Source organism: Mytilus californianus, unplaced genomic scaffold (assembly GCF_021869535.1).
Source record: "Mytilus californianus isolate M0D057914Y unplaced genomic scaffold, xbMytCali1.0.p SCAF_13, whole genome shotgun sequence".
NCBI classification, from domain to species: Eukaryota; Metazoa; Mollusca; class Bivalvia; order Mytilida; family Mytilidae; genus Mytilus; species Mytilus californianus.
The window spans coordinates 31,939,500-32,083,678 of NW_026262615.1; the positions used below are offsets into that span (position 1 = coordinate 31,939,500).

Below are 144,179 nucleotides of genomic sequence, written 5' to 3' on the forward strand. Positions count from 1 at the left end.
TTTATAGCCACCATGAAGTTAGAAGGAAAAGAACCTGAGTGGAAATTTACTGCCAGTTCTAGCCAGGTTACAGTCCAACTCACTTGGATCAAGGCCTATGACACTACATCTAGGAACCCTAAGCCGGCCCTGCAAAAGAAACACAAGCCTCCATCTACCAGGAGACGAAATGCCGAGCGTTTGATCCAGTGGATGGACTCGAAAAAAAAAACCGTTGCTTCCGCTGCTACCCCTGTAACTACCACCAGTACAAGTGTAGATAACATCTGTCAGACGCAAGCCAGGGATTTAGTTATTGGTACACCAATTACACCAACAAAATATCGTGGAGAACCAGAGGGAATCAACATCAAGACGGACATAGTCACTAGTCCGTACAAATCCCAGAAGGCATGCCATCGCCGTTACTTCTATACTCCATCCAAACCTAGAAGTAAGCGCAGTAGGATAGACTTCACAGAGGGTTTTGACATCGATGGCTCCGACCTACTTCGCACACCATCACATACCTCACCAATATCCATGCCAGATCCAGAGGCCATTAAAACTGCCTTTGCCTAACAAGAACGGCCAGACACTCCGTACCAACCTCAACCACTGACCAGGTCGGAGCAAGATGAAAGGAAAAAGAACAGCAGATCCAACACCGCAAGGATAGGTTATTGTAGTCCGCAATATCTATCAAGATAGCCGGACGATAAAACCCAACATCATCACTCACAGCTGGGAACTGTATGTCAATATATATGTTCCTGCTCACAGCAATCGTTTACATAATTTTGGATTTGTTTATGTTTTTAGGGGGGATTTTTGGTCCTAATGTTCTCCAACTTTGTACTTAAATTGGCCTTTTATCTTTTTTTTATTCGAACGTCACTGATGAGTCTTTTGTAGACGAGACATGCATCTGGCGTACAAAATTGTATGCCTGGTATATTTGATGAGTTTATTTTATAACCACTGGGTTAATGCCACAGCCGGTGGAGGTTTCCTACCCGAGGGTATCACCAGCACTTCTGTGTCGACATGACATATAATTGATATGGTCATATTTATAAATTAACAGTTGGATCAGTAGTTGTCGTTGGTGGTTGTCTATCATATTTGTTTTTTGTTTTGTACATACATTAAGCAGTTGGTTTTCTCGTTCTTCATTTTGTCATGTGAAAACCTTTCACAACTTACTTTTTGTTGGTGTCTTTGTTTTTTAGTTGATTATTTTGTATGTTTGTTTGAATTTTTTAGTCAGTTGTGTTATATGTCTGTGATGTTATGTTAAGCACAGTTTTGGCTGCTGGATCCCAATTAATGTCACGTATTATGTCTGTTTGGGTTGCTTACCAAATTTTTTGTAAATAAAGGAACTATAAACAATTGTCATACAAGTGGGAGATTTAGCTAGCTATAAATCCAGGTGAAACCCATTTTTTTTCTTCGGAAAATGTCTGTACCAAGTCAGGAATATGGCAGTTGTTTTTCACTTGTTCTGTTGGTTGCTAGCGTTTGATTTTGTCAGTTTTTATGGACTTTCCCTTTCTGAATTATTTGCCTTGGAGTTCGTTTTTTTTTTATACTTTTTTACTATATGATATGGGTTTTGCTATTGTTGAAGGTCGTTTAATGACCTATAGCTGCTAACATCTTTGTCATTTGGTCACTGGTGGATAATATCTCATTGGCAATCACACCACACCTTCTATTTATTCAAAATGCCTATGTTTTGAGATTTTGTCTGCAAGTCTGATTAAGAAAAGCCAAGAGTGGTTATCCCAGACTAGGTGACTTTTACAGGTTAATACTAGTGTAGTCCTATTACATACCCATGCACCTGTCTGAAGTCAGAAACCTTGTCTCAAATCTTAATACCTTTTGTTTTTTGTAGAATTTAAGTGTTGATGTCAGACCTTTATAACTTTTCCTTTCGACTCACTACTATTCAAAGCTTAATAATGTTTACTTTAAATTCAGAAATGAATGTGTACATTTATTATTGATAATCCTTGATCACTGGCAAAAATATGAAATCTAATTAAGGTGGTACCCAACACCTTGACAAATATTAATTTGGCTCGTTTAATTTTCATAAAATTTTGACAAAATGTTAACTTTGACCCTTTGACAAAAATATAAAAATTTCAAAAAATTTGAACCAACCACTTTATCAGAAAAATTTCATTGGTTATATAGCAGTCAAACACTAATTTTGATCATTGAGAAGCTTAATATTTCCTTAACAATACAACATGATTAAAACGTTTAGCAGATTTTTACAGAGTTATCTCCCTGTAGTGTTAGGTACCACCTTAATGTGATTGCAAAAATTTTATGAAGGAAAATCACAACTGAAATTATGAACATGATGAATGTGAGCTTTTATTACCGTGAACTTTTTTTTCACACTTATAAACACATCACACTAATTTCTGAATTAACAATACACAAATGCCTGTAGTTTCCTGACTAGATATCTTATGATCAATTATGTTCTTGGGCTGCTGTTTCATTAAAATTAATATGAAGAACCATGATATTTTTAGTACTACAGAAAACTAAATCGAAGACACCAAGTAAAGATATTTTATTTGTTACATCTTTGAAAACATAAATAGAACTAAAATAAAATTAGCACAAATAACATTAGCTCCAATCACAAAAACAATGGTGAGATATGTTTCTAAAAATAAATATCACAATACATGGTTCTAAACATATACATAGTAAAAATGTGTCTGTCTTAATGAATGCAAAATAAGATATTAAATTAAAATTACAAATCCATGCACTAATAAATACCATAAGCATGTGAAATTGAATTTTTGTAGCATAAAAAAAATTATACCTTTTAACATCCAATCATTCAATACAGGTGATGCATGTACATATTATATTCAGAAAAATAAAATAAATATAATTGTCATTAACCTCTATTAATCATGTTTATGATAGGAAAATAGAGATCTTTCAAATTCCTTTTGGTCGTTTGATGCTTTAAGGGGTGTAAATTATTATCTCCCTTTGTAAATTTGTTTAAGGGGTGATAAACGACTTACATTTCTATTAATTCTTATTGATAGGTTTACTAAAATATGCATTTTTCTGTGATTAAGATTAAAAGATCTTGGTTTGAAAGCCTTAACCAGTCTAACCATACTTATTGAAAGTAAGGTTTGAAATTAACAAGAAACAATAAGAATTTTGTTATGCACACATTTCTGAAATGAAAAATATAGGGAGATAACTAAACTCCAGATACATCAAAATTATTAAGAGTTTATTTTTCAACACATTAAATCTCAATTAACTTTCATTCATAGAAAATAAGCAGAAATGTGCAGATCTAAAGCACAAAACTGATAATTTTGGCACTCATCACCACCATATTAAACCCCATGAACAGATCGGTTGAGTTAATACTTTATCTTTTGAAAATACTGATGTTAATAATAACAAAACTGTACAGAAATTTATAATGTACAAATAAATGTATATCATTGAAATTCCAAAACAGTATGACAGCATAAATTATGAACATAACAGTCAAAAGGTTTTATTGGATTTGAAGCATAAATTAGTTTCCAAAAAATACTACAACCTGAAGTTTTTTCTATTACTAATTAAAACCTAATTTAAATAATCACAACCTAATTCTACAAATGAGGTATATCAAAATCAGAATGTTTTATATGTATGTATTATGGAACATTGGTACTGGCAGAAATTGTAGCACTATAATCAAATCATTGTTAAACCATCATTGTAATGGCTTACCATGGATAAGGATGAAATATTTACTACTGGAGATAAGGCAAAAAACAACAACACATCTGTTACAATTTGTTTCTTTTTATATTCCATTTTCAATCCGTAGAGATCAACTAACCTTTAAGTTTACATAACAACTATTGTTTAGGTGACCTTCCACCTTTTCAGAGATAAATCAAGACATTAACAAATGGCTATTTTTCCCTGCCAACTTTATTCCTATTAGCTTAGTAACTGCAGAGGAGATTATGAAAGTATGACTAAAAATAACTTTATGTGATGCCATCCCATAATATCATTCAATCAGCACATCAGAAATCTGTGAAGAGGATCTCCTAATTGTCATTCCTCAATGGATGGAAAGATATGGCCTTGAAGCTTCTAAGAAGAAAGTTGAACAGTAACCAATCAAAATCAAGCATTACCTCTGACAGCCATGTTTTCTATCAGATCGAAAACGAAATAGGAATTTTCAAAAAGGACCTCCTGTACATTTCCCCCAGTTTAAAATGATCAAGTGAATTGACAACAATAAGCAATGATTTAAATGTTGGAAATTGGGTAATGGATAGGAGACAGATAAAAAAAAAAGAAAATACTAAACAGTAGCTTCCACGGACATTTGAAATAAGAAAATAATTGCCATAACTATCCTATGTTTGCTTCATAATATTTCAACATTTAACTTCAGTATGTGCGGCTCTTTTCACAAAAAATGGTTATTTTTTAAATCTCAAGAGATTTTATATGAATTAATAGGGTTAAATATACTTACCATGAATTTACATTTGTATTATATAGAATATGTTTGCCTTCATAACATCGCAATAAACTAGGTGATTAAAAATACATCCATGAGATATACTCACCTGCGTCATAATTTACCTGTGTACATACAGTAACTTCAGTTTTAATTTTTGCATTCAAGTGAACCCATGTTCTCGTCAACAAGGATTTTTAATAGTCGTACTGTTGAAAATTCTTCTGTTTTATACAAATATTATTTGAATTGGAATATCGTTTTACGATTAATTCAATGGGATTATCGTTTACACAGCGCTTTTGATATGAGCGTTTCGTCAATATTACGATTCTGTAGCAAAGACGACCTACAAATTAACCTTTGTTTAACCGCCATTTTCAAACACTTCGACAGGTGTGAGGCAAGGCAGAATCTTTATAATTTATGTCAAAATCAGACATGTTAAATGAGTACTCTGTTTAAATAAAATGCTCCGCTGGGGCGCAGCTTGATACGACCGCAGAGGTCGAACCCTGAACAGTTGGGGCAAGTATGGACACAACATTCAAGCTTGATACAGCACTGAATTTGGATTGTAATTAAATATTTGATACAGCATAGGTTTCTGACACAGAATGAAAGTGGTCTAAGAACTTAAAAATTTTCAATTTACCTATTCATACATGTGATGGACTGTGAAACTCAGATCAGGAGATTGGGAAATTTTGGTCAGGAGATTAGGACTCAGATCAGGAGGTTTTTAATCGACATTAATTTTGTTGTAAATGTAACCGTGTGCTGTAAAAATGGTCTTTTAAAGTGTGTTTTCTTCAACTTTCCATCCAATTTATTATGTTTATAGTACCCTTGTACTTATAAAGTTTCTCCATCTTTATATTCTACATGTTCAATCTAACATTGTTTTTTTCCAGTATGTTCTTTAAATTTTTTACTTCATATTCTATAAAACAATCATTGCAACCAGAACATTTGTTTAGCTATCTGCAAATATGTTTTTTTTTTTTTTTTTTCTCTTGCAAATAGTTTTTATTTGCAAACTCAGAAAATCATTCTATCTGTAAAATTAGGGTCATAGTTATTATATAAATTTCAATTTAAGCCTTGAAAGGAAGTATAGAATCCTCAAATAATTTTCAAATTATTATTTTTTTATTTGTCCTAAGACATTTTAAATCATTTAATAACCATCCTTTTATGATTATTTGTTCAATTTATATTTTATTTATATTCTTTTAAAAATTTTCATTATTAAAAGGAAAGTAACTTAAAACAGGATAAATCAAGGGAAGTAACCCAATAAATACACAGTTTTTGTTACACAACGGCAGTTAGCCTGAGGTAAAAATCGTTGATTACCAGTATGTTTGACACCCAAGCTGACAAGTGAAGCCATATAATTATGCATGTTAATTGATTTACAGGTAAAATATAACTTCAGGTAATGTCAGTTACACCAGATGCCTGAGATGATATGTTGGGCAGAAATTTTTCATTCATGAAAAATTTCATACACGGGATTTTTTCCTCTTCAACGGGAGGTCGGGAGGAGACCCCTGAAAACGGGATTATTGTACTCCCGTCGGGAGGTTCACATGTATGCCTATTCAAACCATATCATTATTATTTGCTTTTATATATAAATCAGAAATAACCAATTTAAAATGGAAAATGTTAAAGAAAAAAAAGGGAAAAAAAAATCCCCCCCCAATTTTTTGAACCCCCTTATGATTCATCACCCCCAAACTCAATCCCAGCTTTCCCTTTGTGGTATGGTACCTTGCAGTACAATTTCAGAGAGATTCATACACTTGAACACAAGTTATTGTCTGGAAACTAGAAAAATGCTTGTTTTTTGGCCCCTTTTTGGCCCCAAATTCCTAAACGTTTAGGGCAATTACCCCCAAACTCAATTCCAGCTTTCCCTTTGTGATATGGAACCTTGCAGTACAATTTCATAAAGATCCATACACTTACACACAAGTTATTGTCCTGAAACTAGAAAAATGCATGTTTTTTTTGCCCTTTTATGGCCCCTAATTACTAAAATTTTGAGGGAAAACCCCCAAAATCAATCCCAGCCTTCCCTTTGTGATATGGAACCTTGTAGTACAATTTCATAAAGATCCATACACTTACAAACAAGTTATTGTCATGAAACTAGAAAAATGCTTGTTTTTTGCCCCATTTTGGCCCCTAATTCCTAAAATTTGGAGGAAATTACCCCAAAAATCAATCCCAGTATTCCCTTTGTGATATGGAACCTTGTAGTACAATTTCATAAAGATCCATACAATTACAAACAAGTTATTGTCATGAAACTAGAAAAATGCTTGTTTTTTGCCCCTTTTTGGCCCCTAATTCCTAAAATTTGGAGGCAATTACCCCCAAAATCAATCCCAGCATTCCCTTTGTGATATGGAACCTTGTGGTACAATGTCAGAGAGATCCATACACTTACACACAAGTTATGTCTGGAAGTTACAAAAATGCTTATTTTTGGCCCCTTTTGGCCCCTAATTCCTTAACTGTTAGTACTATAACCCCCAAAATCAATCCCCACCTTCCTTTTGTGGTATTGAACCTTATGGTAAAATTTCATTGAGATCCATTCACTTAAACTAAAGTTAGAGTGCGAAAACTAATGTGTATTCGGACGACGACGACGACGACGACGACGACGACGACGCCAACGTCATACCAATATACGACCACAAAAATTTTTTTGCGGTCGTATAAAAAGAAAAGGATATTAAAACTGACCGAATTTTAGAGCAATCTACGAAAACGGTCAAGTGGAAAGTTTGGAAAGAGGTTATTGTTTACACAATTAAACACAACACTATATAACTATCAGAATAGGTATTTTGACCAGATCTGATTATATTAATGTGGAAAATGTTCCGTATAGGGGGCATAGCCCATTATTGTTACTAGAACCTTAAGTGGGGGAAAAAATTACGATCAGAATAGGGAATTTGCCCAGATCTGACTATATTTATTTGGATAAAGTTACATACAGGGAGTGTAGACCAAAATTGTTACTAGAAGTTAGAACCTAAGGTGGTACATGAATTACAATCAGAATGGGGAATTTGCCCTAATCTGACTATGTATATAGGGAGCTTATAATATAAATATAAATTCATGGTAAGTATATTTAACCAAATTCATATAAAATCTTAAGAGTAAAATTACTCTTAGTCATACACATTTCAGTCTTAATTTTAATCATAGAATTTTTTAATGAAAAGTCACTGTTACCTTGATTCATAGAAAAATAGGTTGATTTGACCTACTTGGTGCTTAATGCAAACACATTTACTTAGTATCATTTCAAAATAATGGAGATTACCATGCATCTCACAGTACCACAAATGTAAATAATGTAGACAAAACAGGACAAAATGTGGCAACCATAGAAAACCTTCATGTGTAACAATTTAATTCATACCTTAAGCAACCTTAATGTTATAACTAACAACCAAAAAAAAAAGAGGTATGCTGTTACAATTTGTAAATAATGCCATCAACTGATGATTGTTTTATTCTAAAGAATTGGACTTTTTATATATGTTTGAAAAATAAATGGCAGTGAAAAGCTGAAAAAGCTAATGTTATGTTTTATAAAAAAACCTTAACCATTATATGACATCTTCATTTATCAAAGCTTCTACCGGTCTACAGAATGAGGTTACATTGACATCATTGACAATTTTGACCTCTGCTATGCCACCAGGACTAACAACATGGGGAAAAGAAGGCTTGACATTTCACTGCAATGGATATTTTTGAGTATATACACAACACTGAATTTTAACAGCTGCCCAAAACACATTACCCATGCAAAAGCTTAAAATATAAATAAACTATTTAAAAATATGATCTTTTTCAATGAATTTTGTAAGAATATTTTCTAGGATACAATTTAATGAACTACTTAAGTATTAAAAACGTAATATGTGGGAAATACATGCAAATGAACAAACTCACTTTGCTTTCCCTCTTAATAGAAAAATACGAAAAATGACAACCAACTGCTTATACTAGTCTAGATTTAACATATCTCTGCCATACCTCATCTAAAATATTAGGACAATATGATTTGTCTTTTCTAAAAGCCTTTAAAATGACCTGGAGATGTCTAATTTTAAGCTATTTGAGATGTTGGGATGCTTTTTCATCGACATTAAAGCAACAGTGATTTTTTATTCAATTTTTGTAATTTTATGTCAGCCATGTAAAACAATGCAGCTTATTTGAGAAAATTAAATTATGATGTTTGAAATTAAGAACCTTAGGCTATCTACTTGAATCAATGTAAACATATATTGGCCCTTATCTAATATATGAGCTGCATCGGATAGAAACGGACCATATGCAAATGAATATCGATACATCTGTTAACCTATTTTGAGTTGAAAAATTCTCTTTGAAAAGTCTGCAACTGTTTGAAAATTGAGTTAATATAAGAAAGAACCCTACAAAACAGACCAAAATTCATCTTTTATTTCGTATTTGAATGTTCCAAAATCAATCAAAGTCTTAAGCATGTACACATGCACTTGCATAAGGTAGATTTCTATCTGACACAGCTCATGATACAAAAACTTGACCAGACAAACATATTTTTCAGTAGAAGAGAAAGGTAACATCTTAATCATTCACAGAGTTGACAAACAAAAATATGTCCACTCATGGAGGGAATATACAACCTTAGCACTATAAATAATACCACAAGAAGTTACTATTAATAAATATATGTATATATTACAAATATCAACAGCATGGAATACACATAATTACACCTAATTGTTAAAAAAACTAAAAAAACCAATTGAGAGTTTTTATTACAAGAATCATAATACAATACTGAAAGACGTGTAGATGGTTTTAATACAACCCACAATTAAAGCAAATTACTTATGTGTCAAACACCTCTAATTTGCCCTAATACGACATAAATTTGAAATTGGCATATTTCTAACCTTACAAAAGCTGTTACTATGTTAGCAGTGATAAATATAATAATTTGAATGCCTTTTTTACAAAAGCTGGAGAATGGCTCCAAACACCGAAAACTTAATCTGCTGTACAACAGGTAAATAAGTCGTTCTATCTTTAAATATGGAAGAACTAAACTATTCTACGCACCATTTCAAAATTTCAAGTAGAGTCTGCTATGAAGGTCACTTCTATTAAGAGAAAATCTGTCTTGTCAATTAACCCTATCTTTGTCCCACTGCAGTAATACCTATGCACTTTGAACCTCAAATCAAAGGTCACTACTCTTATATAGTCAGTTTTCTCTGGTCCAGAGGATGACCATTATATATAGATTTGACTGAAATCAAACACTTCTCATTTTTGTTCACAAAGAGTTGAGGTCATTCTTTCTCCCTAAGCTCCAATATGGACAAGTATCATAAAACTAAAGTATTATTTAGGAAACAAACTAATAAATCTTTAAATGGCACATGATATAAAGCTATCAATTCAGAGCATTCAAATATATTTAGTAGTTCAAACACAACTAACTTCAAATAGGCCAACCCAGTCATTCATAAAATACAATTCTCTACAGTACTAGGTACAGAGATCTACTTCTTAAAAATACTTAAATTGCTAAATGACCTGTTTTTATCATAATATTCAAAAGCTACTAGTATATATATTAAACTGATAAACATCTTTATACATTTAAATCTGACTATTTTAGGTTAACTGCATGATTTGTCAATATACCCTAATGCTATGCTTGCTTACCAATCTAGGTACATGTCGGTCCAACATTTTTCCTCTAAATTAAATGTTCTATCTTTTATAAATAATAATGCTGCTAAAAAATTCTATTTGGTAATTGATATACTATAGTCATATAAGATATACTTCAAGCAGCTTTATGCTTTTTAGATTGATTCGAATTTAAACACTGAATGGAAGACAAAAATAACTTAAAACCCTTCATATCAATAAATGATGATCTCCATTGAAAGACCTAATCCCTTGAAGTATTTTATGTTCGAAAAACTGAATACCAGACTTTTTTTGTACTGTACCACAACCTATTACTGCTATCTGTACGGAATATACAAAAGAAACTGAGATCAGATTACAATCAAAAACAATTGTTTTTGCTATAGTGTACAGAGGATTTTTGTCTATGTTTCCAATTACCATTTCAATACACTGGAATTTGCAATCATGTAAATCAGATTTGATCGGTATTGTTTATACCATCTCCCGTACTAATAGCTCGTAATAGGGTGATGACATCATACTTAAAATAAAATGCTCCGCAGGGCGCAGCTTGATACGACCGCAGAGGTCGAACCCTGAACAGTTGGGGGAAGTATGGACACAACATTCAAGCTTGATACAGCTTTGGATTTGGATTGTGATTAAATATTTGACACAGCATAGGTTTCTAACACAGATTGAATGTGGTCTAAGAACTTAAAAATTTTAAATTGGACATTCACCTATTATGGTCCAATATCCAAAATCTAAATACATGGTTAGATTCAGCATATCAAAGAACCCCAAGAATTCAATTTTTGATGAAATCAAACAAAGTTTAATTTCGGACCCTTTTGACCTCAATGTGGACAAAGTTGATAACGGGGCCCAAAAATCAAAAATCTAAATACATGGTTAGATTCAGCATATCAAAGAACCCCATATATTCAATTTTTGTTGAAATCAAACAAAGTTTAATTTTGGACCCCGATTTGGACCAACTTGAAAACTGGGCCCATAATCAAAAATCTAAATACATGTTTAGATTCAGCATATCAAAGAACCCTAAGAATTCAATTTTTGTTAAAATCAAACTAAGTTTAATTTTGGACCCTTTGGACCTTAATGTAGACCAATTTGAAAACGGAACCAAAAATTAAGAATCTAAATATACGGTTAGATTCGGCATATCAAAGACCCCCAATAATTCAATTTTTGATGAAATCAAACAAAGTTTAATTTTGGACCCTTTTGACCTCAATGTGGACAAAGTTGATAACGGGGCCCAAAAATCAAAAATCTAAATACATGGTTAGATTCAGCATATCAAAGAACCCCATATATTCAATTTTTGTTGAAATCAAACAAAGTTTAATTTTGGACCCCGATTTGGACCAACTTGAAAACTGGGCCCATAATCAAAAATCTAAATACATGTTTAGATTCAGCATATCAAAGAACCCTAAGAATTCAATTTTTGTTAAAATCAAACTAAGTTTAATTTTGGACCCTTTGGACCTTAATGTAGACCAATTTGAAAACGGAACCAAAATTTAAGAATCTAAATACACAGTTAGATTCGGCATATCAGAGAACCCCAATAATTCAATTTTTGATGAAATCAAACAAAGTTTAATTTTGGACCCTTTGGACCTCAATGTGGACCAATTTAAAAACGGGGCCCAAAATCCAAAAACTAAAGGTACACGGTTATATTCAGCATATTAAAGAACCCCATGAAATCAAGAATAAAACCCCATTGAAATTGGTCAAGAAATAAGCAATTTATAGGAAGTATCTTCTTTTGCACAATCCTGTGCTATTAAATATTTCTTGCTATTGCGCAATACTGTACAATTGACAATTTCTTGCTATTGCGCAATATTGTGCTATTGGATATTTCTTGCTATTGCGCAATACTGTGCAATTGAAGATTTCTTGCTATTGCGCAATACTGTGCAATTGAAGATTTCTTGCTATTGTGCAATACTGTGCAATTGAAAATTTCTTGCTATTGCACAATACTTATTATATAATAATTTACACATCCTGTTTGGTGTGTATCTCCTACCATATCATTATTATTTGATTTTAAATATAAATCAGAAATAACCAACTTAAAATGGAAAATTTTAAAAGAAACAAAAAAGGAAAAAAAGAAAAAAAAGGAAAAAAAAATAAACCCCCCCCCAAAATTTTTTGAACCCCCATTATGATTCATCACCCCCAAACTCAATCCCAGCCTTCCCTTTGTGGTATGGTACCTTGCAGTACAATTTCAGAGAGATCCATACACTTGAACACAAGTTATTGTCTGGAAACTAGAAAAAAATGTGTTTTTTGGCCCCTTTTTGGCCCCCAATTCCTAAACGTTTAGGGCAATTACCCCCAAACTCAAACCCAGCTTTCCCTTTGTGATATGGAACCTTGTAAAACAATTTCAGAAAGATCCATACACTTACACACAAGTTATTGTCATGAAACTAGAAAAATGCTTGTTTTTTGCCCCTTTTTTGGCCCCTAATTCCTAAAATTTGGAGGCAATTACCCCCAAAATCAATCCCAGCATTCCTTTAGTGATATGGAACCTTGTGGTACAATGTCAGAGAGATCCATACACTAACACACAAGTTATGTCTGGAAGTTACAAAAATGCTTATTTTTGGCCCCTTTTTGGCCCCTAATTCCTTTACTGTTATTACCATAACCCCCAAAATCAATCCCAACCTTCCTTTTGTGGTATTGAACCTTGTGGTAAAATTTCATAAAGATCCATTCACTTAAACTAAAGTTAGAGTGCGAAAACCAATATGTCTTCGGACGACGACGACGACGCCGGACGACGACGACGCCAACGTCATACCAATATACGACCACAAAAATTTTTTTGCGGTCGTATAAAAAGTAGCGCATTTGACATCTACAATACAAAAGCATTCTGTTCTATAATATCATCCTTGACAATTTTACAATAAATTCTGCATAGAAATTGTTAAAAGCAATTGTCCTTATAAGACACTTTTTGTCCTTCTAGCATCAATGCCAGTGTCTTTTCTCTCAGCTGGACAAAATCATAGCTATTTTATAAAGCACTTGAACATGGATTTACACTTCAGATCTATTCTGTAATTACAGTTGCTACGAACTTTTTTACTTAAGCACTAGCAAGTCTTCTTACATACTGAACTGCAAGCTTTTTAAGGAAGCTATTTGTTTTTAGCAGCCATTTTATGAGTTTTCCACAACGAATTATGAATTACAACAGCATCAATTGAGACAGATAAATGTTTTGTGCTTACAACTTGTGAAAATTTCTTCCCGCCACTATTATATCTGAAAAAAAAACAAAGAATAAAGATGAATAAATATAAGTTGATGGGACAAAGGATATATAGAGGACACAAAACAAATTATTTGAACTTTACACGTCTCCAATGATAAAATGAAGCTTGCACCATACTGTTAGCTCGACAAGGTCATTCAAAGTCAAGAAAATTATTAATGCAAGTTTTTGTGATTGCGACAGGATAGGTGTCTCAAAAATAAAAACTTGCATTTTAAATATTGATAGCATTTTTTGTACGTAGGATTTTCTGAAATTGAAATAATTTATCTTACATTTTGTACATTGTTCAACAATCGCATTAATAAAGGCATACAAAACTTGCTGAATTTACAGTATAATAAAAGAAGAATGTGTCTGAGGACGCAAATGCCCCCACTCAAGCTTCAAACAAACGAAAATAGGACAGACTGACTAAAAGAGAAAAAGACGGAAGGACGGACGGTCAAAAGTAACACTAAATGCCCTTGTCGCCTATGGCAGGGGCATAAAAACTCAGAAAAAAAAACCATAAATAGCAAGACATTACAAGAATTTACAAGAGCCAGTAATCTAGTGATCGTTGTTGGTTGCATCTCTTTTTCACATTTTTATATCCTGAGAATTTATAGATTCCTATACGTTATCAGTTTTGCTCCTTGTTAAAGATTCTGCAGTGACCTGTAGTTGTTTATGTCTTTTGGTCTTTTGGTGAATAGTTTTCTCATTGACAATCATACCACATCTCCTTACTTTTATATGCAATGCAAATATAACACATACAAGAAATTTGTCGCCTTCGAGTAAATGAGACAAAATTCAAAATTATCAATGCAGATTTCTGAAAGATTAATATTTTACAAACATCTGAAGGATGTTATCTGACAGATTTATAAAACATTTTGCTTTTTTTATTCAAGGGGCAAACAAATTTGCCTTTTCATTCATTCTCCTTTATCAATAAGTATACAGACCCTCCTTCTACCATTCTTAAGAAATTAGTAATCTCTAAAGACAAACTTGAGTCAGTGTGTGACATGTATTCTAAAAAAATTCAAGTCCTATTAATCTGGAAATACAGAATTGTCAAAATTTATAACAAGTCTGTTTGTTATTTAATGGTCCATTCTCTTTTTGTGTTCTTTGTTTTCTGAAGCAATAATATATATATTGATTTATTAATACTTACTTATAAAACTTTTCAATCATGGAATTTGTTATCCTATTTGGCCCTACTCCATGTAACTTTATCATGAAATCTGTATCATTATAGTACATGTATAGACTTCTATACTGGCAACTATGATCTCGGAACAGAATCATAAAATGGTGAGCTTCAGAGCCTTCTAAAACCTGAAACATATAAACAATAACTTTTATAATGGCAACTTTTTACTTCAAGCGTCAGATTCATTTGTCACATATAACACCAGCATTTTTATACTGGCAACTATGATCCTCGAATAAAATGATAAAATTTAACACAAATGAAAGGTTAAAATTTAAGATTGTAATTGCATAACTTCTGGGTGCATTTCCTGTCAGAAAAACATTGAAAATATCCAATAGTGAATGGTTTTGACCAAGTTTTTGTAAATATTCCTATTCCATCTGCTGATATATTTTGTTCAATTCAATTACACAATAAAATTTACATTAAACATATAAAAAAGGGTTTGGTGTTTCGAAATAATATTACAACAGCCGATATATTCGTTTAGCCAATATCCCGTTAGGCGGAGTCTAATGTAATTTTAAAACCTCGAGTAAGACAGCACTGACTTATGTCTAACTCTAACACTTATTTTTTCATGGTAGCGTTAACACTTCCAGCCAGACAGCAGACTTAATTCTAACACTTAATTTTTCATGGTAGTGTTAACACTTTCATAAAGACAGCAGACTTACCTCTTACACTTTATTTGTCATGGTACTGTGAACACTTCCATACAGACAGCAAGCAGACTTATCTCTTAACACTTTATTTGTCAAGTTACTGTTAACAATTCCAGCCAGACATCAGTGACTTACCTCTAAGATTTTGTTTTTCATGGTTGTGTTAACACTTCCAGCAAGACAACAGTGACTTACCTCTAAGACTTTGTTTTACATGGTTGTGTTAAAACTTTCAGCCAGACATCTGTGACTTACCTCTAAGACTTTGTTTTTCATGGTTGTGTTAACACTTCCAGCTAGACAGCAGTGACTTATAGCATTATTGATAATACTTTTATTGGATTTGGTACTAGGTTTTACATACAACTTTGGACCTACAAAAGAATAAGTATGTTTCAAATATTTGTAGGATGTTACAATAGTATCATAAACTTGTAATAAGGCCACCATCAAAAATTTCTTTGTTTGATCATGGAAGTATTATATTGACAGGAACTACAACGAGTAATTAGCACTTATTTATAACCCAGGTAGCACTGTAGAAAAGATATGGAAACTGTCTAATTAGTACGCTGTCATTAATTTCTTTTGTGACTATCTGCGATGCCGCGGTCATTTATTGACCAGAGATACTTCTTATCAATCACATGGTTTTAATCGAGACACGTTAACGTCAATACCTGTCAGAAAACACCTTTGCTCATTTTAATGGCGTCGGTTGACCTTTATTCATAAACAACTTATCTAACCAAATCGACTGATGCAATAAAAATGAAAATCGGCCCAGAATTAGTTATACTACAACGTTTTAAAATTGTAGTTGAAATTATTTCCTTTCTTCAGGGGTTAAGTTAAAACTGTCATAAGGGTGTGTTCCGGTAACTGCCAGGTCACGAAAATTTTCCTGATATGAATATACACTGTGACGAATCGATTAATATATATAGTTAAGGACCGGGATTATCCTGGATAGTAGAAATTTTCAGTTTTAAATGTGAAAATTAATCGATGAAGGAATAAATAACACAGAAATCATATCTAACAAATATAGTAAAAAAAGGACGCTCCTCGTTATTTATATGTAAATATGTGCTTTTTAATTTTCTTGCATTTGTGAAATTCAAAACTGCTAAAATATACGTATTTGAACAAATTTTGTCCAATAATACACAGCCGGTGCTAGTATTTCTATTTGTACATTTATGAATATGTCAATCATGACTTATGATTTGACCCGTATTTATCAATTTGAGAAAGAAGAAAAAACGGAAACATATAATATGTTATGAAATGGCTAAACCATCTCTGTCGAAATGGTACTAGTAAATATTTGTTTACAGTTACAGTACTTCAATTTTTAAACATACTGGGGCTCAGCAGAAATATTCGTATAACAACAACTTATGATCTTAGTACCCTGGATTTAAAGCGAAGCCTTATATTTTTTACATCTATTTGAAATCTCTTTGATTTTATTATTTAAATCAGAACAATCATTTTACAATCGTCTTAAATATGCATGAATTGTATGCCACTGGAGTTAAACAAACAGTAATGAATCACAACTTCAGTGTGATATATATTTAGATAGTGCAGTTTCTACCAAAAAATAAATCAATAAATATGGGACAAATTTCATCGTCAATGTTTTTTTTTCTAAAATTAATGATGTCTCGCACAAATCCATCAATCTATCAATCATCAATCGGCACACATAGGCAGAAAGGGTAACGGAATCTGCCGAGGTTTGCTGATTGCTGTTTCCTTGGAATTTATCACAAATTTCGATTTCTTCGTTTATTTCCGTAATCGCTTAAGCAACCGAGAATGACAATATCGTAGGGCGCCACACACTGGTGTGTAAATAACGTGCTATGTTTCAAGTTAATTAACATGTAATTAAATTGCGCGCGGCATCGTTTGAAGTTTGGTTGTAGTAGTTCCTATCAATATAATACTTCCATGGTTTGATGTTGCCTACCCATGTTTTTTAGGGTTCGGTATGTAGGTAGGGTTTTTTTTTTTTTTTTTTTAAATGTTATCATATTTTATTGAAATCTGTACATTTGTTAGTTGAATACATCGAAAAATCGGTACCTTATCCCGGCCTTGTTAACATTAGTAAATAACATATATATGCAGATATTAGTATTTGTTAGTAATTTACACATTATAATGACATAATAAAATAAAAATATATACCATAACAGAAATAACAATTTGGATGTTCCTTAACAATTTAAATAGCTTAAAATTAACTATACTTTAAATAACAAAACATACAGATATATATATAAAAAAAAAATATGTTTGAAGTAGAAAAAAAAAAAAAAGAACAGATACAAAAACTCATAGTGAGTTCTGCATTACAGACCAGATATTGAAGAGAACTGATAATTAGAGAGAAAAAAAAATAAAAAAAGTTTTGCCTAGATGAAATTTAATTTAACATCCTATCCTATTTCTGTCAATTTTTTTTTTTTTGGGCCAACAATATAAGTTACATGTTCAAGACAAAACAAAGGGAGAGCAAGAAAAAATCTTTAAAAAAATTAATTTGAACCAATTTGTGTCATAAAATTTTTCGGGTAGGCTGCTTTTTAGGTGGGTAGTTGGCAACATCAAACAATTCTAATTCTTATTTTTTGCCTAATAAGAAAATGCTTGGGAATCAGAATTTAACGTATATAAAATATAAAGATTAAACATTCTGCACTCATTGTAACTCCCATGTTTACAGTATCTTACTACAAAAGCATTATTAGTCTTTCAAAAACTAAAAATTATTTAAAAATTGTTAATGTACACAATTTGAATATGTCAAGCCCCATTTATTCTTTCTGCCAGGAACCAACAACACCCTCAGTTATAATACTATCAGTACTAAGACACTAAGACAAACTTGATGCAGAACATAATTTTTCATTAGCTATCATACAAATAAACAAATAAAAAGTAATATGGTAAGGCCACATCAATTCAATTTCTTGTTCTACGGATTTTTCCACTCCAGAAATTGGGGCTAGCGAGCGATTTGAAAATTTTAATAACAAAAAATTTAATTTGCAATTTTTGAGGCGAAGCTTGAGAAGTAAAGCCGAGTGATTATATATTTTTTTTTGTAAACATAAAATCATAGGTTCTGACAATATTGATCAAAACAAGATGGTATGAAACTTGATTTACCACTTGTACTTTGACATTTCTTTAATTTATCAACTGCTGATGTGTTTTTTTCCCCTGTTCACCAAGACATGTAATGCCCACTTTTGATTGCAGCATATTTATGACTTCTTGTATTACTGTTAATTTCTGAGGTTCTGAGTTCTTGAACTGAATAATTGAATAATTATTTCAACTGCCTTAAATGATCTCCATTGAATTGTCATAGATGTCTTTTCTCCTTCACCGGACATGACTTATAACTAGCAACGCGGCGGGTGTCTTGCAAGAAGCAGGAACTGCTCACCCTTCCAGAACACCCGAGTTCACCACCCAGTTTTTAGGGGTTTGTGCTGTTCGTTGATGTGTGTACTTTTTAGTTTTTTTGTGTTATATATTGGTTGTCTGTGTCTCTGTTGTTTTGGTGTTCTCATTTTTGTTCTTTGTCTTTTTGGCACTTTGTATATATGAATAAGATGTGGTATGAGTGCCAATGAGCGACTCTTAATCCAAGTCACAATGTATTTAAAGTTAACAATTATAGGTCAAAGTACAGCCTTCAACACGAAGCCTAGGTTCACACTGAACAGCAAGCTATAAAGGGCCCCAAAATGGCTAGTGTAAAACAATTCAAACAGGAAAACAAACGGTCTAATCTATATACAAAACAAGAAATGCCTATGAACCACACCAACAAACAACAACTACTGAACAACAGGCTCCTAACTTAGGACAGGTGCATAAAAATGCAGCTGGTATGGATAATTTTGCTTAAAGGTGTCTGTATTAGCACATACACCTTTATTCTAACAACTAAAATCGGCATGATTTTGTGAAGAATCGTCCTTGACTTTGATAAGAAATCTTTATTATTGCTCGAAACAGTTTAAAGGGTTGCGATTTGACTAAAACGCTCTGGCGATCGCTTTTTATTTTTTTTAATGTTTACAAAAACACCGGCGCAGGAAATAGACACGATTACTTTTCCGGATGTGGGAAGCGGGAATATTTAAAAATATTTTTTTTCTGTTTAGAAAAAAATATGTGCGGGCAGGTTCGTCGAACAAGGAATTAAATTGGCATGGCCTAATTGTGGTAAAAAATGTGCCAGGCTGTGATGTTCTAAAGTTAGCCAATAGGCAATTGTGATTTACATTAGTTAATTGTACTATGATTTTCAGAATAAATAAAATACTCCGCTGGGGGCAGCTTGATACGACCGCAGAGGTCGAACCCTGAACAGTTGGGGCAAGTATGGACACAACATTCAAGCTTGATACAGCACTGAATTTGGATTGTGATTAAATATTTGACACAGCATAGGTTTCTGACACAGAATGAATGTGGTCTAAGAACTTAAAAAACTTTAATTTACCTATTCAAACCATATGATTATTATTTGCTTTTATATATAAATCAGAAATAACCAATTTAAAACGGAAAATTTTAAAGAAACAGAAGGAAAAAAAAGGAAAAAAAAATCCCTCCCCCAAATTCTTTGAACCCCCTTATGATTCATCACCCCCAAACTCAATCCCAGCCTTCCCTTTGTGGTATGGTACCTTGCAGTACAATTTCAGAGAGATCCATACACTTGAACACAAGTGTCTGGAAACTAGAAAAATGCTTGTTTTTAGGCCCCTTTTTGGCCCCAAATTCCTAAACGTTTAGGGCAATTACCCCCAAACTCAAACCCAGCTTTCCTTTGGTGATATGGAACCTTGTAGTACAATTTCATAAAGATCCATACACTTACACACAAGTTATTGTCCTGAAATTAGAAAAATGCTTGTTTTTTGCCCCTTTTTGGCCCCTAATTCATAAAATTTTGAGGCAACTACCCCCAAAATCAATCCCAGCCTTCCCTTTGTGGTATGGTACCTTGCAGTACAATTTCAGAGAGATCCATACACTTGAACTTAAGTTACTGTCTGGAAACTAGAAAAATGCTTATTTTTGGCCCCTTATTCCTTAACGTTTTGGGCAATTACCCCCAAACTCAATTCCAGCTTTTCCTTTGTGATATGGAACCTTGTAGTACAATTTCAGAAAAATCCATACACTTACACACAGGTTATTGTCATGAAACTAGAAAAATGCTTGTTTTTTTGCCCCTTTTTTGCCCCCTAATTCCTAAAATTTTGAGGCCATTACCCCCAAAATCAATCCCAGCATTCCCTTTGTGATATGGAACCTTGTGGTACAATGTCAGAGAGATCCATACACTAACACACAAGCTATGTCTGGAAGTTACAAAAATGCTTATTTTTGGCCCCTTTTGGGCCCCTAATTCCTTAACTGTTAGTACCATAACCCCCAAAATCAATCCAAACCTTCCTTTTGTGGTATTGAACCTTATGGTAAAATTTCATAGAGATCCATTCACTTTAACTAAAGTAAGAGTGCGAAAACCAATGCGTCTTCGGACGATGACGACAACAAGGACGCCGGACGATGACGACGCCGACGCCAACGTCATACCAATATACGACCACAAAACTTTTTTGCTGTCGTATAAAAATCCATGGCATTGGTATAAGCTTTTTGACATGTCATGTCAATTATAATGAAATCAACAGAAATGATTACCTGAATAATCTGACCCAGACATGGAACCAGCTTCGCTACTTCCTGAAGCAGACATTTTACCTCTACCATGCAAATCTGAAATGACAGTCATATTAAAAACTTCATTCGTAAAAAAATAAATTAAAAGTTTTGAACTAAATTGTATGAAAAACGCAACAAAATGTATTGACTTCCTGATATAATGTTTTCCTTATATATAAAAAGAAATACCAAAAACAATAAATATCTTTAAATTCTTCATAGCATATCCTGGAGTTGTATTAAAAAATTTTCATGAGATAAAATTTCATCTACTTTGGCTCACAGTACGCCATTGCTTTTAATCTTGATAGACCTAAAACATTACAGGAATAAAAGAGAGCTAGAGATAAATATATCTGTGCACATTTTTTTACAGTAAAAGTAATGTTAATTAGGATTTCTAAATTATGCCTGCAGAGTTTTAAATCGCACTTCCAAAGAAGTGAGAAACTGAAAAGGGAGATAATTTTTGTACAGGCCAATAGAGCTTATCAGCTTATACTGTGGATATACATACTGTAAATTGTAAATTCAGAAATTATTGCATGCATTTACTGAACTAGTATACATTATTGTTTAGGGGCTAGCTGAAGCCTGCCTCCAGCTGCAGGATTTTCTTGCTGTGTTGAAGACCCATTGGTGACCTTGGGCTGTTTTTTGCTCTTTGGTCGGGTTGTTGTCTCTTTGACACATTCCCGGTTTCCATTCTCAATTTTATTATTGCGATTTTAATGAATGGACAAAAATGTGAGATTAATTATTGCGATTTCAGGAAAATCTGCATACAGATGTATGTATCAGATATCAGAATGTGAGTTCTTATTATTGCAAAACTCACCCAGTAACATTATTTGCAATAATAAAAACCTCACAATAATTTCTGAATTTACAGTATACAGAACCAGCTTGATGTTCACTACAAATACTCTTTTGAATATTCAAGACAATACTGAACTTGAAGAAAACACAATTCAAATAATAGTATGTTCATACAAAGAGATTAAACAATACCTGGCGATGGTGGTCTTGTTCTATGTGTCATACCTCCAAAAGCTAATGACTTCCCTTCTGCTGAAGTTGTTAGCTGATTACAGGAAACTGAAGAAAAAAATGAAAATGAACAGAGGTTACAGCAGAAGTAGTTCACATTTCTGTTCCTAAAGCATAGGACTTTAAATTTGATGTTGGTGTACAATAATTATCTTCTGATACTCATGCTTCCTCCACCAATAAAAAACTGGCCATCATGATTTTGAAAGTGGCTTTAAATTCTAAGAATCATCAATAAACAAAAGTCATTACATTTTTATTAAGCGGAAAAGAAAAACCGATAAGGAGTACTAAAAGAAACTGGCTGGTCATCAGACAGATTACTAGTATATATATTAGTTTTATATCCTTGGACTTAAGATTTTCTCTTTAAATACCATGAGTTCTGGGCATTGGCCAGCTGTTTCCAGGAGGAACAGTAATGACCCTAATGGCTATCATAAAATATTATATATGTAAAAACTCTGCTAACAAAAAATACATTACTACAAATCACCAAAATTATTGTACATGCGTTTTGATTAATTGAGACATAGTTAGTTACAGAAGTTTTTCTCATGCAAAATAGCATCCAACATCAAACAAGACCACTTATATCAAATGTAAAATTCATCAAAAGGAAAAAGTGTTGTTACTAGAAATAGTTTGTTTTTTTGGTGATTAGTATCATTGTGTTGCTCTCTTGTCTTATACTCGACATCTGCTTTTGTTCATATTTTAAGATATTTTCTTAAGTAATCTAGCCTGTAGTTTCAGCTGCAGACAGAATTTGTTTGATCTCTCATGATCAGATTTTGAGAGTCCTAATGAAACCAAATATTGACTTTTAGATTAAAATCTGCTAATCTGTTTTGGAGAAAAAAAGGCTAGCTAGTAATAAAAAAGTTTGAACAAACCTGCTTTTCTCATTTTTCCATGATGGAATGTGTTGCTTCGAGGAGGGAACCGCCTTCCAGCTAAAAATAAATTGTGCGAACTAAACAAAATGCAAACAAAGCTAAAAAGCAAATAAATAAGAAAAAAGCAATAAACTAAAAATAAAAGCAGAACTGGAAAGCAAATGTGATGTAAATGAAACTGAAAAGATATTCATTCTAAGCATTCACCATTCTTCAACTTTTTTTTAACTAGGGAAGTATTAGGATTTATCTTAAGGGTATACAATACAGAAAAGACTTCACATTGATTTTTCAGTAAAATTATGACAAAAAGTTGATTTCACTATGAATGAACTATCCAAATTTGCAAAGAAAAAAATACCTTTACGTCATACTTTCGAGGTATTTTGGTTTGTTTTTGGCCCATTTGAGGCAAAAATATGAATTTTTATATTTCAATACTTTTACGAAAACTTGAATGAGCTATTATCTTCCCCTGAAATACTGTATCATATACCCTTAATACTTTTAAGATACAACTTTTCATGGATAAATTAAAGAGCTCATGCATTTTTCAGGCAGAATCTGTCTTTTCTTATATATCAATCTGTTAGTTCTTTCTTTTCTCTCCATGAAGTCAAATATAACTGGCACAGACCCAGGTGTCATTACATATCAGAACTTCATGGTGAATTGACTGCTCCCTGGCAGCCAAACAAGGAGGAGTGAAGAGTCAATGGGAGTGAGGGGTTGCAATCATGCTTTTCATGTGATAAATTTGCCAGCATGACACATTTTATTACTTTAAGAGCCCTTTTCATGACAAATGTTATGAATTCATCTATTTGCCTTGTGGTCTGAATGAATTGAGTTAATAAAGCATTGAATTTTGTTTAATCTCAAAGTTTATTTAAACGAAAGTCTGTTACAATTTGGTCACATTTGTGCTAAACAACAATAAATAAAACCAAACCAAGTCAAGGACCACCTCCTCGCCCACCCCACAAAATCTGGATGTGAAGTAGGTATCTAGTTATATAATATCTTAATCATAATTTTACTCTATTTACGAGATCAAATTTTATAGATGTATTTATTGTTTAAATAAATTTTAATGACACTCCTATCTTAAATCTGATGCAGTTACAGATAGAGATGAAGTTCAAAGTGAGGTTGGTGCTAACTTATACCTTTATTACAATAAGGTACAAATGATTGGCTAATAGGGCCTTAATTAACAGTAGCTTTCATCATACCAAATTGACATTGAAACATGAAAGAGGACATCAATATTGTATTTGCGATTTAAGCTATAGCAAAACCTGTCAAAATCAATATTAAGCAATGTCATTGATACTGAACTATTGTATCGTGTTATTCCATTAAAGTGGATGCTGAAGAGTACAAAGGGACTTCCTAAACCCCTCATAACCAACATACCTTGAGTAATTTTCTTTACATCAAATGGGATAGAAAATATTATATGACCCATGACTAAAATATAACTTCCCTTGCTACCCACCCTTATTCAAATTGATCAAATAGCCAGCAGATATTGACTTTTTGATCTTTTCAAAACCTTCTGTCTCAATAGAAAATGTTTGTTTTTTTCACCAATTTAACTGTACCTAACTTATTTCTATCTTCACAGTTAAGTTTCAGTCAGTATCTTGTCATGTTTAAATACTGCGGTTTCATTACGAAGGGATACTAATGTTCAGGGATTTTAAGAATAAAGGTGAACCAAGAATTTAATCATTCCACGAAATATAATTTCCTATTAGACTGTATACGAAACTTGTGAAAATCATGAAATCATGAATCCACAAAACTACTATTTTCCATGAAATCATGAAAATTGATGCCCACAAAAATCAAAGAATCCTTTACATTAGTATAAAACCTGTATTACCAGTTAAATCTTCTTGAGAAGTGTGTAAGGCTTCTTTATGGGCAGGTTTATTTGGTTTTACAAACATAGACTGAGGTCGTGATTTCTGCCGAAATGATCGCTCTCGTTTGACAACTGGACGAGTCTCCTCATCTTCTTTATGTTTTTTCTCCTGGTACTGTCTAAAAATCTCTTCCCTACGTAACTTTTCCTCTAATTTTCTTTGATCTGACTGTTCCTGTTTAACCCTGAATAGATAAGTATAATTACAGTTATTTGACAACACTAAAAAAAACGAAGTGCTTGTAAGCACTGATGGGAAAAGGTTGCTTTCATTTTGCAATTTTCTACCAATTAACTGTATTTAGCTAGGCAAATTATACATTTGAGTTGGAGTTATCTCCTCTTTTTTCATGATTGTACATTTGAAGTTGAACCTATTTTTATAACAGATTCATACGCCATGCACGACTCATGTAATTCTAATTTGACAAGTATGATTATTCAAATACAAATTGTAACTTAAATATCTAAGTATAACATATCATCAAGAAAATTGCATGACAATGACTGGATAGGAACTAAAGAATGGTCACTTCACTGCACTATTTTGTTTGGACTATTAAAGGTAGTGATAAACCTTGGAAGATATAGATATCAAGTCAGTACCATCAGGGTTTTGATTGCATTTCATTAAAATCTTTACCCCAAAAAATGCATAACTGTATTGGTGATATATAGTTCATTATCTATATACTAGGAAACATTTTGAAACCATCACCGTGCAGATCAGGGACTCTAAATTTATTGTACATAGTCATTAAGAGGCTGATATAATCAGTGAAACATGTCGACCAATAAAATTATGCATTTTCTTAAGTATTGTCAAATAAACAGGATTTGTTGTTTTTTTTCTTCAAATTAACAACCCTGCATGTCATTGGTATCCACTTTAACTAGAGGCTCTCAAGAGCCTGTGTCGCTCACCTGATTCAACTTTGGTTTTGGAAATCTTGTAAAAATAGATTAAAATCATAACAGATACCCTAATAATGAGTGAGGCCAAATTTTGTTTAATATTGGTCCTGTAATTTAATAAAAAATCCTGGTGGCCAACTTGAACAGTAAATCGGCAACAAAGTAGCAACACTTAATCAGCACCTCATAAGAAACATTTATGCCATGTTTTGGTTTCATTCCATTCACTGCACCTCTAGAAGAAGCATTTGTATGTATTTCCCATAGGGTCTTATGTTAAAGGAAGTCCCCCCATTGGCGGCCATCATGGATGAAGGATCAGCTTCAAAGTAACAAAACTTAGTCAGCACCTCATAAGGAACATTCATGCCATGTTTGGTTTCAATCCATTCAGTATGTGGTTCTCTAAAAGAAGACATTTGTATGTATTGTCCATAGGGTCCTTTGTTAAACATTGTCCCCATCTGGCAGCCATCATGGATGAAGGATCAGCTTCAAAGTAACAACACTTGGTCAGCACCTCAAAAGGAACATGCATGCCATGTTTGGTTTGATTCCATTCAATGGTTCTCTTAAAGAAAACATTTGTATGTATTTCTCATAGGGTCCTATGTTAAACTAAGTCCTCAGCTGGCGGCCATCTTAGATTATGGATCAGCTTCATAGTAACAACACTTGGTCAGCACCTCATAAGGAACATTCATGCCATGTTTGGTTTCATTGCATTCAGTGGTTCTCTAAAAGAAGACATTTGTATGTATTTCCCATAGGGTCCTATGTTAAACTAAGTCCCCCGCTGGAGGCCATCTTAGATTATGGATCAGCTTCATAGTAACAACACTCGGTCAGCACCTCATAAGGAACATTCATGCCATGTTTGGTTTCATTCCATTCAGTGGTTCTCTAAAAGAAGACATTTGTATGTATTTCTCATAGGGTCCCATGTTAAACTAAGTCCCCTGCAGGCGGCTATCTTGGATTATGGATCGGCTTCAAAGTAACAACACTCGGTCAGCACCTCATAAGAAACATTCATGCCATGTTTGGTTTCATTCCATTCAGTGGTTCTCTAAAAGAAGACATTTGTATGTATTTCCCATAGGGTCCAATGTTAAACTAAGTCCCCTGCTGGCGGCCATCTTGGATTATGGATCAGCTTCATAGTAACAACACTTGGTCAGCACCTCATAAGGAACATTCATGCCATGTTTGGTTTGATTCCATTCAGTGGTTCTCTAAAAGAAGACATTTGTATGTATTTCCCATAGGGTCCCATGTTAAACTAAGTCCCCCGCTGGCAGCCATCTTGGATTATGGATCGGCTTCAAAGTAACAACACTCGGTCAGCACCTCATAAGGAACATTCATACCATGTTTGGTTTCATTCCATTCAGTGGTTCTCTAAATGAAGACATTTGTATGTATTTCCCATAGGGTCCTATGTTAAACTTAGTCCCCTGCTGGCGGCCATCTTGGATTATGGATCGGCCTCAAAGTAACAACACTCGGTCAACACCTCATAAGAAACATTCATGCCATGTTTGGTTTCATTCCATTCAATGGTTCTCTAAAAGAAGACATTTGTATGTATTTCCCATAGAGTTCTATGTTAAACTAAGTCCCCTGCAGGCGGCCATCTTGGATGATGGATCCGCTACAAAGTAACAACACTTGGTCAGCACCTCATAAGGAACATTCATGCCATGTTTGGTTTCATTCCATTCAGTGGGCCAGGTGAGCTAATAAGGAAACTCTACCAACACAAGATGAAAATGGACACAAGTTTAGATTTCTTATCAAATTACAATGTTTCTTTTTATTTTGAAATATCAATATCTGGTTTTCAATGTTTTTGGTGTAAACTTACATGTTTACATATATAACAGTCAAGAGTGTAACTTAAATAAGTTATTATAGAATAAATGTGGATAGTGTCCACATGTGGACACATATGATGCCCCCGCTTGCATATCATATAGTTATAAAGGGACATAACTGAAGAGCGATAAAAGCGAAGCTACCCAAATTTGAACTTGATCTGAGTTTTGTGGTAATAAGCATTGTGTGTAAGTCTCATAACATTTGGTTGTGGCTAACTTAAGAAGAAAACAGAAACTAAAAATTCAGCAATTTTTCTATTTGTAAACACGCATAACTCTAGAACGGTTGTGTATAAGTTTTATAACATTTGGTTGAGACAAACTAAATAAAATGCTTCGCTGGGGCGCAGCTTGATACGACCGCAGAGGTCGAACCCTGAACAGTTGGGGCAAGTATGGACACAACATTCAAGCTTGATACAGCTCTGAATTTGGATTGTTATTAAATATTTGACACAGCATAGGTTTCTGACACAGAAAGAATGTGGTCTAAGAACTTGAATTTTTTTAATTTACCTATTATGGTCCAATGTCCAAAATCAAAATACATGGTTAGATTCAGCATATCAAAGAACCCCATATATTCAATTTTTGTTAAAATCAAACAAAGTTTAATTTTGGACCCCAACTTGGACAAACTTGAAAACTGGGCCCATAATAAAAAATCTAAACACATGTTTAGATTTAGCATATCAAAGAACCCTAAGAATTCAATTTTTGTTAAAATCAAACTAAGTTTTATTTTGGACCCTTTGGACCTCAATGAAGACCAATTTTAAAAAATGGGACCCAAATTAAAAATCTAAAAACACGGTTAGATTTGGCATATCAAAGAACCCCAATAATTCAATTTTTGATGAAATCAAACAAAGTTTAATTTTAGACCCTTTTGACCTCAATATGAACCAATTTGATAGCGGGGCCCACAAATAAAAAATCTAAATACATGGTTAGATTCAGCATATCAAAGAACCTCATATATTCAATTTTTGTTGAAATCAAACAAAGTTTAATTTTGGACCCCAATTTGGACCGACTTGAAAACTGGGCCCATAATCAAAAATCTAAATACATGTTTAGATTCAGCATATCAAAGAACCCCATATATTCAATTTTTGTTGAAATCAAACAAAGTTTAAATACTGGACCCTATCTTGGACCAACTTGAAAACTGGGCCCATAATCAAAAATCTAAACACATGTTTAGATTTAGCATATCAAAGAACCCCAAGTATTCAATTTTTGTTAAAATCAAACTAAGTTTAATTTTGGACCCTTTGGACCTCAATGAAGACCAATTTTAAAAAATGGGACCCAAATTAAAAATCTAAAAACACGGTTAGATTTGGCATATCAAAGAACCCCAATAATTCAATTTTTGATGAAATCAAACAAAGTTTAATTTTAGACCCTTTTGACCTCAATATGAACCAATTTGATAGCGGGGCCCACAAATAAAAAATCTAAATACATGGTTAGATTCAGCATATCAAAGAACCTCATATATTCAATTTTTGTTGAAATCAAACAAAGTTTAATTTTGGACCCCAATTTGGACCAACTTGAAAACTGGGCCCATAATCAAAAATCTAAATACATGTTTAGATTCAGCATATCAAAGAACCCCATATATTCAATTTTTGTTGAAATCAAACAAAGTTTAAATACTGGACCCTATCTTGGACCAACTTGAAAACTGGGCCCATAATCAAAAATCTAAACACATGTTTAGATTCAGCATATCAAAGAACCCCAAGAATTCATTTTTTGTTAAAATCAAACTAAGTTTAATTTTGGACCCTTTGGACCTTAATGTAGACCAATTTAAAAAAAACAGGACCCAAAATTAAAAATCTAAATACACGGTTAGATTTGGAATATCAAAGAACCCCAATAATTCAATTTTAGATGAAATCAAACAAAGTTTAATTTTGGACCCTTTTGACCTCAATATGAACCAATTTGATAAAGGGGTCCACAAATAAAAAATCTAAATACATGGTTAGATTCAGCATATCAAAGAACCCCATATATTCAATTTTTGTTGAAATCAAACAAAGTTTAATTTTGGACCCCAATTTGGACCAACTTGAAAACTGGGCCAAAAATCAAAAATCTAAATACATGTTTAGATTCAGCATATCAAAGAACCTCATATATTCAATTTTTGCTAAAATCAAACAAAGTTTAATTTTGGACCCTTTGGACCTTAATGTAGACCAATTTGAAAACTGGACCCAAAATTAAAAATCTAAATACACTGGAATAACAAATAAATAAATGTGATCAAAGATTTTACAAATCTAATGCGCCATACTGTGCAATTAAAGATTACTTCTTGAAATTTTTCAATATTTGAAATTTGAAAAAAAAATAATATTTGAAGAATAATTCTTTTTAATTTCTGAAATCTGAAATGAGAAAAAATTGACCCCCCACAATTTCTTTTTATCCCCCCCCCTTTTTTCTCCAAAAAAATTCTTTCCCTCAAGATATGGTCATAATCTCAATTCAAATTTCCAATGGAGTTGGCAACCATAATTACCCATTTAAATTTACCATAGTGCTAACTTAATCTATTTTATAATAGAATTAAAAATATAGTGTCAAATCTTTCATATGGATTTTTTTGTAAAAAAAAAAGATGCAACATTTGCAGATATTTATACTGGTCTTCCTTTATAAATATGTATTTCTTTAAACATAATTTAAAAGCAGTGTAAGGGAAGTAACCAAAATGTTGTATTTGGATTACCTCCCTTACACTGTTTTAAATTATCTTTATTGTTCATTAACCATTTCTTTATACATAATTTAAAAGCAGTGTAAGGGAGATAATTTCAATGATGTATTTGATTTATCTCCCTTACACTGCTTTAAATTATGTTTTGTACTAAAGTATTTGTCCATTAACCAGGACAACCTTGTTTTTCCCCCTTTTTTGCCCCTAATTCCTAAACGGTTTGAGCCATAACCCCCCAAAGGAAATCCTAACCATCCCTTTGTGGTATGGAAACTTGTAGTATAATTTCAGAGAGATCCATACACCGTTCCACAGTTATTGTCTGGAAACTAGAAAATGCTTATTTCTGGCCCCTTTTTGGCCCCTAATTCCTTGACTGTTGGTACCATAACCCCCAAAATCAATCCCAACCTTCCTTTTGTGGTATTTAACCTTATGGTCAAATTTCAAAAAGATCCATTCACTTAAACTAAAGTTAGAGTGCGAAAAACCAATGTGTCTTCGGACGACGACGCCGCCAACGTCATACCAATATACGACCACAAAATTTTTTTGCGGTCGTATAAAAATTCAGCAATTTTTATGTTTATAAAGGGACATAACTCAAGAACGGTAAAAGTGTCGCCACCTAATTTCGTACTTAATCTGTATTATGTAGTAATAAATATTGTGCATAAGTTTCATTACATTTGGTTGAGGCAAACTAAAGTTAGAAAACGGAAACAAAAAATTTGTATAGGTTTCATAATGTTTAGTTGGGGCAAATTTAAGTTACAGAATGGAAACTAAAAATTTTGCAATCTTTCGATTTATAAAGGGGCATAACTCAATAATGGTTAAAGTGACACTACCCAAATTCAACTTTATCTGTGTTCTATCAGTGGAAGTCAAAATTAAACATTGCAATGTATAAAGCATTGATTGTAGTTGATTCAACTATAATCATGGACAAAGGAAGATAACTCCAATTTTAGAAATTACTTGATATTTAGAAGAAAATAAAAATTTTGCAATTTTTCCTTTTATAAAGGGGCATAACTCTAGAACGGTTAAAGTGACACCACCAAAATTCAAACTTGATCTGTGTTTTGTGGTAATAAGCATTGTGTATAAGTTTCAGAACATTTGGTTGAGGCAAACTTAAGTTAGAGAACGGAAACTACAAATTTTGCAATTTTTCCATTTATAAAGGGGCACAACTCTAGAACGGTTAAGGTGACGCCATCAAAATTCAAACTTGATCTGTGTTTTGTGGTAATAAGCAATGTGTATAAGTTTCATAATATTTGGTTGAGGCAAACTCAAGTTAGAGAACGGAAACCAATTTTAGGACGTACGGACGAACGGACGTACGTACGTACAGACGGACAAGGGTAAAACTTAATGCCCCAACTGCTACGATGGGGGCATAAAAATAACATACATGTGTTATTACGGATACTTTCTCTTAATTTGTAGTAACATATGTTTGTTATCAGTTAAATGTACCATAAAATTTTTTTATTTTCAGTGGGCACTTGGGAATTCTTGACACTTGCGCAGTAACTTAATACATAACCTTGAAAACTAATTTTCCAATTCAATTAATACATTTTTGATCAACCATGGTAAACCAATGAGACAAGGCTTTTAAGTGATAACTTAGCTGTAATAACAAGGCTTAGCTATTACAGGCATTTAACTTATTATATGAGACACTTGGGAATGACTAGGAAGCTTGCGCAGAACCTCATTACATGCTCTTATCATTATTTATTACAATAAATTAAAATACATTGTGATATATGTAGGACCATAGGCTTTGAAGAGATGTAGAGAAGCTGTAATAACACCCTTTAGTTATTACAGGCATATTTTTTCTGTAATAACATGGGTGTGTTATGCATGATTGGCAAACAATGGGCTGTTGTATCTTTCTTAAGTTTAACATGTTTAATATACATGTAGGACTCTGAACCGCGATGGTACTCCGAACCGCGATGGTCACGCTGAGATGCGATGGTTTGACGCTGAAGTGAGTTTTAGATCACGCTGAAGTGCGATGGTGGCATTGTGACGCTATCTTGTTTATAGCTACGCCGAAGTGCAATGGTGATAATGCTGAAGGGCGATGGTCTACACAAACTACATTTTCAATTCTTTTCATGTCCATGTAGAAGTCAATGTGTATGTTAAGAGCAGTTTTCCATGTTTGTTAGTTGATAAGGGGCTTATAAACTTTGAATACTACGAGACACGGGGAGGATTGGTGGATAGGGGAAAGTTAACCTTCTGTAGCGATTTTTTTTCCCGAAATCTTCAAAAGGTTCCTCTTTACGGACGATGGAGCTTGACATTTTGTAAATACATACAGGTCCGCAGACAGACTCTCCGTGTTACTATATTACGGTAAACGAGGAACTCATGAGAAGAAGTAAAGATAAAATGTTAATGCAGGATTATGTCCACATGAAGAAAATCAAAGAGGACGATCTCTCATTTAGTATGCAACTGTAATTAAGGACAGACATATACAATAATGAATGCAAATTCATTTACTAACTATTGAAGAAATCTACATGTACTTCTCATAATAACTGCACATTTATATTTTAAACTAGCCGTCAAGCGTCAAATAGACCATCGCACATCAGCGAACGGATCATCGCACTTCGGCGTAGACCATCGCACTTCAGCGTGACTATTGCACTTCAGCGTCCCCATCGCACCTCGGAGTCCTACATACATAAAGACAATTATAATATCAATAGAACTAGTACACAATTTAACAAAATAATAAACTGTTATCACAGAGATATGTCTCGCCTTTTTGTAATTTGATAATGCAAATGTTGAAATTAAAATAGCAATACTTTAACATGTAAGTTATGCAAATATTCAAAGTCGATGAACCATGACTGAAGGTACATGGCTAAACAATCTCCATGGAATGAGATGTGCCAATGCTAATACAACTGCATACCAAATACCATTGACTTATTATAAGTCGTTCCCTTTAAACAAACCTAAACACAAACATTAACTTGTAAACTATGTAAAAGTTTCAAAGTCAATGAACCATGATCAGGGGTGGGGCTATATAATCTCCATGGAAACGATACTTGCAAATGCCAATAAATTTGCATACCAAATATCATTGACTTAACATTAGCAGTTCATCTTAAACTGATCTAATCACAAACTAATACATGTTAACTAAGCAAAAGTTTCAAAGTAAATAGACCATGACTAAGGGGGCGGAGCCAAATAATCTCCATGGAAATGAGATATGCCAATGCTTATACAACTGCATACCAAATATCATTGACCTACCACTAGTGGTTCCCCATAAATTGACCTAATCACTAACTAATACATGTAAACTATGAAAAGTTTCAAAGTCAATAGACCTTGACTGAGGGGGCAGGATCTCCATGGTAATGAGATGTGCCAATGCTAACACAACTGCATACCAAATATCATTGACCTACCACTAGTGGTTCACCATGAACTAGACCTAATCACAAACTAATACATTGTTGACGCCGCCGTCGCCACAGCCGCAGCCAAAGCCGGAAACAGCATACCTATGTCTCGCTTTTTGACTCTGTCAAGGCGAGACAATAAAGGATGTATAATGCCCCTTTGAAACATGTAACATACATACGTTATCACAGATTTTTGATTTTTTAGCCCTCAACAAGAAATGTATGTTATTTTTCTCTAATAACTTATTTAAGCCAGACCCTTGACTGTATAAGATCAAGATGGGAACTTAAAATACTAGCTAAATCGGGCTCTCCCTGTTAGCAACCTTGTCAGTTAGTTTTTGCTTTTCTTGTGATACTTTTGTCATTAGAAAATCTTTGTGCTACTGGCAATCTTAGAAAGTCTATATAAAATTTTATTCAAAACTTGTCGAGACTAAAAGCTATTCAGACAATCAGGGATACTTCTTGTACAAGTAATCTTTATTTGCTTGAAGAAGTAAATAAAATATACTTATATAAGTTAATTATAATGTTTGAATAATCTCCCCTTAATTTTCTCAAAAATTCACTTGCATAAGTAATTTTTTTTTACAATCCCACAAAAATCTGAGATGTAAAAACATGCCTTTAATGATTTTTCCCAGGTTAGCTCATAATTTTTGATTAGAGTTCAATGTTTCATTACATTAATTCAACAAAGAAACTGATTGCACAAAGATCTTAAGTATTTGTGCAAGGCCTTCAAAAATTGCTCCTTGGGGGCTTGTAAATGAGCAGTGTTCTGAAGATAACAGACAAATGAGACTTTCATTGTCCATGACATTACACTTAAATGATTAGTTAAGACATCTGCAAAGGACAGACAATTTAAAGGAGTAGGGGTAATAAGGGCCAAAATCGGCCCCAATTTTCACAAAAATACGAAGTTCCTTCACAGTTACATATTACCAACTAAAATAATCATTGTAAAGTGTGTTTTCAGAAAACATTTTATTTTCGGCAAAAATCACGTTCCGTGACGTCACAATAGAACCTCGAAAACGCCATGATTTGTAATTATTGCTTAGAATACAAAGATTTTCAGTACATTTTACGAGAATTCGTACCCTCCGCAGGCATGTGCCAAAATTTCCTTTAAAAGGAAAATTCACGATTTTTCACTTATCATCTTATTATGTTCATAATACCATAAAAAACATATTCACCAAGTTTTATTTGGATATGAAAACTAATAAAGAAGAAAATTGGGAATTATTAATTTTATCTATTCAAACTTCCTGACTTCTGTGACGTAGTTTAAGTCTTTTTGCATGCCGGGAGTTGAATTAATCTCATTAAGTCTTGTTCGTTAACCATCTTATAACGCGATTTAAAGCCCATTGACGACTTTTGGTGTAGCTATAAACCAACTAAAAATAAAGAAAGTAAAGTGATAGCCGTGCAACTTTTAACATTAAATTGTAGGATTTATGTTTTAAGGATTTTTGATACGAATTTTAGTAATAAAAGTAAATCATACAATAGAAAATTTTTATGATTTTTTTTCCGAGAAATACCTTAAACAAACATATGAAACTGACATGATTGATAGTGTATTAAAAATACATGTTTGTATTCTGACCTTTTTGCTTCAGTCTAGCAAACATTTCCTGCTTGTACTGTGTAAATACTATGTGTATTGTTCTGTGACACTTAGTGAATGTTGAATGCGTGGTTAAACTCAGGGTAATTAAAAGATTAGCATTCTGGAATTCTAATCTTTTGATCTTCACTCAGTGAATTTTAGCCATCACGGTTCACCGTTCCAGGTGTGAACAACATTTCGTATGAATGATAAACGGGAGTGATAGTTTTAGACACAGAAAATATAAAAAAGAATTAAAATTAATTTAGGGGAGTAATAAGGTGGCACAATAACTGGATAGCCGTTGTATATTTTTATATTTTGCGTAAGCTCAGTTTTAAATGAATTATGACCGCTGACTATTTTTGTAACCATGAAATACTGAATTAACTTAATTGAATAAATTTATAAATAATAATAGCCTTCTAAACATGAGTGTATGAACTAAAAATTGTACTATTTCAAATTAGATTCGGTAACCTTGAATATTTGAAATAGATCATAACCAATTGCAATTATATAATTTGGTCCATCCAAAGCGATCTTTATTTACATATTCAGGAATTAATGTTCTCATCAAAATATTTTAAATCTCACAACTCATAAATACTTCAGCTATTTGAAAAAAAGATGTTTAAAAATTTGACAGGAAATTTAAGGTCCTTATTGGAATGGAATCGAATAATTACGAACAAATATTCTTTTCAGGTGTGAAAAACATAAAAAAAATTATACATAATCGGGAATGTCCTTATTGAAGTATTCTAAGTCTCACAACGTATAATACTTTAGCTATTTGACCAACGATGTTTAAAAAAAAAAGACAGAACCAATTTAATGTCAAATTTCCCTATTTTTGAATGGAGACAGACCGGCGGAATAAATTTTCAATGTGCTTTGTATCTTGTACTTTTGCAAGACTTATAATTCATTCATAAACCATGTCTATACCAGAGACATATATACACATATAATTATATGTCTGTTTTAACTGGCAAGAATACCCCTAAAGGGGACAAGCAGTTTATTCTTTAAATTTCTGTTATTTAATAATAAGAAAGAAAAAAAATCCCGAAATTAATTTGATACTTTGATACTGAATATTTTTCCTGAAAAATATTCACATCCCCTTTCGGTCTAAAAATAAGATAAAAATGTGGTATACTGAACATGCAGAAGTGTGAATTAATGTCATAAAACCTTGTTATATCAGAAACCACTATAAATGTGAAACTGTATACGTAAGACCTCATAGGACGACACCTAACCACATGCAGGTAATATACAAGTAGCTCTGTTATATCCGGAAATGTCATGGTTAATCACTACCGATACAGAATGTACCAATGCAAAGAAAATTCTGATGATTGTGAAGCATGACAATTAACGATTTTAGAGGAGTCTTACATGGTGGATTGCCGGAACGATTTAAATTCTGGATATTTTCTCAATTTAAATCACTGAACTAAAAAAAAAAAAACCTACGTCAAAGAACATAATTCGTCTTGTAAATTCTTATAAATAAAACGCTCTTATTTTGTAACTTTCGATAGACTTGACCTTCAACACGCCACTTCCCCCCCCCCCCCCAAAAAAAAAATAACAACCTTGGAACCATAAGTATATCTAACAATGTTAATGTTCCTGCATGCCCAAATCAAAAAAAAAAGAGGAAAAAAAAAAGCAAGAGATGAACGGTAAGTCACATCAGATTCAGATATTTATATAGTTGATGTTAACGAGAGATGCATAGTGACATGTCTCTGCGTTAACTGATAAGAATAACAGGAAAGTATAAACTTGAAAAAAATAGATTGATGATGAATAATATGCGGCACCCCTTTTTTATTTCAAAGCGTACCGTCATTCATGAATTATAATGACTGTCCGTTATTTCTATTAAGAATGACAATTGTACGTGAAATCCTATAGATAGTGAGACTTTTTTTTTACCAGATATGGGACTTTTCGTATTTATATTTTTTCTCATGTTACTCTTATTTAATATTTTATGCATAAGTGCAATATTGGGAATGGCTTATTCACCAACAATCTAACGTAATAAATCAATCAACCCTCTAGCTGATCAGACGTTAAAACGATATTCGTTAATACATTTTTGTACAACTACTATCAGTCTATCCGAAGTGAAGTTTCTTTATTTCTTCAAATAGACTTTTTTGGATCATTAGTGCACGTCCAGTGGCATATATATTACATGCATGTCGGAACAGGAAATTTGGCATAAGGTACTTTCAGAACCATGTTCACATTATTATACATTATACCCAACAATTGTGATGATGACGAATTTATTCAACTGTTCGAGAACAATCTAATTGATTCTTCTTTTTCTTCTTTTGGTATACAATATTCCATCGACATCCGATGATTACATACTGTTCGCATACGTGGACTATTTACAAATTTTTCACCCCAATTTAAACAAAATGTATGTTTCTTTCTTATATTCAATATACATGTATATATTTTAAATTGCGACTATCTATAGTTCCGTAACTTTCTATCCAGGCGTATAAACCAATGATCGACAAGTGCGTACATTTTTGTTAAATCAATATTTCTTGTATGTTTCAAAATGTCCTTCATTATTGACAACGAGTATATACTTACATTTTCCCCAATTTACCCTTGGAAAAAATATGTAAATAGATTTTTATTTTATCAAATCTTTTTTTGGAATTATTTAGATTAAGATAAATAATATTCTTTACACCAGAAATGTTATTTATAAATAAGCGTATGAGTTTAGTAATGACTAGTATATCACTATCGGACACGCAAGACAGAGATGTATATTATACACCTGATAGTTCAAAATGGAAAGTTACAAGTTATCGGCCGTGTACACTGATCAATACCCTCAGAAGTGAAATGATGCATGAACTTGCAAGCCCGACAGGAAATCGCTTGAATACCTGGACGTGTCATCTCACAATACCTTTGGGAGTAATACCTTTAGCCATGCTGGTGATCAGATAAGGGAAGGTCCAAAATTTATTTAAATAAGTTTATTACATATAAAAATAAAATGCTCCGCAGGGCGCAGCTTGATACGACCGCAGAGGTCGAACCCTGAACAGTTGGGGGAAGTATGGACACAACATTCAAGCTTGATACAGCTTTGGATTTGGATTGTGATTAAATATTTGACACAGCATAGGTTTCTAACACAGATTGAATGTGGTCTAAGAACTTAAAAATTTTAAATTGGACATTCACCTATTATGGTCCAATATCCAAAATCTAAATACATGGTTAGATTCAGCATATCAAAGAACCCCAAGAATTCAATTTTTGATGAAATCAAACAAAGTTTAATTTTGGACCCTTTTGACCTCAATGTGGACAAAGTTGATAACGGGGCCCAAAAATCAAAAATCTAAATACATGGTTAGATTCAGCATATCAAAGAACCCCATATATTCAATTTTTGTTGAAATCAAACAAAGTTTAATTTTGGACCCCGATTTGGACCAACTTGAAAACTGGGCCCATAATCAAAAATCCAAATACATGTTTAGATTCAGCATATCAAAGAACCCTAAGAATTCAATTTTTGTTAAAATCAAACTAAGTTTAATTTTGGACCCTTTGGACCTTAATGTAGACCAATTTGAAAACGGAACCAAAAATTAAGAATCTTAATACACGGTTAGATTCGGCATATCAAAGAACCCCAATAATTCAATTTTTGATGAAATCAAACAAAGTTTAATTTTGGACCCTTTTGACCTCAATGTGGACAAAGTTGATAACGGGGCCCAAAAATCAAAAATCTAAATACATGGTTAGATTCAGCATATCAAAGAACCCCATATATTCAATTTTTGTTGAAATCAAACAAAGTTTAATTTTGGACCCCGATTTGGACCAACTTGAAAACTGGGCCCATAATCAAAAATCTAAATACATGTTTAGATTCAGCATATCAAAGAACCCTAAGAATTCAATTTTTGTTAAAATCAAACTAAGTTTAATTTTGGACCCTTTGGACCTTAATGTAGACCAATTTGAAAACGGAACCAAAATTTAAGAATCTAAATACACAGTTAGATTCGGCATATCAAAGAACCCCAATAATTCAATTTTTGATGAAATCAAACAAAGTTTAATTTTGGACCCTTTGGACCTCAATGTGGACCAATTTAAAAACGGGGCCCAAAATCCAAAAACTAAATACACGGTTAGATTCAGCATATTAAATAACTCCATGAAATCAAGAATAAAACCCCATTGAAATTGGTCAAGAAATAAGCAATTTATAGGAAGTATCTTCTTTTGCACAATCCTGTGCTATTAAATATTTCTTGCTATTGCGCAATACTGTACAATTGACAATTTCTTGCTATTGCGCAATATTGTGCTATTGGATATTTCTTGCTATTGCGCAATACTGTGCAATTGAAGATTTCTTGCTATTGCGCAATACTGTGCAATTGAAGATTTCTTGCTATTGTGCAATACTGTGCAATTGAAAATTTCTTGCTATTGCACAATACTTATTATATAATAATTTACACATCCTGTTTGGTGTGTATCTCCTACCATATCATTATTATTTGATTTTAAATATAAATCAGAAATAACCAACTTAAAATGGAAAATTTTAAAAGAAACAAAAAAGGAAAAAAAGAAAAAAAAGGAAAAAAAAATAAATCCCCCCCCCCCCCAAATTTTTTGAACCCCCATTATGATTCATCACCCCCAAACTCAATCCCAGCCTTCCCTTTGTGGTATGGTACCTTGCAGTACAATTTCAGAGAGATCCATACACTTGAACACAAGTTATTGTCTGGAAACTAGAAAAAAATGTGTTTTTTGGCCCCTTTTTGGCCCCAAATTCCTAAACGTTTAGGGCAATTACCCCCAAACTCAAACCCAGCTTTCCCTTTGTGATATGGAACCTTGTAGTACAATTTCAGAAAGATCCATACACTTACACACAAGTTATTGTCATGAAACTAGAAAAATGCTTGTTTTTTGCCCCTTTTTTGGCCCCTAATTCCTAAAATTTGGAGGCAATTACCCCCAAAATCAATCCCAGCATTCCTTTAGTGATATGGAACCTTGTGGTACAATATCAGAGAGATCCATACACTAACACACAAGTTATGTCTGGAAGTTACAAAAATGCTTATTTTTGGCCCCTTTTTGGCCCCTAATTCCTTTACTGTTATTACCATAACCCCCAAAATCAATCCCAACCTTCCTTTTGTGGTATTGAACCTTGTGGTAAAATTTCATAAAGATCCATTCACTTAAACTAAAGTTAGAGTGCGAAAACCAATGTGTCTTCGGACGACGCCGGACGACGACGACTACGACGACGACGACGCTGGACGACGACGACGCCAACGTCATACCAATATACGACCACAAAAATTTTTTTGCAGTCGTATAATTATGAACAAATTAGATTTTCGAAAACAATTTTACACGGAACACTTATTTATGACTTTGAACTTTGACTTTTTAACTAATTCCCATATAAACAGTTTAAAAACGACAGACCATGGTTATTTAAAAAATAATTACATTTTCCGTTTTGTTAGTCGGATAAAACAACCGTACGATTGACAAGATATCGACACGCAATTACGACTACAGTAGGTTACTGTTGGTTTTGGTCCTTTGTGGTTTATAGACATATCGTGGTTTCTAAACCGAGAAGATGTCAAAATGGCCGCACGCAGAGAATTGATACTCTAAATTTAAAATCGATGGTGATCTCTTATCTAGCAGAATAAAACTTTAATATTTATGAATTTGAGCTTTTTTATACAGAATGGACATAATATCAATTTTTCATTTTTTTGCGAAGTTTCCCTTTAAACGATAAACGGAACTATAAACAAACAAAATAGTAGCAAAATATTTTTTTGGCACATGCCTGCGGAGGGTATGAATTTTTTGTCAAAAGCGGAATCGTTTCTTCTCGGGAGGCATTGAACACCTGACGTTATACCCCTTTCAGATAACCAGTTTACTCGCAAATACAACTTATAACTTCAATGTGATGCAAATTAATATTATTCATCTCAAAGTGGATTGTTTTTAAACCTTTTTTAGTCTTCTTAGTCTTTTCCATGGTTTATTATTGATATGACTGTGGATCGAATAGAGACACAAACTTGGGGCCAGGGCATGTTGTCAAACGATGACCGATAAAAAATAGAAAGAAAAAAAACAGTAATAAAATTTTTTAAAAATTCGTAAGGGTTCCGCGGAACCCAGTGTCTCGCCTACTTTTGCTGTTAATCGCAGGCTCAACAAAAATGAGGAAAAAAATTAATAAAAATATTCCTCTCTATACTATCTTTTGATTGTAAGTAGCTTCTGTCCAAGTTTGGTAAAAATCCAGGATAGTTTATGAATCTAATAAATGTTTTAAAAACTTAAAGTGCAGACTGTATGTAATGTTAACTGGAAGAAAAACTAAGTCCATTTATAAGTAAAATACGGAAAAAATGATTTTTTTTTTACTTTTTTACAAAATTTACTTCTGGATACTATCTTTTGATCATAAACAAGCTTCTTTCCAAGTTTGGTAGAAATCCAGGATAGTTTAAGAAAGTTATTAAAATTTCAAAAACTTTAACCACAGAGTGAATGTAATGTTTCATGGCAGAAAAACTAAGTCCATTTATAAGTAAAATACGGAAAAAATGGAATTTTTTTTTTACAAAATTTACTTCTGGATACTTTCTTTTGATCATAAACAAGCTTCTTTCCAAGTTTGATAGAAATCCAGGATAGTTTAAGAAAGTTATTAAAATTTCAAAAACTTTAACCACAGAGTGAATGTAATGTTTCTTGGCAGAAAAACTAAGTCCATTTATAAGTAAAATACGGAAAAAATGGAATTTTTTTTTTACAAAATTTACTTTTGAATATTATCTTATGATCATAAACAAGCTTCTGTCCAAGTTTGGTAGAAATCCAGGATAGTTTAAGAAAGTTATTAAAATTTCAAAAACTTTAACCACAGAGTGAATGTAATGTTTCTTTGGCAGAAAAACTAAGTCCATTTATAAGTAAAATACGGAAAAAATGAAATTTTTTTTTTACAAAGTTTACTTTTGAATATTATCTTATGATCATAAACAAGCTTCTGTCCAAGTTTGGTAGAAATCCAGGATAGTGTAAGAAAGTTATTAAAATTTCAAAAACTTTAACCACAGAGTGAATATTTGTGGACGCCGCCGACAACGACGACGCCGACGGAATGTAGGATCGCTATGTCTCGCTTTTTCGACAAAAGTCGAAGGCTCGACAAAAATCAGTATAGAACTTAATTTTACATTAAATTAATTGATTTGCGACATGTAAAATATTTAGTTTGTCTGATCACTTTATATATATATAACAGATATAACATGATCATAAAAAAGTAGTTTCGGAAATTTGAAAAAAACCGGTTCAGATTATTGAAGACATCTTTTAGGACAACCACAAAAGGAAAGCGTCTAGTTACCAGCAGTACTTTAGACCCGATCTACTTAGCTCAACTTTAGAGAATAGCTGTCAAAGGATTATTAATTTCGGTTGTAATTCAAAAGGGTATGTTGATTATTTTACTTATCAATTTATCTCAACAGAAATATGCAGGGTTCCGTACAGTTTATCATATTTAAAATATTAATCTTCTCACGGCAGTATTTGCACGATCATTTCAACTTAAAAAGCTTACATCAATCCGTTTGAAAAGTAAATTATACCAAAAATGAATTGGTATCTTTACCAGAAATGTCCTTATTTTACAGTTGAGTATCAATAATGCAGGGCGATGAAAAAGAAAAGAAATTTACGGGGTATGAAAACTACTTGTACTAGGAAACTTTTGTGTGTTTCTTTTCTATAACTTTATATTATGAATATATACATAAAAATAAAATGCTTCGCTGGGGCGCAGCTTGATACGACCGCAGAGGTCGAACCCTGAACAGTTGGGGCAAGTATGGACACAACATTCAAGCTTGATACAGCTCTGAATTTGGATTGTTATTAAATATTTGACACAGCATAGGTTTCTGACACAGAAAGAATGTGGTCTACGAACTTGAATTTTTTTAATTTACCTATTATGGTCCAATGTCCAAAATCAAAATACATGGTTAGATTCAGCATATCAAAGAACCCCATATATTCAATTTTTGTTAAAATCAAACAAAGTTTAATTTTGGACCCCAACTTGGACAAACTTGAAAACTGGGCCCATAATCAAAAATCTAAACACATGTTTAGATTCAGCATATCAAAGAACCCCAAGAATTCAATTTTTGCTAAAATCTAACTAAGTTTAATTTTGGACCCTTTGGACCTTAATGTAGACCAATTTAAAAAACGGGACTTAAAATTAAAAATCTAAATACAGGGTTAGATTTGGAATATCAAAGAACCCCAATAATTCAATTTTTGATGAAATCAAACAAAGTTAAATTTTGGACCCTTTTGACCTCAATATGAACCAATTTGATAGCGTGGCCCACAAATAAAAAATCTAAATTCATGGTTAGATTCAGCATATCAAAGAACCCCATATATTCAATTTTTGTTGAAATCAAAAAAAGTTTTATTTTGGACCCCAACTTGGACCAACTTGAAAACTGGGCCAATAATCAAAAATCTAAACACATGTTTAGATTCAGCATATCAAAGAACCCCAAGAATTCAATTTTTGTTAAAATCAAACTAAGTTTAATTTTGGACCCTTTGGACCTCAATGAAGACCAATTAAAAAAACGGGACCCAAATTAAAAATCTAAAAACACGGTTAGATTTGGCATATCAAAGAACCCCAATAATTCAATTTTTGATGAAATCAAACAAAGTTTAATTTTGGACCCTTTTGACCTCAATATGAACCAATTTGATAGCTCGGCCCACAAATAAAAAATCTAAATACATGTTTAGATTCAGCATATCAAAGAACCTCATATATTCAATTTTTGTTGAAATCAAACAAAGTTTAATTTTGGACCCCAATTTGGACCAACTTGAAAACTGGGCCCATAATCAAAAATCTAAATACATGTTTAGATTCAGCATATCAAAGAACCCCATATATTCAATTTTTGTTGAAATCAAACAAAGTTTAAATACTGGACCCTATCTTGGACCAACTTGAAAACTGGGTCCATAATCAAAAATCTAAACACATGTTTAGATTCAGCATATCAAAGAACCCCAAGAATTCAATTTTTGTTAAAATCAAACTAAGTTTTATTTTGGACCCTTTGGACCTTAATGTAGACCAATTTGAAAACCGAACCAAAAATTAAGAATCTAAATACACGGTTAGATTCGGCATATCAAAGAACCCCAATAATTCAATTTTTGATGAAATCAAACAAAGTTTAATTTTGGACACTTTGGACCTCAATGTGGACCAATTTAAAAACGGGGCCCAAAATCCAAAAACTAAATACACAGTTAGATTCAGCATATTAAAGAACACCAAGAATTCAAGAATAAAACCCCATTGAAATTGGTCAAGAAATAAGCAATTTATACGAAGTATCTTCTTTTGCACAATACTGTGCAATTAAATATTTCTTGCTATTGCGCAATACTGTACAATTGACAATTTCTTGCTATTGCGCAATATTGTGCTATTGGATATTTCTTGCTATTGCACAATACTGTGCAATTGAAGATTTCTTGCTATTGCGCAATACTGTGCAATTGAAGATTTCTTGCTATTGTGCAATACTGTGCAATTGAAAATTTCTTGCTATTGCACAATACTTATTATATAATAATTTACACATCCTGTTTGGTGTGTATCTCCTACCATATCATTATTATTTGCTTTTAAATATAAATCAGAAATAACCAACTTAAAATGGAAAATTTTAAAAGAAAACAAAAAAGAAAAAAAGAAAAAAAAGGAAAAACACCCAAACTCAATCCCAGCCTTCCCTTTGTGGTATGGTACCTTGCAGTACAATTTCAGAGAGATCCATACACTTGAACACAAGTTATTGTCTGGAAACTAGAAAAATGTGTATTTTGGCCCCATATTCCTAAACGTTTAGGGCAATTACCCCCAAACTCAAACCCAGCTTTCCCTTTGTGATATGGAACCTTGTAGTACAATTTCAGAAAGATCCATACACTTACACACAAGTTATTGTCCTGCAACTAGAAAAATGCTTGTTTTTTGCCCCTTTTTTGCCCCTAATTCCTAAAATATTGAGGCAATTACCCCCATCATCAATCCCAGCCTTCCCTTTGTGGTATGGTACCTTGCAGTACAATTTCAGAGAGATCCATACACTTGAACACAAGTTATTTTCTGGAAACTAGAAAATGCTTATTTTTGGCCCCTTTTTGGCCCCCAATTCCTAAACCTTTCGGCAATTACCCCCAAACTCAATTCCAGCTTTCCCTTTGTGATATGGAACCTTGTAGTACAATTTCAGAAAGATCCATACACTTACACACAAGTTATTGTCATGAAACTAGAAAAATGCTTGTTTTTTGCCCCTTTTTTTGCCCCTAATTCCTAAAATTTTGAGGCAATTACCCCCAAAATCAATCCCAGCATTCCTTTTGTGATATGGAACCTTGTGGTACAATGTCAGACAGATCCATACACTAACACACAAGTTATGTCTGGAAGTTACAAAAATGCTTATTTTTGGCCCCTAATTCCTTTACTGTTGGAACCATAACCCCCAAAATCAATCCCAACCTTCCTTTTGTGGTATTGAACCTTGTGGTAAAATTTCATAGAGATCCATTCACTTAAACTAAAGTTAGAGTGCGAAAACCAATGTGTCTTCGGACGACGCCAGACGACGACGACGACAACGACCATTTGGATTGTGATTAAATATTTGACACAGCATAGGTTTCTGACACAGAATGAATGTGGTCTAAGAACTTAAAAATTTTAAATTGGACATTCACCTATTATGGTCCAATATCCAAAATCTAAATACATGGTTAGATTCATTTTCAAGTTTAATTTTGGACCCTTTTGACCTCAATGTGGACAAAGTTGATAACGAGGCCCAAAAATCAAAAATCTAAATACATGGTTAGATTCAGCATATCAAAGAACCCCATATATTCAATTTTTGTTGAAATCAAACAAAGTTTAATTTTGGACCCCAATTTGGACCAACTTGAAAACTGGGCCCATAATCAATAAAATGCTTCGCTGGGGCGCAGCTTGATACGACCGCAGAGGTCGAACCCTGAACAGTTGGGGCAAGTATGGACACAACATTCAAGCTTGATACAGCTCTGAATTTGGATTGTTATTAAATATTTGACACAGCATAGGTTTCTGACACAGAAAGAATGTGGTCTAAGAACTTGAATTTTTTTAATTTACCTATTATGGTCCAATGTCTAAAATCAAAATACATGGTTAGATTCAGCATATCAAAGAACCCCATATATTCAATTTTTGTTAAAATCAAACAAAGTTTAATTTTGGACCCCAACTTGGACCAACTTGAAAACTGGGCCCATAATTAAAAATCTAAACACATGTTTAGATTCAGCATATCAAAGAACCCCAAGAATTCAATTTTTGCTAAAATCAAACTAAGTTTAATTTTGGACCCTTTGGACCTTAATGTAGACCAATTTAAAAAACGGGACTTAATATTAAAAATCTAAATACACGATTAGATTTGGAATATCAAAGAACCCCAATAATTCAATTTTTGATGAAATCAAACAAAGTTTAATTTTGGACCCTTTTGACCTCAATATGAACCAATTTGATAGCGGGGCCCACAAATAAAAAATCTAAATTCATGGTTAGATTCAGCATATCAAAGAACCCAATATATTCAATTTTTGTTGAAATCAAAAAAAGTTTAATTTTGGACCCCAACTTGGACCAACTTGAAAACTGGGCCCATAATCAAAATTCTAAACACATGTTTAGATTCAGCATATCAAAGAACCCCAAGAATTCAATTTTTGTTAAAATCAAACTAAGTTTAATTTTGGACCCTTTGGACCTCAATGAAGACCAATTTAAAAAACGGGACCCAAATTAAAAATCTAAAAACACGGTTAGATTTGGCATATCAAAGAACCCCAATAATTCAATTTTTGATGAAATCAAACAAAGTTTAATTTTGGACCCTTTTGACCTCAATATGAACCAATTTGATAGCGGGGCCCACAAATAAAAAATCTAAATACATGGTTAGATTCAGCATATCAAAGAACCACATATATTCAATTTTTGTTGAAATCAAACAAAGTTTAATTTTGGACCCCAATTTGGACCAACTTGAAAACTGGGCCCATAATCAAAAATCTAAATACATGTTTAGATTCAGCATATCAAAGAACCCCATATATTCAATTTTTGTTGAAATCAAACAAAGTTTAAATACTGGACCCTATCTTTGACCAACTTGAAAACTGGGTCCATAATCAAAAATCTAAACACATGTTTAGATTCAGCATATCAAAGAACCCCAAGAATTCAATTTTTGTTAAAATCAAACTAAGTTTAATTTTGGACCCTTTGGACCTTAATGTAGACCAATTCAAAAAACAGGACCCAAAATTAAAAATCTAAATACACGGTTAGATTTGGAATATCAAAGAACCCCAATAATTCAATTTTAGATGAAATCAAACAAAGTTTAATTTTGGACCCTTTTGACCTCAATATGAACCAATTTGATAACGGGGTCCACAAATAAAAAATCTAAATACATGGTTAGATTCAGCATATCAAAGAACCCCATATATTCAATTTTTGTTGAAATCAAACAAAGTTTAATTTTGGACCCCAATTTGGACCAACTTGAAAACTGGGCCAAAAATCAAAAATCTAAATACATGTTTAGATTCAGCATATCAAAGAACCTCATATATTCAATTTTTGCTAATATCAAACAAAGTTTAATTTTGGACCCTTTGGACCTTAATGTAGACCAATTTGAAAACTGGACCCAAAATTAAAAATCTAAATACACTGTTAGATTCGGCATAACAAATAAATAAATGTGATCAAAGATTTTACAAATCTAATGTGCCATACTGTGCAATTAAAGATTACTTCTTGAAATTTTTCAATATTTGAAATTTAAAAAAAAATAATATTTGAAGAATAATTCTTTTTAATTTCTGAAATCTGAAATGAGAAAAAATTGACCCCCCACAATTTCTTTTTATCCCCCCCCTTTTTTCCCCCAAAAATTTCTTTCCCTCAATATATGGTCATAACCTCAATTCAAATTTCCAATGGAGTTGGCAACCATAATTACCCATTTAAATTTACCATAGTGCTATCTTAATCTATTTTATAATAGAATAAAAAATATAGTGTCAAATCTTTCATGTGGATTTTTTGAAAAAAAAAATGATGCAACATTTGCAGATATTTTTACTGGTCTTCCTTTATAAATATGCATTTCTTTAAACATAATTTAAAAGCAGTGTAAGGGAAGTAACCAAAACGTTGTATTTGGATTACCTCCCTTACACTGTTTTAAATTATCTTTATTGTTCATTAACCATTACTTTTATACATAATTTAAAAGCAGTGTAAGGGAGATAATTTCAATGATGTATTTGATTTATCTCCCTTACACTGCTTTAAATTATGTTTTGTACTAAAGTATTTGTCCATTAACCAGGACAACCTTGTTTTTCCCCCTTTTTTGCCCCTAATTCCTAAACGGTTTGAGCCGTAACCCCCCAAAGCAAATCCTAACCATCCCTTTGTGGTATGGAAACTTGTAGTATAATTTCAGAGAGATCCATACACAGTTCCACAGTTATTGTCTGGAAACTAGAAAATGCTTATTTTTGGCCCCTTTTTGGCCCCTAATTCCTTAACTGTTGGTACCATAACCCCCAAAATCAATCCCAACCTTCCTTTTGTGGTATTTAATCTTATGGTCAAATTTCAAAAAGATCCATTCACTTAAACTAAAGTTAGAGTGCGAAAACGAATGTGTATTCGGACGACGACGCCGGACGACGACGACGACAACGACGACGACGACGACGCCAACGTCATACCAATATACGACCACAAAATTTTTTTGCGGTTGTATAAAAATCTAAATACATGTTTAGATTCAGCATATCAAAGAACCTCATATATTCAATTTTTGCTAAAATCAAACAAAGTTAAATTTTGGACCCTTTGGACCTCAATGAAGACCAATTTAAAAAACGGGACCCAAATTAAAAATCTAAAAACACGGTTAGATTTGGCATATCAAAGAACCCCAATAATTCAATTTTTGATGAAATCAAACAAAGTTTAATTTTGGACCCTTTTGACCTCAATATGAACCAATTTGATAGCGGGGCCCACAAATAAAAAATCTAAATACATGGTTAGATTCAGCATATCAAAGAACCACATATATTCAATTTTTGTTGAAATCAAACAAAGTTTAATTTTGGACCCCAATTTGGACCAACTTGAAAACTGGGCCCATAATCAAAAATCTAAATACATGTTTAGATTCAGCATATCAAAGAACCCCATATATTCAATTTTTGTTGAAATCAAACAAAGTTTAAATACTGGACCCTATCTTTGACCAACTTGAAAACTGGGCCCATAATCAAAAATCTAAACACATGTTTAGATTCAGCATATCAAAGAACCCCAAGAATTCAATTTTTGTTAAAATCAAACTAAGTTTAATTTTGGACCCTTTGGACCTTAATGTAGACCAATTCAAAAAACAGGACCCAAAATTAAAAATCTAAATACACGGTTAGATTTGGAATATCAAAGAACCCCAATAATTCAATTTTAGATGAAATCAAACAAAGTTTAATTTTGGACCCTTTTGACCTCAATATGAACCAATTTGATAACGGGGTCCACAAATAAAAAATCTAAATACATGGTTAGATTCAGCATATCAAAGAACCCCATATATTCAATTTTTGTTGAAATCAAACAAAGTTTAATTTTGGACCCCAATTTGGACCAACTTGAAAACTGGGCCAAAAATCAAAAATCTAAATACATGTTTAGATTCAGCATATCAAAGAACCTCATATATTCAATTTTTGCTAATATCAAACAAAATTTAATTTTGGACCCTTTGGACCTTAATGTAGACCAATTTGAAAACTGGACCCAAAATTAAAAATCTAAATACACTGTTAGATTCGGCATAACAAATAAATAAATGTGATCAAAGATTTTACAAATCTAATGTGCCATACTGTGCAATTAAAGATTACTTCTTGAAATTTTTCAATATTTGAAATTTAAAAAAAAATAATATTTGAAGAATAATTCTTTTTAATTTCTGAAATTTGAAATGAGAAAAAATTGACCCCCCACAATTTCTTTTTATCCCCCCCCCCCCCTTTTTTCCCCCAAAAATTTCTTTCCCTCAATATATGGTCATAACCTCAATTCAAATTTCCAATGGAGTTGGCAACCATAATTACCCATTTAAATTTACCATAGTGCTATCTTAATCTATTTTATAATAGAATAAAAAATATAGTGTCAAATCTTTCATGTGGATTTTTTGAAAAAAAAAATGATGCAACATTTGCAGATATTTTTACTGGTCTTCCTTTATAAATATGCATTTCTTTAAACATAATTTAAAAGCAGTGTAAGGGAAGTAACCAAAACGTTGTATTTGGATTACCTCCCTTACACTGTTTTAAATTATCTTTATTGTTCATTAACCATTACTTTTATACATAATTTAAAAGCAGTGTAAGGGAGATAATTTCAATGATGTATTTGATTTATCTCCCTTACACTGCTTTAAATTATGTTTTGTACTAAAGTATTTGTCCATTAACCAGGACAACCTTGTTTTTCCCCCTTTTTTGCCCCTAATTCCTAAACGGTTAGAGCCATAACCCCCCAAAGCAAATCCTAACCATCCCTTTGTGGTATGGAAACTTGTAGTATAATTTCAGAGAGATCCATACACCGTTTCACAGTTATTGTCTAGAAACTAGAAAATGCTTATTTTTGGCCCCTTTTTGGCCCCTTATTCCTTAACTGTTGGTACCATAACCCCCAAAATCAATCCCAACCTTCCTTTTGTGGTATTTAACCTTATGGTCAAATTTCTAAAAGATCCATTCACTTAAACTAAAGTTAGAGTGCGAAAACCAATGTGTCTTCGGACGACGACGCCGGAAACGACGACGACGACGCCAACGTCATACCAATATACGACCACAAAATTTTTTTGCGGTCGTATAATAAACAGTGAAAAGATCACAATTTATCCTACAATTTGAAGTTTATGTTAAAACAGTATTATAGTTTCTTAGGTGTCGTATGCTGAAGAAACTTTTCTGACGTACTGTTGAATTTAAGTACCTGTAAATTAACGAATTATAAAAGGTTGACGGGATAGTCGTGAGGATAAGGTAGTCATGCTGGCAATCCGGAGATGCCAGGTTCGAATCTCAAAATTTTTTTGTAATTTTTTTTTGTGCATAAATGCATAAATACTTTTTTAATATTGTCATAACGTGTTAAAGAATGATTTTGAATGATGAAGTTTTTTTATAGATATTTACTGAAGAGCAGTATACATGGTATTTTTAATAGAGACATTGTACTTTACCAGTATGTACTAGCAGTTGTCACTTACATACTTAATGGTCCCTTAATAAGGTATTCCTTATTTTAACTGATTCATGTCTTAAAGCATTTGTGCTCGAATAAACAGTTTAAACCTATGTTTGAATGATGATTAATTGATAACATTGTATTATCAGGCACAGAAACAAAAAGACTACTTTTTGACAATTTATAGTGTGCGGCTATAGAAGTAATAATCCTTTATCTTTAAATTGAGAAATGGTTATTAATATTTTTATTTTAATAAACTTTCTCAACACAAAATGTTTACTTAATACCCTGTCATATTTAGTTCAAAATAAGTATACATTATTTTGATAATCTTCATTTTTTTCAACAGATTTTAAGCTGGCTTAAACAATGCAAGTGTATGCTGGGTGAAAGGAATATGTCGGTTCCTGATAGGAACTCATGACCTAAAGGTGAGTCTAGGGTTAAGATAAATTGACTGCGTGTTTTAACTTCTAATAATTATGATAAACGTATCTTGATGAGAGCATGCATTATCTACATTTCGAGAAGACTTAGAGGTTTACATATTGAGTAGACATTACTTTGTTGAATATTATATGTTTCCCTCTGTTTGTCTTTTGTGTGTGTGTGTTGTTATAGGGGTGGTGGTTTGCTGTCCCATTAATGTTTATCCGTTACATCTTTGTATTCATGTTTTAGGTTGTAATTTTCTAATATATGAAGACTTTAAGATTTATTTATTATTATTAACTATCCGTAATTTTGATACTGACTTAAACACTTTTGTCCGTTTAAACGCTAAACGATAATTAAGTATATAAACAATCAGGGTTGAATATAGCATATTTCAAAACTGATATTTCGTGATGGAATTTGCACGTAAATTAACAAAAACGTAAACACACACACACATACACGTGCGCAGACAAATACACACAACTAAACTAAGAAACATATGCACCATGATATTCTCAGGCTAAAACATTTTACGATATTGTATTTTATAATTTTAAATCACACTTCGGATATTCTGTATGTTATTCTGATTTACCTCATGCTATCTGTTAAAATATTTCCATTTCTAATTTTCAGAGAATGTCAACGCCCAGAAACTATACTTGCATTTTGTGTTCAAAGAGACCAAAAACCAGAGACAGGCGGAAACTCATAGGACCCAACAATAAATCACTGCGTAAATGTTTACAACAGAAGTTTTTCATTGAACAGGACAAAATTAATCACACTAACAGTGTTATATGTAATAAATGCAGAATACGATGCTCTCGAGAAATTGACACAAATGTAAGATGCACCATACAAACTACAATATCTGAATTAAATAATGATGACACGGAGTACGTCCCTCCAACAAAATATGCTAGATGTCATCCATGTAAATCTCCGCCAAGTATCGCACTGCCTATACCATCAGCTGGAGGTGGCCATTCGCAGTGTGTTGTGTGTAAACGCCGAGGCCCAAAGCTAGTAGTCGTCCCAACAAACGCTAGATTTAATTTATTTTTGGATAAACTCATTGTTCTCACTGTTGGTGCCAGATGTTGTCCAGGTCACTTGTGCAATGAAATATTTTTACCTGATGCACTTGACAGAATTTCACATTCGCAGTCTTCGTCCATTTTCAACCGTACTGACTTAATGGACCTTATTACGCAAATCCAAGATATGGCATTGAGAGGAAGCAAGGGGCGAATTGATTTTGATACAGAAAATGCACTTACAAGCTCAGACATTTTAAATCTGACAGGCCTTTCTAAGGAAAACTTTAATGACCTATGTTCAATTGTCCAAAAGGGTAATTTACGGGATTCTCGGACTCGAAGTGTTCGGACATGTATTGGGATATTTCTGACCAAATTGAAGTCTGGTTTATCCAATAAACTTTTATCAACACTTTTTAATCTTGGTAAAGATTCTGTTAGACGTGCTATTGCATCAGCTAGAAAATTCTTGTCTGACAATTTTGTTCCTTCTAATCTAGGATTTAATCATATAAGTAGGGAAGAGGTTATAACATCGCATACTCGACCTCTAGCGCAATCACTGTTTGGAAAAGGAATGTATCCAGCAATTATAGTCGCAGATGGCACTTATATTTATATCCAGAAAAGTTCACAATTCAAGTTCCAACGTAAATGCTATAGTATGCACAATCATCGACCATTGGTTAAACCAATGGTCTTTGTAACAACTTCTGGTTACATTATAAGTGTAATTGGACTGTACTTTAGCGACGGCAAAAACAACGATGCACAAATAATGAAGCACATCATTCAACATGACATTGAGGAATTTAAAGAATGGGTGACTGAGGATGACATTATGATTGTCGACCGGGGTTTCCGAGATGCACTTGACTTACTGCAAGAAATGGGTATCCAAACAAAAATGCCATCTTTTAATAAAAAAGGGGACTCTCAACTTCCAGTTGAAGACAGCAACATAACAAGACTAGTTACAAAAATCTGTTGGGTGGTAGAGTCCGTGAATGGCCGCATTAAGTCATGGAAATATCTAGATAGAGTTCTACCAAATAGCCAGATTCCATTTGTATCTGATTATGTCAATATTGCCTGTGCAATCATGAATAAATATTGGCAAGAACTAAATACAGGGGACTCAGAACAAGATGAACAATTGGCGTCTAAAATGCTTTATCTTTCAAAGCAAAAGAACTTACTCCATGAGAAAATAATAGAGGAAGGCCTTGACAAACGTTCTTGTAAATGGCAAAAGATTGATGCTTCATCCGCCCCTACTTTTCCCCGTTTATCAGAAGAAGATATAAGAAATATTACTGTTGGAGTCTACCAACTAAAACTTGCTCCAAGTTACACAAGAGAACACCTAGATGACGATGGTAATTATGAAGTTTTTACATGTGACCATGAAGAGAATCTTTTGTGTGCTAAAATTCAATCAAGACATATATCATCAAAATGCTATCGTGTATGTGTTAAATATGATGACATTAGTGTCGTGGGTTGGTATTGCCAGTGCAAAGCCGGAAGTCGTGTTGTAGGAACCTGCTCTCATGTTACGGCCTTAATTTGGTATCTTGGTATTGGAAAGTACACGGATATAATTTTTGAAAACTATCGTGATTGGAGCAAATATCTTCTTGATGCTCGTAACCTGCCAGATCCAGTTACTGTTGACGAAAGTGACAACGAGGAAGCAAATGATGAAGAGTGAATGACGTGAAAGTTCATTATTTGTTTTTTAATTTGAAAGAAATGACAAAACGTTTAATTCCTTTTTGAACCATACATTTTAAAGTGTATATCATTTGATATGTCTGGAAATGTTTTTACCAACTGCTTCCTCCGACATTGTACAGAATTGAAAGAATAGTTGTTAATTTGCTTGGTTCTTTTTTATCTAAAATCGTACTTCTACAAAATTATGTCTGTCATCAGGAAATGTGTCTTATGTAAAAGTGTACTCTCCGGTTCTATGTATTATTGTATATGAAAAAAACAATCCGTGTTCTTTAAAACTTACAGAAAGATAGTTCAATGCACGGGTTAAAATAACTGAATCCATTTCTTTTATATTTCAAACCGTAGGAAATCATTAGATAGTCGCTGTACGTAGTAGCTCATTTTTTTTTATGGGTTATTAGATATGTGACCCAATGTGTATTTTATGTATAATACATCACATTTCTACTATTTTAATCACCTTATCCATTCGTATGACCGTGCGTTTGCCAAACAAATATTTTCCAAATATTTCTTTTCTCAAAACTAATATACATGTCAGAATGCCATCATATGTTGTCAGCGACCAACCCTATCAAGTTGTAGTTTGTGTGTTTTTTCTCTCGAATCTCTCAGACAATAACTTCATGTTTTCTTGTATGTTGAGTTACTAGTTCAACATATTTCTTCATATACATGTTTTTCATATGACTATTTTCAAGTAATTGTAAGATTTAACAAATAGGACTGTACATAACTCATCAAAACATATGTTCACGATAAAGCATAATGACAGTTTTTTTTAACTTTATAGCTTGTGACTTGAGTAATCAGAGTATATCCATTCCTTCAGGCTTGCTCACGGAATATTGCGGATTGCAGAAAATTTAGAATAATTTGTCACATAATGCAGAATTAATAAATATTCTTTGATAAAAAATACTGTATGCATATGCCTATTGTTAATTCTTTTTTTTTCCTAAAAAAGGAAAAATGAGATTTCTCCTATTTAACCTTATGAAATAACTGGTGGTTTTGTTAATTTCAACGTTTTCGAGAAAAAAAACAAGGTTATGACACCAAGGTTTACTTATGTTTATATTGAAATTCCAAAATTTATTGATCCAGAGGTCTTTAAAGAAGTTTAAGAAAAATATATCGTCCAACATTTAAACACCCAAGCTATCTGAAAGCGCTTATCTATGATTTGATAATTTTTTTATGTAGGTTTCTGTTGGCATAGCAACAGTAACTGTGTTATTATAAGTAAAATGAATTGTAACCAAATATTATGAAATAGCATTTGTACACTGTATGAGTTGAAAAATAACATTTCCCTAATCAACTGATTGTTAAAACAGTATGTGCTACATTGATATTTCAAAACGGCTACAAATAAAAATATTCCATGAAAAAAGAGGATTTTTTTATTTATCTGTCATTAGATTTGAAAGTTTCTTACGCGAAAACGGCTTGAGATATGAACAAAATCTTTTCTGTTCTATGAAGTGGATAGTTTAGGCATGATTTTCAGAAAAAAATGAATTTGTTCTAAGATGGGGCCGATTTTGGCCCTTATTGCCCCTACTCCTTATATTAGAGCAAGGAAGTCCTAAGAATTCAAGAAAAGAAGATAGGATGACTTTTTCACTTATATAAGTAAAAAAATCTGAATGTCTAAGGGACATAACTAAGCCAATTTTTTTTTACCTATACAAGTAAATAAAATACACTTGTATAAGTATCCTACAAATTTACTTATATAAGTATATTAATATTACTTCTTCAAGTAAATAACAAGAGTGCACACACTGAAATGTCTCGCCTTCTTTACTAATCATTGATATTATGTTGATAGTCCTAAATATAAAGCTTTATTACAACTGCCACATAAACTTAACATTAACCAAGTAAACTAAACATTGACCAATGAACCATGAAAATGAGGTCAAGGTCAGATAAACCATGCAAGGCAGGCATGTACAGCTAACAAATCTTCCATACAACAAATATAGTTGACCTATTGCTTATAGTTTAAGAAAAACAGACCAAAACACAAAAACTTAACACTGAGCAATGAACCTTGAAAATGAGGTCAAGGTCAAATAAAACCTGCGTGACTGACATATAGATCATAAAATATTTCCATACACCAAATATAGTTGAACTATTGCATATATGGTATTAGAAAAAAAGACCAAAACTCAAAAACTTAACTTTGACCACTGAACCATGAAAATGAGGTCAAGGTTAGATGACACCTGCCAGCTAGACATGTACACCTTACAATCATTCCATACACCAAATATAGTAGACCTATTGCATACAGTATAAGAAAAACAGACCAAAACACAAAATCTTAACTATAACCACTGAACCATGAAAATGAGGTCAAGGTTAGATGACACCTGCCAGTTGGACATGTACACCTTACAATCATTCCATACACCAAATATAGTAGACCTATTGCATACAGTATAAGAAAAACATACCAAAACACAAAAACTTAACTATAACCACTGAACCATGAAAATGAGGTCAAGGTCAGATGACACCTGCCAGTTGGACATGTAGACCTTACAGTCCTTCCATACACCGAATATACTAGACCTATTGCTTATAGTATCTGAGATATGGACTTGACCACCTAAACTTAACCTTGTTCACTGATCCATGAAATGAGGTCGAGGTCAAGTGAAAACTGTCTGACGGGCATGAGGACCTTGCAAGGTACGCACATACCAAATATAGTTATCCTATTACTTATAATAAGAGAGAATTTAACATTACAAAAAATCTTAACTTTTTTTCCAAGTAGTCACTGAACCATGAAAATGAGGTCAAGGACATTGGACATGTGACTGACGGAAACTTTGTAACATGAGGCATCCATATACAAAGTATGAAGCATCCAGATCTTCTACCTTCTAAAATATAAAGCTTTTAAGAAGTTAGCTAACGCCGTTGCCCCCGACAAAAGTCGCAGGCTCGACAAAAATTACTTGAACAAGTAGTACCCCTTACTGTCAGAGCTAGATTTATGGTACAGACAATTGCCTATTTTTGAATGTTTATGCAGATCAGTAACTTATCTTTTTCAAGAATAAGCTTTAATGTTTTATTGTGTTGCTGTCTCACTAAAGAATACCTCAAACCTCACGTTATTCAAATTTACAGGTAAAGTCTCATGTAGATGAATTTATGTTAAAAAAACATCAGAGAAAACCGACCAATCAGACTTAATCATTAATCTCACCACCTTTAAGCAAAATTTGTCATATATTGAGTTTTCAGATCATTTTCAAAAAAGCTTGTTAATATGCAAAATCCTCACTTAGTAAAATTTTGCCGTACCTCTCTTGATCTTTCCGTCTTGACATCTCAATTTCTTTGTACTGGCGTTTTTTCTCTTGTTCTTCCTTCCTTTTCTGCTGAAGCTGTATAAGTTTTTCTTTCTTTTTCTGAATCTCTTCTGCTTCATCCTTAATCATAAAAGTTCATGAACATATTTTGACATCTTTTTTTTTAAGAAAAATATATGAGAAACAAATTTGTGATTTCATCCTCACTTTTTCAAATTCTTTGCATTAAATCAGCAAGTATTATAGGAATTAAAGCTGTACATACTAATGCACATTTAACATTTCATATACAGAAATAAGAAGTTAATAAAAAATCTTTTTCTTTACTTACATGTAAGATATAAAAACACATATTTACTTAAATGACTGAATTTTTCATAATTTCTGTTAAAATTTTATTAAATGTTTTACTGAAATTCTCCAATATGTGAACAGAATTTTTTTTTAAAGACCTAGATCCCCTTTACCAATTTAACATTTGTGTTAAAAAAATAGACTGGTTCAGCTTTTAAAATTGGAAAATCTTAACGCATATCTTCACTTGGCAAAAACGATATATACCACATGATCAAGAATAAAATACATCTTTGAAAAGGCACATGATTTTTCTACATGTTCTATGGGTCAAACGGGCACATATATTAACCCAAAAATTCAATTAAAATATAAAAAACAATCAATCATTTGCACACAAAAAAAAATGTATACTACATGAAAAAGAATAAAATGCATACAACATCTTTTAAAGAACACATGATTTTTTATGGGACAAACAGGCACATATATATTTCCCAAAAATTTATTTGATAATGTAGAAACAATCAATTATTTTCAGCAAGGTAACTAGAGACCTCATTCCTTATATGTGTCCAATGAACTGACAATAGTAATGCAACATAGTCTTTAGTCAGTCACACATTGTTGTCAAGTGACAGGTTTAGCTAGCTATAAAACTAGGTTTAATCAAGCATTTTCTACATAAGGAAATGCCTGTACTAAGTCAGGAATATGACAGTTGTTTTCCATTCGTTTAATGTGTTTGAGCTTTTGATTTTGCCACTTGATAAGGGACTTTCTGTTTTGAATTTTCCTTTGAGTTCGGTATTTTTGTTATTTTACTTTTTTCTAACCTCATTGACAATGAAATTAACATGATTAACAAATGTCCTCAACTTACCTGATTAATGGATGTTTCATCTTCTCCAATCACAAAGCCTATTCCGGAAACGTTCTGTCCTGAAGCATTTTGTGATGCATCACTTCCTTGAGAGACGTCCTGTATATGACTAGTACTATCCAGTTCAGACCGGTTTTGGTTGGAATTCACTTGTTCTTGTACTGCAGTAACTGAATCAGCTTTTAGTCTATTTTTACCCAATACTGGTTTAGGTTTTGTTGGAGTACTTTCATTGAATGACACAAAAAATTCATTTTTATTTGTTAAATCATTTTCTCCAGTATGACTTGCTGAGACACCACTTAAGTCATTATTTATCACAGATTCTAAATGACCTTGAGCATTAGTCCGAGACATGTCTGAAAATGAGGACACTTGAGTCAGTGATGTATCAGCCGTTATCTGACTTGGAGTCTGTGATAAATTCTGATACTGTCCAGACACAGGTGTTTGAGAATGGTATGAATTTGGTACTGAATATTCATTGGAATGTATATGTGTTACTGTTGAAGTCACTGGCTGGTAATTTGTTATTGGTTGTGTTGGTGGTGGTTGGTACATCTGTGCACCAACATGACTAGAAGGTACAGCACTGAGCTGAAGTCCAGGAGTAGGAATACCTGGTCCCATTGGACTGAATGCTGGAACCATGCCATGAGTATGAGGGGAAGACATCATAGGCCCAGCCCCATGTTGTGGGGTAACTGGGTATGGTGGTGACTGACCAAACGCCTGTTGCTGAGCTGGAGGGTATGGATAAGAAGGAGAAAATACTTGCTGGTATCCATTATAGGGTGGAACATACTGGCTGTGACCAGTACTTGTAGCTGGATGATACTGGTTTAGACCAGCTCCTGTGGCTGGCATATACTGGTTTTGACTAGGTACAACCGGACCAACTGGGACCTGTTGAGGTTGCATGCTTTGAGGATTGTAGGAAATTTCAGGACCTCTTGTCATGTGATGCTGTGTTGTCATGGCAACAGTAGTATTAGGCAACCTTTGCTGGACATTCCTCTGTGGTTGTGGAGGTAGTCCTCTTGACTGTTTAATTTGTTCCTGTTGCAAAGACAACCGATTTATTTCAATCTGCAGATCTGACAAGTTCCTATTAAATTTATCTAATGAAGTGTTATAATCAGCCGTAGGTTTTGGTAAATGTTTTTCAGCAAGCCCACCATCAAATGGCGGTGGACTGTCAGGTGTCTCTGGTTTCTCAGCGTAAGCCTGAGTCACAACTTCAGCATCATCTTTAAACCACTTCTTGCGTACATTTTCAATTGTTTGCTGTATTCCTTCTCGTGAGAATGGTCGTTGTGACATACCATTTGCACTATCATATTCATCTAGTCCTGGTCTTGCAGGTGATGGGGAATGTTCCTTTTGAGTATGTTGAGGTCTTCGTTCTGTGGACATATCTTGTCTTTGTGCAACTGACAAATCTTCAAATGATCCACTGGAAGAGCTTCTTGCCTCCTCTTCCAGAATACCATTTTCTGTATCACCAGGTTTCTTTAAGACATGAAGGAAAGCAGTTTTTCCTAGCTTTTGTCTAAGTCTCTGTTGCTGAACTTCATTTCTTTGTTTTTTCTTCTCGATTAGTTTCCTCTTTTCTTCCAATTTCATTTTAATTTGCAAGAGTTCTGATGGAACTGGGGGTACTGCCGAACCTTGTGCTTGTTCCCCAGACGAACTGGCATTCTGCAAAGTTTGTTGCCATGTGGTTTGATTACTTGATGGGGCAAATGATGTCTTCTTCTCAGATTTTGCCCCGTTACTGCTATCTTTAAAAGATGACTTTTTATTTTCTCCACTCTTTGGTTCATGTCCATGCTGCATGAAAACAAGTCCAGAGTTATCAACTTTGCCAAGACCTTGCTTAAGCCGACGGATTTCAGCAAAATTTGTTGTCATGGTTTTTTTCTCTGTATTAGGTTTAACATCATCACCAGTCTTAATAATCAACATTTCTGGCTTTTTGACAGAGATATTAGTCGGAGTTTTAACATCCTCAGATTCTTTAATTTTATGATCTTTGTGAATTTTGTGAGATTCATGGTCCGAAAAATCACCTGAGCTTCTACTACAAACACTTCCTTCTCTTGACACTGACGTTTTTCCATCGGAATGAACAAGTGAGGATTTATCAGAACTATCTGTCACAATAGGGATGCCTGCAGCTCGTGCTGTTTCGGGAGTATATACCTGACTCTGAATGGTGTAACTTAATTTAACAGAATCAGAACTTTTATCAACAGCACTTTCGGAAACATCATTCCCAGGAATGCTAAAAGCGGAAAATATTGGCTTATCTAATGTATTCCGCTGTGATGTCTCTGTATCAGATAACATATCATCAGGAAGAGGCGTCACTGAATCAGTAACACTGCTGTCTTCACTCAAACTAAATGAACAAGCGCTATCAGTAGATTTTCCTTTTGACCTTGTAGGTGACCTTAATTCTCTACTGATCAGTTCTGGTTCCTTCCTTGTAGGAGATTTTTTATTGATTATGTGACTACGTTCCTGTTCTTTACTATGATTATTTGTTTTCTCCTTTGCAGGTTTAAGTCGTGCCGTCAAAAGTGGTTCTACCCTCTGAGAACCAGAATTTATATTTGACTTATTCATGTTAGTATCAGAGTATAAACCATTATGTGTGTGAACATCTTCAATTCCACTGCGATCAGTCATGCGAGAAACAGCTGATGTAACACTTTGAACTTCCATGTAATCTGGATGTTCCTGATTATGTAAATTTGAAGCTGTTCTTTGAGTTGTCTCTCTTTGTAGATCAGATGGATGAGTTAATGTGGGAGGTGGCGTTGGGTTACTGTCATCCCCTATGTCAATACTTCCAATAACGTCATCAGAGAAACTGTCCATCATTTCTGTATCGATGCTCACATTGGCTAACAGATTTGAGGAGGTGGAATTCTTTGTTTCTTCATTATCAAAATTACTGGACCTGCAGTATACAGAAAATGCTTAAAAACATTTTAATTACTGTAAATTCAGAAATTATTGCTTGCATTTATTAAAGCGATTTTCGAAGAATGGACAATAATGCGTGATTAATTATTGCAAAATCGGAAAATTATGTGTGCATATATATCTATTTAATATGAGAATGCGAGTTCTTATTATTGCGATACTCACACAGTCGCATTATTCGCATTAATAAAAACCTCGCAATAATTTCTGACTTTACAGTAATCAATTTTGGCTCATATAATTACTGTTCTTTTATTTTGTTTCACAGGATTTTATTGAAGTATTTTGCCTCTGACAAATTTTTTCGAAGTAAGTCGTTAAACTTGCTGTTAGAGATCTTCTAGAAAAACTAAAACTGATCTAAACTATAGAGAATTGTTCTTGATTTTGATCAATTTTAGTTGTAAGATTTTGTGTGAAACAATGTCAGGTTTACTTTAAACACTTCACAATTAGTTTGTAATGATTTGTTTTCCTATATATTGGTTAGCCTATTTGACTAGCTATAAAGGGTATTAAGCAAGGTCCAAAAAGTTAAGACAAAATATTATTTTTTCCCACAGAAAAATTTTGTCCAACATAGTTGTTGCACACAGAAAAAAGTTACAAACTGAAGGATTTTGATGGAAGTGTTATTTTAATTAAAAACTCAATTTGATTTTTAAAGATCTTATGTTGTTTGTTACATTTTTCACATGTCTTCCAAGCCAGAATCAAAGGTGCATACCATTTTTGCAAATTTAAAATTAAGTACCACATATTGAGTTATTTTTTGTGACAGGTTTTGTTCGAGGTTAGGGAGATTGGACAGTAAAATATTTTATGTGTTTTATGGTTTTTTACAATGCATTTAAATAATCCTTAGATGTTCTGGATATTCTGTAGTGTAAATTTTGTTGTACAATATCTACTGCAGAAATAGCATTTAATTTCCTGATATACTATCATAGTAACAATTGCCTTTGCAGCTACTATTGGTATAATTATTTTGGTTTTGTATTTCTTGTAAGCAGATGGAGCTAGAAAACTGACATGTCCAAAAGGTCCTGGACTGAACACTTTTGAGCGAGGCACAGAAATAAAAAAAAGTAGTACCGTTGCAAACAATGCAATACATGTTCATGAGTTGTCAATTTCCCCAAAATTAATTTTCCAATTTTCCAAAAATTAATATAAATATGCATATCTTCTATTTTGCACTATTTCTGAACAAAATTTTATCCACATCATTCCTACCAGTAGTTTTAGAGATTTTGCCGTCACAAAAAAATCTCAACAGACAATGCGAGTATTATTACTTCATTTGAACTCTGGTGGCTAGATGTCTCATTGACAATCATGCCACGTTCTCCTTATTTTAATATTATAAATGTACACTCTCCAATATCTTTGATTTGGGGTTCCTAAAAATTTCAAAGTCCACTGGACAATAAAGGTGTTTGTCAAAAAGATCTGTCTGAGACCTCAGGCCTTTTACCCTAATCCAAGCTTCATCCCTGCCTTTATTGGTAGTTATATTACCTATCTTTATTGTCTTGCCAGGCTAGCATGGTTTCTTGTATAACATCTCTCTCTTTAGCTGAACTTAATGATAAAGATCTCCTTCCACCTCTAATTGACTGTGTCACTGAAAAAATATCATATAAAATTTAAACGATAGCAATGGCTGATGAATGCTTTTTTCTGTCATAAAAAAAATAAAGGGTAAAGATTTTTTGGCAAATTAGGATTAGGCCTGTCAAAATTGATACATAGTTCTTCTGTTTGCTCGCTCTAAATTTTTGAAAAACCTTAAAAAAAAACCTTACCACCATTCCCTGAACACTGTCTGAGTCATTTTTTTATGTTGAAAATTATTTCTCACCACTGAGAACCAAAGTTTTGAAAAATCAAATTAAAAAATACCTTCAAATCACCAAATTTAAGGTATCTGTTGCTAGAATATTCATTCTCAAAATTTCAAAGAAATATATAAATGACACTGGCTCGCTCCAATTTTTGTTCTTAAAAATCAAAAGAACAAATATTCAATTTGGGGTTCCCTGAAAGTGTGATAAAGTTATTGGTGTGTAAATTTTTTTGAACTTTAGACTGTATTTCAATGTTAACAGAAACAAAAACAAAAATAAGTCCATTTATCAGTAAAATATGGAAAATAAAAAAAAATTTGCAAAATTTTACTCTGGATAATTTTTTTGGACCATGATTTGTAAAATTCCATGAAGGTTGGATCAAGTTATTTATGAGTAAAACTTAAACATTAGACTGTTTTTAAATATTAACACCAAAAACTAGTAAACTATCTGGGGGCCTTGGTGGCCCAGTGGTCCAAGTAGTTCATCTATTGTACTACTAGCCCTGTCAACACTGAGGTTATGAGTTCAAACCCTGAACGTGGCAGGTGAGTTAGACTCCATTCTTAATTGACTAGGATTGCCAGCTTTCCTGACAAAGGTTGGTGGTTCTCTACAGGCACTCCAGCGTCCTCTACCAATAAAAACTGGCCTCCAGGAAATAGCCAATAACGCTGATTGGGACTTTAATCACCAATAATCAATCAATATAGAATTTTAAGAAGATAAATGCAAAATCAAAGCCTGCAATGTTTTACCTGGAGGATGTTCTCTTTCTTCTGATCGCATCTGACGCTTAGGTAGAAGGGGTTTATGTGGGTGTACAAGAACAGCTCCTCCTTGTGGTGAATGTAGACCGGAGTCGTCCATAGAACACTTTTTGAAGCTCTGTTTGGTTACATTACTTATTGGTACGTTAGGTACCCTGTTGCTTGTTATATGTTTTGCTGTTGATGGTCTTGATGCTAAAATAATAATAGTAAAAGAATACATTCCTCAAAGTCCATGTGTAATGATTTAAGACCATAAATTAAAAAACATGCAACCTTTAATCAATGATTTTTTAATGATATTTAATAATGATATATTCCCTCTCTTCTTAATTCAATGCAAAACATTCTTTTTTCTCATCCCTTCCAAAGTAAAATACTGTATGCAGATTGTTTGTTTGGGTGGATTCAATACAATTTCTATTTATTTGCCATTGTCTGCCCAAGTATTTAACATGTTTGAACCACTCAGGCCGTTGGTTTTTTTTCACATTTTGTCATGTCAGGGAATTTATACCGACTATACGTTCTAAGTTTTTCTCATTGTTGAAGGCAGCATGGTGACCTATAGCTGCTTAAATCCATGTCCTTTATTTAATATAACTTTGGATTATAATTATTAATTAATGTGTGCAAGAAATATCATTATTAACAGCAGCAAAAACAGCTCACAATGATAATAGCTTATGGTTATGGAGACTTGCATCTCATACCCTCCTATTTCCTCAAGCTCTTAGACATGGTTTGATAGATGGATGTTCTTGATCCAGAGAGCAGAAGAACCCTTCCTCTGTTACAGACCTACTTTTGGGTCATTAAATTTTCAATTATTCATTTCTTTTATCAATACAAGAAACTGACCTGAATCCTCTCTTGATGGGGACCTCACACAGGGAGCTGGATTAGTCTCAAACCAGTTAAAGAGATCAGCTACCAATGCATACAGATTCTGCTTCAAGTTATTGTGTGTATACAGAAAATCTTCATAAGACAGATGAAAACAATTGCTGGGTAAATGTTCACCACAGAACTTCTTCACTAGGCTGAGGTTATAAAGTGAGTCTGCTATACCAAGATTGGACTTCAAACAAATATCTGTCAATAAATTAACTCAGCCATTAAAATCTTAATATATTCAGTCTGTAATTTATTCAGTCTGTCTTTTATTCAATCTGGTTAGCAGTTGACTGCTTGGAACTAGTTTAACACGGACATATTTTCATGTACCTTTCCCTATTCAGGAACCTTGTCACTGTTTGTCTTTTGTTACCTGTATATCTTGATGTTTTTTTTGTCATTTGAATTTGGTATGATGGTAGATCTTTGACTTTCTTTGATAAATTTACTTACATCTTTTTTTAGACTAGGTGATCAAGAACTTAACGTATTGTACTGACACTGTAATTGTTGACCTCTATATGTCATTGGTTTGCAGTATACATATCCTTTTTTCATATTGGAAAAGACGAACATGTTTATTAAAAAAAAGTTAATGTTTTACAATGTAAAGGACTGATTTCATATCTAAGGAATGTAACAACAGTCAAATATAGTAAAATATGCATATATTTTTTTCTTAGAAACACTGATGTAATACATTTCAGGTAGTTGGAGGGACTCAACTATGGGGCTGTCTCTTGATCTCACATTGTAAGCGTTAATTCTTGTATCTAAATTAGAAAAAAGGTAATGTTTTTAGTATTTCAATCATTGTCAATGTTTATGTTATATTATTATTCATATTGAATTTTATATTTAATATTTTTTATCAATTTCATATGTTTCAGACTTCATGCCCTTGAACAATTTTGAGCATATGTATTATGGTCAATATTGCTTTCTATTTACGCACATGTATTTGATGGACAAAAATTTAAAGAAGGGTTGGGAGAGAATTTTGCTCTGCAAAAGGTCAATCACTGATACTTAAAGGAGGCATTGGGTTTAACTATCCTATTAATACCAGACACTCTTCATCTTGCAAATGTTAGGCTGGTAGGATGGAATGATTTGTAAGACTACCAAGAATACACTAGCAGGCAATAAATATTAGAAATTCTTGTTTTTCTCACCTGTGAGCTTGAGATGTTCAGGACAATAAAAATGTACTAACACAGCCAGACAACAACCATCACCAATATCCTGTAGAAATTCCTCTATAAATGGCATGTCTAATGAGGAATCACCTGATCTACTCACAATTCTCACCTGAAATACAAATGATTTGTATGAATTTCTCATGAAAAATCTCTCTGGATTCATTATTATGCATTGGATACCAATTTTCTTGGATTTTGTTGGTAGTGAAAAACCACAAATTTTAAATTTTCAACAAAGTATGAATTTCCTATAGCCTTGTAAGGAAACTTTGGCAAATCTGCAAAATCAAGTTTCCACAAAAGTACAATTGTTCTTCAATCCACGAAAATTGGTATTGCTAAACAGTAAATGAATCCACAGTATAAAAATTTAAATTCTACTGCAAAATCTCTTGATCTATCCATAATCAACCTGAAATACAAATACTACTGCAAAATCACTTGATCTATCCATAATCAACCTAAAATACAAATACTACTGCAAAATCTCTTGATCTATCCATAATCAACCTGAAATACAAATACTACTGCAAAATCTCTTGATCTATCCATAATCAACCTAAAATACAAATACTACTGCAAAATCTCTTGATCTATCCATAATCAACCTAAAATACAAATACTACTGCAAAATCTCTTGATCTATCCATAATCAACCTAAAATACAAATACTACTGCAAAATCTCTTGATCTATCCATAATCAACCTGAATTACAAATACTACTGCAAAATCTCTTGATCTATCCATAATCAACCAAAAAATACAAATTTAACCGCAAAATCTCTTGATCTATCTATAATCAACCTGAAATACAAATACTACTGCAAAATCTCTTGATCTATCCATAATCAACCTAAAATACAAATACTACTGCAAAATCTCTTGATCTATCCATAATCAACCTGAATTACAAATACTACTGCAAAATCTCTTGATCTATCCATAATCAACCAAAAAATACAAATTTAACCGCAAAATCTCTTGATCTATCTATAATCAACCTGAAATACAAATACTACTGCAAAATCTCTTGATCTATCCATAATCAACCTAAAATACAAATACTACTGCAAAATCTCTTGATCTATCCATAATCAACCAAAAAATACAAATTTAACCGCAAAATCTCTTGATCTATCTATAATCAACCTGAAATACAAATACTACTGCAAAATCTCTTGATCTATCCATAATCAACCTAAAATACAAATACTACTGCAAAATCTCTTGATCTATCCATAATCAACCTGAAATACAAATACTACTGCAAAATCTCTTGATCTATCCATAATCAACCTAAAATACAAATACTACTGCAAAATCTCGTGATCTATCCATAATCAACCTAAAATACAAATACTACTGCAAAATCTCTTGATCTATCCATAATCAACCTAAAATACAAATACTACTGCAAAATCTCTTGATCTATCCATAATCAACCTGAAATACAAATACTACTGCAAAATCTCTTGATCTATCCACGCCATAATCAACCTAAAATACAAATACTACTGCAAAATCTCTTGATCTATCCATAATCAACCTAAAATACTACTGCAAAATCTCTTGATCTATCCATAATCAACCTAAAATACTACTGCAAAATCTCTTGATCTATCCATAATCAACCTGAAATACAAATACTACTGCAAAATCTCTTGATCTATCCATAATCAACCTAAAATACAAATACTACTGCAAAATCTCTTGATCTATCCATAATCAACCTAAAATACAAATACTACTGCAAAATCTCTTGATCTATCCATAATCAACCTGAAATACAAATAAGCTATATGAATGATGTCTATTATCAGGACTCTTTCGATATATATATCATAGGGACCTTTGTTGTTGAGTGGTACAGGAAGTTCATCTAGTGATCACTTGCCTGTCAACTCTAGAGGTTGTGTGTTGGAACCCAGATAGTACACTCTGGATTCTCCATCATTGAAAAATGGCCCCCATGATATTGCTAAGCTTGCTGAAAGTAATGTTAAACACCAACAAACAAACAAACAAATGGTTACATTGTCCTTAAATTTTCATCACTTTGATACTAACATACCTTCATTTTGGACTGTCCTTCTAAAACCTGTGACCCCTTCTGCTCTTTACTTTGGACTGTACTACACACTTTATTGAACCAGAAATCAACAGCATTTTCTGTGTCTGACGGTAATTCACTCGATGCATTGAAAACAGCAAATCGTCTGTCAATGAAAAGTATTTATTACAATTTCTACTTATTGCTAACTTCACCACAATTTGTTATTTTTTTGTTAACACACTAGTGTAAATGATTTTTTATAAGTTTGTTGTTGTTTTTCATTTAGCTTTTGTTGCAATAATAGATGTACATATAAGACATTGGTTGCTGTTTAATACCTTTTACAAACTTCTACACTCAATTCTAGATACTTTGTGATATATATGTAAATAAACTGACCACCATGGACATAAGATGTGCTACTGCTAATTACAACTGCATACCAAATATCATTGACTTACCGTTAGTGGTTACCTATAAACTGACCTAGTTACAAACTTTAACATATAAATTATGCAAAAGTTTCAGTCAAAAGACAATGATTGAGCAGGTGGGGAAAATCTTCAAGGAAAGGGATGTGCTAATACAACTGCATACCAAATATCATTGACTAACCATTAGTGAGTACCAATAAACTGATGTAATTACAAACTTTAAGGATGTACTCAGGTCAGGTTTAGGAATTTTTGTGAAATGTTCGGACTCCTTGAGTTTTTTCCTACAATACAGGGTAAAACATTTTGACCCATATCACTCACTTTTCTTTTCATAAAAGATTCAATAGGTCATAACCAAAATTTAAGCACATTCTATATTTTTTTCTTACGATTTGAGACCCAAATAATTTTAATGCTAGATATAAGGTAAAAGTCCGAGTCAGTCTTTTCCCGCCATTTTAAAAAAAATCAAATATCTCAAAAAGGAGTTCCATAACCTATCAATATTTTTAGCTTGTTTTGTTCCTTAATTAATGCTCTTCTGACTTATAGTATCAATTTTAAATTCTATATTTTTTAATTTCGCCTAACTACATCCTTAACATATAAACTTTTCAAAAGTTTCAAAGTCAACAGACCATGACTGACCAGGTAGAGCCAAATAATCTCATTGAATGAGATGCGTTGAAGCTTATACTTCTGCATACCAAAAGTCATTGACTTACCATTTGTGGTTCCCCTTAAACTGGCCTCACCACAAACTTTAACAAATGGTTGACACCAACGCCACCCAAAACAGCACATCTGTGTCTCGCCTTTCAATTTACAACTTTGCTCAGACAAGGTAAAAAGAAAATTATTTAAAAAAATTATGCTTGGTGGTGTAAAAATTAGCACCTTCAAACCCTACCTCCCTTGACATTAAAACTATTTCTAAACATGCTAAAGTTTCACTTACCTAACTGCCTGTACAACTCTTTCTACACTAACTGTTTCACTGATGTAAGCCATCATGAGACAATCAATCAGGGCTAGATGAGCATTCTGAAAAAAATCATACATCAAATTTAACATGTACAAAGAAAAATTGAATAGAAATCCCTATTCACATTTTGTCATGTCATGGCCTTTGATAGCTGACTTTACAGTTTGCTCATTGTTGCAGGCCAAATAGAGACCTATTGTTGCTTAAATCCATGTCATTTGGACATCAATGTCCAGATAGTAGTCTCACCGACAATCATACCACATTTCCATATTTTAAATTGACACTATCTTTTATTAAAACATTTTCTAGTTTTTTCCCTTTTTTTAACAAGTTGTTGTTGCAGTGCAAAGAAGGTTCCTAATTTTCCTTCGAGTGTGTACCACTGAAATATACCTTACCATTTGAAGGTCATTTAAAAATATTTCTATGCATGACTTTCATAGAAATTTGTTTGCAGAAGGTTCACATTGAAATTTAGATAATTATTAAAGATATCCAAATCAAACTGCAGCTTATCTTTTTTCTGGTTTCAATACTATCTTTTAATTAGAGTTTATTCTTTCATCTTAAGAACTGTACAAAGAAATCTACTGAGCACAGATGATAAGTAACTGGACAAAAATTGCTCCGTAGAGGCTTGTAAATAGGTAAATTTTTTTAAATAACACACCATCATAATCTTTGATGATAAAAAAACAATCAAACACTCCATTAGAGCAATGTAGTTTAAGAATTTAAGAAGAGAAGGAAATATGACCTTTTTACTTTTATAAGCGAAAGAATCTTGATAAAGGGAGATAACTCTACCTCTAAAAATTAAATAAATATTACTTGTATTAGGGACAACATCAAAAGTTCAATGTAGGATAAAAAACTTAATTCACATAGTTTTTTCACTGACCCAGCCCCCCCCCCCCCCCCCATCTTAACTTAATTTGGAAAAAATTGATTGACCAATATGGGCATATGCTTTCAGAGTATACTTTTTGTACCATGGGTCTTGTTTCTCCTCAACAATGTATGTTTGTTCTGTATATTGACTTGGACATCACTTTTAAAAAATATTGGAAAAAAGTGGTGTATTTTTAGTATGCATCAAAAAAGGCACTGTTTAATTATAATTTTATAAACACTACAGTCAGAATGGATTCTACATTTTTCATCTGCCCACTATTGGCATGTATAAATAGTGGGTTTACAGTTTTGATTGTTTTTGTTTCTTTTCTCAAATGAATATAAAACAGTCCATTGTTTCATATAAAATATAGCTTTAAACTAAATAGTGGTCCATTGAAATGCATGGTGATGACAGGGCAGTGCATTTGTGCCAACTGTGGAGAGAGGGAAAAGCACAATCCCAAATGAATGTAGTGAATGTGATATGATCTATGTAATTTCTATTCAATGTCTGTTGACCACTGTCATATTTTTCTACTATCTCAAAATTGTATTTGAATTTATACTTCAGTTTTCATTTTAATAATTAAATAATTAACACAATTCAAAGAAAATTTTATAGTTTGTTTTTAAAATGCCACCATGCCTGGACCAAAACAATCTGTGTTGATCTGTATATGGTTTCATATCATTCAAAATTCACGTTCAATAAAGCGTTTGAACGACATAGATACTATAATTAATTTCGCCCCAATACTTTCGGCAAAAAAAAACAAAAAAACAATTTGATGGCATTCATTTGGTTTAAAAGTCCAAACATATGTTGGGGCCGAACTTGAATCCGTTTTTTTCAATCCGAAAATCGATGTCGGATAACAAAACTTGCAGCGATTTTTACCTCCCCCCCCCCCCCCTCAACCCCAAAACTATTTGAATTAAGTTTTTTATCTGACATCGATCTTTTGATGTCGTCTCTTAGTATATATTACCTCTGACTGATTGTAGAATGTCATGAATGTAGAAACCGTACGTACATGCATGAGAATTTGCTCATTTGGGAAATCAGCAAAAATTAACCCCTGGGAAGATTTCTATGTTAACCACGTTAACAATAACTTATATAATGGTAGACAGTTAACTTCTACATCATTTAGTCTCTGGTGGAGAGTTGTCTCATTGGCAATCATACCACATCTTCTTATTTTTACAGTGTATACAGTGATGGGATTTGCCTATACAGTGACAATAAAGATGTCAATAACAACCTGGTGAAATGGTGCATTTTTCATCAATATGGTCTCTGTAACTTCTGTTTCATCTGGTTCCACAACATAAATGCCCTTCCTTGACAGCACCTGAATGATACTCCAATGTCCTGTAATGGTAAAACATACATGTATTTACAGACACACATTATTTAAATATGTAGCTATAGTGTAAGGTATATAAGAAAATGAAATAAGTATTTTATATGAAGTGTTCTCCACAGAAATTCTAAATGACATCAGTTATTAAGTAAAATTTTGAAAACATATTGCATCAGTGAAAACCACATCTTTGCAACAGAAACTGTTTTAGAAGAAAGTCCATTTTGACAGGATCAGGGTAAAATATGTAAACAGCATCATGGTGCCATTACATAATTATGATATTACTAAAATCTGATGCTAAAATGCCCATGGGGTACATTTGTAACACTGCACAGAATATAATGCATTCTGGGTAATATTTTCAAAAGCGTACGCCAAAATGCTGTGATTGGCCAAATTCAACCAATGATGTAATGTTGTTTTCATTTTGGTGTACGAACAATGAAATTACCCATGGTCCTTTAGAATTTGAAACGGCTAATTATGATATTACTAAAATCATGTCAATAATGTCTATTACTATACTTTAAAATAACTCAGAGAAGAAGAAGACAACCAAGAACACTGATGATTAAAACATTTCTCAGTGGTGCTAAGATGTATTATTTTTTTTTTTTCGAAAGGTGCGAGTCAAGTTCTATCTCTGTGTGATACGGGTGCTCCAAGAACGGAGGAAATAACTCAGAGAAGAAGAAGACAATCTAGAACTCTCTGATGATTTAAAACATTTCTTCAGTGGTGCCAGTTCTGTCTCTGCGTGACACGGGTGCTCCGAGAAAGGAGGAATTTACTTAGAGAAGAAGAAAACAATCTAATGATTAAACACATTTCTTCAAGTTTGTTATATTTCTTCTTTTTTTTTTTAGTGGTGCGAGTTTGATAAAGTGGTGCAAGTCATAATAATTAGTGAGAGTGTTTGAGTGGTGCAAGTTGGCTGTGGGCCGTGTTGTTGGGCAGTACGTCGACTGAGCATGCGCGACAGTGTGTAAGACACGGATCGATAACGGTCTCCGAATTTGGATATTTTCTCAAAAATTGGCGTTTTCTGTGAAAAAAAGATTGTTTCAAAGGCAAATTTAGGAATTACAAAACACTACATTTATACGTCATATCATGAATATTTCTGACTTTGTATGGTTTCAGAGGAGTTGTGGATTAATGAAATTGGTCTCTTCCTTTAGTAGTATAGATGTTGGCATCATAACAATGATAGACATAATAAAATGCTCCGCAGGGCGCAGCTTGATACGACCGCAGAGGTCGAACCCTGAACAGTTGGGGCAAGTATGGACACAACATCCAAGCTTGATACAGCTTTGCATTTGGATTGTGATTAAATATTTGACACAGCATAGGTTTCTGACACAGAATGAATGTGGTCTAAGAACTTAAAAATTTTAAATTGGACATTCACCTATTATGGTCCAATATCCAAAATCTAAATACATGGTTAGATTCAGCATATCAAAGAACCCCAAGAATTCAATTTTTGATGAAATCAAACAAAGTTTCATTTTGGACCCTTTTGACCTCAATGTGGACAAAGTTGATAACGGGGCCCAAAAATCAAAAATCTAAATACATGGTTAGATTCAGCATATCAAAGAACCCCATATATTCAATTTTTGTTGAAATCAAACAAAGTTTAATTTTGGACCCCGATTTGGACCAACTTGAAAACTGGGCCCATAATCAAAAATCTAAATACATGTTTAGATTCAGCATATCAAAGAACCCTAAGAATTCAATTTTTGTTAAAAACAAACTAAGTTTAATTTTGGACCCTTTGGACCTTAATGTAGACCAATTTGAAAACAGAACCAAAAATTAAGAATCTAAATACACAGTTAGATTAGACATATCAAAGAACCCCAATAATTCAATTTTTGATGAAATCAAACAAAGTATAATTTTGGACCCTTTTGACCTCAATGTGGACAAAGTTGATAACGGGGCCCAAAAATCAAAAATCTAAATACATGGTTAGATTCAGCATATCAAAGAACCCCATATATTCAATTTTTGTTGAAATCAAACAAAGTTTAATTTTGGACCCAGATTTGGACCAACTTGAAAAAATGGGCCCATAATCAAAAATCTAAATACATGTTTAGATTCAGCATATCAAAGAACCCTAAGAATTCAATTTTTGTTAAAATCAAACTAAGTTTAATTTTTGACCCTTTGGACCTTAATGTAGACCAATTTGAAAACGGAACCAAAAATTAAGAATCTAAATACACGGTTAGATTCGGCATATCAAAGAACCCCAATAATTCAATTTTTGATGAAATCAAACAAAGTTTAATTTTGGACCCTTTGGACCTCAATGTGGACCAATTTAAAAACTGGGCCCAAAATCCAAAAACTAAATACAGGGTTAGATTCAGCATATTAAAGAACCCCAAGAATTCAAGAATAAAACCCCATTGAAATTGGTCAAGAAATAAGCAATTTATACGAAGTATCTTCTTTTGCAAAATACTGTGCAATTAAATATTTCTTGCTATTGCGCAATACTGTACAATTGACAATTTCTTGCTATTGCGCAATATTGTGCTATTGGATATTTCTTGCTATTGCGCAATACTGTGCAATTGAAGATTTCTTGCTATTGCGCAATACTGTGCAATTGAAGATTTCTTGCTATTGTGCAATACTGTGCAATTAAAAATTTCTTGCTATTGCACAATACTTATTATATAATAATTTACACATCCTGTTTGGTGTGTATCTCCTACCATATCATTATTATTTGCTTTTAAATATAAATCAGAAATAACCAACTTAAAATGGAAAATTTTAAAAGAAAAAAAAAAGGAAAAAAAGAAAAAAAAAGGAAAAAAAAAAAAATCCCCCCCAAATTTTTGGAACCCCCTTATGATTCATCACCCCCAAACTCAATCCCAACCTTTCCTTTGTGGTATGGTACCTTGCAGTACAATTTCAGAGAGATTCATACACTTGAACACAAGTTATTGTCTGGAAACTAGAAAAATGTGTTTTTTGGCCCCTTTTTGGCCCCAAATTCCTAAAATATTGAGGCAGTTAACCCCATCATCAATCCCAGCCTTCCCTTTGTGGTATGGTACCTTACAGTACAATTTCAGAGAGATCCATACACTTACACACAAGTTATTGTCCTGAAACTAGAAAAATGCTTGTTTTTTGCCCCTTTTTGGCCCCTAATTCCTAAAATATTGAGGCAATTACCCCCATCATCAATCCCAGCCTTCCCTTTGTGGTATGGTACCTTGCAGTACAATTTCAGAGAGATCCATACACTTGAACACAAGTTATTGTCTGGAAACTAGAAAAATGCTTATTTTTGGCCCCTTTTTGGCCCCCAATTCCTAAATGTTTCGGCAATTACCCCCAAACTCAATTCCAGCTTTCCCTTTATGATATGGAACCTTGTAGTACAATTTCAGAAAGATCCATACACTAACACACAAGTTATTGTCATAAAACTAGAAAAATGCTTGTATTTTGCCCCTTTTTTGGCCCCTAATTCCTAAAATTTTGAGGCTATTACCCCCAAAATCAATCCCAGCATTCCTTTTGTGATATGGAACCTTGTGGTACAATGTCAGAGAGATCCATACACTAACACACAAGTTATGTCTGGAAGTTACAAAAATGCTTATTTTTGGCCCCTTTTTGGCCCCTAATTCCTTTACTGTTGGTACCATAACCCCCAAAATCAATCCCAACCTTCCTTTTGTGGTATTGAACCTTGTGGTAAAATTTCATAGAGATCCATTCACTTAAACTAAAGTTAGAGTGCGAAAACCAATGTGTCTTCGGACGACGCAGGACGACGCCGGACGACGACGACGACGACGCCGGACGACGACGACGACGACGACGACGACGACGACGCCAACGTCATACCAATATACGACCACAAAAATTTTTTTGCGGTCGTATAAAAACGATATTAAGCTTCAGACTTTTGATATAAATTTGACTGTTAAATTGACAGTGCATCAAATGAAATGTTCAACATAAGTGTACTAAAATCTGCCTTAGACTCTTTATTAATGCAATATCACGCTGTCAGAACTGTACTTTCTAAAACCACATTTCCTAATACCGGATGTTGACTTGAAAATGATAAAACACGGACCAGAGATGATGTGTTAAATCCGTGTACGCTTTCAAAGCACAAATGAGTTTGTATAGATCTTTCCACGTTATTTTTTCTTGAAAATACTTGAAATGAATGTAAGATAAAGGTATCAATGATATTGTTAGCATTTTTGAAGAATTCAGAAGCAAAATTTAATCTCACACATGTGCACACGTGTACTGGTTTCAACAACATGGTTCTGTCGAATTTTCTCTTAAAACTTATTCTTGATTTTTTAAAAACTTTATCATTAGAATTCTATTTCAAAATGTATTTCTGATAGGCTAAATCATTTTTACTAAGTACATGTAAGAGTTCATATCAATCAATGCATCATACCCCCAGTACCGTAATTGGAAAGTCCTGAGAAATCGATATTGAAAGTACGTGAATTGTGATCAATACATGATACCAGTCTACCCAGGTTATTCGTTCTATTTTTAAAGCATGTAAACATCGGTTCAAATTCCTGGAATCCTTGATGAAGTAACTGAATCTGATTGGCTAAGATAAAATTAGTGAGGAAGGGATTTTCTATTTTGGTAACGCCAAGAACTTTTTTTAACTAGTCTGTCTGGCATATTGATGACAAGATTTGATTGCCCGAGGAGTATATAGTTTAGTCCCGGGCGTCGGGCTAGTGGATTTTTTAACCCCTGCACAGGCAACATGACGAGGCACATTTTTTTTCATATTTTAAACCAGACTTTAACTAGTTGATACCAGTCAGGGGAATTACTTAAATGAGTGATTTCTTTAATCACTATTTCAAGTAACATTTTTCCAGAAATGTTGGAAGTAAGAGTTGTCTTTCTTTAATAATCACCTATTTAAGGCCAATTAAAATTAATTGATAGATTTTCATCCCCGCCCGCCCCTCTGAAATCGTTCCGCCCCAATTTTTTTTATTTTGAAAAATTTACGATTTCCAGATTTTGTTCATTTTCGTTACCGGTAACTGTCGATAATTTCGTTTCATTAATAACATCCTGTTTCAAATTTTGGTTTTTGCATTACTTTGTATGTTTGATTCGTTATACATGTATATACATGATAGAACCTTATTATTACACTTGCATATATGAAGAACACGTCACAAGAGCGTTTCATATCTAATAAAAAATAAAAAATAAAATCCTCCCACCCACCCCATTTTTTTCAAAAATTTGGATGAAAATCTACTAATTAAATTTACTTGGCCTAAGTAGTACAAATAAATCACTAGACTAAGTGATTTAATTTTATTGTAGCTTTAAATATATAATACTAATGATCCAGGGACTAATTTTGTTGCTAAAATTATCAGAACCAACATCTGTGTTTATAGGATGACCGGTCATGTCAGGTGATGACCTTGTACTGAATCTGGGATAATGACATGAAAATCACTTGTTTAAGTATTATACCTCTATTTTCTTCCAAAAAATCACTTCTTTAAGTATTATTATTTTAATTACCCCCACTAATTTCAACACCCCCGAACAGTAAAATTTTGGTCGCGAACAGTAAAATTTTATTACATAATCTGTAAGATGAAACCTTGAATTTTACAGGAAAAATACTCCCACTGCTGGGAAAAATCTGTTCAGAAAATATTAGTTCATTATGTAAAGCCTTCATTATAGCATTTTTTCAACAAATATAGAATTTACAGATGAATGATTGCATCAAAGGCATAAACCTTGCTACTTAAAGAAGCAAAAGGTTCTTTTTTTTCAATTTTACTAATAATTAGATATAATCTAAACCTGTATGTTTAAAATTTTGGTAAAACTAAAAAATCACAGAATTTCTGATTTGCTACTTAAATGAGTGATTTATAAATCACTTATTTCAGTAATTCCCCTGACTGGATACCTTGCCATTGTGAGTGTACATTTCCAAACATGTTCCTACAGGCTTGACAGTACAGTTCACTGGTTACCATCAGATTAGCTAGTCTTGGTTTAACGTGCAAGTATCCCTGAAGAAAAAAAACAACATTTAACACTAATTTTTTTGTGTTTGTAATATAACTTACATGACAAATTTGCTGCTATCATGGGTATAATCTGATTTTAATATGTTCTATGAAGTACTCTGAGTAGAGCTTTTCCTAAACATTTTGTAACAGTCCTGAGTTCCTTTTTGCTGTCCTAAATTCGATTATTCTTCTTTTTTAGATGTTATTTTTAAATGTAGAATACTTAAAACAAAATCATTTTTTTCTTCATTCGAACAATATCATGTATATTAGCAGCCTTAATGAAAAAATTCGTAAGGGTTCCGCGGAACCCAGTGTCTCGCCTACTTTTGCTGTTAATCGCAGGCTCAACAAAATTGAGGAAAAAAATTAATAAAAATATTCCTCTCTATACTATCTTTTGATTGTAAGTAGCTTCTGTCCAAGTTTGGTAAAAATCCAGGATAATTTATGAATCTAATAAATGTTTTAAAAACTTAAACTGCAGAATGTATGTAATGTTGACTGGAAGAAAAACTAAGTCCATTTATAAGTAAAATATGGAAAAGATGGAACAAAATTTTATCAAAATTTCCTTCTAGATACTAGCTTTTGATCATAAACAAGCTTCTGTCCAAGTGTGGTACAAATCCAGGATAGTTTAAGAAAGTTGTTAAAATTTTAAAAACTTTATCCACAGAGTGAATGTAATGTTAACTGGCAGAAAAACTAAGTCCATTTATAAGTAAAATACGGAAAAAAATGGAATTTTTTTTTTACAAAATTTACTTCTGGATACTATCTTATGATCATAAACAACCTTCTTTCCAAGTTTGGTAGAAATCCAGGATAGTTTAAGAAAGTTATTAAAATTTCAAAAACTTTAACCACAGAGTGAATGTAATGTTTCCTGGCAGAAAAACTAAGTCCACTTATAAGTAAAATACGGAAAAAATGGAATTTTTTTTTACAAAATTTACTTTTGAATATAATCTTACGATCATAATCAAGCTTCTGTCCAAGTTTGGTAGAAATCCAGGATAGTTTAAGAAAGTTATTAAAATTTCAAAAACTTTAACCACAGAGTGAATGTAATGTTTCCTGGCAGAAAAACTAAGTCCACTTATAAGTAAAATATGGAAAAAATGGAATTTTTTTTTTACAAAATTTACTTTTGAATATAATCTTATGATCATAAACAAGCTTCTGTCCAAGTTTGGTAGAAATCCAGGATAGTTTAAGAAAGTTATTAAAATTTCAAAAACTTTAACCACAGAGTGAATATTTGTAGACGCCGCCGACGACGACGCCGCCGACGGAATGTAGGATCGCTATGTCTCGCTTTTTCGACAAAAGTCGAAGGCTCGACAAAAATCAAAGAAGTCAATAAATGAATTGTTTGACAACTTTTAATATACAAGTGTTCTTCTTATAGACAGTGTTTATTAGTTTGTAGCTTTATGTAACATATATATGTATATATATATATATTAGATTTTTCCATTATGTTTTGGCATAAATACCCACGATAAATGAAACTAAAATACTTGTTACACAAGCAGGAGTCTTGGCACTGTAAATTTTATTCAATCACTACTTGGAATGTGTTCTTAACAAGTCTGATTACTTTTTTATTATCTTGTTTAGGAACTTCCAATTTTTTTTAGTGATTTTGAACTGTTGCTATACTTGTAGGTTTTTACAGTTTAGTAAATATGTTATTTTATATTCTTGTTTGATGAGACAACCACGACAAACATGCTTTTAGGAAAGTCTATACTACATTATATGCTCCAGAAGCAAACATTTATGGTAGATGGGTCAATTTTTGTGTACATTGGGTACTACTTCCATGTTAAAAAGCTTCAACATGACAGAAAACTTCATACTGGTTTTCCTTTTTTTAGGGTTTTTTTTGTCAAACATTACTAAGAACAATGAAGAATCATACAATTTGCTACAGATCTGTATATTTCATTACTGATCATGCTAATAATATAGGTTCTCACTAAGACAAGTTAGGACTCCTGAAAATTTGTCTGGACTCATCATTTTCAGAACTGGTGAGTCCAAAGATAAATCAAGATTGAAAAATGTTAATTAAGAGAGACGAAAGATACCAAAGGGACATTCAAACTCATACATGCCATAAGCTGAAAATAAACTGACAACGCCATGGCTAAAAAAGAAAAAGACAAACAATAGTACACAAAACACAACATGGAAAACTTAAGACTGAGCAACAAGAATCCCACCAAAAATGTTGTATCAACTAAGCACACATACATGACATATCTGACATCATTTTATAGCAAAAGTTTAAAAGTAATCTAAACTTGGTGTCATTTCCTTGCTCTATTTTGACATATGACTGAATTAATAAATTATACTGCAATCAAATTTATTCTTCTCACTGTTAGACTCAAGGCCAACACTGAATGGTCCCTGATTGATTGATTGTTGGTTGCTTAACGTCCAGTGAAATGGTCCCTGAACTCAACAGCAAAAATCCAGTCCTTAGTGAGATACATTGAACCTGAAGAAGTATTGTAACTTGTTACATAAACATGCACCAATAACCTTTAGGGAGCTCATCAGGTAGCACCTGTCTGATATATGCATGTGACATGTATTAGACATCATAATAACAGTGCTATTTTATTTTCTTTTAAATATAAATAAGAAGATGTGGTATGAGTGCCAACGAGACACATATCCATCCAAGTCACAATGTTTTAAAAGTAAACAATTATAGGTTAAAGTACGGCCTTCAACACTGAGCATTGGCTCACACCGAACAGCAAGATATAAAGGGCCCCAAAAAGACTAGTGTAAAACAATTCAAACAGGAAAACCAAAAGAAACGAGAAACACTTATGAACCACACCAACAAACGACAACCAATGAAAAACAAGCTCCTGACTTAGGACAGGTGCATAAAAATGCAGCGGATTTAAATATTTTAACAGGCGCCAACCTTCACTCTAACATGAAACATTGGTATAATATTACAACATAAAAAGCCATATTTCATAGTAAAATTTGACAAAATGGCATCCATTGTAACTGTTGCATTACCTCTGATGTTTCATAAAATGGAGGCTTGAATTCTGCAGGAACTTCTCCTTTGTATGATTTTTCCAGGATCCAGGCTAGTGATGCTTGTAACTTTGCCTATAAAATTGAAAGTTTAAATTTATGTAAAAGTAAAACTTGTAATAAAATTGTATATTATTTTGCTACAGAGTATTTTTCTTTTAAAATATCACTGGGTGCCATTTTCGTCCAGTATTTTATACTACAAAGTTTATATAATAGACAGAATGTCAATGCGTCATAATCATATATGTAAACTTAATAAAAAGCATTGAAAGTTAGTACTGATGAAACATGCATGTTGGGTTTCTTTTACATTGAAAATGTGAACTAATGGAAATAACAGTTCTTAAATAACCATTATAATAGAAGTAAGAGAGATAGAGTTATCTACCTTTTGCAAAACTAGACTGTTCCACAAGGAACTTGCTTACATGATACATGCACGAAACAAAACTCACTCTTTTGAAGTTGAAATGCTATTGTGGTATTGAATTGAATAATAACCATGTACACAATACTTATCAAATCAATACACACATTTCTATTTTGTATGATTAGGTTACATGTAAATTTATATTAAATGTATACAATTATTATTCTAATATTTTCATAATTAAACACAAAGAAAAGAAATACAACAATCGATTAGATCAAAGACACAATAATTATAATTCCAAAATACGTCACTTCCGGAGAGTATAAAATATCAAAATTGGTAAAATTTGATGGACACGAATTTCTGGATCGTTCAATTTGTATTATCCGGAAATTTGGGTCTGCCAAAATTTACCGAGTTTGACATTTTATACTCTCGGGAAGTGACGTATTTTGGAAATTCTGGGAAATCATTTTGAAATAAAAGTAAATATTTGCTCACCTCAAATGGAATCATATCTTATTTTATCATTTCTTTTGGATATTGCTGGAAATATTTTGCATCAATAAGCACAAAAAAGGTAAGACTTTGTAACTATGCAAAAATTTCTAGCCGGCAATGAAGATTTCATGCCAAAATTGGGTCTCAAAGTTCCCCCAAAAATTCTCTCTCAAAGTCCAGACGTAAAAAAAATGGCTTCAGTGTTATGACGTCGTAGGACATGTAGGAAGGCGTCACAGAAAAAATTAAAATAGCCTTGCAAGACGTCATAATAATTTGGATTAGCAGAGGTTAAGAAATTTTGTTACAGCTCACTAGCCCAGGGCTAATTGGTAGCAGGATTTTACTAGCCCTGTTGGAAGAACTGCTAGCCCATCAAAACTGGCCTGCTAGCCTGAGTATGCCTTAAAAATTTAGAGTTTGACGCATTATAAATATGAATTCTATAAGCTTAACAATTTTTATCCCTTGTACAGTAGATTTTGGCAAATCGGATACCCAAAACTTATGTCAGTAAAAAAATATCCCATTAGCCGATATATTCAATTTATAGTCGATAATATTGTATATTCATCATTTTTTGTTCATTGAACATGTTGAATATTCTGCAATAATGAGTTGACCAAATCTGGAGATGGTGCAAGTCTTGACCACTGCTATACATGTATATATAAAATGATTGGAGTGATTTTTATCAGATACATCATCACGTTTGTGTAAAATAATTATCAGCTGGTTATATGAAATGCTCATATTTGTTTTCAGTTTTTAAACAGTCAGGGGACTTACTTAAATGAGTGATTTTCTAAATCACTGATTCAAGTAACATTATGTACATAAAGGTTGAAAGTAAGAGTTGTCTTTCTTAAATAATCACCTATTTAAGTAGTACAAATTAATCACTAGACTAAGTGATTTAATTTTATTGTAGCTTTAAATATAGAATACTACTGATCCAGGAACTAATTATGTTGCTAAAATTATCAGAACCAACATCTGTGTTGATAGGATGACCAGGTCATGTCAGGTGATGACCTTGTACTAAATCTAGGATAATGACATAAAAATCACTTGTTCAAGTATCATACCTTAATTTCCTTCCAAAAATTCACTTCTTTAAGTATTTTTATTTTAATAACCCCCACTAATTTCAACACCCCCAAACAGTGAAATTTTGATCGGGAACAGTAGAATTTTATTACATAATCTATAAGATGAAACCTTGAATTTTACAGGAAAAATACTCCCACTGCTGGGAAAAATCTGTTGAGAAAGTATCAGTTCATTATGTAAATCCATTTTTATAGCATTTTTTCAAGTAAAATAGAATTTGCAGCTAAATGATTGCATCAAAGGCATAAACCTTGATGCTAAAAAGAGGCAAAAAGTTCATTTTTTTCAATTTTACTAATGAAAAGATATTATCTAAAGCTATGTGTTTAAAATTTTGGTAAAACTACAAAATCACAATTTGTAACAAAACTTCAAATTTGCTACTTAAATAAGTGATTTAAAAATCACTTATTTCAATAAGTCCCCTGACTGTTAAATCCTATATTTATTAAAATAAGTCAAATGACCTCAAATATTTATGTGAATAAATATCAACCATCCACTGTTTGTGTCTTTTATATTTGTTTTATAAACGAGGTAATATCCATATTTACATCATTCACTTGTAAGCCAATTGTGGGCTATAAATAGATTACAAACTGAGTACAGTCTCCAAACTGAAATTATATTTGTGCTATAAATAGATTACAAACTGAGTACAGTCTCCAAACTGAAATTATATTTGTTATATATTTTATTTCTTTAAATTTCAAATTTATTTGAATATCAATGAAGATTATCATGATTGATGAAATATTATTGCATCAAGTTTAAGTTTTCTGAAGACTGTTTATGTTTAGGTCACGGTTCTGGAGGCTTCTTCACAGTATGTTTACAAAACAAAAAGGCGTCCATAACATGTGGTCAAATTTATATCTGACAAAAGTCAGGTTTCTACTGTCAAAAGGGATTCACATTTATATTGCAATAAATTATTCAGAAGGAGGTACAATCAGTTTACGTTATATTTCTCTGGTTGCATGAGCAATGTACATGTACAATACCCCATGTACTGAGAAATCGATATTGAATTCAACAGAAAGTACGGGATCCACCACGAGTTATTTGTTCTATTTTTAAATTAATACATGTACAAAATCAGGTCAAATTCCGGGAATCCCAGATGACATAGTTGAATCTGATTGGCTAAGATAGAAAATCTTTTTTGGAAACACCATGAATGTTTTGTCACTAGTCTGTCGAGCATATTGGGTTACAAGTTATGATTGCCTGAGGCCTAAATGCTGTAGTCCCGGGCGTTGGGCGTGTGGATTTTTTAACCCCTGATTAGGCGAACGGACCATGACTCATTCACAGGTAACACCAGACTCATATCAATAGAAACAAATAGTATTGACGAAAGCCTACATCTTGTTTGGATTTTTCAAAGGTCTCTGCTGACAAGCACTAAAGCAGAAGTAATGCCAGTATTCAAGACAGGGTCTGCTCGGTCTTTAATTTCATGTTATAATTAACCATAAGCTTTAAGTTATGTACCTTCTGAGAATCATACTCGTCCATTGGAACTATCTCTATGACTTCGTCTGAATTGTCCATTGTGTTTTTTTCAGTTAAAGCTGTTTACGATTTCAAAAACATCTTCTTCGCAAACAAATTACGAGGTAGACGAACTGAAGTCCAGTCACCATACTCTGATGAAAAGACCAATTTACAGTGAAAGTATATTTGTCAAAGGGACTAGACTCGTTTGGGGTGTTAATGAGCAGAACAAATTTTCGCTGTTATTGGAGAATTCACATCTTTTTCAGTGTCAAAATATATTTTCTCTGAAAATATTTTCTAAATGTATTTGCATTTATGCGCATGCGTTATTTTATGTTTTCGTTTCCTGTAGAATGGGATTTGTTTAAAATAAAGACTGCACTTCCGGCGTTAGACCCAGCGTCCGGCCTGAAAATACACGAGCGGTTATATTCATTTTCTTTTGTATTCAAATGAATCTTCTTCTGTATAACACATAAATGCATGAACGTCTTTGTGTTCTAACTCTAAACACATCAAGTTCTCAGTCGAGTAAGTTATCACACAAATAGATTAGCGATAAAGTAGATTTATAAAATTTAAAAAAACTTGTTTTTTAATGTTTCAATGGCGATTTTTTTAAATCATTTTGGCTTCTAATAAAGGAAAAGGTTGATATATTATGAAGATCAAGATTTTTAATAAAAAAAACTATTTTTGGTGCCAAAACCTAACAGGCGAAACGAAAAGACAATTGGTGGACCTTAAAACACAATATTCACTTGTAAATGTATCCAAACTAACAAAACTATACTTATTCATTTTTGTATTACCAATCTTGAGCTCAGACAACATATTTTTTTGGTAATAATACCGCTCTCTTCGCCAAGTCGGAGCAGATTATTTCAATATCATTTCTTGAATATTGCTAAGATGTGGTTTATGCTGTACCATTTTTTCTAAAACAATTCTACAAAGTATCATCATTGCACTTATTCATGCTGCGCCAGGTTCAGAAAAATTAAGATACAGAGAGTAAAAGAACCATTGTAGTAAAGTCAAATATGACAACTTTATAGTTTTGAAATGAAATATTAGAAATAAGCTTCAATCAGTTGATAAAATAAATGGCATAAAAATATTCGGTTTTTTCTCTCTCGATACAATGAAGGAGTGACTTTACTGAAGTTTCACCATAAATTTAATAACATGCATTACACCCCTAATAAACCAAATACTTTAATTCTTGAAAAAAAACCAGAGCCGGCCAATATTGTGTTTATAAAAAAGTAAAGATCATGATAATATATAGCAACAGAATAGAAAATAAATGATAATAATTGCATTAAGATAATTATGTTTCAATTCATTAAAAAATTACAAATTGATAATATTAGAAATTCATTATTAAACCACCTAATATACATGTGAAAATCTAGAAATAGCTAGAAATGGGTTACGCATGAACTACATTCTGTAGACCTGTGTGTTCAGCTATTAAAAGGAAAAGAATGTCAACATTGAAAGTGAAACAAGAATAAACCATTTGGTTGACTGAATCGATCCACAAAAACTCATTAACGATGATTAACATATTTTTATAACCTATAATATGAAATCAAACCGTGAGACCTAGAAAAATTCAATTGCACGAGTTCGCTATCTATTCATATCTATATTTATAATAGAAAAACAAAAGAAATGGAGTATCCATCCATGACACAAAATCAGTACATGCACAGCAAAAAAAAAACACATTATGTTTATATTGGGAAACATTGAAACGCTGCCTCCCTGTCACCAGAGATCATAGGGTCACACAGAAAAAGAGAGTTAAAAGGTCTATAAAGTGATAGGTTCGACGTCCAATTTTTACCGTCGGAATAGAACACGTTAAAGAAAGGGAAATCGTAATACTTGTGATTATATATATGATCCGTTCATCCTATTTTGACTCCTCAAAATTCAAGAGTCTATCCCAAATTGAGGTAAATTATGTGGCCTTCCAATAACCGTTTTGATTCCTAACATCACTGAAGAGACATTAATTGCCGAAATCCGGATATGGTGTACAAAAAATATTTGCACCTTTGTTTGCGGTATACCATCTTCGCCGCAAGTTTATTGTTTTCTGTTTGGTATTAAATTTAAAGTTAAGATCCATTTATTACACCTTGTGATCCGTTTATTTGGCAATCGCCAATGGCAGTCAGCAGGATTTAAGAACATTTGTTGTTCGACCTGTTAGTCAAATGCGTTTTGTTAAAATATACTTTTTCACTTTTTTGATCTTTTGGAAAATGTTGTTTGTGCTGTATTTAGACCCCTCTAACAAGAAATTTGTTTTGCATGCACACGTATAAAAATTGCGGTTTTTATCCAACGCAATCATAGGTTTGAACGTTGTTTTCAATTTAGACTTGTTTATATTTTTTCGTTTGGGCTTGTATTATATTTGCCTTCGGGTTTATATGATCCTTTCATCCTATTTTGACTCCTCAAAATTCAAGAGTCTATCCCAAATTGAGGTAAATTATGTGGCCTTCCAATAACCGTTTTGATTCCTAACATCACTGAAGAGACATTAATTGCCGAAATCCGGATATGGTGTACAAAAAATATTTGCACCTTTGTTTGCGGTATACCATCTTCGCCGCAAGTTTATTGTTTTCTGTTTGGTATTAAATTTAAAGTTAAGATCCATTTATTACACCTTGTGATCCGTTTATTTGGCAATCGCCAATGGCAGTCAGCAGGATTTAAGAACATTTGTTGTTCGACCTGTTAGTCAAATGCGTTTTGTTAAAATATACTTTTTCACTTTTTTGATCTTTTGGAAAATGTTGTTTGTGCTGTATTTAGACCCCTCTAACAAGAAATTTGTTTTGCATGCACACGTATAAAAATTGCAGTTTTTATCCAACGCAATCATAGGTTTGAACGTTGTTTTCAATTTAGACTTGTTTATATTTTTTCGTTTGGGCTTGTATTATATTTGCCTTCGGGTTTATATGATCCGTTCATCCTATTTTGACTCCTCAAAATTCAAGAGTCTATCCCAAATTGAGGTAAATTATGTGGCCTTCCAATAACCGTTTTGATTCCTAACATCACTGAAGACACATTAATTGCCGAAATCCGGATATGGTGTACAAAAAATATTTGCACCTTTGTTTGCGGTATACCATCTTCGCCGCAAGTTTATTGTTTTCTGTTTGGTATTAAATTTAAAGTTAAGATCCATTTATTACACCTTGTGATCCGTTTATTTGGCAATCGCCAATGGCAGTCAGCAGGATTTAAGAACATTTGTTGTTCGACCTGTTAGTCAAATGCGTTTTGTTAAAATATACTTTTTCACTTTTTTGATCTTTTGGAAAATGTTGTTTGTGCTGTATTTAGACCCCTCTAACAAGAAATTTGTTTTGCATGCACACGTATAAAAATTGCGGTTTTTATCCAACGCAATCATAGGTTTGAACGTTGTTTTCAATTTAGACTTGTTTATATTTTTTCGTTTGGGCTTGTATTATATTTGCCTTCGGGTTTATATGATCCGTTCATCCTATTTTGACTCCTCAAAATTCAAGAGTCTATCCCAAATTGAGGTAAATTATGTGGCCTTCCAATAACCGTTTTGATTCCTAACATCACTGAAGAGACATTAATTGCCGAAATCCGGATATGGTGTACAAAAACTATTTGCACCTTTGTTTGCGGTATACCATCTTCGCCGCAAGTTTATTGTTTTCTGTTTGGTATTAAATTTAAAGTTAAGATCCATTTATTACACCTTGTGATCCGTTTATTTGGCAATCGCCAATGGCAGTCAGCAGGATTTAAGAACATTTGTTGTTCGACCTGTTAGTCAAATGCGTATTGTTAAAATATACTTTTTCACTTTTTTGATCTTTTGGAAAATGTTGTTTGTGCTGTATTTAGACCCCTCTAACAAGAAATTTGTTTTGCATGCACACGTATAAAAATTGCGGTTTTTATCCAACGCAATCATAGGTTTGAACGTTGTTTTCAATTTAGACTTGTTTATATTTTTTCGTTTGGGCTTGTATTATATTTGCCTTCGGGTTTATATGATCCGTTCATCCTATTTTGACTCCTCAAAATTCAAGAGTCTATCCCAAATTGAGGTAAAATATGTGGCCTTCCAATAACCGTTTTGATTCCTAACATCACTGAAGAGACATTAATTGCCGAAATCCGGATATGGTGTACAAAAACTATTTGCACCTTTGTTTGCGGTATACCATCTTCGCCGCAAGTTTATTGTTTTCTGTTTGATATTAAATTTAAAGTTAAGATCCATTTATTACACCTTGTGATCCGTTTATTTGGCAATCGCCAATGGCAGTCAGCAGGATTTAAGAACATTTGTTGTTCGACCTGTTAGTCAAATGCGTTTTGTTAAAATATACTTTTTCACTTTTTTGATCTTTTGGAAAATGTTGTTTGTGCTGTATTTAGACCCCTCTAACAAGAAATTTGTTTTGCATGCACACGTATAAAAATTGCGGTTTTTATCCAACGCAATCATAGGTTTGAACGTTGTTTTCAATTTAGACTTGTTTATATTTTTTCGTTTGGGCTTGTATTATATTTGCCTTCGGGTTTATATGATCCGTTCATCCTATTTTGACTCCTCAAAATTCAAGAGTCTATCCCAAATTGAGGTAAATTATGTGGCCTTCCAATAACCGTTTTGATTCCTAACATCACTGAAGAGACATTAATTGCCGAAATCCGGATATGGTGTACAAAAAATATTTGCACCTTTGTTTGCGGTATACCATCTTCGCCGCAAGTTTATTGTTTTCTGTTTGGTATTAAATTTAAAGTTAAGATCCATTTATTACACCTTGTGATCCGTTTATTTGGCAATCGCCAATGGCAGTCAGCAGGATTTAAGAACATTTGTTGTTCGACCTGTTAGTCAAATGCGTTTTGTTAAAATATACTTTTTCACTTTTTTGATCTTTTGGAAAATGTTGTTTGTGCTGTATTTAGACCCCTCTAACAAGAAATTTGTTTTGCATGCACACGTATAAAAATTGCAGTTTTTATCCAACGCAATCATAGGTTTGAACGTTGTTTTCAATTTAGACTTGTTTATATTTTTTCGTTTGGGCTTGTATTATATTTGCCTTCGGGTTTATATGATCCGTTCATCCTATTTTGACTCCTCAAAATTCAAGAGTCTATCCCAAATTGAGGTAAATTATGTGGCCTTCCAATAACCGTTTTGATTCCTAACATCACTGAAGAGACATTAATTGCCGAAATCCGGATATGGTGTACAAAAAATATTTGCACCTTTGTTTGCGGTATACCATCTTCGCCGCAAGTTTATTGTTTTCTGTTTGGTATTAAATTTAAAGTTAAGATCCATTTATTACACCTTGTGATCCGTTTATTTGGCAATCGCCAATGGCAGTCAGCAGGATTTAAGAACATTTGTTGTTCGACCTGTTAGTCAAATGCGTTTTGTTAAAATATACTTTTTCACTTTTTTGATCTTTTGGAAAATGTTGTTTGTGCTGTATTTAGACCCCTCTAACAAGAAATTTGTTTTGCATGCACACGTATAAAAATTGCGGTTTTTATCCAACGCAATCATAGGTTTGAACGTTGTTTTCAATTTAGACTTGTTTATATTTTTTCGTTTGGGCTTGTATTATATTTGCCTTCGGGTTTATATGATCCGTTCATCCTATTTTGACTCCTCAAAATTCAAGAGTCTATCCCAAATTGAGGTAAATTATGTGGCCTTCCAATAACCGTTTTGATTCCTAACATCACTGAAGAGACATTAATTGCCGAAATCCGGATATGGTGTACAAAAAATATTTGCACCTTTGTTTGCGGTATACCATCTTCGCCGCAAGTTTATTGTTTTCTGTTTGGTATTAAATTTAAAGTTAAGATCCATTTATTACACCTTGTGATCCGTTTATTTGGCAATCGCCAATGGCAGTCAGCAGGATTTAAGAACATTTGTTGTTCGACCTGTTAGTCAAATGCGTTTTGTTAAAATATACTTTTTCACTTTTTTGATCTTTTGGAAAATGTTGTTTGTGTTGTATTTAGACCCCTCTAACAAGAAATTTGTTTTGCATACACACGTATAAAAATTGCGGTTTTTATCCAACGCAATCATAGGTTTGAACGTTGTTTTCAATTTAGACTTGTTTATATTTTTTCGTTTGGGCTTGTATTATATTTGCCTTCGGGTTTATATGATCCGTTCATCCTATTTTGACTCTTCAAAATTCAAGAATCTATCCCAAATTGAGGTAAATTATGTGGCCTTCCAATAACCGTTTTAATTCCTAACATCACTGAAGAGACATTAATTGCCGAAATCCGGATATGGTGTACAAAAAATATTTGCACCTTTGTTTGCGGTATACCATCTTCGCCGCAAGTTTATTGTTTTCTGTTTGGTATTAAATTTAAAGTTAAGATCCATTTATTACACCTTGTGATCTGTTTATTTGGCAATCGCCAATGGCAGTTAGCAGGATTTATGAACATTTGTTGTTCGACCTGTTAGTCAAATGCGTTTTGTTAAAATATACTTTTTCACTTTTTTGATCTTTTGGAAAATGTTGTTTGTGCTGTATTTAGACCCCTCTAACAAGAAATTTGTTTTGCATGCACACGTATAAAAATTGCGGTTTTTATCCAACGTAATCATAGGTTTGAACGTTGTTTTCAATTTAGACTTGTTTATATTTTTTCGTTTGGGCTTGTATTATATTTGCCTTCGGGTTTATATGATCCGTTCATCCTATTTTGACTCCTCAAAATTCAAGAGTCTATCCCAAATTGAGGTAAATTATGTGGCCTTCCAATAACCGTTTTGATTCCTAACATCACTGAAGAGACATTAATTGCCGAAATCCGGATATGGTGTACAAAAAATATTTGCACCTTTGTTTGCGGTATACCATCTTCGCCGCAAGTTTATTGTTTTCTGTTTGGTATTAAATTTAAAGTTAAGATCCATTTATTACACCTTGTGATCCGTTTATTTGGCAATCGCCAATGGCAGTCAGCAGGATTTAAGAACATTTGTTGTTCGACCTGTTAGTCAAATGCGTTTTGTTAAAATATACTTTTTCACTTTTTTGATCTTTTGGAAAATGTTGTTTGTGCTGTATTTAGACCCCTCTAACAAGAAATTTGTTTTGCATGCACACGTATAAAAATTGCGGTTTTTATCCAACGCAATCATAGGTTTGAACGTTGTTTTCAATTTAGACTTGTTTATATTTTTTCGTTTGGGCTTGTATTATATTTGCCTTCGGGTTTATATGATCCGTTCATCCTATTTTGACTCCTCAAAATTCAAGAGTCTATCCCAAATTGAGGTAAAATATGTGGCCTTCCAATAACCGTTTTAATTCCTAACATCACTGAAGAGACATTAATTGCCGAAATCCGGATATGGTGTACAAAAAATATTTGCACCTTTGTTTGCGGTATACCATCTTCGCCGCAAGTTTATTGTTTTCTGTTTGGTATTAAATTTAAAGTTAAGATCCATTTATTACACCTTGTGATCCGTTTATTTGGCAATCGCCAATGGCAGTCAGCAGGATTTAAGAACATTTGTTGTTCGACCTGTTAGTCAAATGCGTTTTGTTAAAATATACTTTTTCACTTTTTTGATCTTTTGGAAAATGTTGTTTGTGCTGTATTTAGACCCCTCTAACAAGAAATTTGTTTTGCATGCACACGTATAAAAATTGCGGTTTTTATCCAACGCAATCATAGGTTTGAACGTTGTTTTCAATTTAGACTTGTTTATATATATATACAAGTCTAAATTGAAAACAACGTTCAAACCTATGATTGCGTTGGGTAAAAACCGCAATTTTTATACGTGTGCATGCAAAAATAAATTTCTTGTTAGAGGGGTCTAAATACAGCACAAACAACATTTTCTAAAAGACCAAAAAAGTGAAAAAGTATATTTTAACAAAACGCATTTGACTAACAGGTCGAACAACAAATGTTCTTAAACCCTGCTGACTGCCATTGGCGATTGCCAAATAAACGGATCACAAATTGTAATAAATGGATCTTAATTAAAAATTTAATACCAAACAGAAAACAATAAACTTGCGGCAAAGATGGTATACCGCAAACAAAGGTGCAAAAATATATATATATAGTCTGAGTTATGAAATAAAATATCTGAATAAATAAAGTTTCATATTTTATTAGTACTAAAATAAACATCGACGGAGAGAATGGCTCTTGCAGGCTCTGTCACTAGTCTGGTCGGGTCCCCGGTAATGGATGGTCTTACAGTAGACAAACAAGCTTTTGCTCATACTAATAGTATTATATAGTTCAACAGTTAAGTAACAAGATTGTCACTTATTTAGAACCTTTCAATAATACTAATTTAAGGATAACCATTTCACATTATACAACAACAATTTAGCATAATAAATCCAACAACACTTTAATTACTTTAGAACCGTCAATACAACAACCTAAACACTGTCGCTAACAACCTTAGCACTCTCACCGACACACATATACTTAATTTGCACCGTCTCCGACAATCTTAATTAGCACCGGTATCCTCAAAATTATTTGGCACCGTCAAATACAACTTATACACAACCACTAACAACATTAATAATAATTAGCACCGTCACCGACAAACTTAATTTGCACCGTCAATATAACTACATAAGCACCGTCACCGGCAAACATAATTTGCACCGTCAATATAACAACATTAGCACCGTCATCGGCAACTGTATTTAGCACCGTCACCGGCAACCCGATTTAGCACCGGCACCGACAACCTTAAATAAAAACAAAGTTCACTTTCAACGCTTGGTTGTAATTATCAGACATATTTTAGCTTCTATTCAAACCCAACAATCCGTCGGTTCTGCTGTAGTTTTTGCTTTTATACTTCCGACTGATCAATGGCATAAAACTACAAATTGTTCAGTCTCTAAGAAAACTTGTAAGATTTCCGCTGCTATTTTTGCTAAATAGGTGCAATTTGGGTACTGTGACGTTATATCAAATAAACAACATAAAACAACTTAACAACATATAAATAAATTCAATATGTCTTGCTTTTTTTTGCACATGCCACACATATCTATGCCACACATATCTATCGACATTTAAAGTTGTTTTTTACATCATTATTGAAAAGCAACCTACATATTATGTAAATAAAAACGGTCCACTCTGGTATGAGGTTTTTCCTTTCAATCTCATATTCTGGCTTGCAAACATTGTGAAATGCTTCTCCAACAAACCCCGTTTGTCATTCTCTGCTCCATAAACACTGACCAGTGATTAGGTCACTCATGTGTCTATCTCTTTTGAGTAAAGATGTCGTTCCTATCTGTTAATGATTATTATTTTTTTATCCTGCTCTTAGTTTTTTGCTTTACAGCCTTATTTTGTATTGCATATACTTATTTCACTCTTAATTTATATTCATTTCCTGGCTTACAAATATTGTGAAATATTTCTTCAGCAAACCCGTTATTACTATGCTTTACTACGTAAACATCGACCAATGATCTTGTCACTCTCATGTTTATCTCTACTGAACATATTTCTCTTTCTATCTATTTATTATTCTTTACTATTTATTCTTCGAGTCTTAACAGCATTATTTTACATTGTCAAGACTTATTCCCCCTTTTATACTCATATCCGGCTTGCAGACATTGTGAAACGTTTCTTCTGCAAACCCGTTCTTGTCAAGCTTTGCTACATAGACACTGACCAGAAATTAGGTCAAACATTTGTCTACCTCTTATTAGCAATCAATCACAACCTTCAGTTACTATCCGATCTGGGAAATATTTCATGTATACGCGTCCTTTTTCGGAAGTGTCTCCTTGTGTACCTCTCGTTATTGACTGATCATTATCTATTCTATCTTTTCTGATCAACTCTCAAGAGTTATACCTTCAAGCGACATATTTTGACTGGCCAGGCCAAAATATCTACATTTCAGTATTAAACTGAGACAGTCTTGTCATGTGTTGAGTTTTCATCATCTAGCTCAACTCTAGCAACAGATACTCATATTTTTTTTGTTGCTCTATTTATGAGCATATAGAACAATTCTCTTGATAGGGTCTCCCACTAAGAGTGTAATCATTTGAGTGAATTCTACCAGTGTGTTGAACAATTATATAGCACTACTTAACCAGAGGTTCTAACCAAATCGTCAACTGACCTTCTGGGGTTTAATTTTTTTTAAACAGATGTGACCAATACAGTCCAGTATGTTCACCAAACATTTTCTTTACTTTAAAACAAATTGCAACAAAATGTTATTCAGCGCGAACATATACATTGCATTTAGTAATTATTTATCTCTGCAGCTTGTATAAATTCTACAATTTCCACTACGGAGATTTTACATCAAGAGCATCACCTCTGATTTTGAGACAAGGGATAACCTTATCTTTAACTACTAAACCATTCTTAGTGAAAGGATATCAACATAATATTTACTCAATCATAAAATCTGTTTCAAGAATTGCGGTATCTTTTAATTCCGCCAATAAAAATTCATGCTTCAAATACATGAGTATCTAACTTTATTTCTAAATTTGCTTTCCTTTATTAATTCTGAAGCGTCTCCCAAAGATATAAAAGTAGCCAAAACAAAACAACCGTTTTCCTGGCCCCAAATAACATTTTAAATGATAATGTTTTGTTTAATGCTGTCGAGAATTCATTTTCGCTCCCGACATTTGTGTCCGTTTTCCTAACTGCGGAATGCCCCTCTTTTATTGTTAAAATTACTATTGAAATTATTTTGATTTCTTCTATAATTATTTTCTCCTCTGAATTGCTGACATTTTGATTTTTGATATTAACTACTTCACTTGTCAAAGATTTAATGGCTTGTTTAATTTCATTAATTTCCCGTTTCAGACTATGATCTTGAACGGTTTCAGTATCGACCGTACGAATGTTACGACCTTCCTGTCTAGTAAGGCTTCAAGTCTAACGGCAATATTCTCGGCCTCATTGATTGATTTTGGTCCAACCTCCATCAACCCGAGTCGTACTTCTGTCTCAGGAATTGCACCAATAAAATAATCCTTAACTAACGTATCCCTAACCAATGGAGAGGTGCCAGGATAGCCCGACGTGTTAGTTTCTTAATAGCCTAGATGCTAATTCAGGCAGAGTTTCATTTCTTAAACGTACTCGTGTGTGCAACTCTGCCCTAAATACTTCAGGCTCAGCTCTATTGACTGAACCAAACCTATTCTTTTAAGAGACGTGACCAAACTGTCAAAATTGTGACGTTACACTTCCGTGATTTCACTAAGAATTTCTCGTGCTCCGCCAGCTGACAAACTACTAGCTAATAACAAAGCTTTTGTTTTTGAGCTCCAATTATGCAATTCTTCTAACAAATTAAATTGAGTTAAATACTCTTCTAAATCATCATTACCGTCATAAAGGTGGGGATTTATTTAATTTTTACAACTCAATTCATATTTGTTATTTGACCTATTGTTGTCAACTAAATTACTGTTATTAATGATGTCTGTCCTTCCTCTAGTAATTTTTGGTGAACTTACTACGTCCCTACTAATGTTTTCGGAAGGTCTACTTGAGATTGTGGACTGAGGCAAGTCTCGTTTCAAAATTTGAAAACATTTCTTGCATTCTATTCGTGAAATCGGACATACATTGGTCCATTACCCTTTTCATTTCCAGTCTAGTCTCTGCAATCATTCTCTCCGTTGCTCCATCAATTCCAGACATTCTAACAGGGGAACTTTCAAAATTATTTTCAGTTAGCGTTTCTTCATCGACTACCCTTTAGTCTAGATGGGACTTGAACGAAATAACATCCGAATCTTTCATACTTTACAAAATATAACCAAACTGTGTCAATTCAAACTTTCAACACGATTCTACTTTAAAATCCCACCGCTGCCACCAAAATGAAACGCTGCCTCCCTGGTGCTAGAGTCGGCCACCAGAGATCACAGGGTCACACAAAAAAGAGAGTTAAAAGGTCTATAAAGTGATAATTTCGACGTCCAATGTTTACCGTCGGACCAGAACACGTTACAGAAAGGGAAATCGTAATACTTGTGATTATATATATATATAGTCTGATTCATAAATTAAAATATCTGAATAAATAAACATCGGCGGAGAGAATGGCTCTTGCAGGCTCTGTCACTGGTCTGGTCGGGTCCCCGGTAATGGTTGGTCTTACAGTGAACAAACAAGCTTTTGCTAATAACAAGCTACTAGTATTATTTAGTTCAACTGTTAAGTAACAAGATTGTCACTTATTTAGAATCTTTGAATAATACCAATTTAAGGATATTACCACCATTCCACATTATACAACAACTTAGCATAAATATATGTTTTGTAAACAATTGTTAACGGTCTGTCCCCTCCGAAACATGATTGATTAATTGATTGATTGATTGATTGGTTGGTTGGTTGGTTGACTGATCGACTAATTAAACACATGGGATAAGGCCTCTTGGAACAAGCGAAAAAGAAACAAATGAGATAGATCTTGGACCCCGTATTAAACACATGGGAACGAAACATGCATGCATGATTGATTGATTGATTGGTTGGTTAGTCGGTTTATTGATTGATTGATTGATTGATGATTGCATGGGACTTTCTCTGTGCGAGATAGCGGACTTAACGTCCATATTCTAACCGAACTTGGCTGCGTATTTATACTTCCTGCACAGCCAAACGGACTCCTTAATTGGATGTCCTCATAAAAATTGATCCTAGCAACCTCCGTGTATAAATTTTCTCTATTTTCTATGTTACCTCGGACTTCATGTTTCATTTATTTGTTGTGTATGCATTTTGTTTGAATTTGTAGGAAAACTGAGTAACATTTTGTCTAGGAAGTTTCACTTTCTATATTTGGACGAAGAATGTTTTAATTCTAAATTTATGTCCGCGCGCGGTGGTGTTTGTGAAATCACGTGAAGCTCGAATATATATGTCTGAACTTTTAGAATATTTATTTCTGTTAAACAGACCACATGTGCATTGACAAGAATAACACGAAAACTATTGATATTATTTTTTACAGGAAATTGATGTCTGATCGTGCATGCTTTATTTTCGTACACATATTTACGGGAGCACAGATTTGTATTTTGATGCATGTTTAGGATTGTAGGATTTCACTAATATTTACGAACTTGGGAGCGATTTCTACGTCATTGATTTTAATTTTCTCAATCCAGGCCGGGCCGTCAAGCGGACGCACGCGTGTATTTATAGTGCTAACGGGAATATTTTGTTGACACATTTTACAAGTAAACTGATTTCTAATCGCTGATCATGAGTCTTAAAAATTCATTCATTGAGTGTAAACAAAAATAATGCTGTTGTTATAGTACTTTAACAAAACGTTTATCGATTAATTACATGAATTGGAGCAGATTTTTGCATAGTCCGAGATTGCTCTGACTTCCAACGGCTGTTTTTGCCAGACAAGCTGGGGCCGTGGGCGTCAGGACAATCTCGGACTAATTTTTGCAGGGATGGATTTCTATTTCAGAAGTTTGTACATAAGAAGGATTGCATTTTTGCAGTAAAATGTAAAGGACTGAAGGCTATTTTCAACGGAAATGAAAAAAAATCATCAATTTTTCGATTTGTAAATGGGCATAACTATAGAACGGTAAAAGTGACGCCACAGAAATTCAAATTTGATACGTGTTTTGTGATAATAATCATTGTGTATAAGTTTCATAACATTTGGTTGAGGCAAACTTAAGTTAGAGAACGGAAACGAAAATTCAGCAATTTTTCAAATTGTAAAGGGGCATAACTCTAATTCTAACTTGATCTGTATTTTGTGGTAATTAGCATTATGTATAAGTTTCATAACATTTGGTTGAGGCAAACTAAAGTTAGAGAACGGTAACGAAAAATTCAACAATTTTTATGTTTATAAAGGGACATAACTCAAGAACGGTACAAGTGATGCCACCCAATTTCATACTTGATCTGTATTATGTGGTAATAAGCATTGTGTATAAGTTTCATGACATTTGGTTGAGGCAAACTAAAGTTAGAAAACGGGAACGAAAAATTCAAACTTGATCTGTATTATGAAGTAATAAGCATTGTGTATAGATTTCATAACATTTGGTTGAGGAAAACTAAATTTAGAAAACGGGAACGAAAAATTCAGCAATTTTTCCATTTGTAAAGGGGCATAACTCTAGAACGGTTATAGTGACGCCACCAAAATTCGAATTTGATATGTGTTTTGTGGTAATAAGCTTTGTGTATAAGTTTCATAACATTTGGTTGAGGCAAACTAAAGTTAGAAAACGGAAACGAAAAATTCAGCAAGTTTTCCATTTGTAAAGGGGCATAACTCTAATTCAAACTTGATCTGTATTTTGTGGTAATTAGCATTGTGTATAAGTTTCATAACATTTGGTTGAGGCAAACTAAAGTTAGAGAACGGTAACGAAAAATTCAACAATTTTTATGTTTATAAAGGGGCATAACTCAAGAACGATAAAAGTGATGCCACCCAATTTCAAACTTGATCTGTATTATGTGGTAATAAGCATTGTGTAAGTTTCATAACATTTGGTTGAGGCAAACTAAAGTAAGAGAATGGAAACGAAAAATTCATCAGTTTTTATGTTTATAATAGGGCATAACTCAAGAACGGTAAGAGTGACGCCACCCAATTTCGAACTTGATCTGTATTATGAAGTAATAAGCATTGTGTATAGGTTTCATAACATTTGGTTGAGGAAAACTAAATTTAGAAAACGGAAACGAAAAATTCAGCAATTTTTCCATTTGTAAAGGGGCATAACTCTAGAACGGTTATAGTGACGCCACCAAAATTCGAATTTGATCTGTGTTTTGTGGTAATAAACATTGTGTATAAGTTTCATAACATTTAGTTGAGGCAAACTAAAGTTAGAAAACGGAAACGAAAAATTCAGCAAGTTTTCCATTTGTAAAGGGCATAACTCTAGAACGGTTATAGTGACACCACCAAAATTCAAACGCGATCTGTGTTTTGTGGTGGAAATAAGCATTGTGTATAAGTTTCATAACATTTGGTTGAGGCAAACTAAAGTTAGAGAACGGAAACCAACTTTGGGACGTACGGACGGACGGACGGACGTACAGACGGACAAGGGTAAAATTAAATGCCCCCTCCGCTACGGCGGAGGCATAAAAATATTTAACAATTTTACATCATTTGATTATGATTTATATTATTTATTATTACTGTTTTTGTGTAGCAGATGCATGCTTATGCTGCAAACTTTTCAGTGAACGAAATAATGTGTTTCGTGATATATACGGATTTTTGTTGAATCTGTAATAAAGAAAAGAGAAGTGGTCGGCAGTCCTTCACGTCACCTGAATCTGTTAAAATATCAAATATCCTATCGGCTAAATAACCAAGAATATCAGCATTTCCTCGAAGCTGTGAACTTTTAATACCAGATTTTATAAGTTTGTCAATAAAAACGTAGCAATATTCTGCCATGTGATGAATCTCAATGTAAACGGATACCATATTGTTCAGAAATTCCTTAATCTTTTCTTCCACATCTGAACAAATAGAAATATTATCTTCTGTGCCATCGAAAATTTGAAAATAGAGTGGTCCTTTTATTTTGGCAATTTTTTTACATTTAAATAGGATCTGACGTGAGCCTGATCTTAGTTGGCTTATTTTTAGTGGATGACGACCTTTTCGGTGATTAACGGCTTTCTTGTAATCTGCACTTCTATTTTTATTTGATACATCAGAATAACCATCCATTTCAGTATGTTGTAGAGTAGTTGTTCCTTTCTTGTCTCCATATGTTTCCTGATTGCATTTTTCACTCGGTGTATTATGGTTTGAATACGTGTTTAAACATCCCCAGCAGAAATCTGCTCCACATACACAACGCATAATGAAACAGCCACCAGTTTTCTCAACGAACCTTTTACACTTCGGACATGATTTCCCACGGACTGTTACAAATGATGTAGATAGGGTAATGTCGTCACCAAGCAGTTTTAATTTTTTCCAGTAGGCTGGTGCTTTATCACATGGAACAGGCCAATGCGGTGGTTGTAAGCATTGGAAGCAAATATGTGTACCACACTTACACGCAACATCCTTCGCTTTTTCAGGATTAGTTACTTTAATTACCCTACAACAGTTTGGATTAGGACACCATTTAGCATCAGAAGCCTGCAACTTTAGGTCATGATCACGTCGTTTTAATCCAAGTACTTCGAACACGTTAATAAATGTCAAAAGCACAGCGTCTGCGGCAATTTCTTTGCATCCATATTCTGGACAAGTTATATTGACAGAACCCATATTCATACGCGATCTGCAATGGTCTATCCAACATTGATCACAGAACCAATGGCCACATGATGAAAGAGCTGTTCCAGGTTTCCCACCTTCAGCTATAAAATCAAGGCAAATTCCACAATATTCTGTCGAAATACATCCAAAATCGTGTTCAACAACTGTTTCATTGTCTCTCAAACTGTTGTTGAAAATTTCTTTAAATAACGCTTTTCGAGTAACAAAAGATACGTCTTTCTTAATTTTCTGACACTTGTTCAAATTCTCAAAATTCATGGACGTACTTTCTTTCGGGGGTTGTTTTTCATTTTCTATAAATCCGTCAGTTGACATCATTTCTAGGAATGTCACAGCTCTGTGTAAAATATCTTCTACGCAACCGTTGTAATAGTCAAACATTGTCAAAATTCTGAATTTTTCTGTGTTTGTTCCAATATTAAGACATACTCTAAATACGCTGTGTATCTCTGTATTATTAACATCGTACTCATCATGTGAAAATACAACGCAGGAAGTAAGATCCCAATTTTTAAAGATTTCTGCTTTCAAACATCCGGAGTTTTTCAATCTCATTTTCATTCTGTCGCTGACATCGATTAGAAACTTTCGAGGTAAACAAGGGCATTCCACATAGCTTTTGCCATATCGTTCTTTCAGAAATACACACTCTAACTCACTTTTTGGAAGTAAGACAAAAACGGGCTCCATTATTTTTCTATTCTCATTTAAAGCCAAACTTGTAGGTTCTTCGATTTGTGGCGTTTCGTCTGCCGTAATCTTTGGTATATATATTAATCTATCTTTACATTCGAAAATCTGCTTTGAAATATACTTTCTGTTGTTTCTTTGACACAAACTTTGCATTAAAGCAGCATGTATCATGATATCTTCTAATAGTTCTGTGTTTGTTACGTCTTCTTTATTAGCGTTTTCGTACAGGTACGAGGAAGATTCATCGTCCAACTCCGTTTCCGTTTCAGATTCGTCGTCAGAGATATCTTCAAATGATTCGCAATATTCGTTGTAGTATTTACCAATACTGAGTTTCGCCCTCTGTCTCTTGCCTTTTGTCGTTCGGCCACGCCCATTTTCAGGTTTATCAATGTGATGTCCGACATATTTTGGATTGTGAACTACTGAACATGTTGATGGACAAGGGTAAACGACTTCAATCTGAAGGATATGTTGTGTACCTGTTTTGTCGTCTATTCTGCTTTGAGCTACGACTGATTCTCCGTCGAAATAAGTTTTTTTTTTACTTTCTATTTTCTTCGTATTTCCTTTTGACGAATAGTACCCGACAGTATGACTTTTCTTTGCAATGTCATGGGAGACAATTAACTTGACGTTTGATTTCAAGTCCTTGTAGCTTCCTGTCAAAATAGAATCTTTAAGCATGTCCGGAAGTTCCCATCTCCCCTTTTTATTGAGCGAATACAGCACATTATCTGTATTCATATTTAGATCCTCCAAAATGGTATCTTTCATTGCTGTTGGACTCCATGACTTTCTAAGAAGACAAGATCTCCTATTGTATGTACGATTAAACCTACAATGTAATATCAAAATTATCATTAAATGAAATTACAAAATTATTTCATTAAAGCAAGCCTGAATTTCTAGCACCATGCCCCCCCCCCCCCCCCCACACATGTTTTCTCCAACAATTTAGCATTATCATATAGTTACCTATGACTGACTGACTAACTGACTGATGGATGACTTTAAAGTCAAATTTATAACTTCTATGCTATTAAAGTAGTTGAAACACATTTTCGACCGTAACTCTAGCTTCAGAATTATAATTATAAACACATGATAAACATCTCGAAACCTTATTTTGGCATAAACATCTCTAGTAGTTTTTTAATAATACACCAGAGATTTTATCTGTAATGGCGTAAGACTAGTCTGAAGACAATCAAGTGTTTGCCTTGTGAACGAAAGGTTTGGAAATATGTTATTATAAGTTGACAAAATTCTCTCGATGATAATGATGTTTATACAAAAACATTCCAAATGGCAGCAAATATATATATATACATATGTAACAGTAAATTTGGTCCGGTAGTAAAATTTGTCCGCCAGACTTTTTCCCTAGTTAATCAAGTCCATGACCATTATCTTACTAGGAATTTAAGTCCCAGGACATATTTTACCAGGACAAATTTATCTCTTACACATACATTAAAATAACAATTAGAAAGAAAAAAAAAATAATAAACAATTTTAATATGGATAACAAAAATTATAGAAAGACACAGCTGGATACAAGTTTTGATTGTGGAGATCACGTGGATATTCTTATTTCGTGGGCAATGGAAAGAGGGTGGGTCTTTTTGACATGAGGAGCATATTATTTTGATAAACGATTTTATTTATTCGTTTTTTATATGATTCAGTTTAACTTCTCAGTTTTTTTTTTCGTAAACTGTATACACAACCCAATGAAATAACATGAAAAGCAGATTCATTTTTCATTGACTTACCTTGAATTGGATGCTCTGAGGGTGTTCCCAGAGTGGACACCCCTTTTGGAAATTTTCTGCACCATTGTCTCGTGGTTCAACGCCTTATCTGTTCTATTCTGTTGTTAAAATATGTAGTTGGTAGTTATCTAGCTATTTATACTATCGTTGTATTTCAAGCTTGTGATGTAATGTTTAATTCAGTGTTTTTTGATAGGACAAAAATTATGTAAATACCTTAAAATAGAACTTTGCTATAAATAGGTACGTACTCTGATTTCTCCATTGACCTAAGCTAAACATACGATGGATTCCGATGATAGTATCATGATATCGCCTAAGACCATTCAAAACGGAATAAAAAGAACGAAATATTGACTTTTGAATCCTTTGAATCGTTATTCACAACCGACTGTGACAATGTACTACAAACACTATTACATCGAATATCTATCAGTTACTTTCATAACTGGAAAATCGATCGTCATACATATATATACATCTTGAGAAGACAGGCCCTCGTCTCAGATTTTGTTTACCAATATATGTCCTATATGTATATACCTATATAAAAATGATTAAAAATTAGAGATTAAAAGGTGGTGATGAAAAATCCCGGTTTAACCCCATTGCCCTCTAAATCACAATCTTTTAATTATTTATGACGTTGGGTTACTGTCATTGACATATACCCCACATTTTTGTTTATTCATATTATCTAATTAGATGTGATTTTACAGGTCAGGAACTCTAGATTTTCTGACGTCAGTATATATTTGCATAGTAATTTCCCAAATAGAAGGTAAACATGACCTTGAAAAATTGACCAATCGACGCAATGAACTACAATGCATTGTGGGCTACTACGAGTTTACTACCACTTATAAAACGTGGAATTAGTGGGAAAACTGTCAACTTATATAGTGTCTGGGACTCTCTTAATAAATATTTTTGTTCAGCCAATGTATTAAATGTCACATATATAACATAATCTTCAATTTCCATGCTCAGATTAAAAAAATATTGTTTATTGGTTATACGATTCGACTTTCTTTTTCGCCTTGTAAAAGTAGTTGAACGGGTTTTGTCCATAGTTATGCATTGTACCTGTGCATTAGTTTCACGTGAAACAGTGAAATTTGCAATGAAGTGACCAATGTCCAGTATACAAAAAAAAAACAACATTTGAACTCTTTGAAACCTGTCAAAACGGTTTGAAGGAATGGGTTACACGCCTCTCTCTATATATATATGCTCTTTGATTTTTTTGTATCCTTTATAATGCCATTTAAAAACATTGCTGCTTCGAAAAACACAAAAATATGTGTTATAAAAAGTGGGGACGGTAAATAGCTGAACATATTTTGTACACTTTTGTCCGTAGAAAAAGTCCGTCTGTTGCCAATACTTTCGGTATGATATGTTTCACTTTTGTATCCACAACTCCGATCGACCTCCTTAACCACTTATCATAATGAAATGAATCCTCATATTCCTTACCATATAATGTCATTTTGCTCTTCATATTTTGTTTTTGGTCAAAACTATTTTTGGGATTTCTATTTCCTAAACATGAACGTTGCCATAATTGCTTTATATGGGGTACCCATATTTTATCTACAACTCCTCCTAAACCACTTATTATGATTTAATAAATCTTTCTAAGATTCTTTATCATATAAGGCCATTGTGCAACTCCTATTTGGTTTAGGGTTAAAGTACTTTATGGAATTCCATAGTAAATATTTCTTTTCAGATGATGGAAAACCAATCTTTCTGAAAGGTATTTGTAATTTTTTCTTAGAGACAACGTAATAAATACATACCCTTCCTCAATTTTAAGGAATTTTTTATTCATAAAAGTAGGTACAATATCATTACATTGATTCTGTGAAAAGCTGAAACATTTTAGTGACCCCAACCGATATTTGACACACTCTAAGTCTTCCCCTTTTTTGCAAACCCACTGAAAATCTAGAATCCCCCCCTTTTTAGCTCACCTGGCCCAAAGGGCCAAGTGAGCTTTTCTCATCACTGGGCGTCCGTCGTCCGTCGTCGTCCGTCGTAAGGTTAACTTTTACAAAAGTCATCTCCTCTGAAACTACTGGGTCAACTTGAATTTAACCAAACTTAACCACAATCATCACTAGGGTATCTAGTTTTTAAAATGTGTCCGATGACCCCGCCTGCCAACCAAGATGGCCGACATGGCTAAAAATAGAACATAAGTGTAAAATGCAGTTTTTGGCTTATATCGCTGAAACTAAAGCATTTAGAGCAAATCAGACATGGAGTAAAAATGTTCACCAGGTTAAGATCTATCTGCCCTGAAGTTTTCAGATGAATCAGACAACCCGTTGTTGGGTTGCTGCCCCATAATTAGTAATTTTAAGGAAATTTTGCAGTTTTTGGTTATTATCTTGAATATTATTATAGATAAAGATAAATTGTAAACAGCAATAATGTTCAGCAAAGTAAGATCTACAAATAAGTCAACATGACCAATATGGTCAATTGACCCCATAAGGAGTTATTGTCCTTTAAAGTCAAATTTAACAATTATTCGTTAATGTTTGTAATCTTTTACAAAAATCTTCTCTCCTGAAACAACTCAGACAATTTTAACCAAACTTGGCCACAATCATCACTAGGGTATCTAGTTTAAAAAATGTGTCCGATGACCCTGCCTGCCAACCAACATGTCAGACATGGCTAAACATAGAACTTAGGGGGAAAATGCAGTTTTTGACTTATATCTCTGAAACTAAAGCAAATGTATAACGGTTGCATTATTTCATGCATCAATTGTAAATAAAAATATCAGGTGAGCGACACAGGCTCCTTGGAGCCTCTAGTTTAACTATCTGAATGAAAGTTCATCTTATGGGTAATTATGTTTTTCACTGTTGTTTCGTTGTTGTCTTGTGAACGAATATCTGAAATCTTCCTTTAATCAACAATAATATTAATTGCTATATTTAGGGTAATTCAAACACTCGTTTCGTAGCATAGAAACAACTATTCGTTAATATGAGCATGGAACGAATACTTTATATCACGAACTATAAATGTAGATACAAAAGTTGAAAAAATAAGCTAAATTGTTATCCCGCAATGCATGAAAAAAAAGTGTTACATGTATTTCAGAAAATAACACGTGTTCTCGGTTGATCGTAAACACGTAGTAGTCCATCATGCATTGTTACCCATTTATTGGATTTGTCAGAAACCCAGGTAAAAAAAATTGCGTCATACGTAAATAATCAATTATATTTGCGAGGACATTAGTATGCTAATTTATGCATATCCATATGAGGTAGTGTTCCCGACCTGCTTTAATGCTATTCAGTTTAGTGCTCCTCTGATGTACAGTCGATTGTGCCAATTTTGTGTGTAGTATTGGTTAAAATACAGAGACTGTTCAGACATAAATGTTCAATTATTTAATCACCACACAACATGGATGTTTATAATCAAACCAACGATAATAGAAAAAAAACCTTCATGACTCTCCGAGATAACATTGGGGTTTACTTAAATTCGCTAAAACAAATCATTTATTATCTGTATATTACGACGATATATCAATAGAACGACATAACTGATTGTAATCAAACATATACATTTGTAGCTACTAGAAAATTGAGTAAAGAAAAAGAAAACCTGTAATGACCAATGCCATCAGAGACATATGAGAGATGGGGGCTATATTTGCCATACTAATATACTTATTTCATGTCGATATATCCTGGTATCAACATAATACAAAGGTTATAATTGTATAATATTTATTAAGTTACAAATTGACACTTCTTTGTGAAATATTTATTTCAGTTCATAAAGCAGCTTTGACGGTGAAGATGTCAGCCGTCCCGTCTTTTCCACTTAGTTCGTGCAATTCTTATAACTACCTGTACCAAGTATGATGTTCAATACTTAAACAACATCCTATCCTAAGCCAAAACTATCCGAGCATATATGATGATCGGAATACTAGAAGTTAATTTTTTCTAAAATTGACCAGTAGAGACATTTTTTCCTTTATACTGTAAATATTGACTTTTACTTCTTTTCCAAAGCGAAAATTATATAAATAACACCTACATGTAGCTGAGAGGGTGATAGAGCAGATTGTTACCCCGAGAAAACATTGTCTATCTAGGCGAAGTCAAGGTTGACAATGTTTTTTTTAAAGGGGAACATTCTGTCATTATTCATATATACATATTTATTGTCTTTTAAATTTGAAATTGAAAACTTTACTATGACGTCATGTACAAAACTATGGAAAGCCAACGGGGTCAAAATTCTTACTTCGTAACTTGTCAATTTGTAACTTGTATAACTGTGTGATTTGTCAATTTGTATATTGATGTTTTGTAACTTGTCGATTCGTAAATTGTCGATTTGTAAATTGTCAATTTGTATATTTATGTTTTGTAACTTGTAGATTCGTAAAATGTCGATTCGTAAATTGTCAATTTGTATATTGATGTTTTGTAACTTGTCGATTCGTAAAATGTCGATTTGTAAATTGTCATTGTTGTATTATGCTAACGATCATTATGACGACAGATGGCGCTCGGTTTCTTCTTCGGTGAATCAGCCTTCTGTAAGAAGAAGCACCTCCATATGGAGTAAATATATATACATAAGTAATTTAAATCAATCATATATGTACAGGAAATGCATCTAAAAGAAAACATTAGAATAATAACATTTTTATTTGTATATGGCATGTATACAGAACATTTTGTTTTCTGAAGACGACAGGTGGCCGTATCGTTCGAGAACGGAAACCATGCCAAGAAATCCTCGCTAAAAATTCCGGTGGACCTCCTACGGCACCTATTAGTAGTTAAAGATTTGATTTCATTCAACAAATTAATTTATGACCTGCAAGTACGTGTCGCTTAGAACACGGCCATATACCAAATGGTCAATATTAATCATCCATGTAATTTGCTCTATGGGATGTTTGCAAAATTTCAACGGAGGCAATTTCTTGGCATGACGAGACAGCATCTCAGCGATAAAAGAATATGTTTGAAAGAACTATGCACTTGGCTACCTTTTTTTCTTCAATTCGTTTTTAAAACGTCTTGGCTTCTTCAACTTGAATAATAGAAAATAAAACTATATATCAAACGAAAACTGGATAAAGTGAGAAACAAGTTTCTTTCATTAGTGAAAATTACTGCTTCATTGCTTATCTCAGAGTTCGAACCCTACACGTGGTAGCTTGGTTCGACTCCAATCTTAATTGACTAGGATTGACAGTTTCCTTGCCGAAGGTCAGTGGTTCTCTCCGGGCGTCCCAGCTTTCTACACACAAAAAAAAGCTGGTCACCATGAAATAGAAAATAATGATAAAAGTGGCGTTAAAGACCACCAATGAATACATCAATCATTGTATATCTTAGACGTTTCAAACACATCTCGTAGTTTTTTTAAACACGAATCTATTTTTTTTAAATTGAATTTGACAATAGCAATTTTCCCGCATCGTATAATGGTGAATCCGGATAACACTGTAATATGTGCCGTTGGACATGAAAAAGCTTAACCTCTTATAATTTTGAATAACTAGGAGAATAGATGAATTTTAAAGCAGAAATATTTTAAATATTTGTCAGCTATTTTAGGGGAAAGCAAAAAGTATTGAGCAGATAGTTAAGATTTCCGAGGTTAAGGCAACATTAAAGGGACCTGTCTTTAAAGGTTGGTGTGTCCATCATATTACATATGTGGCAACCTTTTGTTTAAGGCTTAAAACAAATTAAACTTTTAAAAGTTATTCAAGTTCCATTACTAACTTAATGTTGACACCTTATAATGTAGAATATCTATTTTAAACAGAAAAGGGTAATTTCTATGTCAAAAGATTGCAAAATTTCTGAGAATGAATAGAACAGTCCCTATTCGAATGCAGCATTCGCTAACTTAGTAGACATGTCTTTGACAAGCAATACTTTGAACCACTGACAGTGTCTTTAACGATCCCATGCGCAAAAATGACAAAATTAAAAAAACAGAGTATTGTCCCTGCTAAACTGAAGAGTGTAGGTTTCAGCTGGAGAGTTCCCGATGAAGACATTTTTTTTTTTCAGTTAAAAAATTTGAGGTACACAGTCTACAAAATGAAACAAAAGTTGAAAATATGATGCTCGTCTTGGCGTATACTCAAAAATGTACTTATTTGGGACTGCTTAGACATGAAATGATGTCACAAGACACATGCGACCAGTCACGGCTTTTATAGAACGAGTTGCCCTCAATCATACACCTTTGACACATAGTCCCACAATGCCCTAATGTTCTAAAGCATAATAAAAAATATCTTAAAATCCACTATAAAAGAAATAACATAACTAATAATTTTAAACATAAAATTTTATATGAAAAAAAACCCCACAGATATTAAAGTTTACATTCATTACAAATGACAGGAACTATATTTGTAGACAATCGATTACGAGCGACCAAACAGGTCATTTTTGAAAATCAGATCATTTCGTTTTTTTCTATTTAGTTCTTTGGGTCTCTTTTTTGCTTTTTTTTCACTTTATTATTCATGACATGAAAGTTTTAACCTTAACTTCATGTTCTAAAACATATACGTGTGCATTGTGCTTCAATGAAAAAATATGGGGTAAACGTCAATGAGACAGCCACCTAGTGACAGAAATAACCAAAAGACATGTGCTCGGTTTGACGGTAAACCAGATATATGCGAGATTCCCTCACGTGATAAAGGAAGAAAGATCATTCACAATTTGTCTTACATTTGTTTTTCTCTCTTTTAATTAAATAAAAAAAAAAAAACTTTCGAATGTTGAGTTCATAAGATAAAAATATTCCCTGTGGAACCCCCCCCCCCCTTTCTTTTTTTTGGTGCTCTCCAATTTCAACCCCCAAATAAGGCTTTCCAATCTAATTAAAATTAAAATCTTGCTTTCTAACCAATCTATTCATGTACCGGACCGGGAACTTTCTTTATTTAATAAGAAAATCTACAGTGCCGTTATATAAATGCATGTTGTCTGCTTGGAGTACCCGCCCGAAAAGAAAGAAATAGCCTAACTCCAAGATACTACATTCCTGCATCACGTGATTTTTGCCACGTGGAGCTTACATTAGAATGAATACCGAATATGGAAAGTGAAACTACAGTTCAAAACATAAAGTCCGAAGGCACATAGAAGAAAAAGAAGGATTTTTTTTTTGCAAAGGGTGCCGGGGTAATCTTCTCTGTGTTCATAATATACACGAAATATTTGCCACAGCCCCTTGTCTGTTCTATAAATTGTAATCCTGAGTTTTCTGTCTGTTACTGACGAGACAGCATCTCAGCGATAAAAGAATATGTTTGAAAGAACTATGCACTTGGCTACCTTTTTTTCTTCAATTCGTTTTTAAAACGTCTTGGCTTCTTCAACTTGAATAATAGAAAATAAAACTATATATCAAACGAAAACTGGATAAAGTGAGAAACAAGTTTCTTTCATTAGTGAAAATTACTGCTTCATTGCTTATCTCAGAGTTCGAACCCTACACGTGGTAGCTTGGTTCGACTCCAATCTTAATTGACTAGGATTGACAGTTTCCTTGCCGAAGGTCAGTGGTTCTCTCCGGGCGTCCCAGCTTTCTACACACAAAAAAAGCTGGTCACCATGAAATAGAAAATAATGATAAAAGTGGCGTTAAAGACCACCAATGAATACATCAATCATTGTATATCTTAGACGTTTCAAACACATCTCGTAGTTTTTTTAAACACGAATCTATTTTTTTTAAATTGAATTTGACAATAGCAATTTTCCCGCATCGTATAATGGTGAATCCGGATAACACTGTAATATGTGCCGTTGGACATGAAAAAGCTTAACCTCTTATAATTTTGAATAACTAGGAGAATAGATGAATTTTAAAGCAGAACTATTTTAAATATTTGTCAGCTATTTTAGGGGAAAGCAAAAAGTATTGAGCAGATAGTTAAGATTTCCGAGGTTAAGGCAACATTAAAGGGACCTGTCTTTAAAGGTTGGTGTGTCCATCATATTACATATGTGGCAACCTTTTGTTTAAGGCTTAAAACAAATTAAACTTTTAAAAGTTATTCAAGTTCCATTACTAACTTAATGTTGACACCTTATAATGTAGAATATCTATTTTAAACAGAAAAGGGTAATTTCTATGTCAAAAGATTGCAAAATTTCTGAGAATGAATAGAACAGTCCCTATTCGAATGCAGCATTCGCTAACTTAGTAGACATGTCTTTGACAAGCAATACTTTGAACCACTGACAGTGTCTTTAACGATCCCATGCGCAAAAATGACAAAATTAAAAAAACAGAGTATTGTCCCTGCTAAACTGAAGAGTGTAGGTTTCAGCTGGAGAGTTCCCGATGAAGACATTTTTTTTTTTCAGTTAAAAAATTTGAGGTACACAGTCTACAAAATGAAACAAAAGTTGAAAATATGATGCTCGTCTTGGCGTATACTCAAAAATGTACTTATTTGGGACTGCTTAGACATGAAATGATGTCACAAGACACATGCGACCAGTCACGGCTTTTATAGAACGAGTTGCCCTCAATCATACACCTTTGACACATAGTCCCACAATGCCCTAATGTTCTAAAGCATAATAAAAAATATCTTAAAATCCACTATAAAAGAAATAACATAACTAATAATTTTAAACATAAAATTTTATATGAAAAAAAACCCACAGATATTAAAGTTTACATTCATTACAAATGACAGGAACTATATTTGTAGACAATCGATTACGAGCGACCAAACAGGTCATTTTTGAAAATCAGATCATTTCGTCTTTTTCTATTTAGTTCTTTGGGTCTCTTTTTTGCTTTTTTTTCACTTTATTATTCATGACATGAAAGTTTTAACCTTAACTTCATGTTCTAAAACATATACGTGTGCATTGTGCTTCAATGAAAAAATATGGGGTAAACGTCAATGAGACAGCCACCTAGTGACAGAAATAACCAAAAGACATGTGCTCGGTTTGACGGTAAACCAGATATATGCGAGATTCCCTCACGTGATAAAGGAAGAAAGATCATTCACAATTTGTCTTACATTTGTTTTTCTCTCTTTTAATTAAATAAAAAAAAAAACTTTCGAATGTTGAGTTCATAAGATAAAAATATTCCCTGTGGAACCCCCCCCCCCCCCCCCTTTCTTTTTTTGGTGCTCTCCAATTTCAACCCCCAAATAAGGCTTTCCAATCTAATTAAAATTAAAATCTTGCTTTCTAACCAATCTATTCATGTACCGGACCGGGAACTTTCTTTATTTAATAAGAAAATCTACAGTGCCGTTATATAAATGCATGTTGTCTGCTTGGAGTCCCCGCCCGAAAAGAAAGAAATAGCCTAACTCCAAGATACTACATTCCTGCATCACGTGATTTGTGCCACGTGGAGCTTACATTAGAATGAATACCGAATATGGAAAGTGAAACTACAGTTCAAAACATAAAGTCCGAAGGCACATAGAAGAAAAAGAAGGATTTTTTTTTGCAAAGGGTGCCGGGGTAATCTTCTCTGTGTTCATAATATACACGAAATATTTGCCACAGCCCCTTGTCTGTTCTATAAATTGTAATCCTGAGTTTTCTGTCTGTTACTGACGAGACAGCATCTCAGCGATAAAAGAATATGTTTGAAAGAACTATACACTTGGCTACCTTTTTTTCTTCAATTCGTTTTTAAAACGTTTTGGCTTCTTCAACTTGAATAATAGAAAATAAAACTATATATCAAACGAAAACTGGATAAAGTGAGAAACAAGTTTCTTTCATTAGTGAAAATTACTGCTTCATTGCTTATCTCAGAGTTCGAACCCTACACGTGGTAGCTTGGTTCGACTCCAATCTTAATTGACTAGGATTGACAGTTTCCTTGCCGAAGGTCAGTGGTTCTCTCCGGGCGTCCCAGCTTTCTACACACACAAAAAGCTGGTCACCATGAAATAGAAAATAATGATAAAAGTGGCGTTAAAGACCACCAATGAATACATCAATCATTGTATATCTTAGACGTTTCAAACACATCTCGTAGTTTTTTTAAACACGAATCTATTTTTTTTAAATTGAATTTGACAATAGCAATTTTCCCGCATCGTATAATGGTGAATCCGGATAACACTGTAATATGTGCCGTTGGACATGAAAAAGCTTAACCTCTTATAATTTTGAATAACTAGGAGAATAGATGAATTTTAAAGCAGAACTATTTTAAATATTTGTCAGCTATTTTAGGGGAAAGCAAAAAGTATTGAGCAGATAGTTAAGATTTCCGAGGTTAAGGCAACATTAAAGGGACCTGTCTTTAAAGGTTGGTGTGTCCATCATATTACATATGTGGCAACCTTTTGTTTAAGGCTTAAAACAAATTAAACTTTTAAAAGTTATTCAAGTTCCATTACTAACTTAATGTTGACACCTTATAATGTAGAATATCTATTTTAAACAGAAAAGGGTAATTTCTATGTCAAAAGATTGCAAAATTTCTGAGAATGAATAGAACAGTCCCTATTCGAATGCAGCATTCGCTAACTTAGTAGACATGTCTTTGACAAGCAATACTTTGAACCACTGACAGTGTCTTTAACGATCCCATGCGCAAAAATGACAAAATTAAAAAAACAGAGTATTGTCCCTGCTAAACTGAAGAGTGTAGGTTTCAGCTGGAGAGTTCCCGATGAAGACATTTTTTTTTTTCAGTTAAAAAATTTGAGGTACACAGTCTACAAAATGAAACAAAAGTTGAAAATATGATGCTCGTCTTGGCGTATACTCAAAAATGTACTTATTTGGGACTGCTTAGACATGAAATGATGTCACAAGACACATGCGACCAGTCACGGCTTTTATAGAACGAGTTGCCCTCAATCATACACCTTTGACACATAGTCCCACAATGCCCTAATGTTCTAAAGCATAATAAAAAATATCTTAAAATCCACTATAAAAGAAATAACATAACTAATAATTTTAAACATAAAATTTTATATGAAAAAAAACCCACAGATATTAAAGTTTACATTCATTACAAATGACAGGAACTATATTTGTAGACAATCGATTACGAGCGACCAAACAGGTCATTTTTGAAAATCAGATCATTTCGTCTTTTTCTATTTAGTTCTTTGGGTCTCTTTTTTGCTTTTTTTTCACTTTATTATTCATGACATGAAAGTTTTAACCTTAACTTCATGTTCTAAAACATATACGTGTGCATTGTGCTTCAATGAAAAAATATGGGGTAAACGTCAATGAGACAGCCACCTAGTGACAGAAATAACCAAAAGACATGTGCTCGGTTTGACGGTAAACCAGATATATGCGAGATTCCCTCACGTGATAAAGGAAGAAAGATCATTCACAATTTGTCTTACATTTGTTTTTCTCTCTTTTAATTAAATAAAAAAAAAAACTTTCGAATGTTGAGTTCATAAGATAAAAATATTCCCTGTGGAACCCCCCCCCCCCCCCCTTTCTTTTTTTGGTGCTCTCCAATTTCAACCCCCAAATAAGGCTTTCCAATCTAATTAAAATTAAAATCTTGCTTTCTAACCAATCTATTCATGTACCGGACCGGGAACTTTCTTTATTTAATAAGAAAATCTACAGTGCCGTTATATAAATGCATGTTGTCTGCTTGGAGTCCCCGCCCGAAAAGAAAGAAATAGCCTAACTCCAAGATACTACATTCCTGCATCACGTGATTTGTGCCACGTGGAGCTTACATTAGAATGAATACCGAATATGGAAAGTGAAACTACAGTTCAAAACATAAAGTCCGAAGGCACATAGAAGAAAAAGAAGGATTTTTTTTTGCAAAGGGTGCCGGGGTAATCTTCTCTGTGTTCATAATATACACGAAATATTTGCCACAGCCCCTTGTCTGTTCTATAAATTGTAATCCTGAGTTTTCTGTCTGTTACTGACGAGACAGCATCTCAGCGATAAAAGAATATGTTTGAAAGAACTATACACTTGGCTACCTTTTTTTCTTCAATTCGTTTTTAAAACGTTTTGGCTTCTTCAACTTGAATAATAGAAAATAAAACTATATATCAAACGAAAACTGGATAAAGTGAGAAACAAGTTTCTTTCATTAGTGAAAATTACTGCTTCATTGCTTATCTCAGAGTTCGAACCCTACACGTGGTAGCTTGGTTCGACTCCAATCTTAATTGACTAGGATTGACAGTTTCCTTGCCGAAGGTCAGTGGTTCTCTCCGGGCGTCCCAGCTTTCTACACACACAAAAAGCTGGTCACCATGAAATAGAAAATAATGATAAAAGTGGCGTTAAAGACCACCAATGAATACATCAATCATTGTATATCTTAGACGTTTCAAACACATCTCGTAGTTTTTTTAAACACGAATCTATTTTTTTTAAATTGAATTTGACAATAGCAATTTTCCCGCATCGTATAATGGTGAATCCGGATAACACTGTAATATGTGCCGTTGGACATGAAAAAGCTTAACCTCTTATAATTTTGAATAACTAGGAGAATAGATGAATTTTAAAGCAGAACTATTTTAAATATTTGTCAGCTATTTTAGGGGAAAGCAAAAAGTATTGAGCAGATAGTTAAGATTTCCGAGGTTAAGGCAACATTAAAGGGACCTGTCTTTAAAGGTTGGTGTGTCCATCATATTACATATGTGGCAACCTTTTGTTTAAGGCTTAAAACAAATTAAACTTTTAAAAGTTATTCAAGTTCCATTACTAACTTAATGTTGACACCTTATAATGTAGAATATCTATTTTAAACAGAAAAGGGTAATTTCTATGTCAAAAGATTGCAAAATTTCTGAGAATGAATAGAACAGTCCCTATTCGAATGCAGCATTCGCTAACTTAGTAGACATGTCTTTGACAAGCAATACTTTGAACCACTGACAGTGTCTTTAACGATCCCATGCGCAAAAATGACAAAATTAAAAAAACAGAGTATTGTCCCTGCTAAACTGAAGAGTGTAGGTTTCAGCTGGAGAGTTCCCGATGAAGACATTTTTTTTTTTCAGTTAAAAAATTTGAGGTACACAGTCTACAAAATGAAACAAAAGTTGAAAATATGATGCTCGTCTTGGCGTATACTCAAAAATGTACTTATTTGGGACTGCTTAGACATGAAATGATGTCACAAGACACATGCGACCAGTCACGGCTTTTATAGAACGAGTTGCCCTCAATCATACACCTTTGACACATAGTCCCACAATGCCCTAATGTTCTAAAGCATAATAAAAAATATCTTAAAATCCACTATAAAAGAAATAACATAACTAATAATTTTAAACATAAAATTTTATATGAAAAAAAACCCACAGATATTAAAGTTTACATTCATTACAAATGACAGGAACTATATTTGTAGACAATCGATTACGAGCGACCAAACAGGTCATTTTTGAAAATCAGATCATTTCGTCTTTTTCTATTTAGTTCTTTGGGTCTCTTTTTTGCTTTTTTTTCACTTTATTATTCATGACATGAAAGTTTTAACCTTAACTTCATGTTCTAAAACATATACGTGTGCATTGTGCTTCAATGAAAAAATATGGGGTAAACGTCAATGAGACAGCCACCTAGTGACAGAAATAACCAAAAGACATGTGCTCGGTTTGACGGTAAACCAGATATATGCGAGATTCCCTCACGTGATAAAGGAAGAAAGATCATTCACAATTTGTCTTACATTTGTTTTTCTCTCTTTTAATTAAATAAAAAAAAAAACTTTCGAATGTTGAGTTCATAAGATAAAAATATTCCCTGTGGAACCCCCCCCCCCCCCCCCTTTCTTTTTTTGGTGCTCTCCAATTTCAACCCCCAAATAAGGCTTTCCAATCTAATTAAAATTAAAATCTTGCTTTCTAACCAATCTATTCATGTACCGGACCGGGAACTTTCTTTATTTAATAAGAAAATCTACAGTGCCGTTATATAAATGCATGTTGTCTGCTTGGAGTCCCCGCCCGAAAAGAAAGAAATAGCCTAACTCCAAGATACTACATTCCTGCATCACGTGATTTGTGCCACGTGGAGCTTACATTAGAATGAATACCGAATATGGAAAGTGAAACTACAGTTCAAAACATAAAGTCCGAAGGCACATAGAAGAAAAAGAAGGATTTTTTTTTGCAAAGGGTGCCGGGGTAATCTTCTCTGTGTTCATAATATACACGAAATATTTGCCACAGCCCCTTGTCTGTTCTATAAATTGTAATCCTGAGTTTTCTGTCTGTTACTGACGAGACAGCATCTCAGCGATAAAAGAATATGTTTGAAAGAACTATACACTTGGCTACCTTTTTTTCTTCAATTTGTTTTTAAAACGTTTTGGCTTCTTCAACTTGAATAATAGAAAATAAAACTATATATCAAACGAAAACTGGATAAAGTGAGAAACAAGTTTCTTTCATTAGTGAAAATTACTGCTTCATTGCTTATCTCAGAGTTCGAACCCTACACGTGGTAGCTTGGTTCGACTCCAATCTTAATTGACTAGGATTGACAGTTTCCTTGCCGAAGGTCAGTGGTTCTCTCCGGGCGTCCCAGCTTTCTACACACAAAAAAAGCTGGTCACCATGAAATAGAAAATAATGATAAAAGTGGCGTTAAAGACCACCAATGAATACATCAATCATTGTATATCTTAGACGTTTCAAACACATCTCGTAGTTTTTTTAAACACGAATCTATTTTTTTTAAATTGAATTTGACAATAGCAATTTTCCCGCATCGTATAATGGTGAATCCGGATAACACTGTAATATGTGCCGTTGGACATGAAAAAGCTTAACCTCTTATGATTTTGAATAACTAGGAGAATAGATGAATTTTAAAGCAGAACTATTTTAAATATTTGTCAGCTATTTTAGGGGAAAGCAAAAAGTATTGAGCAGATAGTTAAGATTTCCGAGGTTAAGGCAACATTAAAGGGACCTGTCTTTAAAGGTTGGTGTGTCCATCATATTACATATGTGGCAACCTTTTGTTTAAGGCTTAAATCAAATTAAACTTTTAAAAGTTATTCAAGTTCCATTACTAACTTAATGTTGACACCTTATAATGTAGAATATCTATTTTAAACAGAAAAGGGTAATTTCTATGTCAAAAGATTGCAAAATTTCTGAGAATGAATAGAACAGTCCCTATTCGAATGCAGCATTCGCTAACTTAGTAGACATGTCTTTGACAAGCAATACTTTGAACCACTGACAGTGTCTTTAACGATCCCATGCGCAAAAATGACAAAATTAAAAAAAACAGAGTATTGTCCCTACTAAACTGAAGAGTGTAGGTTTCAGATGGAGAGTTCCCGATGAAGACATTTTTTTTTTTCAGTTAAAAAATTTGAGGTACACAGTCTACAAAATGAAACAAAAGTTGAAAATATGATGCTCGTCTTGGCGTATACTCAAAAATGTACTTATTTGGGACTGCTTAGACATGAAATGATGTCACAAGACACATGCGACCAGTCACGGCTTTTATAGAACGAGTTGCCCTCAATCATACACCTTTGACACATAGTCCCACAATGCCCTAATGTTCTAAAGCATAATAAAAAATATCTTAAAATCCACTATAAAAGAAATAACATAACTAATAATTTTAAACATAAAATTTTATATGAAAAAAAACCCACAGATATTAAAGTTTACATTCATTACAAATGACAGGAACTATATTTGTAGACAATCGATTACGAGCGACCAAACAGGTCATTTTTGAAAATCAGATCATTTCGTCTTTTTCTATTTAGTTCTTTGGGTCTCTTTTTTGCTTTTTTTTCACTTTATTATTCATGACATGAAAGTTTTAACCTTAACTTCATGTTCTAAAACATATACGTGTGCATTGTGCTTCAATGAAAAAATATGGGGTAAACGTCAATGAGACAGCCACCTAGTGACAGAAATAACCAAAAGACATGTGCTCGGTTTGACGGTAAACCAGATATATGCGAGATTCCCTCACGTGATAAAGGAAGAAAGATCATTCACAATTTGTCTTACATTTGTTTTTCTCTCTTTTAATTAAATAAAAAAAAAAACTTTCGAATGTTGAGTTCATAAGATAAAAATATTCCCTGTGGAACCCCCCCCCCCCCCCCCCCTTTCTTTTTTTGGTGCTCTCCAATTTCAACCCCCAAATAAGGCTTTCCAATCTAATTAAAATTAAAATCTTGCTTTCTAACCAATCTATTCATGTACTGGACCGGGAACTTTCTTTATTTAATAAGAAAATCTACAGTGCCGTTATATAAATGCATGTTGTCTGCTTGGAGTCCCCGCCCGAAAAAAAAGAAATAGCCTAACTCCAAGATACTACATTCCTGCATCACGTGATTTGTGCCACGTGGAGCTTACATTAGAATGAATACCGAATATGGAAAGTGAAACTACAGTTCAAAACATAAAGTCCGAAGGCACATAGAAGAAAAAGAAGGATTTTTTTTTGCAAAGGGTGCCGGGGTAATCTTCTCTGTGATCATAATATACACGAAATATTTGCCACAGCCCCTTGTCTGTTCTATAAATTGTAATCCTGAGTTTTCTGTCTGTTACTGACGAGACAGCATCTCAGCGATAAAAGAATATGTTTGAAAGAACTATACACTTGGCTACCTTTTTTTCTTCAATTCGTTTTTAAAACGTTTTGGCTTCTTCAACTTGAATACTAGAAAATAAAACTATATATCAAACGAAAACTGGATAAAGTGAGAAACAAGTTTCTTTCATTAGTGAAAATTACTGCTTCATTGCTTATCTCAGAGTTCTAACCCTACACGTGGTAGCTTGGTTCGACTCCAATCTTAATTGACTAGGATTGACAGTTTCCTTGCCGAAGGTCAGTGGTTCTCTCCGGGCGTCCCAGCTTTCTACACACAAAAAAAGCTGGTCACCATGAAATAGAAAATAATGATAAAAGTGGCGTTAAAGACCACCAATGAATACATCAATCATTGTATATCTTAGACGTTTCAAACACATCTCGTAGTTTTTTTAAACACGAATCTATTTTTTTTAAATTGAATTTGACAATAGCAATTTTCCCGCATCGTATAATGGTGAATCCGGATAACACTGTAATATGTGCCGTTGGACATGAAAAAGCTTAACCTCTTATAATTTTGAATAACTAGGAGAATAGATGAATTTTAAAGCAGAACTATTTTAAATATTTGTCAGCTATTTTAGGGGAAAGCAAAAAGTATTGAGCAGATAGTTAAGATTTCCGAGGTTAAGGCAACATTAAAGGGACCTGTCTTTAAAGGTTGGTGTGTCCATCATATTACATATGTGGCAACCTTTTGTTTAAGGCTTAAAACAAATTAAACTTTTAAAAGTTATTCAAGTTCCATTACTAACTTAATGTTGACACCTTATAATGTAGAATATCTATTTTAAACAGAAAAGGGTAATTTCTATGTCAAAAGATTGCAAAATTTCTGAGAATGAATAGAACAGTCCCTATTCGAATGCAGCATTCGCTAACTTAGTAGACATGTCTTTGACAAGCAATACTTTGAACCACTGACAGTGTCTTTAACGATCCCATGCGCAAAAATGACAAAATTAAAAAAACAGAGTATTGTCCCTGCTAAACTGAAGAGTGTAGGTTTCAGCTGGAGAGTTCCCGATGAAGACATTTTTTTTTTTCAGTTAAAAAATTTGAGGTACACAGTCTACAAAATGAAACAAAAGTTGAAAATATGATGCTCGTCTTGGCGTATACTCAAAAATGTACTTATTTGGGACTGCTTAGACATGAAATGATGTCACAAGACACATGCGACCAGTCACGGCTTTTATAGAACGAGTTGCCCTCAATCATACACCTTTGACACATAGTCCCACAATGCCCTAATGTTCTAAAGCATAATAAAAAATATCTTAAAATCCACTATAAAAGAAATAACATAACTAATAATTTTAAACATAAAATTTTATATGAAAAAAAACCCACAGATATTAAAGTTTACATTCATTACAAATGACAGGAACTATATTTGTAGACAATCGATTACGAGCGACCAAACAGGTCATTTTTGAAAATCAGATCATTTCGTCTTTTTCTATTTAGTTCTTTGGGTCTCTTTTTTGCTTTTTTTTCACTTTATTATTCATGACATGAAAGTTTTAACCTTAACTTCATGTTCTAAAACATATACGTGTGCATTGTGCTTCAATGAAAAAATATGGGGTAAACGTCAATGAGACAGCCACCTAGTGACAGAAATAACCAAAAGACATGTGCTCGGTTTGACGGTAAACCAGATATATGCGAGATTCCCTCACGTGATAAAGGAAGAAAGATCATTCACAATTTGTCTTACATTTGTTTTTCTCTCTTTTAATTAAATAAAAAAAAAAACTTTCGAATGTTGAGTTCATAAGATAAAAATATTCCCTGTGGAACCCCCCCCCTTTCTTTTTTTGGTGCTCTCCAATTTCAACCCCCAAATAAGGCTTTCCAATCTAATTAAAATTAAAATCTTGCTTTCTAACCAATCTATTCATGTACCGGACCGGGAACTTTCTTTATTTAATAAGAAAATCTACAGTGCCGTTATATAAATGCATGTTGTCTGCTTGGAGTCCCCGCCCGAAAAGAAAGAAATAGCCTAACTCCAAGATACTACATTCCTGCATCACGTGATTTGTGCCACGTGGAGCTTACATTAGAATGAATACCGAATATGGAAAGTGAAACTACAGTTCAAAACATAAAGTCCGAAGGCACATAGAAGAAAAAGAAGGATTTTTTTTTGCAAAGGGTGCCGGGGTAATCTTCTCTGTGTTCATAATATACACGAAATATTTGCCACAGCCCCTTGTCTGTTCTATAAATTGTAATCCTGAGTTTTCTGTCTGTTACTGACGAGACAGCATCTCAGCGATAAAAGAATATGTTTGAAAGAACTATACACTTGGCTACCTTTTTTTCTTCAATTCGTTTTTAAAACGTTTTGGCTTCTTCAACTTGAATAATAGAAAATAAAACTATATATCAAACGAAAACTGGATAAAGTGAGAAACAAGTTTCTTTCATTAGTGAAAATTACTGCTTCATTGCTTATCTCAGAGTTCGAACCCTACACGTGGTAGCTTGGTTCGACTCCAATCTTAATTGACTAGGATTGACAGTTTCCTTGCCGAAGGTCAGTGGTTCTCTCCGGGCGTCCCAGCTTTCTACACACAAAAAAAGCTGGTCACCATGAAATAGAAAATAATGATAAAAGTGGCGTTAAAGACCACCAATGAATACATCAATCATTGTATATCTTAGACGTTTCAAACACATCTCGTAGTTTTTTTAAACACGAATCTATTTTTTTAAATTGAATTTGACAATAGCAATTTTCCCGCATCGTATAATGGTGAATCCGGATAACACTGTAATATGTGCCGTTGGACATGAAAAAGCTTAACCTCTTATAATTTTGAATAACTAGGAGAATAGATGAATTTTAAAGCAGAACTATTTTAAATATTTGTCAGCTATTTTAGGGGAAAGCAAAAAGTATTGAGCAGATAGTTAAGATTTCCGAGGTTAAGGCAACATTAAAGGGACCTGTCTTTAAAGGTTGGTGTGTCCATCATATTACATATGTGGCAACCTTTTGTTTAAGGCTTAAAACAAATTAAACTTTTAAAAGTTATTCAAGTTCCATTACTAACTTAATGTTGACACCTTATAATGTAGAATATCTATTTTAAACAGAAAAGGGTAATTTCTATGTCAAAAGATTGCAAAATTTCTGAGAATGAATAGAACAGTCCCTATTCGAATGCAGCATTCGCTAACTTAGTAGACATGTCTTTGACAAGCAATACTTTGAACCACTGACAGTGTCTTTAACGATCCCATGCGCAAAAATGACAAAATTAAAAAAACAGAGTATTGTCCCTGCTAAACTGAAGAGTGTAGGTTTCAGCTGGAGAGTTCCCGATGAAGACATTTTTTTTTTTCAGTTAAAAAATTTGAGGTACACAGTCTACAAAATGAAACAAAAGTTGAAAATATGATGCTCGTCTTGGCGTATACTCAAAAATGTACTTATTTGGGACTGCTTAGACATGAAATGATGTCACAAGACACATGCGACCAGTCACGGCTTTTATAGAACGAGTTGCCCTCAATCATACACCTTTGACACATAGTCCCACAATGCCCTAATGTTCTAAAGCATAATAAAAAATATCTTAAAATCCACTATAAAAGAAATAACATAACTAATAATTTTAAACATAAAATTTTATATGAAAAAAAACCCACAGATATTAAAGTTTACATTCATTACAAATGACAGGAACTATATTTGTAGACAATCGATTACGAGCGACCAAACAGGTCATTTTTGAAAATCAGATCATTTCGTCTTTTTCTATTTAGTTCTTTGGGTCTCTTTTTTGCTTTTTTTTTTCACTTTATTATTCATGACATGAAAGTTTTAACCTTAACTTCATGTTCTAAAACATATACGTGTGCATTGTGCTTCAATGAAAAAATATGGGGTAAACGTCAATAAGACAGCCACCTAGTGACAGAAATAACCAAAAGACATGTGCTCGGTTTGACGGTAAACCAGATATATGCGAGATTCCCTCACGTGATAAAGGAAGAAAGATCATTCACAATTTGTCTTACATTTGTTTTTCTCTCTTTTAATTAAATAAAAAAAAAAACTTTCGAATGTTGAGTTCATAAGATAAAAATATTCCCTGTGGAACCCCCCCCCCCCCCTTTCTTTTTTTGGTGCTCTCCAATTTCAACCCCCAAATAAGGCTTTCCAATCTAATTAAAATTAAAATCTTGCTTTCTAACCAATCTATTCATGTACCGGACCGGGAACTTTCTTTATTTAATAAGAAAATCTACAGTGCCGTTATATAAATGCATGTTGTCTGCTTGGAGTCCCCGCCCGAAAAGAAAGAAATAGCCTAACTCCAAGATACTACATTCCTGCATCACGTGATTTGTGCCACGTGGAGCTTACATTAGAATGAATACCGAATATGGAAAGTGAAACTACAGTTCAAAACATAAAGTCCGAAGGCACATAGAAGAAAAAGAAGGATTTTTTTTTGCAAAGGGTGCCGGGGTAATCTTCTCTGTGTTCATAATATACACGAAATATTTGCCACAGCCCCTTGTCTGTTCTATAAATTGTAATCCTGAGTTTTCTGTCTGTTACTGACGAGACAGCATCTCAGCGATAAAAGAATATGTTTGAAAGAACTATACACTTGGCTACCTTTTTTTCTTCAATTCGTTTTTAAAACGTTTTGGCTTCTTCAACTTGAATAATAGAAAATAAAACTATATATCAAACGAAAACTGGATAAAGTGAGAAACAAGTTTCTTTCATTAGTGAAAATTACTGCTTCATTGCTTATCTCAGAGTTCGAACCCTACACGTGGTAGCTTGGTTCGACTCCAATCTTAATTGACTAGGATTGACAGTTTCCTTGCCGAAGGTCAGTGGTTCTCTCCGGGCGTCCCAGCTTTCTACACACAAAAAAAGCTGGTCACCATGAAATAGAAAATAATGATAAAAGTGGCGTTAAAGACCACCAATGAATACATCAATCATTGTATATCTTAGACGTTTCAAACACATCTCGTAGTTTTTTTAAACACGAATCTATTTTTTTTAAATTGAATTTGACAATAGCAATTTTCCCGCATCGTATAATGGTGAATCCGGATAACACTGTAATATGTGCCGTTGGACATGAAAAAGCTTAACCTCTTATAATTTTGAATAACTAGGAGAATAGATGAATTTTAAAGCAGAACTATTTTAAATATTTGTCAGCTATTTTAGGGGAAAGCAAAAAGTATTGAGCAGATAGTTAAGATTTCCGAGGTTAAGGCAACATTAAAGGGACCTGTCTTTAAAGGTTGGTGTGTCCATCATATTACATATGTGGCAACCTTTTGTTTAAGGCTTAAAACAAATTAAACTTTTAAAAGTTATTCAAGTTCCATTACTAACTTAATGTTGACACCTTATAATGTAGAATATCTATTTTAAACAGAAAAGGGTAATTTCTATGTCAAAAGATTGCAAAATTTCTGAGAATGAATAGAACAGTCCCTATTCGAATGCAGCATTCGCTAACTTAGTAGACATGTCTTTGACAAGCAATACTTTGAACCACTGACAGTGTCTTTAACGATCCCATGCGCAAAAATGACAAAATTAAAAAAACAGAGTATTGTCCCTGCTAAACTGAAGAGTGTAGGTTTCAGCTGGAGAGTTCCCGATGAAGACATTTTTTTTTTTCAGTTAAAAAATTTGAGGTACACAGTCTACAAAATGAAACAAAAGTTGAAAATATGATGCTCGTCTTGGCGTATACTCAAAAATGTACTTATTTGGGACTGCTTAGACATGAAATGATGTCACAAGACACATGCGACCAGTCACGGCTTTTATAGAACGAGTTGCCCTCAATCATACACCTTTGACACATAGTCCCACAATGCCCTAATGTTCTAAAGCATAATAAAAAATATCTTAAAATCCACTATAAAAGAAATAACATAACTAATAATTTTAAACATAAAATTTTATATGAAAAAAAACCCACAGATATTAAAGTTTACATTCATTACAAATGACAGGAACTATATTTGTAGACAATCGATTACGAGCGACCAAACAGGTCATTTTTGAAAATCAGATCATTTCGTCTTTTTCTATTTAGTTCTTTGGGTCTCTTTTTTTTTTCACTTTATTATTCATGACATGAAAGTTTTAACCTTAACTTCATGTTCTAAAACATATACGTGTGCATTGTGCTTCAATGAAAAAATATGGGGTAAACGTCAATGAGACAGCCACCTAGTGACAGAAATAACCAAAAGACATGTGCTCGGTTTGACGGTAAACCAGATATATGCGAGATTCCCTCACGTGATAAAGGAAGAAAGATCATTCACAATTTGTCTTACATTTGTTTTTCTCTCTTTTAATTAAATAAAAAAAAAACTTTCGAATGTTGAGTTCATAAGATAAAAATATTCCCTGTGGAACCCCCCCCCCCCCCCCCCCCCCCCTTTCTTTTTTTGGTGCTCTCCAATTTCAACCCCCAAATAAGGCTTTCCAATCTAATTAAAATTAAAATCTTGCTTTCTAACCAATCTATTCATGTACCGGACCGGGAACTTTCTTTATTTAATAAGAAAATCTACAGTGCCGTTATATAAATGCATGTTGTCTGCTTGGAGTCCCCGCCCGAAAAGAAAGAAATAGCCTAACTCCAAGATACTACATTCCTGCATCACGTGATTTGTGCCACGTGGAGCTTACATTAGAATGAATACCGAATATGGAAAGTGAAACTACAGTTCAAAACATAAAGTCCGAAGGCACATAGAAGAAAAAGAAGGATTTTTTTTTGCAAAGGGTGCCGGGGTAATCTTCTCTGTGTTCATAATATACACGAAATATTTGCCACAGCCCCTTGTCTGTTCTATAAATTGTAATCCTGAGTTTTCTGTCTGTTACTGACGAGACAGCATCTCAGCGATAAAAGAATATGTTTGAAAGAACTATACACTTGGCTACCTTTTTTTCTTCAATTCGTTTTTAAAACGTTTTGGCTTCTTCAACTTGAATAATAGAAAATAAAACTATATATCAAACGAAAACTGGATAAAGTGAGAAACAAGTTTCTTTCATTAGTGAAAATTACTGCTTCATTGCTTATCTCAGAGTTCGAACCCTACACGTGGTAGCTTGGTTCGACTCCAATCTTAATTGACTAGGATTGACAGTTTCCTTGCCGAAGGTCAGTGGTTCTCTCCGGGCGTCCCAGCTTTCTACACACAAAAAAAGCTGGTCACCATGAAATAGAAAATAATGATAAAAGTGGCGTTAAAGACCACCAATGAATACATCAATCATTGTATATCTTAGACGTTTCAAACACATCTCGTAGTTTTTTTAAACACGAATCTATTTTTTTTAAATTGAATTTGACAATAGCAATTTTCCCGCATCGTATAATGGTGAATCCGGATAACACTGTAATATGTGCCGTTGGACATGAAAAAGCTTAACCTCTTATGATTTTGAATAACTAGGAGAATAGATGAATTTTAAAGCAGAACTATTTTAAATATTTGTCAGCTATTTTAGGGGAAAGCAAAAAGTATTGAGCAGATAGTTAAGATTTCCGAGGTTAAGGCAACATTAAAGGGACCTGTCTTTAAAGGTTGGTGTGTCCATCATATTACATATGTGGCAACCTTTTGTTTAAGGCTTAAAACAAATTAAACTTTTAAAAGTTATTCAAGTTCCATTACTAACTTAATGTTGACACCTTATAATGTAGAATATCTATTTTAAACAGAAAAGGGTAATTTCTATGTCAAAAGATTGCAAAATTTCTGAGAATGAATAGAACAGTCCCTATTCGAATGCAGCATTCGCTAACTTAGTAGACATGTCTTTGACAAGCAATACTTTGAACCACTGACAGTGTCTTTAACGATCCCATGCGCAAAAATGACAAAATTAAAAAAACAGAGTATTGTCCCTGCTAAACTGAAGAGTGTAGGTTTCAGCTGGAGAGTTCCCGATGAAGACATTTTTTTTTTTCAGTTAAAAAATTTGAGGTACACAGTCTACAAAATGAAACAAAAGTTGAAAATATGATGCTCGTCTTGGCGTATACTCAAAAATGTACTTATTTGGGACTGCTTAGACATGAAATGATGTCACAAGACACATGCGACCAGTCACGGCTTTTATAGAACGAGTTGCCCTCAATCATACACCTTTGACACATAGTCCCACAATGCCCTAATGTTCTAAAGCATAATAAAAAATATCTTAAAATCCACTATAAAAGAAATAACATAACTAATAATTTTAAACATAAAATTTTATATGAAAAAAAACCCACAGATATTAAAGTTTACATTCATTACAAATGACAGGAACTATATTTGTAGACAATCGATTACGAGCGACCAAACAGGTCATTTTTGAAAATCAGATCATTTCGTCTTTTTCTATTTAGTTCTTTGGGTCTCTTTTTTTTTTCACTTTATTATTCATGACATGAAAGTTTTAACCTTAACTTCATGTTCTAAAACATATACGTGTGCATTGTGCTTCAATGAAAAAATATGGGGTAAACGTCAATGAGACAGCCACCTAGTGACAGAAATAACCAAAAGACATGTGCTCGGTTTGACGGTAAACCAGATATATGCGAGATTCCCTCACGTGATAAAGGAAGAAAGATCATTCACAATTTGTCTTACATTTGTTTTTCTCTCTTTTAATTAAATAAAAAAAAAACTTTCGAATGTTGAGTTCATAAGATAAAAATATTCCCTGTGGAACCCCCCCCCTTTCTTTTTTTGGTGCTCTCCAATTTCAACCCCCAAATAAGGCTTTCCAATCTAATTAAAATTAAAATCTTGCTTTCTAACCAATCTATTCATGTACCGGACCGGGAACTTTCTTTATTTAATAAGAAAATCTACAGTGCCGTTATATAAATGCATGTTGTCTGCTTGGAGTCCCCGCCCGAAAAGAAAGAAATAGCCTAACTCCAAGATACTACATTCCTGCATCACGTGATTTGTGCCACGTGGAGCTTACATTAGAATGAATACCGAATATGGAAAGTGAAACTACAGTTCAAAACATAAAGTCCGAAGGCACATAGAAGAAAAAGAAGGATTTTTTTTTGCAAAGGGTGCCGGGGTAATCTTCTCTGTGTTCATAATATACACGAAATATTTGCCACAGCCCCTTGTCTGTTCTATAAATTGTAATCCTGAGTTTTCTGTCTGTTACTGACGAGACAGCATCTCAGCGATAAAAGAATATGTTTGAAAGAACTATACACTTGGCTACCTTTTTTTCTTCAATTCGTTTTTAAAACGTTTTGGCTTCTTCAACTTGAATAATAGAAAATAAAACTATATATCAAACGAAAACTGGATAAAGTGAGAAACAAGTTTCTTTCATTAGTGAAAATTACTGCTTCATTGCTTATCTCAGAGTTCGAACCCTACACGTGGTAGCTTGGTTCGACTCCAATCTTAATTGACTAGGATTGACAGTTTCCTTGCCGAAGGTCAGTGGTTCTCTCCGGGCGTCCCAGCTTTCTACACACAAAAAAAGCTGGTCACCATGAAATAGAAAATAATGATAAAAGTGGCGTTAAAGACCACCAATGAATACATCAATCATTGTATATCTTAGACGTTTCAAACACATCTCGTAGTTTTTTTAAACACGAATCTATTTTTTTTAAATTGAATTTGACAATAGCAATTTTCCCGCATCGTATAATGGTGAATCCGGATAACACTGTAATATGTGCCGTTGGACATGAAAAAGCTTAACCTCTTATGATTTTGAATAACTAGGAGAATAGATGAATTTTAAAGCAGAACTATTTTAAATATTTGTCAGCTATTTTAGGGGAAAGCAAAAAGTATTGAGCAGATAGTTAAGATTTCCGAGGTTAAGGCAACATTAAAGGGACCTGTCTTTAAAGGTTGGTGTGTCCATCATATTACATATGTGGCAACCTTTTGTTTAAGGCTTAAAACAAATTAAACTTTTAAAAGTTATTCAAGTTCCATTACTAACTTAATGTTGACACCTTATAATGTAGAATATCTATTTTAAACAGAAAAGGGTAATTTCTATGTCAAAAGATTGCAAAATTTCTGAGAATGAATAGAACAGTCCCTATTCGAATGCAGCATTCGCTAACTTAGTAGACATGTCTTTGACAAGCAATACTTTGAACCACTGACAGTGTCTTTAACGATCCCATGCGCAAAAATGACAAAATTAAAAAAACAGAGTATTGTCCCTGCTAAACTGAAGAGTGTAGGTTTCAGCTGGAGAGTTCCCGATGAAGACATTTTTTTTTTTCAGTTAAAAAATTTGAGGTACACAGTCTACAAAATGAAACAAAAGTTGAAAATATGATGCTCGTCTTGGCGTATACTCAAAAATGTACTTATTTGGGACTGCTTAGACATGAAATGATGTCACAAGACACATGCGACCAGTCACGGCTTTTATAGAACGAGTTGCCCTCAATCATACACCTTTGACACATAGTCCCACAATGCCCTAATGTTCTAAAGCATAATAAAAAATATCTTAAAATCCACTATAAAAGAAATAACATAACTAATAATTTTAAACATAAAATTTTATATGAAAAAAAACCCACAGATATTAAAGTTTACATTCATTACAAATGACAGGAACTATATTTGTAGACAATCGATTACGAGCGACCAAACAGGTCATTTTTGAAAATCAGATCATTTCGTCTTTTTCTATTTAGTTCTTTGGGTCTCTTTTTTTTTTCACTTTATTATTCATGACATGAAAGTTTTAACCTTAACTTCATGTTCTAAAACATATACGTGTGCATTGTGCTTCAATGAAAAAATATGGGGTAAACGTCAATGAGACAGCCACCTAGTGACAGAAATAACCAAAAGACATGTGCTCGGTTTGACGGTAAACCAGATATATGCGAGATTCCCTCACGTGATAAAGGAAGAAAGATCATTCACAATTTGTCTTACATTTGTTTTTCTCTCTTTTAATTAAATAAAAAAAAAACTTTCGAATGTTGAGTTCATAAGATAAAAATATTCCCTGTGGAACCCCCCCTCCCCCTTTCTTTTTTTGGTGCTCTCCAATTTCAACCCCCAAATAAGGCTTTCCAATCTAATTAAAATTAAAATCTTGCTTTCTAACCAATCTATTCATGTACCGGACCGGGAACTTTCTTTATTTAATAAGAAAATCTACAGTGCCGTTATATAAATGCATGTTGTCTGCTTGGAGTCCCCGCCCGAAAAGAAAGAAATAGCCTAACTCCAAGATACTACATTCCTGCATCACGTGATTTGTGCCACGTGGAGCTTACATTAGAATGAATACCGAATATGGAAAGTGAAACTACAGTTCAAAACATAAAGTCCGAAGGCACATAGAAGAAAAAGAAGGATTTTTTTTTGCAAAGGGTGCCGGGGTAATCTTCTCTGTGTTCATAATATACACGAAATATTTGCCACAGCCCCTTGTCTGTTCTATAAATTGTAATCCTGAGTTTTCTGTCTGTTACTGACGAGACAGCATCTCAGCGATAAAAGAATATGTTTGAAAGAACTATACACTTGGCTACCTTTTTTTCTTCAATTCGTTTTTAAAACGTTTTGGCTTCTTCAACTTGAATAATAGAAAATAAAACTATATATCAAACGAAAACTGGATAAAGTGAGAAACAAGTTTCTTTCATTAGTGAAAATTACTGCTTCATTGCTTATCTCAGAGTTCGAACCCTACACGTGGTAGCTTGGTTCGACTCCAATCTTAATTGACTAGGATTGACAGTTTCCTTGCCGAAGGTCAGTGGTTCTCTCCGGGCGTCCCAGCTTTCTACACACAAAAAAGCTGGTCACCATGAAATAGAAAATAATGATAAAAGTGGCGTTAAAGACCACCAATGAATACATCAATCATTGTATATCTTAGACGTTTCAAACACATCTCGTAGTTTTTTTAAACACGAATCTATTTTTTTTAAATTGAATTTGACAATAGCAATTTTCCCGCATCGTATAATGGTGAATCCGGATAACACTGTAATATGTGCCGTTGGACATGAAAAAGCTTAACCTCTTATGATTTTGAATAACTAGGAGAATAGATGAATTTTAAAGCAGAACTATTTTAAATATTTGTCAGCTATTTTAGGGGAAAGCAAAAAGTATTGAGCAGATAGTTAAGATTTCCGAGGTTAAGGCAACATTAAAGGGACCTGTCTTTAAAGGTTGGTGTGTCCATCATATTACATATGTGGCAACCTTTTGTTTAAGGCTTAAAACAAATTAAACTTTTAAAAGTTATTCAAGTTCCATTACTAACTTAATGTTGACACCTTATAATGTAGAATATCTATTTTAAACAGAAAAGGGTAATTTCTATGTCAAAAGATTGCAAAATTTCTGAGAATGAATAGAACAGTCCCTATTCGAATGCAGCATTCGCTAACTTAGTAGACATGTCTTTGACAAGCAATACTTTGAACCACTGACAGTGTCTTTAACGATCCCATGCGCAAAAATGACAAAATTAAAAAAACAGAGTATTGTCCCTGCTAAACTGAAGAGTGTAGGTTTCAGCTGGAGAGTTCCCGATGAAGACATTTTTTTTTTCAGTTAAAAAATTTGAGGTACACAGTCTACAAAATGAAACAAAAGTTGAAAATATGATGCTCGTCTTGGCGTATACTCAAAAATGTACTTATTTGGGACTGCTTAGACATGAAATGATGTCACAAGACACATGCGACCAGTCACGGCTTTTATAGAACGAGTTGCCCTCAATCATACACCTTTGACACATAGTCCCACAATGCCCTAATGTTCTAAAGCATAATAAAAAATATCTTAAAATCCACTATAAAAGAAATAACATAACTAATAATTTTTAACATAAAATTTTATATGAAAAAAAACCCACAGATATTAAAGTTTACATTCATTACAAATGACAGGAACTATATTTGTAGACAATCGATTACGAGCGACCAAACAGGTCATTTTTGAAAATCAGATCATTTCGTCTTTTTCTATTTAGTTCTTTGGGTCTCTTTTTTTTTCACTTTATTATTCATGACATGAAAGTTTTAACCTTAACTTCATGTTCTAAAACATATACGTGTGCATTGTGCTTCAATGAAAAAATATGGGGTAAACGTCAATGAGACAGCCACCTAGTGACAGAAATAACCAAAAGACATGTGCTCGGTTTGACGGTAAACCAGATATATGCGAGATTCCCTCACGTGATAAAGGAAGAAAGATCATTCACAATTTGTCTTACATTTGTTTTTCTCTCTTTTAATTAAATAAAAAAAAAAACTTTCGAATGTTGAGTTCATAAGATAAAAATATTCCCTGTGGAACCCCCCCCCCCCCTTTCTTTTTTTGGTGCTCTCCAATTTCAACCCCCAAATAAGGCTTTCCAATCTAATTAAAATTAAAATCTTGCTTTCTAACCAATCTATTCATGTACCGGACCGGGAACTTTCTTTATTTAATAAGAAAATCTACAGTGCCGTTATATAAATGCATGTTGTCTGCTTGGAGTCCCCGCCCGAAAAGAAAGAAATAGCCTAACTCCAAGATACTACATTCCTGCATCACGTGATTTGTGCCACGTGGAGCTTACATTAGAATGAATACCGAATATGGAAAGTGAAACTACAGTTCAAAACATAAAGTCCGAAGGCACATAGAAGAAAAAGAAGGATTTTTTTTTGCAAAGGGTGCCGGGGTAATCTTCTCTGTGTTCATAATATACACGAAATATTTGCCACAGCCCCTTGTCTGTTCTATAAATTGTAATCCTGAGTTTTCTGTCTGTTACTGACGAGACAGCATCTCAGCGATAAAAGAATATGTTTGAAAGAACTATACACTTGGCTACCTTTTTTTCTTCAATTCGTTTTTAAAACGTTTTGGCTTCTTCAACTTGAATAATAGAAAATAAAACTATATATCAAACGAAAACTGGATAAAGTGAGAAACAAGTTTCTTTCATTAGTGAAAATTACTGCTTCATTGCTTATCTCAGAGTTCGAACCCTACACGTGGTAGCTTGGTTCGACTCCAATCTTAATTGACTAGGATTGACAGTTTCCTTGCCGAAGGTCAGTGGTTCTCTCCGGGCGTCCCAGCTTTCTACACACAAAAAAGCTGGTCACCATGAAATAGAAAATAATGATAAAAGTGGCGTTAAAGACCACCAATGAATACATCAATCATTGTATATCTTAGACGTTTCAAACACATCTCGTAGTTTTTTTAAACACGAATCTATTTTTTTTAAATTGAATTTGACAATAGCAATTTTCCCGCATCGTATAATGGTGAATCCGGATAACACTGTAATATGTGCCGTTGGACATGAAAAAGCTTAACCTCTTATGATTTTGAATAACTAGGAGAATAGATGAATTTTAAAGCAGAACTATTTTAAATATTTGTCAGCTATTTTAGGGGAAAGCAAAAAGTATTGAGCAGATAGTTAAGATTTCCGAGGTTAAGGCAACATTAAAGGGACCTGTCTTTAAAGGTTGGTGTGTCCATCATATTACATATGTGGCAACCTTTTGTTTAAGGCTTAAAACAAATTAAACTTTTAAAAGTTATTCAAGTTCCATTACTAACTTAATGTTGACACCTTATAATGTAGAATATCTATTTTAAACAGAAAAGGGTAATTTCTATGTCAAAAGATTGCAAAATTTCTGAGAATGAATAGAACAGTCCCTATTCGAATGCAGCATTCGCTAACTTAGTAGACATGTCTTTGACAAGCAATACTTTGAACCACTGACAGTGTCTTTAACGATCCCATGCGCAAAAATGACAAAATTAAAAAAACAGAGTATTGTCCCTGCTAAACTGAAGAGTGTAGGTTTCAGCTGGAGAGTTCCCGATGAAGACATTTTTTTTTTCAGTTAAAAAATTTGAGGTACACAGTCTACAAAATGAAACAAAAGTTGAAAATATGATGCTCGTCTTGGCGTATACTCAAAAATGTACTTATTTGGGACTGCTTAGACATGAAATGATGTCACAAGACACATGCGACCAGTCACGGCTTTTATAGAACGAGTTGCCCTCAATCATACACCTTTGACACATAGTCCCACAATGCCCTAATGTTCTAAAGCATAATAAAAAATATCTTAAAATCCACTATAAAAGAAATAACATAACTAATAATTTTTAACATAAAATTTTATATGAAAAAAAACCCACAGATATTAAAGTTTACATTCATTACAAATGACAGGAACTATATTTGTAGACAATCGATTACGAGCGACCAAACAGGTCATTTTTGAAAATCAGATCATTTCGTCTTTTTCTATTTAGTTCTTTGGGTCTCTTTTTTTTTCACTTTATTATTCATGACATGAAAGTTTTAACCTTAACTTCATGTTCTAAAACATATACGTGTGCATTGTGCTTCAATGAAAAAATATGGGGTAAACGTCAATGAGACAGCCACCTAGTGACAGAAATAACCAAAAGACATGTGCTCGGTTTGACGGTAAACCAGATATATGCGAGATTCCCTCACGTGATAAAGGAAGAAAGATCATTCACAATTTGTCTTACATTTGTTTTTCTCTCTTTTAATTAAATAAAAAAAAAAACTTTCGAATGTTGAGTTCATAAGATAAAAATATTCCCTGTGGAACCCCCCCCCCCCCTTTCTTTTTTTGGTGCTCTCCAATTTCAACCCCCAAATAAGGCTTTCCAATCTAATTAAAATTAAAATCTTGCTTTCTAACCAATCTATTCATGTACCGGACCGGGAACTTTCTTTATTTAATAAGAAAATCTACAGTGCCGTTATATAAATGCATGTTGTCTGCTTGGAGTCCCCGCCCGAAAAGAAAGAAATAGCCTAACTCCAAGATACTACATTCCTGCATCACGTGATTTGTGCCACGTGGAGCTTACATTAGAATGAATACCGAATATGGAAAGTGAAACTACAGTTCAAAACATAAAGTCCGAAGGCACATAGAAGAAAAAGAAGGATTTTTTTTTGCAAAGGGTGCCGGGGTAATCTTCTCTGTGTTCATAATATACACGAAATATTTGCCACAGCCCCTTGTCTGTTCTATAAATTGTAATCCTGAGTTTTCTGTCTGTTACTGACGAGACAGCATCTCAGCGATAAAAGAATATGTTTGAAAGAACTATACACTTGGCTACCTTTTTTTCTTCAATTCGTTTTTAAAACGTTTTGGCTTCTTCAACTTGAATAATAGAAAATAAAACTATATATCAAACGAAAACTGGATAAAGTGAGAAACAAGTTTCTTTCATTAGTGAAAATTACTGCTTCATTGCTTATCTCAGAGTTCGAACCCTACACGTGGTAGCTTGGTTCGACTCCAATCTTAATTGACTAGGATTGACAGTTTCCTTGCCGAAGGTCAGTGGTTCTCTCCGGGCGTCCCAGCTTTCTACACACAAAAAAGCTGGTCACCATGAAATAGAAAATAATGATAAAAGTGGCGTTAAAGACCACCAATGAATACATCAATCATTGTATATCTTAGACGTTTCAAACACATCTCGTAGTTTTTTTAAACACGAATCTATTTTTTTTAAATTGAATTTGACAATAGCAATTTTCCCGCATCGTATAATGGTGAATCCGGATAACACTGTAATATGTGCCGTTGGACATGAAAAAGCTTAACCTCTTATGATTTTGAATAACTAGGAGAATAGATGAATTTTAAAGCAGAACTATTTTAAATATTTGTCAGCTATTTTAGGGGAAAGCAAAAAGTATTGAGCAGATAGTTAAGATTTCCGAGGTTAAGGCAACATTAAAGGGACCTGTCTTTAAAGGTTGGTGTGTCCATCATATTACATATGTGGCAACCTTTTGTTTAAGGCTTAAAACAAATTAAACTTTTAAAAGTTATTCAAGTTCCATTACTAACTTAATGTTGACACCTTATAATGTAGAATATCTATTTTAAACAGAAAAGGGTAATTTCTATGTCAAAAGATTGCAAAATTTCTGAGAATGAATAGAACAGTCCCTATTCGAATGCAGCATTCGCTAACTTAGTAGACATGTCTTTGACAAGCAATACTTTGAACCACTGACAGTGTCTTTAACGATCCCATGCGCAAAAATGACAAAATTAAAAAAACAGAGTATTGTCCCTGCTAAACTGAAGAGTGTAGGTTTCAGCTGGAGAGTTCCCGATGAAGACATTTTTTTTTCAGTTAAAAAATTTGAGGTACACAGTCTACAAAATGAAACAAAAGTTGAAAATATGATGCTCGTCTTGGCGTATACTCAAAAATGTACTTATTTGGGACTGCTTAGACATGAAATGATGTCACAAGACACATGCGACCAGTCACGGCTTTTATAGAACGAGTTGCCCTCAATCATACACCTTTGACACATAGTCCCACAATGCCCTAATGTTCTAAAGCATAATAAAAAATATCTTAAAATCCACTATAAAAGAAATAACATAACTAATAATTTTTAACATAAAATTTTATATGAAAAAAAACCCACAGATATTAAAGTTTACATTCATTACAAATGACAGGAACTATATTTGTAGACAATCGATTACGAGCGACCAAACAGGTCATTTTTGAAAATCAGATCATTTCGTCTTTTTCTATTTAGTTCTTTGGGTCTCTTTTTTTTTCACTTTATTATTCATGACATGAAAGTTTTAACCTTAACTTCATGTTCTAAAACATATACGTGTGCATTGTGCTTCAATGAAAAAATATGGGGTAAACGTCAATGAGACAGCCACCTAGTGACAGAAATAACCAAAAGACATGTGCTCGGTTTGACGGTAAACCAGATATATGCGAGATTCCCTCACGTGATAAAGGAAGAAAGATCATTCACAATTTGTCTTACATTTGTTTTTCTCTCTTTTAATTAAATAAAAAAAAAAACTTTCGAATGTTGAGTTCATAAGATAAAAATATTCCCTGTGGAACCCCCCCCCCCCTTTCTTTTTTTGGTGCTCTCCAATTTCAACCCCCAAATAAGGCTTTCCAATCTAATTAAAATTAAAATCTTGCTTTCTAACCAATCTATTCATGTACCGGACCGGGAACTTTCTTTATTTAATAAGAAAATCTACAGTGCCGTTATATAAATGCATGTTGTCTGCTTGGAGTCCCCGCCCGAAAAGAAAGAAATAGCCTAACTCCAAGATACTACATTCCTGCATCACGTGATTTGTGCCACGTGGAGCTTACATTAGAATGAATACCGAATATGGAAAGTGAAACTACAGTTCAAAACATAAAGTCCGAAGGCACATAGAAGAAAAAGAAGGATTTTTTTTTGCAAAGGGTGCCGGGGTAATCTTCTCTGTGTTCATAATATACACGAAATATTTGCCACAGCCCCTTGTCTGTTCTATAAATTGTAATCCTGAGTTTTCTGTCTGTTACTGACGAGACAGCATCTCAGCGATAAAAGAATATGTTTGAAAGAACTATACACTTGGCTACCTTTTTTTCTTCAATTCGTTTTTAAAACGTTTTGGCTTCTTCAACTTGAATAATAGAAAATAAAACTATATATCAAACGAAAACTGGATAAAGTGAGAAACAAGTTTCTTTCATTAGTGAAAATTACTGCTTCATTGCTTATCTCAGAGTTCGAACCCTACACGTGGTAGCTTGGTTCGACTCCAATCTTAATTGACTAGGATTGACAGTTTCCTTGCCGAAGGTCAGTGGTTCTCTCCGGGCGTCCCAGCTTTCTACACACAAAAAAGCTGGTCACCATGAAATAGAAAATAATGATAAAAGTGGCGTTAAAGACCACCAATGAATACATCAATCATTGTATATCTTAGACGTTTCAAACACATCTCGTAGTTTTTTTAAACACGAATCTATTTTTTTTAAATTGAATTTGACAATAGCAATTTTCCCGCATCGTATAATGGTGAATCCGGATAACACTGTAATATGTGCCGTTGGACATGAAAAAGCTTAACCTCTTATGATTTTGAATAACTAGGAGAATAGATGAATTTTAAAGCAGAACTATTTTAAATATTTGTCAGCTATTTTAGGGGAAAGCAAAAAGTATTGAGCAGATAGTTAAGATTTCCGAGGTTAAGGCAACATTAAAGGGACCTGTCTTTAAAGGTTGGTGTGTCCATCATATTACATATGTGGCAACCTTTTGTTTAAGGCTTAAAACAAATTAAACTTTTAAAAGTTATTCAAGTTCCATTACTAACTTAATGTTGACACCTTATAATGTAGAATATCTATTTTAAACAGAAAAGGGTAATTTCTATGTCAAAAGATTGCAAAATTTCTGAGAATGAATAGAACAGTCCCTATTCGAATGCAGCATTCGCTAACTTAGTAGACATGTCTTTGACAAGCAATACTTTGAACCACTGACAGTGTCTTTAACGATCCCATGCGCAAAAATGACAAAATTAAAAAAACAGAGTATTGTCCCTGCTAAACTGAAGAGTGTAGGTTTCAGCTGGAGAGTTCCCGATGAAGACATTTTTTTTTTCAGTTAAAAAATTTGAGGTACACAGTCTACAAAATGAAACAAAAGTTGAAAATATGATGCTCGTCTTGGCGTATACTCAAAAATGTACTTATTTGGGACTGCTTAGACATGAAATGATGTCACAAGACACATGCGACCAGTCACGGCTTTTATAGAACGAGTTGCCCTCAATCATACACCTTTGACACATAGTCCCACAATGCCCTAATGTTCTAAAGCATAATAAAAAATATCTTAAAATCCACTATAAAAGAAATAACATAACTAATAATTTTTAACATAAAATTTTATATGAAAAAAAACCCACAGATATTAAAGTTTACATTCATTACAAATGACAGGAACTATATTTGTAGACAATCGATTACGAGCGACCAAACAGGTCATTTTTGAAAATCAGATCATTTCGTCTTTTTCTATTTAGTTCTTTGGGTCTCTTTTTTTTTCACTTTATTATTCATGACATGAAAGTTTTAACCTTAACTTCATGTTCTAAAACATATACGTGTGCATTGTGCTTCAATGAAAAAATATGGGGTAAACGTCAATGAGACAGCCACCTAGTGACAGAAATAACCAAAAGACATGTGCTCGGTTTGACGGTAAACCAGATATATGCGAGATTCCCTCACGTGATAAAGGAAGAAAGATCATTCACAATTTGTCTTACATTTGTTTTTCTCTCTTTTAATTAAATAAAAAAAAAAACTTTCGAATGTTGAGTTCATAAGATAAAAATATTCCCTGTGGAACCCCCCCCCCCTTTCTTTTTTTGGTGCTCTCCAATTTCAACCCCCAAATAAGGCTTTCCAATCTAATTAAAATTAAAATCTTGCTTTCTAACCAATCTATTCATGTACCGGACCGGGAACTTTCTTTATTTAATAAGAAAATCTACAGTGCCGTTATATAAATGCATGTTGTCTGCTTGGAGTCCCCGCCCGAAAAGAAAGAAATAGCCTAACTCCAAGATACTACATTCCTGCATCACGTGATTTGTGCCACGTGGAGCTTACATTAGAATGAATACCGAATATGGAAAGTGAAACTACAGTTCAAAACATAAAGTCCGAAGGCACATAGAAGAAAAAGAAGGATTTTTTTTTGCAAAGGGTGCCGGGGTAATCTTCTCTGTGTTCATAATATACACGAAATATTTGCCACAGCCCCTTGTCTGTTCTATAAATTGTAATCCTGAGTTTTCTGTCTGTTACTGACGAGACAGCATCTCAGCGATAAAAGAATATGTTTGAAAGAACTATACACTTGGCTACCTTTTTTTCTTCAATTCGTTTTTAAAACGTTTTGGCTTCTTCAACTTGAATAATAGAAAATAAAACTATATATCAAACGAAAACTGGATAAAGTGAGAAACAAGTTTCTTTCATTAGTGAAAATTACTGCTTCATTGCTTATCTCAGAGTTCGAACCCTACACGTGGTAGCTTGGTTCGACTCCAATCTTAATTGACTAGGATTGACAGTTTCCTTGCCGAAGGTCAGTGGTTCTCTCCGGGCGTCCCAGCTTTCTACACACAAAAAAGCTGGTCACCATGAAATAGAAAATAATGATAAAAGTGGCGTTAAAGACCACCAATGAATACATCAATCATTGTATATCTTAGACGTTTCAAACACATCTCGTAGTTTTTTTAAACACGAATCTATTTTTTTTAAATTGAATTTGACAATAGCAATTTTCCCGCATCGTATAATGGTGAATCCGGATAACACTGTAATATGTGCCGTTGGACATGAAAAAGCTTAACCTCTTATGATTTTGAATAACTAGGAGAATAGATGAATTTTAAAGCAGAACTATTTTAAATATTTGTCAGCTATTTTAGGGGAAAGCAAAAAGTATTGAGCAGATAGTTAAGATTTCCGAGGTTAAGGCAACATTAAAGGGACCTGTCTTTAAAGGTTGGTGTGTCCATCATATTACATATGTGGCAACCTTTTGTTTAAGGCTTAAAACAAATTAAACTTTTAAAAGTTATTCAAGTTCCATTACTAACTTAATGTTGACACCTTATAATGTAGAATATCTATTTTAAACAGAAAAGGGTAATTTCTATGTCAAAAGATTGCAAAATTTCTGAGAATGAATAGAACAGTCCCTATTCGAATGCAGCATTCGCTAACTTAGTAGACATGTCTTTGACAAGCAATACTTTGAACCACTGACAGTGTCTTTAACGATCCCATGCGCAAAAATGACAAAATTAAAAAAACAGAGTATTGTCCCTGCTAAACTGAAGAGTGTAGGTTTCAGCTGGAGAGTTCCCGATGAAGACATTTTTTTTTTCAGTTAAAAAATTTGAGGTACACAGTCTACAAAATGAAACAAAAGTTGAAAATATGATGCTCGTCTTGGCGTATACTCAAAAATGTACTTATTTGGGACTGCTTAGACATGAAATGATGTCACAAGACACATGCGACCAGTCACGGCTTTTATAGAACGAGTTGCCCTCAATCATACACCTTTGACACATAGTCCCACAATGCCCTAATGTTCTAAAGCATAATAAAAAATATCTTAAAATCCACTATAAAAGAAATAACATAACTAATAATTTTTAACATAAAATTTTATATGAAAAAAAACCCACAGATATTAAAGTTTACATTCATTACAAATGACAGGAACTATATTTGTAGACAATCGATTACGAGCGACCAAACAGGTCATTTTTGAAAATCAGATCATTTCGTCTTTTTCTATTTAGTTCTTTGGGTCTCTTTTTTTTTCACTTTATTATTCATGACATGAAAGTTTTAACCTTAACTTCATGTTCTAAAACATATACGTGTGCATTGTGCTTCAATGAAAAAATATGGGGTAAACGTCAATGAGACAGCCACCTAGTGACAGAAATAACC

General features: G+C 33.3%; 2 protein-coding genes and 1 long non-coding RNA gene across 5 annotated transcripts; all 3 read right to left on the reverse strand.

Annotated features, from left to right (window-relative positions):
- Positions 1 to 13,163: 13,163 nt before the first annotated feature.
- On the reverse strand, positions 13,164 to 86,546 carry LOC127723487 (calmodulin-regulated spectrin-associated protein 1-like). 2 transcript variants are annotated; one of them, XM_052230132.1, is made up of 19 exons: positions 86,227 to 86,546; positions 82,719 to 82,814; positions 79,556 to 79,661; positions 73,462 to 73,571; positions 71,270 to 71,355; positions 69,893 to 70,037; positions 67,794 to 67,929; positions 66,583 to 66,816; positions 65,710 to 65,916; positions 64,620 to 64,725; positions 60,105 to 63,072; positions 58,920 to 59,047; positions 25,092 to 25,318; positions 23,198 to 23,257; positions 22,263 to 22,349; positions 21,231 to 21,305; positions 15,735 to 15,853; positions 14,773 to 14,936; positions 13,164 to 13,594 (listed from the first exon to the last, which is right to left on the reverse strand). In XM_052230132.1, the coding sequence occupies exons 1-19, from the start codon at positions 86,284 to 86,286 to the stop codon at positions 13,468 to 13,470; spliced, it is 5,241 nt and encodes a 1,746-aa protein (XP_052086092.1). In that variant the 5' UTR covers positions 86,287 to 86,546; the 3' UTR covers positions 13,164 to 13,467. The 2 variants fall into 2 exon arrangements, with proteins under 2 accessions (XP_052086092.1, XP_052086093.1); XM_052230133.1 differs by lacking the exon at positions 23,198 to 23,257.
- On the reverse strand, positions 38,796 to 50,825 carry LOC127723504 (uncharacterized). 2 transcript variants are annotated; one of them, XR_007992105.1, is made up of 3 exons: positions 49,876 to 50,825; positions 46,779 to 48,638; positions 38,796 to 39,521 (listed from the first exon to the last, which is right to left on the reverse strand). It is a non-coding gene; the product is annotated as an uncharacterized LOC127723504 (long non-coding RNA). The 2 variants fall into 2 exon arrangements; XR_007992106.1 differs by lacking the exon at positions 38,796 to 39,521 and adding an exon at positions 43,672 to 44,642.
- Positions 86,547 to 101,488: 14,942 nt separating the features above from the next.
- On the reverse strand, positions 101,489 to 105,269 carry LOC127723514 (uncharacterized). Its single transcript, XM_052230148.1, has 2 exons — positions 105,100 to 105,269; positions 101,489 to 104,159 (listed from the first exon to the last, which is right to left on the reverse strand). Exons 1-2 carry the CDS (start codon positions 105,162 to 105,164, stop codon positions 101,546 to 101,548), a joined length of 2,679 nt encoding a protein of 892 aa, XP_052086108.1. The 5' UTR covers positions 105,165 to 105,269; the 3' UTR covers positions 101,489 to 101,545.
- Between the last annotated feature and the right edge of the window lie 38,910 nt (positions 105,270 to 144,179).

What these genes read in the sequence shown, in the direction of transcription:
- LOC127723487 (XM_052230132.1), bottom strand. Translation starts at nt 86,286, where the DNA reads ATGGACAATTCAGACGAAGTCATAGAGATAGTTCCAATGGACGAGTAT. An exon ending in ACGAGTATGATTCTCAGAAG is followed by an intron (nt 82,815 to 86,226) that starts GTACATAACTTA and finishes TCAATTTTATAG; the next exon opens with GCAAAGTTACAAGCATCACT. An exon ending in AGACGGAAAGATCAAGAGAG is followed by an intron (nt 25,319 to 58,919) that starts GTACGGCAAAAT and finishes TTATCTATTCAG; the next exon opens with GGTTAAACAGGAACAGTCAG.
- LOC127723514 (XM_052230148.1), bottom strand. Translation starts at nt 105,164, where the DNA reads ATGGTGCAGAAAATTTCCAAAAGGGGTGTCCACTCTGGGAACACCCTC. An exon ending in CTCAGAGCATCCAATTCAAG is followed by an intron (nt 104,160 to 105,099) that starts GTAAGTCAATGA and finishes ATTACATTGTAG; the next exon opens with GTTTAATCGTACATACAATA.